We start from the raw sequence: 144,179 nt of genomic DNA on the forward strand, positions 1-144,179 counted from the left end.
AATTGGGATGTGAACTGGTCTTCAGTTCAAAAGGCTCTCTGGGAAGAGTTTTAAAAAGAACCTAAGAGAAACAGAAGGAAAATGGGGAAAAGAAATGAAAGCATTGCAGGAGAGTTAAGAAAGTTTTTGGGGGGACAGTCAACACCTTGGAAAAGGAAACAGGGAAGGTGACTGAAGAAAACAACTCCTTAAAAACAAAATTGATGAAATTGGGGGGGAGGGGATCCACTAACAAAATAATTCCTTTAAAAGTTCAATTGCTCAAATGCAAAAGGAGGTTTTAAAAAAAAAGCTAACCGAAGAAAATAATCACTAAAAATTAGATTTGGACAAATGGAAATGAATGACTCAATGAGAAATCAAGAATCAGTCAAACAAAATCCAAAAAATGAAAAAAATAGAAGAAAATATAAAATACCTCATTGGAGAAATAACTGACTTGGAAAATAGATCCAGGAGAAAGAATCTAAGAATTATTGGACTACCTAAAAGCCACAAGGAAAAAAAGAGCCTAGACCACATCTTTCAAGAAATCATTAAGGAAAACTGATCTAATATCCTACAGCCAGAAGGTAAAATGTCATTGAAAGAATCCACAGATCACCTCCTGAAAGAGATTCCAAAATGGAATTTCAGAGGAAAGTTATCATCAAAGCCCAGCCTTGAAAGAGAATGACCTTTTTTAAAATCAGTTCAATGAAATGACTTCTTCTCCAGTAAGAGAAGGGTTGAATTGAAAGGAGGAAATTGTGCCCCCTGAAGTAGGTAGAGACTAAAGCTATGATTCCACTGGTATAGGAGACTCCCTTTACCACTTCAGTTCAACAACTTCTCTGTAACTTGTAGAGAGTTGTTTAGATTACAGCAATTCTTAAACTTTTTTCACTTGTGACTTTTTTGCCTGAGACATTTTTACATGACCCTGGGTAGATAGCTATATAAAATATACAAATCAAACATTTATTGAAAATAAATCATAATTTCTCTAGTCCTACATTCAGACCCTCATATAGGGTCTTAAATCATAGTTTAAGAAGCTGAGGTCTAGAACACTGAGAAGTTAAGTAACTTGCCCAGGAAAGAATCATTGTTTTTATCTGATTTGGCTCTGAATGAATTCAGAAAAAGCCCCATCCCTTTTATTATTCTCTTATTCAGTTCATATAGTCAGTATACATCAGAGACAGCACTTGAACCCAGGTCTTTCTGACTTAAGACCAGCTCTCTATCTGCTACATTACTATGCTTCTAGATTATGCCCTTTTAGGTAAATCACAAAAATGAAAGATAACACATTTCCTTCTCCTGAGAGAACACCACACCTATAGTTGTACTGAAACCAGCTTCTACTGGTTCAGAAAAATGTGCCTTCGTTTATACTTCAAAAATCAGCAAGTACTACAAATCAAAGCTCAATTAATTATTTTGATTGCCTACACTTAGAAAGACATGAAGAAAATATTTATATGAAAATTAAACTTAAAAATGTGTTCTCTGTACAATTTTTTGAACAGCCAGTTGTTAGCCATTTTCTAGCACATCTCTACCATATAGCTATGCCCAACTGATTCAATAATGATTTCCAGTTTGTCCATCATCCCCACCTAAACACCCACCCTGTCAGTTCTCAAGGTTGTTGCCTACACACAGATGTATATTTGGGTTACTCTCTTTTCCAGATTAGTCCTTTCTCAGAACCAGAACTGATACTATTCATAGGGGCACCAGCTTCACCTGCTGAGGAAGAACTGAATAACAGAAAGGGGATGGAGCTTTTTATGATTTCATTGCAGAGCCAAATCAGATAAGAATAATTATCCTCTCCTGGGATATTAGGCCTCCCCTCCCCACTCCCCGCAGCTGACAGCTGTGTTATTGGTTGAATCACTTGGGTCCAGAAATCAAGTATTAATTGTTCCTGTTTCTTGGTGACTCCGGGAATAGCAGTGAATGGCTCTTTTTAGAGATTTAAGATCATTTATTTTCAATTGCTATTACAGATATGATTTCAGTGGATGAGACCAATTAGAAGGCAGGAAACGCGCGCGCGCGCGCACACACACACACACACACACACACACACCATCAATAATAATAATAATAAAAAGGAAGTTCTGGATATGGCTTATCAATTTCAGATCCTGACTCTTTAATCAAATCAACAAGTATTTTCTGAGTAACTACTTTATGTCAAGACCTTGGGTTGGAAGGGAGGGATGATGACTTCTAAGAGGAATTTAATTGCAGTGTATATGGGAAGTCAAGATATCAACATGGGAGAACTTAACTTAGAAAATATTTCCATAGGAGTTCCAGATAATAATAAGTGCTGTCAGAAGGCAATACGATCAGTGTCTAAAGAATTATTTAGAATTTAACTGTTGACATATTTAACCTATATTGAATTGCTTGTTGTCTTGGGGAGGAGAAAGGGAAAAGGTAAGGGAAAAAAATTTGGAACATAAAATTTTGCAAAGATGAATGTTGAAAATTATCTTTGCATGCATTTGGAAAAGTAAAATTTATAAGTAAAAATTATAATAGAAAAGGAAAAAATAATGTGTTAAAATAATCCAAATCAGTCAATCATAATTCAATGAGCATTTATTAAGAGTCTATCATATTCCTGCCATTGTGTAAAAGAGACATTTCTGTGACTTAGATGTACTGTTAGCAAAAAGATCAACTGAGAATGAAGATCACACTGGAGTCAGGAGACTTGGGTTTGATTGCTAGCTTGAACCCAAACTGTGTGATCTTAGATAAGTTCCTATGAGGCTTAGTTTTTTTTTTAATCTATAAAATGGGGATAATAATGGTTACATGGTACCAACTTCACGTTGTTATGACTGTTACTTATTAGCCATATGATTGATGATTGGCAAATCACTTAAGTTTGAGTCATTTTGTTCAATCATTTCTGTTATGTTCAACTTTTCCTGACACCATTTGGAATTTTCTTGGCAAAGATACAGATTTGCCATTTCTTTTTCCAGCCCATTTTACAGATGAGGAGACTAAAGCCATCAGGATTAGGTGACTTGCCTGGAGTCACATAGGTCAAAAGTGTCTGAGGATGAATTTAAAATCAGTTCTTCCTGATTACAAGCCCAGTACTCTATCCACTGTTTCACCCAGCTGCTCTGAGTCTTAGTTACCTCATGTATAACATGAGGACAATAGTAGTTCCCTATAGTATCTATCTCATGAATGATGTCACATGAGATAATACTTGGAAGTGGTTTGTAAAGCCTATGTCCACTAAAAATGCAAGCTATTACCATCAGGGGCAGCTTCCTGGGGGAGATAGACCATGCATAGGGCCTTGAGGGATAAATACGAGGACTTGAACACAAGGACTGCCTAACCAGAAACTATTTCCATTTTTGCAGGATCTCTGGGAGTAATCGTGAGGACTGATTGAATAAACCCAACTTCTTCCAAAGGGACCTTTCAGCCTCCCCAACTCCACTTCTTTTTACCTTCAAATATGAATGTAACTAGAGAACTGTATTTATAAAATAATAATAACAACAAATAGCAAGAACATTTTAAATAGCAAAATAGGGTTTGCAAAACACTTTATAAACATGATTCCTTTTGCTCCTTACTAGAACTGTGTGTGCTGAGTACTATTATTTACACATGAGAAAAACAAGTTTGAGAAAGATTATGATTGTGTTATACAACAGTCACTTATCTCAAGAATGATTCAAATGGTAGTTTTTTACACACTGGCTCTCACCTACATAGGAACAGAGTGATAGAATTTAAACTAGTTATTCCTCACCTCCTGGAATTCCTAAAAAAAAAAAAAGGGGGTCCTTTATTGTTAGGATGAAGGGTGGTCTCACAATGTAATCAGTCATCAGAGAGGATATATTTGAGATCAGGAAAACTCTGTCTCTTTTCTGTGTTTCTCTTTTTGTCTCTGTCTTTTTCCCTCTCCCATTCTCTTTCTTTCTATCTTTGACTCTGTGTGTATGTCTGTCTTTTCTCTCTGTCTCCTTTTCTCTCTTTTTCTGTCTCTTTCTGTTTCTCACTCCTTGTCTCTCGCTGTGTCTCTGTCTCTCTCTTACACAAACACACACACACACACACACACACACACACACACACACACACACACACACCTGGGTCTTTCACCCTCAGGAGCCAGGGGTCTCTCAGAGGGTTACCTTGTTATTTTAGTCAAACTCCCAGAGTTCCAGCTGAGCTATATTTGTTAGTACATGAGCCAAGAGTTGTAAATAGATTCCGTTCCCCTTCCCCCCCACTGGCTGGCCCTTTGAAACTACCCAAAGGGTAATTAGGAGACTATTTCTAAGAAAAGCTAAGCCTTCCTTCCCACCCCACCCCCTACCCAATGAAGGGCTCCCAGAATGAATTTTCCTGTCGTGCTGCAGGAGGTGACCTGGATTTGTATCCACTAGTTGGGTTCCAGTGGCTGGCAGCTTGTCAGATACTCAGGATCATCCTTCAGAATATTAATTTTCATCAGTTAATCAACAAATATTACTTATATACAATGTCCAAAACCCTTTTAAGAACACAAAGATGAATAAGAAATTATTTCTACCTTTAAGAAGCTTATAACCTATTTGGAAGACAAGAAATAAGTACATGAGAATTAAATTATTATTATTACCTATTAATAATAGATAGCATATATATAGCTTTAAATTTTTATTTAAAAAATTACTTAAACGTATAATTTCATTTTATCCTTACAACTACCCTGGGAGATAGATACTGTTATTATCTCCATTGTACAGGTGAGGCAAGTAAGGCTGAGAGCTTTTAAGTGACTTGCTCAGGACCACATAGTAAGTATCAAAGACCAGATTTAAACTCAGATCTTCTTATCAGTCAGGCAATCAATAAATATCTGTTAAACACCTACTATATACCAGGCTTCAAGACAGACACTGGAAATACAAAAAGAAGCAAAAGATAGCCCCTGGCCTCAAGGAGCTCACAAATTCAATACTCTCTCTACTGAGCTATGAAATTATCTAACACAGAGCTAAAATAACCACTATTTTCTAATATAATAATATTATAAAAATACAGAAATGCTACAAGCAGTGGCACATCCTTGGCTTATGTAATCTTTCAAATGAGTGACATCAACTAATAAGCTGAGTTTGTGTTAGATGCTAATAGCTAAAATAATGACTTTCCTAGGAGGAGGAATATGCTGAGCCAAGGAGTTAATTTACAGAAAGGTTCATAGAGGACATAGAATTTGAGCTGGACCTTTAAAAGTGGCTGATGTACTCATGCTCAGACCTTCCATTCTCATCATTATAGAAACTTACCTATTCTTTGTGTCCTTCCCTCACACTCTGCTCAATTGAAAAATCAGCAAGCATTATTTATTTATTAAATATCTCCTACATTCCGGGCCATGGGGATACAAAGATATACACAAGTACAGAGTGCAGAGAAATGAAGTTAATAGAGTAATTAGTCAATGAAAAAAGCAAGAAGCACTTACTATGTGCTAGTTACTACACTAAGTGCTGGGAATAAAAATACCAGCAAAAAAAAAAAAAAAAAAATCATTTCCTGTCTTCAAGAAGCTTACATTCTAATAAGGAAAACATGTAAAAGAAAGCTGAAAAAAAAATCAGGGTTGTGCAAGGAGAAGGAAGGTACCAAATTTGGAGGGGAGAGACTAATGTTTACAAGATATTAAATTAAAAACATGTAATAGATAATTTATAATGTAGAACTATAGTTGAAGAGAGAAATCCCTGCTCTCAAGGAGTTTACATTCTAATGAGGAGAGACAATATGTAAAAGAAAGCTGAAAAAAAAAAGGGTTGTGGAAGGAAAAGGTACCAAATTTGGGAGGGGAGGGAGAGTGCTTATAAGATATTCAATCATATGTAATAGGTCATTTGTAATGTCGGACTATAGCTCAAAAGCAAGAATCGAGTCAGATATGTAGATCTGAGAGCCATCTGCATAAAGATGGTCATTGAAACTATGGAAACTGATGAGATCACCAAATGAGATAATATAGAGAAAAAAAGACCACCTAAAACAGAGCCTTGGGGTACATCCATAATTAGTGGACATAATATGGATAAAAACCTATTAATGGGAAATAAAATTAAGTGGTCAGGACATCTGGAAAAAAATAGTGTCCCCAAAACCCAGGGAGTGGAGAAAATCCAAAAGAAAAGGGTGATCAACATTTTCAAGCATTTTGGAGAATTTTTAAAAAGGTTGATTGATGAAAAATTCATTAGATTTGGCAATTATGGGAGCATTCATTGGTGATTCTAGAGTGAGCAGTTTCAATTGAATGATGAGATCAGAAGTCAGATTGCAGAGCATTTAGAAGAAAATGAGAGGAGAGGAACCAAAGTCATCAAGATTAGATGGCTTTTTTTTCACGGCTAGTACTCTCTAGAATTGCAAAGGTGGGCTAATATGTCACCATTCCAAGATAGCATGCATTACAACCAAGAATCTCTGGGGGAAAAACATCTTAACACAAATTCTATATTTTATATTCTATAAAGTTGACCATCCTGGCTGGGTGGTTGAGGAAGAAAGAGTATTTCTCTAAATGAGAAGTAAATCAGAAAGTGATAATAAAATTATATTTTCTAATGTCTGTTCAGTCTAAAGAGTGGGAAATCAGCAAATGTCTGATCTCATAGACTTATACCTATGCATATGAGGACAATTAGAATTTTGTATTGTTTTTCAAATTATACCATTTACATCAGAGGACTCAAACACATGGCCTGCAACATTCTTGACTGAAATTGGATTAACATATAATTGGGACATATTTAACAAAATTAAAATGCAATAAAATTTAGATAAGATTGCATCTGACTGCAGGGATTTTTATATATGGTTTAGTAGTCCCCATTTCTACTTGAGTTTGATCATCTTTCTGATGTTATTGATCTTCTCCAAGAATGAAGGAAGACAGCAAGAAGCCAGTGGTCTTCATTTCTATTTGCAATGGATATCTTTGACCTAGGAAGTCATCTGGCAGAAGCACAGTAAAGTTTAGCAAAAAGGACACTAATCTGGAATTATGACATCCTCTTGGAAGGCTGTTTCTATGTATGGAAATAGATATAACTGGTCAGAACTGTCCAAAACAAAGGTGGTATGGGAGGAAGAATTTAAAGAGTATAGTTTGCTTGACAGCCGATCAAGAAAAACCAGCAAATAACTGGAAAAGATGAGAACAGTAACTTACACAGTCAATCAAGAAAAGCAGCAAATAACTGAAAAAGATGAGAACAGTAAGTTGAGGAAACTGTGGAGCTCAGAACCTTTTTGTAATATTAGTAACTAATTCTACCGTCTAAACTGGCCCTGACCACATCTCTCTACTTCATCATTCTCTGAACCTGGTAATAGTTTGGCTTTTGATCCGGTCAGCTCTTTACATCTCTTGACTCCTCAATTCAACAATCTATATCTGTGTGTATCTGTGTGGTTAACAAGCAGCTAACTGGATGATGCTTCTGGGGATTGAATTATGACTCTGCAAAGAACCCTCTTGGCTTCAGAGAACCTGACTATACCATGAAACCCATTCAGTCTCAATCTATAACAATTACTATGGCTAAGGATCATAGAATTTTGAGGGAAGAGACTTTTGAGGTCATCTAATCCAATGGTTCTCCAAGCATAGTCCAAAGAATTCTAGGGGTCTCTAAAACCCTTTCAAAGGATCTAAAAACTCAAAATTAGTTTTTTTAAAATTTCTAATAGGATACATATCTATAAATATAATCCACGTAAACAAAAATTCTCAATAATTTTAATAGTATAAAGATACTGAGAACAAGAGTTTGAGAATCACTGATCCAATTGAATTCATTCATTTCACAGATGTGGAAACAGATTCCCAGAGGAGAATAATTTTCCCAAAGTCACACAGGTAGAAAATAGCAGAGATAAGATTCAAATTCAAATGCTCATTCCAAACTCTTTCTCTTTGACTGCAACTCTAAGATGTAACAAAACTAATGTGTAGATTTGTTTGCTTGACTATGCATATTTGTTACAAGAGGTGATTTTTTTTTACCCTCAATTTTCTGAGGGGCAATTTTGAGGAACATTAGAGATAGGGCTGCCAAAGAAGAAAAGTAAGTATTTGAAGCATTTTAAATGCACAGAAAAGAATGATAAGTGCTAAGTCCTTCACAATGATTGTCTCATTTGATCCTCACAATGACCCTGGGAGGCAGGTGCATTATAAACTTCATTTTAAGGGGATTATAATATTATGGAGGCAAACAGGAACTTGGCCAGGGTCACACAGCTAGAAAGTATCAGAGAGTGAATTTGAATTCCATCTTCTTGACATCAGGCCCAATAATATCTCCACTGTACCCCCTAAATGTCTAAGAAAGCCAAAAAAGACAATCAGGTCAATTTTGAAAGTTGCATGTTTAATTCACCATATACTCAAAGGAAAGCAAACTGTATTAATAGAGATTCCTAGTTCTGTGTATAATGTTCTTTTTCTCTCCTGTTTTATATATAGAAATGCCCTGATCTGTAGCATCTCATAGAGAGGTTTAAGAGTTTAAGAAATAACTTTCAGAGGCTCTGTGAAGTCAGGACTATTTTCATAATAATATTAAGATACTTTAATTTCCAAGATAATCAATATTGGTGGATATAACCCACATAGGCAAATGTTCTTTGGGGAGTATTCAATAATGTTTAAGAATGTTGGGCAGCTAGATGATATGGTGGTTAGAGAAGTCAGCCTCAGACACTTAACACTTACTAGCTGTGTGACTCTGAGTAAATCACTGAACCCAAATTGTTTGCCAAGAAAAAGAATGTAAAAGAGACCTGAGACCAAAAAAGTTTGAGAACCACTCATTTAAATGATACCTAAAAACTCTTCTAGCTATTATATCATATGATTTCTCTCTGAGGTTGTAACCAAAAAAAAAGGCTGAATAAGTTTTCTGTAGTATGCTGAAGGATAAAAGAACAGTCTAAAATTTCCCCTTTAGTCTAATGAAGCATTTCCTGGGTAGAAGCTTCAGAATAATATACCATGTATCCAATGCTTTTGTTGTTCATCCTTCATTTTCCAAGAGGACCAATGACCATTGACTTGTGTGTGAATTGGATTTAAGTAGGCAGAGTTGCACAAAGTCATCAGCCTTACTCTCTCTTCCTGAGTCATCAAAGTCCAGACAAAAGTCAGGATGATTTCAGTGGATGACCTTGGCGAGTTTGATGCCTGACCAAGTGCTAAGCACGACACAGTACCTGCTTCAGCCATCTTCTCGATCGACTGTTGGAACAAATTGTTCTTATCTTCCCATTCTGTTAGAGGAATACTCTCAGGAGACCCCCTATCAGGGCTTCTTAAGCTTTTTCCACTTGTGACCCCTTTTTGTTTGAAAAACATCTATGTGACCCTGGTATGTAGGTATATAAATAAGTATACAAATCAAACACTGATCATAAATAATAATTTTGCAACTCCCACATTTAGTTAAGGCTCATGTGGGGTCACAAACTATAGTTTAAGAAACTGGGCCCTAATTCACCCAAAGCTGGCAGTAGAATGTAATCTCCAGGAAAGTAGGAAAAACAAAAGGTAAAGGAATGACAATGACTCCACAGAGCAATGAGGAAAAGCTGAGCCCATGCCATGAGGTGGGCTGATTGCTCCCTTTCCAACCCCTGGAAAAAGGCAACTTGAGGATCAGTCCCTTGAAGTCACCAGGTAAATGGTAGAGCACCTCCTATAGGAATCTGTTATCTTTAATCCCCTAATCTCTACATGATACAGTAATTAGAGTACCAGACCTGGAGTCAAGAAAATTCAGCTTCACAAGTTCAAAACTGACCTCAGACATTTACTAGTTGTGTGATCCTGGGCAAATCACTTTATCCTATTTGTCTCAGTTTCCTCATCTGTAAAATGAGCTGAAGAAAGAAATGGCAAACTACTCCAGTATCCTTGCCAAGAAAACCCCAAATGAGATCACAAAGAATCAGACATGATTGAAATGACTGAACAACCTTCTTTATGAACTAGAGTCAAAACATTTCCTTGGCCTGAAAATTCCATCTTATTGCTTTACTAAATACTGCTCTCATTCTGTTCTCTCTTCAGTTAAAGAATATAAGTCACTTAAGGGCAGGTATTTTCTTGCTTTAGGGTTTTTATCTGCAGTGCTGAACACAGTGCCTGAAATATTATGGGCATCTGATCAATCGATCAACAAGCATGCAGTAAGTGCTTACTAACTGCCAGGCACTTTGCTGAACACTGAGAATAAAAAGCAAAAATAAAAATGGTTCCTGATTTTAAGGAACTCATATTGTAACTGGGGAAGAAACATATGAAGTACATACTCAATACATAAATAATCAGTACATAAGTACAAAGTAAATGACAAATATAAAGTATATGAAATATTGCCTGAGAAGGAAGGTTGTAGAAGCGAAGGGTACAGATTATCAGAAAAGGCTTCTTACAGGAGGCTGAGTTGAGTTCTTAAAGAAACTAATAATTCTATGTGGTTTAGAAAAAGGGAAAATTAGCTATTTTGGGGAGAGGGGGTACATTCACTAAGAGGAAAAAGTCACTGAGGGTAGGGCTAGGTGGGCAAAAGCTCACTTAGTATGTGTGCATGAAACGTGGGGATGGGAGTGCCTCAGGCCAGTACTAGAGATACCTGTGAATTTCAGCACCCTGAAACAAAGTTCTAGTTGCCCTATCCTAGTTAGAGATCTTTACTGCCCTTCTCTTGTTTTTGGTAATTCTCTCTATATTCGTTATAAGATAGTCTCCAATTGGTCTGAAAGACATCATCAACCTTAACTAATAAGTCTCAGGAGTTGTTCTCCCAGGCACAATCTTTCCTTACTTGTTTCGGGGTGTGTAGTACTGCTGGTCTTACACAATAATTCGGGGAAGGGGTAACTCTAGTGAGGGATAAAAAGATACATTTAATAGCTTGTTTAAAGGGGAAAAAAAGATGTGAGCTTCATAAGCATTAAACTCTCCTGCAAAAGTTGAGCCGGTCTGCATGTCTTTCCAGACATCTCTCAGCAATACTCATTGGTGACTTTCCTTTTGAAAGCTGCCTGCTTTCAATTGTGTAAAAATATTGAGGAGAATAGCCACCCTTCAGGGATGTCCCTGTGCTATGCTAGAGATGTCCCTTGCTTTCAGTACAGTGAAAAAAAGGATGCATTGGGAAGCTCCATCACGGACTCGCTATGTGATGACGGACTAGTCCATTTCCCCTCTCAGTTGCTCATTGACAAAATTGGAAAGCAGAGCTAGCTGTCTTCTGAGGTCCCTGCTTTCTCCAGCATTTCCCCACTCTCCTTTTGGGGAGCTGGGGTCTCCAAAGAATGGGAGAGAACACTTGACTCCCCCCAGCCTCGCGTCTGTCTGGAAGCCTTCCCTAGCACCCCCCTCAGTATGGGGGAGCCGGGCTATTGGACTAAGGACTCTCACCAGGCTGGCTGCTCGGGGCCACAATAATTGCTGGTCCAGAGAGCGTGGAGTCGCTCGTGTTGGCAGGATAAGAGTGTCACCCGAGAGCATTGTCCGTCCCCTCTCTGTTAAAGCAGAGATAAGGCAGGGATAAGTCTCACTGGGACATTCTGCCCTATGATGTTATTTCATGCCACATCACCTAATAGGTGTATTTTCACACTGCTTGCTACTGCTGTGAGGTTCTGCAGAGGCTTCTAGGCAAGCTGACAATCTCACTATATGGAGAATGGAATAGTGACGGCTAATTGATTTTACAGCAGTTCCGAAGGACAGACAATGAAAGTACCATCAATTTAATCCACTATTTAATGGTTCCAATTTAGCCTCTGTAAATGCTCACTAAACTAATTTCTCTGGGTTCAGCAATCTGAAAAGCTATCATATCTCTAATCTCCTTCAATATATTCATCTGGAAAAGGGAATTTAGCCAATTCTGATGTGCGGAGATGATCTGTTAGCACAGTGTAAATGTTTATAACACGGCAATCTAGTTCGTTTATAAGGATATGAAAAGTTTTATTGGGGAGGGCACTGGAGTGGAACCACGGGATAATAGGCAGTTACCCAGCAGTCTCCGGGAACCAGGGAGCAGGCAGGCATGCAGAAAAATACTAGGATTTACTTTAATCCTAAATTGTAAGCTAAAGTTCTGCCCAGTACACAATGCACCTGGGACTTTGGTGACACAAAGGATCCTGTACCATCCCCCTGCGACCCACACTTTCCAGCCAGACCATGATAGCAACTCCAATTTCTTTCCCCTCCCTTGACAAAGCCTGAAAATGAGTTTCAGGGTGGTGGGGTAGGGTGGTTTTTTTAAGCTCGCATTTGTATCTCCCCTTCCGATTAATAGGGCCCAGGCAGAGAGGCCGATGGAGTCCGATACCAATCTGCCCCCTCTCCTAGGGGCCCCTTTTGGATGCCTTCGAAAAGTAATGTGTTTGCAGGATCGTATCTATCAGGACCCAGTCAGAAGTCACAGGAGAGCCACATTCTAGCCTTCTGCTTCAGGACTTGTAGGCCTGGAGGGATTTATTTGTAAGGAGTTGTGGTGACCAGCTGTTCTCCATCTCTGCTGATGATAGGGTGGGAAGGGGGTGATGGTGTAAATTACAGCAAGAGGGATTTAGGCTAGAGACAAAGAGCTTCCTCACTAGGAGGCTTGCCCTACAAGATTTCTCAAGAATCACCTTTTGTTGCTGTTATTAATAAAGAAATGAAAGTCTGGTGGTGGTTATTATTATTATTAAATTATATTTATATATTTATTATTAGTTTATATTTCCATAAGCGGTTATTATTATGATAAATAAAAAGAACTTATATTTAAATAAGTGATTCTATAGGCTCACCAAAAATACTTTGTTCATCACAACTCTGTGACACAGGTAATTGCATTTGCTAAAGACTATTATAGTGCTTTATAGCACACAGTAGGGGCTCATGAAACGTTCCTTGTGTGATTGATTGGCAGCCACTCTGGGTTCCCACTTGGAAGCAAGGGAATGAACTAAATCAGAGACTCTCAAACTCTTCTAATTGGGAGCAGGGAGTTCTTTACTCTGGTCTGTGGCTTACGGTTTTGTTTTGTTTTATGGTGGTGTGGTTAGTAACAAAATTATTCAGGGCAAACCAACAGGCTTTACTTGCTCATTAAAATTGGAATGGTTCTGGAGTACATTGTTGTTTTTCTCCTATAATATGTTTACAGAAAATATCCTCTACAACATCACCACTGATATTAAGTAGGCTGGAAATCCAAAGAAGTATCTAAAGGGTTCTTGAATGAGCGGGCGTTTATTTATTAAGCCCATAAATGCCAAGCACTGTGCAAATCCTTATTCTGGCAAATGAGGATTCCAAACTGACCATCCCATTGGGGACTTTATAGATGAGGGAGAGTGGGGTAAGTGTCCCTGAATTAGCCCTTGTACGGACCCACAGCATGCAGGTACCTACCCCTCAGGAGTGTTGTGTCCATGGTTCTGAAAGGGCTTATTTATCAGATGAGAGTCACTTTCCAGGACCTTTCACTGCGGCTAAGTAGTCTGTGATTCAGGCAGCAGTCCTCACAGACTACTGTGAGGCACCTTCAAAATGCCTTGCACTGAAAGACAGAGCATTTTCTCAAGAGATATGTTTAAACGTGTATCTGTTAGGTCAAGATTCACTTCTAGGCATCTGTAGTTAATAATTTTGGTTCTTTTGACTAGCTCTGTACTTAGGAAGGAATATTGATGTCAGTTAAACTAAATTTATATGTCCTCTCACACACACATACATATCTCCCAAATGTGGTCATAAAGTCTTGGCATTTTTCACAAATACTAAGTTTGGTTTTATAACCAGCCTAGACTACTGTGCCATGTTGGAAAGAGTGTGAAACTAAGTCAAAAGATGCAGGGCCAAGTCTCATCTCTGTTACAATTTGCATAATTTTGTGTCATCCATTTAACTTGAACTTTATTGTCATCCTTTATAAAAAATAGATAATAAACCCTGCCCCACCTACCTCTTAGGGTTGTTGTTTCTCAGAAGCTAGTTTCCTTCTTTCTTTGTTCTTTTCTTTTTATTTTCTTTCTCCCTTCTTCCTTCTTTTCTCCTTTTTTATTCCCTGTTTCCACCCTCCTTTCCTTTCTTCCTTTCTACCTTCCTTCCTTCTTCCTTTTCTTTCTGTCCTGGTTCCCTCCTTTCTTTTTTCTTTCCTTTCTTCCCTGTTTCCTCCCTTCCTTTTCTTTCTTTCTTTCTTTCTCTTTTTCCTTTCTTCCTTTCCTCTTTTCTTTCTTTTTTCAATCCTTCCTTCTTTTTTTTCTTCTTTCCTTCTTTTCTTTCTTTCTGTAGTCAGAAACTAGCGCATCATCTAATACATTAGTAGGTGCTCAATAAAAACTAGTTGAATTAAATAAAACTGAAGTATATCGAAATGTAATTCAATTAAAATGAACTGAATTGAAGTGAATTAATTATTGTCAGAATCAAATGAGATGACAAAAAGAGAGGGGGAAATATTTTTCTAAACTATAAAGTACCATACAAATATTTTACTGTCATTAAATATTTTCAGAGATCTGGGGCAGAACTGTTGGACCAGTATAGACTCATCTTTACAAATCAAAGGAATGAGTATTGAGGCATGATGCATATTTACTGAGGAATACCACCAATTGGCCCCATTATTTGAGTTATTCATTAATCAAATGAGTTATTTATTAACAGTTGTGAGATATTCATGAAGAATTCACTATAAAGAATAATAAAAACTCATCTGGGTTGTTGGGGAAAAGAGAGAGAAGGGTTATAAAAATTCCATATGAACCTGGATTAATATAAGAGCAATCTTGGTGCTCTAAGCATAGCCTACCCAACAAAAGATGGTAAATATAACAATAATACATATTTTCATTTAGATCAAGTTTATAGAGAGACAGCATGATGGAGCAAATCCTGAATTAGACTTAGAGACAAGAAGACCTGGCTTCAAATCCTGTCTCTGACATTTACTAGGTATTTGACTCTATAAGTAACTCACTTAATCTCTATGTGCCTCAAGCAACGTTCTAAGATTGTCAAATTGAAAATGACAAAATCACGTATGTTTTTTAACATACTTTCCTCACAACCCCAGGAGGGAGGTAGCAGAAATGTGATCTCCCATTTTGCAAAGCAGGAAACTGAGGCTCAGAGACAGGAAGAGACTTGCCCAGTATCTTCTGGCAGGTAAATGTCATTTCTCTGTTTCCTTTCCCTGGCTTCATCTCTGGCTCTTGCTCTCCAGGTCCCGGCTGACAGATCATGTCAGCTTCCTTCATCAAGGAGCCAGTTTTCCCTCAGCTGGGTTTCTATTTGGCTTTGGTTAAAAAACAGTGTAAGGAATGGAGATCATCAGCCCAGGATCTTTGTGGAGAGGAGTGTTCGGGTCAGATACCTGGTATTCAGTCACACCTACTAATTCCCAATTGGCCCAGAAACTCTATTTCACGTCAGATTGACTACAAATGAAACCGAAAAGCTACAAAATGGACTTCTACACTCACATACACACGGAGGCCCCACCTTCATGTAATTTATAACATGCCAGGTACAGGTGGCCAGAGCGGTTAGGAGATGAGGGCAGCGACGACAAGCCATCACTGCAAACCATACACACCCTCTGAGCAGGCTTACAGCAAATACTCATTGTTCAAACAGCCGGGGATTTATTTATTTATTTTTAGAACCTGAAATTCAAATGTGCTCAAGTTGCCAAATAACAATAAGAACACTTCATCTTCTGATAGCACTTTATGGTTTGGGAGAGATTTTCCTCAAAACCTCCCTGTGAAGTTGTTAATTCATTATAATCCCCAAATGATAGTTGTGGAGACTGAGTCTGATAGAGGTTAAATGTCTTATTACAGAATCTGGAGCTTAGGAGTCCATCTCATTCAACTTCACTATACAAATGAGGAAACAGGTCCAGTTAAGTGTGAAGTTGGAATAGTAGGAGAAGACAGATGAATGGTATGGAAGATCGTGCAAGACTTGGAATCAGGAAGACTTGAATTTGAATCTTGCCCTAGACACCTCTTAGTTGTGTGACTTTGGACAAATTATTTTTTCCTTTTCTTTCATAGTTTCCTGATTTCTTTTTCTTTTTTTTTTTTTTTAAGGTTAAGTGACTTGCCCAGGGTCACCCAGCTAGAAAGTGTTAAGTGTCTGAGACCAGATCTGAACTCAGATCCTCCTGACTTCAGGGCTGGTGCTCGACCCATTGCGACACCTAGCTGCCCCAATTTCCTCATTTCTAAAATGACGATAGAAATAGCATTCACCTCACAGGATTGTTGGAAGCATCAAATGAGTTAACATATGTAAAGTGTTTTGCAAACCTTAAAGAGATATATAAATGCTAGCTATCATCATCATCATCATTATTGTAGGCAGATCTCTTGATTCCAAAGCTAATGGTCATTCTACCATATCTTCCTTGCTCATGGCCTAAAAACTAATAAGTGCCCAAGCCAAAAATTGAACTCAAATCTCCTAACTCTAGCACAGTTGCTATTATATTTTTCTGCCAATAAAGGAAAGAAGAAGAATGGGGAAAAGAAAACAGGAAAAGAGAGAAAGATTAGAGTCTTTCTTGACATCTCCCCAATTTTAATACCCCCATGTTATCTTCCATTTATTTTGTATATATTTATACACACATGCTATCTTTCCCCAATAGAATGTAAACTCCCAGAGGGTAAGGTTTGTTTCTCTTGGGATTTGAATCCCTACTCTATAGCATTGTCATAAGTACTTAAAAAAGACTTATTGGTTGAGTTGAATTATAGACAAATTATTTAACTTCTCAGTTTCCTCATTTGTAAAATGGGGGCAATGATCCCTTTAGCATCTAGATGATAAGGTTATTGTGAAGAACAAATGAAATGATATGTACAATGCTTTTTAAGTCTTAAAGTATTAGCTATATATGTATATATAGATCTATATCACCTCTCAATATTTATCTGTGAGCAATGGATAGTTTGCAAAGATGTTTTATGTTCATAACTATAAATAGTAATAAAAGATGAGGTCCGTGATCTTATTTGATTCTTATTACAACAGGTATGTTGTAGTTGTTCTGTTGTGTTTCAGCCTACCCAGTATCAGGAATTGCTGGTTAGTGTTGCTGTCCAGTTTCACCCAACTCTTTGTTACACCATTTGGGACTTCCTTGGCAGAAATACTGGAGTGATTTATCAATTCCTTCTCCAGCTCTTTTTACAAATGAGGAAACTGAAGCAAAGAGGGTTAAGTGACTTGTCCAGGGTCACACAGCTAGTAAGTATCTGAAGCCACATTTGAACTCAGGTCTTCTTGACTGCAGGCCCAGCATTCTGTCCACTTTGCCACCTAGATTTTTTCATAAACTCAAACAGAATGCATTCAAGTTCTGTGGAATGAAAATAATTTATGCTATCCTCATTTTACAGAAAAGCAAACTAAGTCTCACGTTAAAAGATTTACAGCTGGCTCTTTTGAAACCAAATCCTATACCTTTCTGATGACTCATATTACTTCTCCCCACAGAGACATTCAACTTCAGGATTTTTAATGTTAACAATAAAAGCAATCACATTTATATAATACTTTATGATTGAGAAAACACCTTCCTCATTAAAAACTCTGCAAATATTATCTACATTTTACAAATAAGAAAATCAGGCCCAGAGAGGTTAGGTAATTTGACCAGTGTCACAAAAAAATGTCAGAGCTGGGTCTTAACTTCTTTGAACCCAGTACTATCTCTACTACAGCCACTACTGTTATTCTTGTTCATCCTTCATTTTCAAAGAGCACTAATCACATCATGAAGTGATGTCCTGACTTATACATGAACCAGATTTATGTGAGACAGACTTGTACAAAGTCATCAGCCTTACTCTTTCTTCCATTAAAGAGAGTAATTGAAGTCCAGTGGCAGGACAAAAGTCAAGATGATTAGCAATGGCCTGGGATGTGGTGGATGACCTTAGAGTCATGAAAGTTTGACTAAGTTCTAAGCACTCCATAGCACCTGCTTCAGCTGTCTTCATGGCTGTTGGAACAAATTGTTCTCATCTGCCCATTCGGCCAGAGAGCAATCATCCTTCTAATTCACCTGTTGGCTGTCGGCCTGTCAGGTGCTCTCAACTTGGTTTAGTCCATTTGCTGAAACGGTTTTGTGGGATGTGGTTGCTGTGCATGCTACAGTTTTGTGGAGTCCCAGGTGATTCCCTAAGAAGGACTCACATTAATCCTCCCTGAGCAAGACAGAGAGAGAGAGAGAAAGAAAGACAGACAGACAGACAGACAAGCAGGAAGAGACAAACAGAGAGAAACAGACAGAGACACAAAGACAGAGACACAGAGAGACAGAGAAACAGAGAGATAGATACAGAAAGACAAGACAGAGACAAAGACAGAAAGAGATAGACAGACAGACATATTCACACACACACATATACGTATGTACACACACAGAGATCCAATAAAATCCCTCCATAGCTACAATCAGACCTCTTCCTTTAAATCAGATTTTGACAAGAAGTTGGAGAGAGACCTTGAGGGCACCTGAAGGATGAAAGAGGGACACATGAAGTGGGAAAGGGAGAGAAAGATAACACTGAGAACATCAACAATCATTTTTTTTTTCTGAGTCCTATTTGCATATCTCTTCAGCAGTGATGGAGTTAGCTAGTTCAAGAGCTATGTATATCCATCTTTATGGTTGGGGTTGAGGGTAAAAGTGTGGGAAGAGTAAAAGGGAGCTCTTTGGAGCCACAACGGCTTTTCCTTTGACCGTTTTTCTATTCTAAGACAATTCTACCCATGAGCTTCTGCTTGATTAGCGTTTTAATGAATATATCTGAATGTACTACAAATCCACCAGCCGTGACTCGAGACCCACAGGCTATGCTATCCAGATGCTTCCTTTGTGCTGGGAGTTTGGGAACGGGGTGGGGTGGGGGGAGCGCTTATGTCAGGCAGACAATGGGAGCCAGGGGGATGGGCAAAGAAATAAAGGGCTGCCTGCAAGAAGGCTTTTTCTCTCTACATAGCCCAACTCGGGCAACTTCTTGATCGGGTTTGGGGCAATCAACAAATCCTAAGATCATTCACTGTGATTGGGGTCCAAGACAAGGAGTATGATCCCATGTCTGCGCTATTCCTGTTCCTCTCCTTTCAGCGGCATGGCGTGGACAGACCTAGAGAAGACCAGCAGATCACTGCCAGGGTGAAAGCTTCACTATATGACTTCCCTTTCTCTCGGGCCAGCTCTCGATAAGTGACACTGTGCAAGGAGGTTTATGACAGCAGGGAACATTTTTTCACTGTAAATTATATTTAACATTCCACAGAACTTTATTGCATTCTGTGTTTGAGTTTATGAAAAAATCTGTATTTAACTTCAAGCCCTGGTAAACATCTTTGCTTATGTTGTTATGTGATTCCTTATTTGAGTATTTCGATTTAATTTCACAGTTCATATACCTTAAAGTTTTGATTTTTTTTTTCCCCTTCCCCATTTGTTCAGAGAGACACAGGGCTGGCCAGGGGCCTCACTTCTCTCTCCAAATCTCATGTGATGGGTTGCTCATCTCCTCCCCTATACGTTACTGAGAGAAGTGAGGTAATTGAGAGAGGGATCTCCACTCTGGGATTCCCTGAATCCCACTCTCCTTCATAGATTCCCTTGGGATGGAGAATAACCTCAATTTCTCTAGGAGACACTGTTTCTAAGTGACTGACCTTCAGAGAGTCAGTATTATTTAGTGGAGGAGAAGATCATAATACAACAAAAATTGTGTTGGACCTGAGAGATCTGAGTTTGAAATGCAGCTCTACTGTGATACTTTCTGTATAACCGTCTGGAGCTCAGTTTTCTCATCTGTAAAATGAGTGCGTTGGGCTAGATGGTTTCTAAGGTCCCCTACAATCTTAAATCTATGAAGTTATAAGCCAATAATACTGATCAGTCCTAGAGACCACAATTCTCTTGATATGGAACTCAGGCGGAAGATAAATTTGAAGGGAGAGAGTATGTGAGTAGACAAGAGCGTTCTCAAAGCTTCCTATGAAACAGTAAAGCTCATGTGGACTTTCCAGCACCACTGATCCTGAAACCCAATTAAGGACTCAAAGAATTTCAAAACAAGAAATTAAGAAGCATGTGAGACAATAAAGAAATAGGGAAAGGAGGCTGATGAATGTCTCCACAAAGCAGGACAATCTGATCACTTCTTTCAATTATTAGACAATATGGCTTTACCTAGTTATTATCATATATCCAGATCTGTCTGGGTATTCAGAGGATTATGAGGAAGATTCAAAGAAAATAAGGCTCATTCCTTGCCTTTCCAAAATTTACAATCTAGCATATCTACTACATATATATATATAGATATATAGATATATAGATATATAGATAGATATAGATATATATATATATATATATCTAGCATATGCAAACCTGATGCAAATGACAGAAGAAAGTCTGTTCCTGTATCTTTGGGGAGATACAGTAAGGGCCACGATGAGCAGGGAAGTCTTTCTACAATAAGTGAGACTGGAACTTTCAAGGCTACACATATTTTTCTAGAGATGAAAGGAGTAAGGATGATATTCTAAAAGAACAAAGTCAACTTGTGGAGGTGTTAAGGCAGGAATGAGCTTTGTGTATCTTGAGGAATCATAAGAACAATAGAACTAAAAAGGGATTAGACTTTAGACTATCTGATGATGAGGATGATGATAGCTGGCCTTGATAGTGCTTTACAGTTTGTAAAGTGATTTACACATCATTTTATTCTCACAATGACCCTGTGAGATAGGTGCTACTATCATTTCCATTTTAAATATGGGGAAACTGAGGCACAGAGGGATTATATAACTTATCCAAGGTCACACAGCTGGTAAGTGTCTGAGACAGCATTCAAACTCAGGTCTTCCCACTCCAAAGCAATTGGGGTCAAGTGACATACTCAAGGTCACACAGCTAGAAAATGTTAAGTACCTTAGGTAATATTTGATCCTCCTGACTTTAGGCTCAGTGTTCTATGCACTGTGTCATCTAGTTTCCCCCAAACTCAGATCTTTCTGACAATCAGTCCTTCCCTTTAACTACTAAAAGCTATCTGATCCAACCCATCTCAGAGATATTAAGTGATTTATTTATACGAAGTCTCATAGATAAGTAGTTATACACAAAATGTGAAGCTGATGACTCTGACCCTAAACCAAGGACTATTTCCACTGTATCTGTTGATCCTGACATAAAAGGAAATCATCCCGACTCTTCCCATTTCTAAATGTCCCAGAAACTGTAGAACAGGGTCCCTTCTCACCCTAACTTCAATCTTTAGGAGAGGGCAAGCTCTAGCCCATTCCTGTTTCAGACAGTCAAGACTGAAGTCATTTTATTTTAGGCTACAGCTCCTTCCTTCCTTTATTCTTTTATATCAGAAGGTGGAAAGAGGAAGGAGAGAGACTGAACCATCTTTTTTCCTTCTCACCTTCTAGCCTGAGCTTTTTCTTCACTTACAATCAAGGATAACATATTCCAGCCCACAACTGTCTGAATAGAGACAATGTAGTATAATGAAAAACTCTGGATTCAAGAGTTAGAAGACCTAAGTTCCACACTATGGAAACTTGAGCAAGAAATTTCCCCTCTTTAATGCCTAGAGATGAGTTTCAGTGAGTACCCTCATCTTTCATCTAAGATCCCTTATAGTTTTAAGGAACTATCATTCTAGGTTTTCCTGACAGCTATCCCAGAGAACTGGAGGCAAGCATGTAAGCTGGTCAAGTTTGAGGTGATGAAGTAAATTATGAGACCAAGTCCTAAGTGTGGATCCAATTCTACCACTAATTCAGTGGGCACACTTGGATAATTAAATTATTGCTGACACTGTTCAATTTGATTAAAAAAAATTTTTTTTATTAAATAACTACTCCTACAAAGAAAGCACTGGGATCCAAAAACAAAAAGCCAATCACTTCTGATAAAGAATTTGCCTTCCACTCATAGTTTTATTTTCAAATAGAAAAATAGTTTGCCAAGTGGCATTTATTAGACATCTATTATGTCAAGTCAACAAGTATTTACTATGGGGCAGACACTGTGCTAAGAGCTTGGAATACAAGCACATAGTCCCTGTCTTTGAGGAGCTTACATTCTAATGGAGAAAGACAACTCATAAAAAAGAGCTAAAAGGAATCATGGAAACAGGGTATGATGAAAGTATTTGACTGGGATTAAAGTAGAGAAAGTCTTATAAATCAGCAGTACAAACCAAGAGGAATAAAGATATGGTTGACCTGGCCTTATACTTTAAAATGATAGTTCTTGAAAGAAATATCCAATTAGAAGTTGAAGGGATTGGAGTCATTCTTCCAATATGAAATCAGGAGTACAATGAATTTCCACAGTGAAGAGATTTCTATGGTTTGGTAGAGAAAGTCCAATGGAGATGAGTCAGGAGTGTAGCCTGGAAAAGAATAATAATTTGAGAAGGCAAAGAGTATAAGTTACCAACATCTTGACCTACTAGATATGAAAGTACTTTAGAAATTATAAGGTCTTTGTAAATAAAAAGCTTTAATAATTGAAAAAAAGAAATTATAAGGTCCTATTCAAAATTATTGTTAAAATTATATCACAATAATAGTTATTGTGACCCCAACTCAGAGTTTACAGGGAGCAAAATCAATTTCTCTATCTGTAAAGTGAAATAGGGGTCATGAGATAATTGTAAATATGGACAATATGGGAGAATGGTTAAGTGAAGTGTGCTATTACTGCAATGGAATACCAACATGCAATAAATAGTCCATAATCATGAGAAATACAAAGAAATCTAGGGAAACGTATGACAAAACACAAAGGGAAAAACAAACAAAAAAAAAAGGCTAGAAGAATTTAGTGTATCAACTACAATTATATGAAAAAAAGGAAATGAGAATAAAAGGAGAAAGAACTCTTATGGGAACTTAGAGAGGATGACTGGAATTGTGTTATAATACTCAACATGTTGCAATTAAGTAATTTAAATTTTCATAGTCCCTTAGCAACTCAAGTTACATTGATGGTCAGTGTAAAGTTCTTAATAAAACATTAAAATCAAATAAGGGAGTTGGATCAGATGACTTCAAATTCTCCTTCCGGCACTAAGGGTCAATAATTCCATGAAACTAAGTAGCTACAGTCCAAGAAATGGCCTGTATCTTCATTCTCAGTTTTATCCTCAGGTAATTTCTTTTCAAGAAGGACTATGTTTTCCTCAAAAGCAGCTAGGTGGTACTGTGGAGCAATTGCCAAGAGACTCTTTTTCCTGAGTTCAAATCCAGCCTCAGTTTACTAGCTATGAGGCCCTGTCTGCCTCAGTTTCCTCAACTGTAAAAAGAATTGGAAAAGGAAATGGTAAACCACTCCAGGGTCTTTGCCCAAATGAGATGAAGAAGAGTTGGACAAGACTGAATAACAACCAAAAAATTGACCTTGCACAGTAGATAGTTAATAAGTGTTTATTGATTGATTTTATCTGCCAAGTAAAAGAATTCAAAAGTAAACTGACCCTTCCTAAGTCAGTCTCCCTATATGTCCAGGGCTTACAGTCAAAAAAAAAAATTATGAAGAATCAGATTTGGAAAGGAATTCAGTGATTGATCATTTTTCAGAGATAAAGAAATTGTGATCCAGAAAAGAGAAAATGACTTTTCAAAGATCACACAGCTATCTAGGAGCCAAACTGGGAATAAAATGCAGGCTATCAATATCAATTTTCATTCTATTGTGAAAGTAAGAAAATAGCTATTACTAGAGATACCTAATTTATGAAATGTCACACCTTGCATTTTGTAACTTTTCCCATTTTCAAAGCTGTTTTACATGAAGTATTTCATTTGTTACTCACAACAACCCTTTAGAATAAAGTAGAGCAACTCTTATTATCATTGTTGTTTATATTTTACAACTGGAGAAAATGAAGCTCAAAAAAAGTTAATTGATTTGTTTAAGGTCGAAGTAACTAATTTACACCTGAGCTAGAACTTGAACTCACCTTCTCTGATTACTAGCATTCATTTTTACTATACCATACACCAGATCAATCAATACAATAAACACTTATTAAGTACATGTTGTGGGTAGCTAGGCAGGATAATGGACAGACTACCAGGACTGGCATCAGAAAGACTTAACTTCCTGAGTTCAAATCCTGCTTCAGACACTTTCTAACTGTCACTTTGCCTCAGTTTCCTCATTTGTTAAAGGAACTGAAGAAAGAAACGGCAAAGTCCTGTATCTGCCAAGAAAAATCCAAATGGAATTACAAAAAGTTAGACACAACTGAAACGATTCAAACATTCAAGCAATCCACATATGCTAGACAATAAAGATACAAAACCATTAACATCATTGCTGTCCTCAAGAAGCTTATGCTTTAGATGCAGAATACATGTATATATAAAAGTATATAGAAAATTAGGATAAGAAAAATCATCTTTCTTTGTATGAGGCATTCAACATGTTAGATGCTATACAAAGTAGCATTGCACTGCTCTCTGGATGATTTAATACTGGTTAAAAAGATACATAGAACCATGATGTTACAGAATGTTACAAGAGGGAAGGACCTTAGAAATCATCTCTTCTAACCTCTTTATTTTACAGGTCTATGATCCCGAATCCAGAAAAGAAATTGACTTGCCCCAAAGTAATGTTCACAGGATATACTGATGACTGAATCAAAGTATTAAAAATGTATGGCATCTAAGGGAGGGGGAAAAATTGAAACACAAGGTTTTGCAAGGGCTAATATGGCATATGTTTTGAAAAATACAAAGCTTTAATAAAAAATTTTTAAAATAAAATAAAATGTATGCCAGATGATTCCAGAGAACCAAGGAAAGATATCACTCACCTCAGGACAAAGAGGTGAAGGGTTAGATATACAAAAGAATACACACATGTTTGAACATAACAGATGTGAGAAATTGGGGGGGGAGGGCCTTAACTATTTACATTTGTCATTTTTTTCAATTGGGAGGACTGTAAGAGATAATAAGTAAATAAATAAATGAATACAGAAGAGATAAGTGAATGAATGGACAAATGAATTAATAATGAATAGATACGTAAATGAGTTAAGGAGCAATTAGTTGGCAAAAACCTGAATTCAAATCCATCCTCTAACACTTATAAGCTATGTGACCCTAAGCTAGTCACTTGATTTTGCTTCAGTTTCCTCACTGTTGTTGTTGGGAGGATCAAATGAGATAATAATTGTGACAATAAATGTGATAATATAGTAAGTACTATATGTTAATTATTATTATTGTGCAATATTAATTATTTTAATAACTGTTTATTGATTTATTCAAAGTCAAATAAGTTGGCAAAAAGTGAGAAGAGAGTAACAACTGCCATTTATAATGTTTTGCATACATTATCTCATTTTACCCATACAAGCCCCAAAAAGATTAAGAAATAGTTTCATGTAGTAATAATGACAATAATAATAGTTAATATTTATATAATGCTTAATATAAGAAGTAGGCAGGCTCTGGAATCTTAAAGAATCTCTGTTTTCTTATCTGTAACATCTCATCATAAGGATCAAATGAAATAATATATGCACAGAGCTTTATAGACATTTAACTGCTAAATAACTGTTATTAGTAAATGTAGTTTGAATGTTGTTTCTATTCTCATTTTTCAGATGAGGAAACTGAGGCTCAAAGAAATTAGGTAAATTTTAGAGGGATTTGAGTCCAGATTTATCTGACTCCAAGTTCCACATACCGGTCTCTGTTTCTTTCTGTCCCTATCTCTCTGTCTCCTCTGTCTTTCTGTCTTTCTCTGACTCTCTGTCTCTGTCTCTGTGTGTGTTTCTCTATCTCTGTCTATCTGTCTCTATGTTTCTGTGTCTCTCTCTGCCTTCCTTTCTGTCTAGATAGATAGATAGTATGTGTATATGTGTATATAACCATGTTGCCTCTTAACCATGATACAGTGGGAATGGATAAGGGAGCTCCTCTTCAAATACTATACTATTTATACCTATGCAAATCTGGGCAAGTCATTTAACTCTCTGGATCCCAGTTTCCTCATCTACAAAATGAAACTAGAAATGGATATGAAAGCCCCTTAAGTTTTCTGCTACCTGTAGAGTTATTATTCTGTGACCATTCTAAGCTCTCATTCCAAGGATTTTTTCAATAGACTTAGTTTCCCTCTCCATTATCAGCCATGGATAGGAATTCCACTGAGCAGAGATGATCATTTACTTCCTAACCCAGAAGGCCCCCAAATAAACAAGCAGAACTATGCAGAGCCCTCTTTCCCTACTGCATTTATCAGACAGTATCTGGGGTTTATTTCAGTTATATTTACCAGACAGCATCCTTTCATTTTTGAATATGAAAATCTTTTCACAGGGCATCAGAGGGCTCTAGAAATTGGGCAGGAAACATCCATTTCTCATTATTATTATTTCCAGCACTACATCATCTCAGATGGAGTACTTTCTGTCATTCAAAAGGAACCTCATCCCTTTCTAAAAAAGAACTAAATGTTGACTTTATTTTTCTTGGTCTCAATTCTATTCACCAAATCTCTTACTAAACTATCGACTGCCAAGAGCTCTCTATTGCTGTTGGTTAGTGATGGAAAGAGTCTAGAGTCTCCAGTTATTACCAGCAGAAAAAAGGAGGATCAAACTTCCCCTGTGGGATCTACTAGTGGGAGATGGCCTGATGCAAATCTCTAAAGAAGACAAAATTCATAGTCTAACTCATCTAACTCCTCTACTTTTTTCCCAGAGAGGTTAAGAGACTCTTCAAATATTGCACAGGAAAACATCAAAGAGCAATGTCTTTGACTCCAGATTGAAGAATGGTCATATCACATCACAAAGCAGAGCCCAGTGCTTTACAATTATTATCTTATTCAATCCTCTCAACACTGGAAGGGAGGTGCTTTTATTATCCTCATTTACAGATAAGGAAACTGAGATTAATTAACTTGCCCAGTTAGTAAGTGTCTGAGGATAGATTTGAACTCAAGTCTTCCTGATTCCAGGCCTATCCAATGAGCTACCAAACTAGCTACTCTAAGGACTAGCTGTTATTATTATCACTATTATTATTAACTTGCCCTACCTAAGGGCATTTATATTTTTTAAAAAGTGAGGAGAATAATAATATATACTCCAAAGAAATAATAATATCAGTTAACATTTATATAGAATTTACTATGTACTTTGTACTTTGGTGTCATTTCAACTTAAGTCTCATTATGGGATGAGACAAAGAAGGATTAAAGCCTAAAAAAAGATCATGAAATCTTCTACTTTGCCATTGTTCCCTTTAGATTTGATAAATCCTAGATTTATAAGGACATTATTTGCCAGCCAAGGAGGCAAAGACAAATTTCCCCAATGTGAGACTGCTCAGGGCAAGGCCTTAGGAATAGTCAAAATAGTAGGTTTTTGCCTACACTTGATGTGATTTGAGGAACAAGACTTCCAGAGCCTGAACTACCTCTTCCCTTCCTTCCCTGGTGGACAATTATTATTATGTTATTTGATCCTCACAACCACTCTGCAAAGATGAGTGCTATTATTCTCATCTTATAAATGAAGAAACTGAGGCAAACTGAGATTAAGTGCTGAAATGTTTAAAAAGTTGAAAGACAGTTTCTAGGTAATTTAATCATTTTATTAATAATGTTATTTATAAAAGAGGTCAGTAGCACTCAGAAATGCCAAAGAACCCCTCATGGAACTCACCCAATGCTTATATGTCCTTGGAAGGAAGTGTTCCTAAGGCTGGTAATAGACTCTGATTGGTTAACAAGTAATGAGAGAATGAATATTATAATGAGATGTGGGAACTCATTCTAATAAGGATCTTGGGAGTAAGTGACTTAAATCACTCAAGTCTTAGTCAAAGAGACTTATGAATTTCCATATCATCCGTCTGACAGAATAGAGAATCCTTTTTCCCAGACCTGTCTGAATAAATATAGTTCTCCCATTCAATTAAACTGAAATTTTCTTCTATGGTCTTTGATAGATCTTAGCCTGGCTAAGTCTTTGCCCAAGATTTCCCACAGTGGCTGATTTTCCAGATGAGGAAGTAGAAAAGGAGAGAAACTTTGGTCTTAATACAATAATTAGTTATTAATATAAAAAAGAAATAGTCATTTCTCTCAGTGTCCAGGATTATGCAGTTTATCGATAAATATTTATTAAGTGCCTAATATGTGCATAGCACTTGTTAAATGCTGAAAATAAAAATATAAAGAAAAACAAAGATAATCCCTGTCTTCAAGGAATTTACAATCTAATTGGCAGAAGACAATATGCAAAGGAAAGCTGATAAGTAGTGGGGAAGACAAGAAAATACTCAGCACCATGATGTAGTGGAGAGTTCCAAAGAAGTCAGAAGGCAGTGTCAATGGTAAAATATGGGAAGGGAGCTAGTAAGTGTCTGAATCACATTTGAATTCAGATCTTTCTGTCTCTAGAGCAGAAGCTCTCTCCACTCACTGCTTAGAAGCTCTAAATAGACATCAAATCCTAACAGTGAAATTAGGAGTAGAGGTACTTTGAGCTCTAGAAGTCTCATTCCTCAATCACATCAAGTGTAGGCAAACATCTACTCTGACTATTCCTAAGACATGCCTTGGTCTGAGCACAATTCACATTGGGGGAACTTGAAAGGGGAGCAAATAATGCTTAGCTGGAAAATAATGTCCTGATAGATTCAGGACTTGTCAAATCTTAAGTGAATCATGGCAAAGTAGAAAATTTCATGATCTTTTCTTAGGCTCCAATCCTTCTTTGTCTCATCCCATAATGAGACTTAAGTTGGATTTTCCTTCTATGATTTGAGAGAACACCATAGTCTTTTAGGGCCTAAAGGGCCATGCACAAGGGAAAATCTTTCTTTCTACCTCTTCTAATTCTTCTACATAATGAAAACTCTCAGAAGTATCTTCCTAAAGCATCACTTTGATGATATCCTTCCCCAGCTCAAAAATCTTTGCATCACGTACCGGGTAAAATCCATTCAGAGTCCTCTGACATTTTGACTCCAAATTTACTTTTCCAGCTTTATATTAGAATTTCTCTTCCTAAATACTCTATCCCCTTAAACTGAACTACTCGTTATTCTTCAATCTTGTCCAGACCTTTCCCACTTTTGTGAAATCCTTCATTTCTAAAATGTGAAGGCCCTGATGAATTCATCCTGGTGTCTGGGATTTATTTTATATGAATTCACAGAATTTCTTAGTGTTTCGGTTTTCTTGTTTATAGAATAAGGACAAATATCCTGGCTTAGTACTAAGAAAGCAATTGAAAGATAGAAGGGCTATCCTTGGAATCAGGAAGAACTCGATTCAAATCCTATAGCAGGTGACTAACTCTTGTTAAATCCTTTACCCACTCAGCCTCAGTTGCCTAATTTGTAAAATGGGCACAATGACAACACCTGTATCACAATGTTGTTATAAGAGTCAAATACAATAAATATGTGCCTTGGAAACACAGACTACTATTATCATTATGTTAGCTGTGTGATCTTGAGCAAGTCAGTTAACCTCTATAGGTTTTTGTTTTCCTAATCCATTTGATTTGCAACTGAAACCTTCCATATGTGTTGTTTAATGCATTAGCACTCAAGATCCTTGAGAATAGGGACTCCCACCTTTCCATTAGTATGCATTGGAGGTTTCCACATAGTAAGCGCTTAATAAATGCTTTATTCATCCATTCATCTGTAAAATGAGGGGGTGGGACTAGATGGCCTCTAAAGCCCCTTCAAACTCTAAATCATCATATGATCCAATGAGATAAATGGGAAAAGCTCCAAGAGAAGCATAAAACGCAATGCAAATTGAAGATTATTGCCTGTGAATCTGAAACTAAGCAGCAACATGATACGTGGGCCCTAATAGATGTGTAAGATAACATCATCATTTCATCAGGCACAAAACTCAAGTGAAAAAAAAAAGAATCACCCAAATATGCATTCACATAAACTCAACTACCTATTAAACATACAGAAAGATTAGTACATAGGGACAGCTTGGGAGGCAGATTTACTGTTTCAGTTAGAGCTTTCAGGTCCACAAGAAATCCAGGGAATGTCCCCAGCTCAGGCTTAGAATAATTTCTTCCTGCCCAAATAAGTCTTTTGATGGGGGAGAGGGGAGATTCTGGCTGTAAGGTTATGAGGGAGAGGCCAGGTTTAATGAATTCCATTAGAATGTGAGCTGTTTGAGGACAGAGAGTAGTTCTTGCTTTTCTTTATATCTATAGAACTTACCACACATCCTAAATTTAATTAATGTATCTTAACCGACTGACCGACAACTCACTGCTGCCTTAATTGGAAAACCCAGGCAATACTGATAAAATAAGAATTCAAGTCCTACCTCTGAGATATTCTGGCTGTAAGAACCTGGAGATGTTAATTTCTCCATGCCCCTAAGCAACTCTACTATAGAGTCTTTTAACCTAAAATTTCTTAAACTTGAATGGAGGGAGGGGGGAAGAGTTACATCTTTATTTTTACTCAATTCTAACTGAAATTTAAAATTTCTTTCAATTATTTGAAAACATTCTTCTGAGAAGAGTTCCATAAGTTTCACCAACCTGACAAAGGGATCTACCACACAATACACTTAAAATAAGAATTTCTCTAACTTTAAGATGCAAAGTAGGTGCCCATCTTCTTTAAAAAAAAAAAAAAAAAAAAAAAAGGTTTCTGTAAATCATTATTCTATAAGAAATGATCAGCAGGGTGATTTCAGAAAAGCCTGGAGAGACTTACATGAACTGATGAAAAGTAAAGTGAGTAAAACCAAGAGAACAAGCAAAATTATGTGATGATCAACTGTGATGGACTTGGCTCTTTTCAACATTGAAGTGATTCAGGCTAATGCCAATAGATTTGTGATGGATCCGCATCCATCCATCTGCGTCCAGAAAAAGGACCATGGGGACTGAATGTGGATCACTACATAGTGTTTTCACCTTTTTTGTTGTTTGCTTGCTTTTTTTCCTTTCTCATTTTTTTCCCTTTTTGATCTGATTTGTCTTATGCAGCATATAAATGTGAAAATGTGTTTAGAAGGATTGCACATGTTTAATCTATATTGGATTGTTTGACGTCTAGGGGAGGGAGGGAGGGAAGGGAGGAAGAAAAATTTAGAACACAAAGTTTTGCAAGGATGAATGTTGAAAATTATCTTTGCATGTATTTTGAAAATGAAAAATTATGGTTTAAAAAAAAAAACAAGAAAGAAAAAGGTTTCCTCGTTGTGAGTTCCCTGTATCAGTGAAATTATAGCTTCAGTTTAAAAAAATAAAAGTTTAAAAAGACTAGTCCACTGGCTAAATTTATATCAGCTGGAAGGAGAGTGACAGACTGAGCCTTATAACTCCATAAGAGTGATGGCCAACCTCCTTTAAGAAGAACCATTTGGCCCCACTTACTTGAGATAATCGTTGCTGCCTTGCACCCTGAGACCACAGCTGTCCCTATGGGGATGGATGACTTGGTGTTCAGTGATACCTTCTCAGAGTAGATATCTAAGATATATGAGTCCCTCTGTGAACCTGATAAGGTTTCCAAATAGCCCTTTTTGATAAATGTTAACAATGTGGTGTCATTAAATCATCTGGAGCATTCAAGACCAGGCTACGTTAAATGCTATAGATTGGAGCATTGTTGTCAGTTATAGGGCAGTGAGGTGGTTCAGTAGAGTACCAAAGTGAGTTAGGAGGATCTGAGTTCAAATCTAGCCTCAGAAACTTACTAGCTATGTGACCCTGAACAAGTCACTTAACTCTGTTTCCTCAGTTTCCTCACCTATAAAATGAGCTAGAGAAAAAGATGGCAAAACCAATTAAATCTCTTTGCCAAGAAAATCCCAGAGGGTCATGGAGAGTCAGACAACAACAACAATATCAGATATGGATATATTTGTCCCTATGCTGAAAAAGACAAGATCAACACCAGGAAACTGGAAGTCCTTATAGTTCCCTTCCCAACTCATTTTCTTTTCCCAGAGGTGATTATTTTTTTTTCTTTTAAAAATTAAGTACTAAAGGCAAAAATAAAAACAAAAATACCTTAAGCAAAGCTTATTGACTCTTTTAAGGAGCCGCCCTTCGGGGAACACAACCCTTCCGTGTAAAATTTTATTTGTCCTGAGGATGAAGGCTGCTCTTGAAAGCCCAAGTACAAGCCTTTTGGCAGGTATTGATTATCTTGCGTTATACATCTGCCCGGATGGGGAGAAACACAAGTGGTACCGAAGGGGCCGGCCACTACTGATAAAGAGACTAAATGCTCTTTCTGGACTATTCTCTCCACAGAACAGCTCTCCAGGAGGCCTAGGGGAACGTTTGTGGCCTGGAAAAGCATTTCAAATTTCATGGACAGCTGTGACGGTCCCTAATGTACAAACGGGGTTGCATATGGGGGTGGGGGCAGGGCAGGAAGCAAGATGGGTTAGAGATGGGGTGGTCCTCACCTGAGTCAGGAATGGAAGGCTGGAAGGCGGCCATGGAAATGGGGAGGAAGATGGTAGAATTATTCTACTAATTAAGGATATACTCGCCATTATTATAATTACTAATAATATCAATAATGGCAGGAGGAGCGGGAAGCTGCTTTTTTTTCCCTGGAACCTGAGCCGTGTGTTTGCCATTGTAACATGACATCAACACCCCAACAGACTTGTTTTCAAATGGCATTTTGTTAACCAGACAGGATGGGCTTCTGTTCACACGCCAATCTCTCTTTTTTTCCCGGGCCAACCTCAGGGGTGGCCCTGCAGCTTCCAAAATCTCATTACGCCAACCATCTCACTTCTTTTTTTTTTTTTTTTTTTTTTTTTTTTTGAGAATAAATTTCCACAGCAGCCAATTACAACCATTTGATGTGCATAATAATGAGGCTATGGAAATTGAAATTGACACCTCAGAGGATCGAGTGTTAAAAAAAAAAAAAAAAACTTCGGCGAATCGGGCATTTTCTTACAGTTTTCTATCATTTACAACAATTTGCGGTCGCCGGGGTCCTGAGCAGATTGTGCAAAGCCGGGGACGTGTGGGAGAGCGTCAGTGATTGGGGCTCGCGGAGAAAGCAAGGCTGCGGTCTCCTTCCTAAGCACAGATCAATTACACCTCAGACAAGTCAGTGTCACATGTGATTCACAATGTCAATTTCATGCTCGTGGTAACCATTTAAGAAAGAGCTGTGCAGGTTTTACATTTGATAAGAAATCAGCAGTGTTTGTGTTTGTAAAAGGGCCGATCACAGAGTGTGACAGTTCCGAGAGATTGCCGCCGAGCATCGACTGCCCGTCTGGAGTCTGTCAGGGACCCATAAGTATTTATTTCAAATGTTTTTTTTTTTTTTTTTCTCCTCCTTTCCCCTTAAACCAGGATGTGAAAATAAACTGTCAGTCTCTATTTACAGCTGTACAAGCAGGAAATACAAAAGATTTTAGGTTAAATTGTCAGTTAACAGAATTCAAAATAGAAAAAAGAAATCGACCTTGCTGGCTTATTGCACATTTTGATAGAGAAAAATCATTTCTGCGTTTGGAGAAGGGGAAGGAGGCTGTGTCTGAGTGAATAAGAGAGGGAGAATATTTAGGGATTTGAGGCATTTATCATCCTGGCCCTATAGGCCCTTAGTGTGTTACATAGAATTAGGGGACTACTATGGATAATTAGATCTTAGGTGTGGAGCAAATAGAGCTTGTATCTTAGTCTTTACCTCTCTTCATGCTAATTTATCATTTTTAGCCCCATTAGGAGCCCGGGCACCGTTAGTCCAAAGTAAAAAGGAAATCTTTCTGAATAGCCCTATTTGATAAATGCTAACAATGGGGAGTCATTAAGTCATTTGGGACATTGGGTATGACTCAAGCAGGATCTGGCTAATCTCTTCTTCATTCTGTTGTGTTAAGTGACTTGGAGGAATCTGTCTTTGGTCTGAAAATTAGCAGACCCAGAAAATTCAGGCATATGTATGTGTATATACATGCTTCTTTAGGTGCATACATTTTTACAATGCGTGCTTGCAAGTACACATGGACAGATATCTTTTATATCTATGTATGGCAGGTAGGTGGCAGCAGATAGAGCACCAGGTTGGAAGTCGGGAAGATCTGAATTCAAATCTGACTTCAGACACTTATTAGATCCTGGGCAAGTCACTTCAGCGTTTGCGTCAGCTTCCTCATCTGTAAAATGAGTGGAGAAGGAAATGGCAAACCACTCTATCATCTTTGTCAAGAAAACCCCAAATGGGGTCAAGAAGAATTGGATAGGATTGAAATGAGTGAAAAACTAATTGTATGATCTCCACTGAGTTCATTAACTTCTCCTAATCAAGGGTATACTCACGGTTATTATACTTACTAATAACATCAATAATGGCAGGAAGAGTGGGAAGCGCTTCAATTCATAACAACCAATATGAAATAATCTTTACCTTTTTTCATGCTAATTTATCTTTTTTTTTTTTTTAGTCCCAGTAGGAACCTAGACACCGATAGTCCAAAAGAAAAAGAAAGATTTTCCAAATAGCCCTATTTGATAAATGTTAACAAAGTGAAGTCATTAGATTATCTGAGGTATTGGGTATGACTCAGGCAGACTCATTCTATTGCATTAAGTAGCTTGGGTGACCTATGATCTGGTGATGTAAGCATTATTATCCCCATTTTATAGATGACAAAACTAAGCCTCAGAGGAACTTGTCTAAGACCACACAGCTAGCTCGGATTAGCACTAACAATCAGACCCAACTCTCCTGATTGAGCCCAGCATTCTTCCCATTACACCACATGCCTCAAATCCCCACAGGAAAAGTGGCCCTGCTCTGATTATTACATTCAATGCTCAAACCTTCACTATTTTAAACTTGGGTCTGAAGAGATAAGCCAAACTTTGCCTGGTTTTATAAGAAATCTTTCTTTGGCCCAGAGTAGCTTCTATCTAAGCCCTGTAACTGCCTTGGCATGGGGACAGGAAGGTAGGAAGGCTCCCCACTGGCATTTCTAAGGAAACCGTAGAACAAACAATCTGGGCTTTTCAGGCTTTCCAGAGTGAGTCTGCTCCTTGGCTAGAGATGTAGGCAGGGTGCTGTGGATAAGAAAGGAAGGAGGGGGGAAAAGGATCAAGTTAAAGAATCAAAATGCAGAGTGCCTGAGTTGGAAGATATTTAGTTCAACTTGTTCAGTTTACAGAAGAGAAAGGTGAGTCCAGAGATAGGTTGGGATATAAAAAAGATTACAAACAAATATAATTACAGCATGCTGGCCTTGGCAATGCTTGGCTCTACTGTGTTTCAGAAACAAAGCTGAAAACCAAGAATTCACTACCACTCTAGGAAATAGGCTTGGTTTTGGAGAGGCGGAGGTTTGCTCCTTACCCTCCATGTGACCTTGGGCAAATGCCTTCATCTCTCCAGGACTCAGTTTCCTCAAGAGAGAGAGACAGACAGACAGAGACAAAGAGACAGAGACAGAGATTCAAAGAAAGAGAAAAAGACAGAGGGATAGAAACAGAGACACAGAATCATAAAGATAAAAAGAAACACACAGAGAAAGAGACAGAGAGAGACAGAAGCAGAGACACAGAGAAAGAGAGACGCAAACACATACAGAGAGAAAGAGACATAGAGAGAAACAGAAACACAGAGAGAAACAGAGACACAGAGAGAAACATGGAGATAGAGAGATAGACAGAGAAAGAGAGAGAGACAGACACAGACATGGAGAGACAGAGACAGAGAGATAGAAACAGAAAGGTGAGAAAGAGAAACATACACACAGAGACAGAGACAGAAAGAGTTGAACAGGATGAGTAGTTCAGAATCATTTTTTAAATATTAGGATTACTTAATAGCAAAAAATGCACAAATCCTACGATATATAATTGGTACTCAATGATTGAGAAAAATGTGATAACAAAAAGTTACTGTGAATTCAGTAGCACTTAATACATTTATGTTTTCTTAATCATGACAACATCAACACACATTTTAAAAATAGTAATACATATGAGTGAGATATATCATTTATTCAGGGTATCAGATGTATATTTGCTTATTTATTTTCCTGAAACAATGCATATTTTGCTGGAACTAAATAAAACCAAAATGACAATGCTTTGTGTGCACATGGTTTGGAAGACTCTGCAAATCACTCAGCACAGGTTGGGAACAAAGATATCTCTAAAAGCTTTTCTGGCTTTAATCCCCACAGACTTATACCATGAACCTTAGGACCCTGAGTTCCCCAGTACCAGCAAGGGCTTTGTTGGCACATGGAAGCTGAGACAACTCTTCCTTTTACAAAACAGATAAGCTCAACCCTCTGCCACCATAGAATTAGAGTTGCCCAGTGTGGCTGAAAGAGCTGGGGATGTTTGTTGTTATCATACAATCATTTTTCAGTTATATCCGATTCTTCATGATCCCATTTGAGGTTTTCTTGGCAAAGATACTGGAGTGGTTTGCCATTTTCTTCTCCAGCTAATGGTTTGGGGGTCTGTTGTTGTTGTTATTGTTTAAACAGATGTAGAAACTGGGTCAAATGACTTGCTCAGGGCCACATAGTAAGTATCTGAGTCTAGATTAGAATTCAGGAAGATAAGTTTTCCTGACTCCAGTTTTGATGCTATATCTATTGGATCACCTAGCTGCCTTTGGGGATGCTTACCATGAAAAAATGAAACATGGGGGGGGGGGGGAATAAGAGCTCTCTTCAAGTATTGAAAGAATTATCGTACAATGCAATGATTCAATCGCATTCAAGGCAATTTTGTGTGAGGCAATTGGGGTTCAGTGACTTGCCTGGGGCCGCACAACTAATAAATGCTACATGTCTGAGGGCAATTTTGAACTCAGGCCCTCCTGAGTTCAGGGCCAATGCTCTCTTTACTGTATCATCTACCTTCCCCCAAAAGACAATTCCAATAGACTTGGATTAGAAAATGCCAATCACATCTAGAGAAAAAACTATGGAAATTGAATATGGATAGAAACATAGTATTTTCACTTTTTTGTTTTTTTTCCTTTTGGTCTGATTTTTTCTTGCACAATATAGCAGTGTTTAAATATGTGTAAAAGGATTGCACATATTTAGCCTATATCAGATTGCTTGCTGTCTTGCGAAGGGGGGGGAAGCAATGGATGGAGGGAGAAAAATTTATACCACCAAGTTTTACCAAATATATGTTGAAAATTACCTTCATATGTATTTGGAAAAATAAAATGCTATTGAAAAAATAAAGAATTGCTATAAAAAAGGAGGAATCAGACTTAGTACACTTGACCCTAGAAAGGAGAACTTGGAGGAACATGTTAAAGTTACAGAAGACAATTTTGATTCAATATAAGAAAAATAAAACAATGCACAGCTTTATCTGTACAAAAATTGGATGGATTGTCTCAAGAGGGAGTGAGTTTCTCATCCCTAGAGATCTTAAGCAGAGACTAGATGATGACTTTGTCAAAGATGTTATAGGAAGTGTTCCTGTTCTACTATAAGTCAGACTAGGTGACTTCTGAGGCCCTTCTGAGGACATGAGAGTGTAACTTAGAAAGAACTCTGGGCTCAAGTATGATCCCATGAAGCTGAGGTTACAAGGTTCAATCCTTCCATGGCCTGAGTCTTGGACAAAGAAAAAAAAAGTTCTCCTCTAAACTGCTCTATCTCTAATGCTTGGTAGCTACTTCATAATTACATGCTGGTCATAAGTGGAACCAGGTAAAAAAGCATGGAAAACTCATCACAATCCATCACACTACTGGGAAAACAGCTCAAAGCAGCTGCCCTACTGCTTGGGGGTCAGTAGAATCTCTGTATATGCTGGGAAGCACATAAAATGAATGGCTAGAAAGCACTAGAAAATTAATGATTCCGTCATAGTGCCTCTTATAAAGGATCCCAACAATTTCTTAGATTCACTCACATATACATGTCTTTTTCATTAGTGTATAGGTTTTGAAATTCTAATTGTTGTTTAGTCATTTTTTGACTGTGTCTGACCCTTCACGATCCCATTTGGGATTTTCTTGGCAAAGATTTGCCAAGTGATTTGCCATTTCCTTCTCCAGCTTATTTTACTGATGAGGAAACTGAGGCAAACAGGCTAAAGAGACTTGCTCAAGATCCCATAGCTAAATAAGTGTCTGAAACCAGAAGTGAACTCAGGAAAATGACTTTTCCTAATTCTAGGCCCAGTAGTCCCTCCACTAGACTCAAATTGTTTCTATCTTTATTTCTTGATCTTATTTCCTCCCTTAAATTTCTATTTCCCCTCCCCTCCTTTTCTTTTCCTCGCCAACATTCCTTACTCCCTTCCCAGGGCAGGAGGTCATAAAACCATAGATCAAGAGCTGCAAAGTATGTTAGGTCATCAAGTCTAATTCTCATTTTACAAATGAGGAAACTGAGGCACAGAGAAGTTGCTCAAAGTCAAACATAAGGATTATTTATCACTTGCACACAGTCTTTTATCTCCACTGAGAACATGTGTCTATTATTTCTGAACAATAAGCTAAGAATCTGTTCCCCTGAAAATAGGATGACTGGCTCTCAGACAGAAATATGATATCCTTGTTTGATAACACATCACCACCACTATCATCATATCATTACTTTTCACATGATATAGTATATCAGAGGATACAAAGCACTTTACATACATTTTGTTTTGTGATCTTCTCAACAGCTTCTCTGTACAGCAGTAGAGAGATCATCATTCTACAGTTATTTCAGGTCTAGACTCTTCCCAAACTATCTAAAGAGTTGTTAAAAATTCATTTTCCTTAAAAGAATGCACATATAATAATTATAGCTAGTATTTACTTAGCACATTGAGATTTGCAAAGTGCTTGACCAATATTATTTCATTTAATTCTCACAACAATCCTGGGAGGTAGATGCTATTATTATTATTTTTATCTTATAGATGGGGAAACTGAGGTATAGAGCGATTACTTGACTTGTTCAAGTCACATAACTGGTAAGTGCTGAGGTAGGATTTGAACTCAGGATTTCCTGACTTCAAATCCAACATTGTACCTACTGCAATAGTAAAGCTATCTGTATATAAGGACTAAATGATTCTGCCTAGAAGGGGTGAAATGAGAGCCAGTTAATAGATAATAGTTATAGGGAGGTGTCACAATCCCAAATCGCAATTGAAATCAGAAATTTTTCAATTAAAAAAAAACTTATTAATAACCACTATGTCAGGTGCTGAACACAGGTACTGACGAGAGGAGCTAGATTTGTGGTTTCACTGGTATAACAATAGTCATAAGAGATAGCATTTTTATGATACAGCTCTGAACCTGTGACTTCATCAAAGTAAGAAACTCCCAGTGAGAAAAGCCTTTTCCCAGTGAAGATTAGCAACAATTTTGCCTCTTATTATCTCAAAGCAGGGGTTTTTAATCTGGGGCCCAAAATTTTGGATAGAAAATGCCATCTACATCCAAGAAAAAGAACGATGGAGATTGAATGTAAAATCAACACATGCCATGTTTGCTTCCATTTTCTGGGGATTTTGTTGTGATTTTTCTCTCTCAACATGATTTATTAAGAAATGTGTATTTAAAAAGTTAATATACATGTATAACCAGAAAAAAATAAAACATTGACTCCCAAGGATCTCCATTAGATTTCAAAGAACCTGTGGACTTGGATGGTTAAGAAAAATTATATCTTTATTTCAATATGATCAATTTCCTTTGTAATCCTATATGATATGTTTTATACATTTAAAAACATCATTCTAACAAATAGTCTTTCAAAATAATTCTATGTATTTTATTTTATTTATTTAAAATTACTCTTCTGGGGAGTCCAGAAACTTCACCAGCCAGCCAAAGGTATCCATGACACACACAAAAGGGTTAAGAAACTTTACAATGCTAATGTGGCATTGGGTGGTTAAAGGACTTGTGCAGGATCACCTAGTCAGTATGATTCAAAAACTGCACATGAATGAACTCAGGTCTTTCTGACTGACTCTATATCTGCTATACTCCACAGTTGGTATTTTATCCCTAAAACTGAGACTAAGAGATATTTTATCCCAGAAAACTGAGGCTAAAAGATATTAAGCTCAAGATCTCTTTTTTAAAATGGCATTTTATTTTTTACACATACACAAAAAGATAGTTTTCAACATTCATCTTTGCAAAACCTTGTGCTCCAGATTTTTCTCCCTTTCCTCCTCACTCCCCTCTCCCTAAGACAGCAAGCAATCTGACATAGGTTAAATGTGTATAATTCTCCTAAATGTATTTCTGTATTCATCATGCTGAGCAAAAAAACAAAAAAAAACACACAAAAAACAAAAACAGATCAAAAGGGAAAAAAATATAAGAAAGGGGGAAAAAAAGCAAACAAACAACAAAACCAAAAAAAAAGTTAAAATACTATCAAGACCTTTTTTTTAATGAGAAACCCAAGTCTTTTCAAAGTCCCATGTACTTCCCACTATACCACACTGCCTTTCATTCATCTTTGTGTCCCCAGAGTGCCTGGTCAGAAAAAAATTTATTGGTTGAATGAATAAATGAGGTCCGTGGTGTCAAGGAAGTAACAACGTTGCAAGGAAAATGCAGACCACAAGCCACCCACTAATATTTCCAATGTAGCCTTGGGAGCCAGCCTAAAACCTCACCTTCCTACATCCACCTCCAAGCACACAATCAGAGTGGCCAAGTAGAGGAGGAAAATTCTCCCCAGTCTTTCCTAGCTAAGTCCCATTTCCTGTCACTGGAGCCAGGAGACAGGAAGAGAAATAACCAATGCTGCCATCCAAAGATCACAACCCAATGCAATGGAATAATCACTGAACATGGAGTCAAAAGAACTAAGCTCATGTCTGCTCCTGCTATTATATTTCCCGAGTGACTTTGGGAAATTGACTACAGTCGTTCTGTTTTGGTTTTTTTAGAGCCAAGCAGCATGAAATGACTTGGCCAAGATCATACAACTAGTAAGTTTCTGAGGTTAGATCTGAATTCAGGTCCTCCTGATTCCAAAGTTGGTGTTCTATCCACTGTCACCCAGCTGCCCCTTCTATGCCTTTCCAAGCCTCAGTTTCCTGCTATGTAAATGAGGTGGTTGGAGTAGATGCTCTCCGAGGTTCTTTCTACCTCTGAATTATATTGCCTAACAGAATATCCTATACATAATCAATGCAGGATCGTCACAGGGGAGGTAAGAGCTGGAAAGAATCAGAATAAAAGTCTCATGTAAAAGATAGCTCTTAGCCTGAGCTTTGAAGGAAGCTATGGATTCTTAAGACAGAGATAAGGAGGGAGATGTCCCAGACCTACACAAAGTCATGGAGATTGGAGATGGAATATTACTGACAAGAAACAGCACATAGACCAGTTTGGCTGGAATATAAATTATGTGAAAAAAAGTCAATCGGGGGCAGCTAGATGTTGAAGTTAATTAATTAATTAACCCTAATTGCCTCACCAAAAAAAAAAAAAGGAGAAAGAGAGAGAGAATTAGTTGCATATCTGGAAATCTGAAATGTCAAGCTAAAGCTACATTATGAAAGGGGAAAGGGAATAAGTATTTATCAAGCACCTACCATGTGGCCAGGTCCTAGGGTAAGAAAGAACTTTACAAATATTATCACATTTGATCCTCACAACTCTGTGACAGAAATGCTATTAATATCCCCATTCTGCAGTTGAGCAAACTGAGACAAGCAGAAATTTAAGTAGTTTTACTGAGGAGGTCACACAGCTAGGAAATGCTAAAGCTGGATCTGAATTTTGTCCAACCCTCTCAACCAATACAGGGGTCTCCTCCAAAACCTCCATAATGGGCAGTCATCAAGCCTCTGCTTGAACATTTCCAATGATAATAGGCTCACTACCTCCAAGAGCAGCCCATCTTTATTATTGTACAGTTCCAGTTACTACAAAAATCTTTCTTATATTGAGTCAAAATCTATCTCCTTGAAATTTCTATTCGTCGTTCTCAGTTCTACAATAGGACTATTACACAGAAGCCCACAGCTCAAAAACCAGTTTATTCCTGCCATACACAAATAGCTAGAATGTACAGTGATGATTAGATGGGAAGGTTGGGGCAAGACAATTCTAAATAGGATGACCTGATTCAACAGTTTTAACAGACTTGGCCAGTCAATTCAGTTAAATGACCAGTTTGACAGATTCTCCTTTCCCTCCTCTCTTCCTCTCCTTGTCAACTGAATTGATGCTCTATTTGGTTAAATTGACAGAATCAACCCATTCTTTTGCTAGCATAAAGACATTCCCAGAGCACTGGGGGTAGGGATGAGAGAGAGGTGGGGAGACACAGTAGGAATATGCTAATAATGCTGAAGGGAGAGTGATGGCCCAGGGAGCAGCATAGTAATCTGTAAATAAAGCTCATTTCAGATAGCTGGGCACCCAATTCTATTTAGGTGGAAAGCTTTCAGGGACTGGTCCTGGGAAACTCTTCCTCTTCTATACCCACAGAAAGACATTCTGGCTGCAGTGGTTAGAAAGCTGCTTATTAGAAGAGGAGATCAGCTAATGGGAGAATGACAGAATGATTGGGCATGGAAAGCTGTTTGGCTACTCAGATCTCAATTTACCAAATTAAGTGTCTAACTGAGATTTTCAGCTCTCCCTCTCTCCCTCTCCCTCTCCCTCTCCTCTCTTCTCCTCTCCTCTCCTCTCCTTTCTTCTCCTTTCCTCTTTTCTCTCATCTATCTCCCTGTCTCTTCTCTCTATGTCTTTGTCTGTCTCTGTCTCTCCTGTCTCTCTTTCTCACTATCTTTTTCTCCCTGTCTCTGTCCATCTCTGTCTGTCTGTCTGTGTCTGTCTCTCTGTCTCTCCTCTCTCCCCCCTCTCTGTTTCTGTCTCTTTGTCTATCGGTTTATCTCTATCTATGTCTGTCTCTCCTTGCTCTTTGTCTGTCTCTCTGTTTCTGTCTCTTTCTCTCTCTGTCTCTGTCTCTATATCTTTGCCTCTTTCCTTTCTCTCCTCTCCTCTCTTTTTTCTCTTCTTTCTCCCCTTTCCCTTCTCTGTTCTCCTTCCTTTCTTTTTTTGCCTCCTCCTGTCTTTTCTCTCCTCTCTTTCTCTCCATCTCCTCTTCTCCCCCCTTCCTTCTTCTCCCCTTTCTCTTTTTTCAGGAAGCTCTTCAGCTCTGTCAGCTCAATGATTACCCTTTGCTAAGGTTTGGCTCTTGGTCATATTGTCCCCTGAGGAATGGAGAGCAGGATATCTGGAGTGGCTGAGGGAGGAAGGGACTTATTAATAAATAATAACAATGTCTTGTCTGTACACAGAGCATAGAGTTTCAGGGGAAACACTATCCTCTCTTCACTTGGCAGCTAAGAAGAACCAATATCTCCCCACATAAGACTACAGAAAACAGGGGGTCACTCTGCCTTTCTTCTCTTAATGTATTCCCACCCTTGCTCAACTTGGAAATTCCAGGGACTGACATTTTCTTTTAGTCTGATGAAATTTTTCACCTGCCGAAGACAGGGGATTAGACCAGATGAACTCTTAAGGTTGATTCAAATCTAATGGAGGTTAACATCCTGTGATTTCTCCCCTCCTCCTGCTGAGTTTTCTCTTACTGTATATTCCAACATGGATGGGTACTTTCAGGTTTACCCCAGTCTCTAACCTATTACATCTAGCTTCTCTAATAAGCAAATTATTGATATTGAGAAGCATCTAAAATATGCAAGAGGTTTTTGTCATATCAAGACAGAATAAAATCACCAGGAATCTTTCACTTGAGAAAACCAAGGTTGGAAGCAAACAGGATAAGATCTGAGGCTGAGAATTCTTGAATGGTAATAGCAGAGAGCCTGGACCTTCACCAAGTCTTAGTACACCAGAACAAAAGCTCTTTCCATCCTGCTTAAAGCATAAAAGAAAAATATTTGGAGGAACAGTAATAATCACACTATAGAGGCATCAAGGTATAGCAGATAGAGAACCATCCTCAAGGTCAGGAAAACCTGGATTCAAATTCTGACTAACACTGAATATGTCATTTCCCTTCTATCATGCATCTCTCTATGATTTTAAATTTTAATAAAACTTCTGACCTGCTTTGACAGAGGGTATTTTCTCAGTAAGAATTTCCAATGAAATAACATATCTAAACAAAAGAAATCACAATAATCCCTTATATTTATTACAGTGTTTTAATTTATAGAAAGCTTTTTCTTCATAAACTATAAACTCTCACTATAATCCTCTCACTATCCACTTTCACTTAATCCTCTTAATAAACATTCCCAAGAGGCAGAGTACATTTATCCCCATTTTATTGATAATTGAGGCTGGAAAAAAGAAGTGCTCAGGAAAGCAAATTCATGATGCAGTCTTAAATTTGAAGCCTGAAGAGACCTGAGTTCAAATTTCACCTCTGACACAAACCATCACAAATCACCCTTCTGCACCTCAGCTTATTTATGTGCAAAAAGAGTATGCACCAGGAGGCACTGGCCCTGAAGTCAGGAAGACCTGAGTTCAAATTGAGTTTCAGACACTTAACACTTCCTAGCTGTGTGACCCTGGGCAAGTCACTTAAACCCAATTGCCTCAGGAGGAAAAAAGTTGCCTGTTAGCAACTACCTCATGGATTTGTCTAAAAGATTAATAACAGGGGCAGTTAAGTAGTACTAGATAGAGCTCCAGCTCTAGAGCCAGGAGGACCTGAGTTCATATCCAGCCTCAGGCACTAAATACCTGCTAATTATGTGATCCTAGGCAAGTCACTTACCCCATTTACCTAAAAAAAAAAAAAAAAAAAAAAGGGAGGGGGGGTTAGGGGCAACTAGGTGGTTCAGTGCATAGATCACCAGTCCTGAAGTCAGGAGGACCTGAGTTCAAATTTGGCCTCAGACACTTAACACTCCCTAGTTGTGTGACCTGGGCAAGTCACTTAACCCCAATTGCTTCAGCAAAAATAAAAAAAATTAAAATAAAAAAAAAAATAAAAAGAAGGGCGTTTACTCACCTAGGCACCCATTTTTGCAAGGATGTAAAATAAATCTTTCTTGCATTCAAAAAGAGGGGAGACAAGATGGCAAAGTGGATAGAGCACCAGCCCCGTAGTCAGGAGGACTGAGTTCAAATCCAGCCTCAGACACTTAACTTTTATTGCTGTGTGATCATGGGCAAGTCACAACCCCAAATGTTTCACCAAAAAAAAAAAAAAAAAAAAAAAAAAAGGAATAAAAGTAGCTAACATTGGAGTGACTTTAAATTGGAAAACCTTTAAGGTTTTCCAAGGCACTTTTTAAAATATCAAATCATTTGATCTTCACAACAACCTGGGAAGGTAGGTACTATTATTATTCTTATTTTACAGATGAGGAAACTGAGGCAGGTAGAGGTTAAGTAACTTGCATGGAATCAGCCAATTAATAAGTATCTAATCCCAGAGTTGAACCCATGTCTTGATGACTGCAGTCACAGCACCCTATACAGTGTGCCATCTACCTGACCTTAGAGAGCAATGGGTCAATCTTAAAGTGGCAGCTCTTATTTTATTAAGTAATTTTTCCAAGGTCATTCTGCCAGCAAGTGGTGAAACCAAGACCTGAACCCAGGGTCATCCAAATCTATCACACTGCCTAAAATAACTATTTCAGCATGGGGTAGTAAACTTAGGAAACTCGGCACTCCCAAGAGGTGGTACAGACTGAAAATATAATTAGCTTCAAAACAGATTTAGCTCACTTCACAGATCACGAAGCCGTAATGGGTTACTAAGGGAAACTAGGTTGTTTGGGGAGATGCCTCTAACCTTTGATAATCTATGTCAGAGAGAACAAGCCATCCCAACCTCCCACAAAACATCCCTCGGTGCCCTATCAGGTACAAAATCCTGGGCTGGAGGGATTAGGAGGCTCAGCCATGATGACCATCATCTCCCTTCAAATCCCTTCAATCCTGCTAGGATTGTGTGATACATGGGTTTGTCTTTGTCTGCTGTCAGCAGGATGTAATATTCTGTTTTTGAGGTGGTGGGAACTGTCTGTCCTTTTGTATTTGGCCAGAGAACTTGTGCAAACAGGAGAATTCCTGATTGACTGGAAGGATGCTGGGGATTGTAGAACAAACCAATGAGCTCAATTCTGAGCACCCACATGGGTAAATTCCGAATTAGAAGAGGCTTTCTGGAGGGAAGACCCCACTCTCTTGAGGGAACACAAGAAACCAGGTATCATAAGCTTAAAGACAATCATGAGCTAATCTAAGTCCAAGGAGCCTCACAATGGTTTAGAAAGCTTGGGTACATCTTGGGGAGAGGAAAGGGGAGGCAGAGAGGGATAGAATTTGGAACCTAAAACTTTTTTAATGGTTAAAATGATTTTTACATGTAATTGGGGAGAAAAATAAAATATTATTTAAGAAAGAAAGCTTAGTACCATTTAACAAACTGAGACTATATAATTATCTTACAGGTACAAAACTTTACCTATATTTTACATGGCTCCAGTCATTCCCACTGATTAACCAAGAGCCACCCAAAGGTCAAGTAAGCTAGTCTGACTGAAACAAATAAAGCCCTTCTGAGGGAAAGACAGGAGACAACATGTGCCTGATCCTCAAATCGTGATAGTGACAGCCCAGGGGCCCTGAACCCTAAGAGTCTTGAGAGTAGCAATGCTTCCAGTGAGTGCCTTCTGCCAGCATCTTTTGAAGCAATTTCTGTGGAGGTGCAGTCTGGCAATTACATCTGCAGGTTCTTTGCTATTGTACCTAAGGACTATCTAACTTGCAGCTGAAACTTTCCATAAGTATTTTCTTCCCCATTAGATGTCCATCAATTGGGGAATAGATGAATAAGTTATGGTACATGAAAGTAATGGAATATTATTATTCTATAAAAAATGATGAACAAGTTGGTTTTAAAAAAGGACTGGAAAGATTTACACAAGCTTATGCTGAATGAAACAAGTAGAATCAGGATTATATTGTGCACAATAACAGCAAAAATGTGCGATGGTCAAATATGGAAGACTTGGTTCTTCTTAGCAGTTCAGTGATCTAAGGTAATCCCAATAAACTTTGGATAAAAAATGCCATCTGCATCCAGAGAGAGAACTATGCTGAATGAATGTAAATCAACACATGCAGTGTTCACTTTTTTTCTGTTTTTTTTTTCCTCTCATGGTTTTTCCCTTTTCTTCTAATTTTTCTCTCCCAACATGATTCATATAGAAATGTGTATTTTTAAAATTAATGTGCATATATAATTATAAAAAGAAAACAATAATAAAAAATGGGGGAAAAAGAATGTAAGCTCATTGAGGGCAGAGATTGTGATGTTTTTTCCATTAGAATCCCTAGTGCTTAGCACAATGCCTTGAACAAGTTTAAATACTTAATAAATATTTTATTCATTCATTCATGTATTTCTTATGATCTTTCATTAGTTTAATATATCTGGTTTCATATATTTTCTCTTCCCTTACAAAGATATTCTTAAATTCTATGACTTGGAATGTATAGAGACAAAGAATAGAAGAGAAAGAAGTAGATACCAGAACTGGACATCCAGTTGTGGTTAAGAAAAAAAAAAAGACATAAGGAAAGGAATGAGTAATTGAATGGACCGTACTGATATCTGAGCCCAGAGAGTCAAACAGGCTTAGGGGCCAGGAAAGCCTTAGAAGCTTGTTGCCTCTAGTTGGGATTCAGTGATCAGTGAAGTTTAGCCCTGGAACCTAGGACAGGGTCCTCTGAACCAATTCCCAGGAAAAACTAATATAGTAACTCCGGAAACTGACCTAGATCAGCCAGACCTAAGGCCTGGGGCTGAATATATTCCATATTGGTCATTCTTATCAAATCTGCACACCTGGTACTGACTGGTGGGGGCCTGGAGTGGGAAGAGACTGATATTATTTCTCATCAGCTGGTACAGTGGCCTTTTGGGGACCACTGCTTTAAGGAAAAAAAAACTTAAATCTGATCTCTAGGTCTATTTTAAATGGATATTTACTGCGATGACCTAAGAAGGGGGGAACTTTTTATTTCTTTCACTGCCATCCTGGGTTGGTCAGAGGATGAATTTGTACACCAATCAGTTGATTTTCATTTTCACTGTGACGTTTGTGAAGTGAATAAGATATTGCTTAAATGATGCTAATGAGCTCAAAAGATAAAAGAGACCAAGAGAGTCAACTAAAAGAATTAATACTTCCTAGAGCCAAGGAGAAGGAAAAGACTGAGATCATGAGTATTCAAGGAGAAAAGGAAGAAAGACCTAGCAAATGCTGATCATAAAGCTAGAAATAAAGTAACTGTATGAAATAATCATAGAATCTCAGAACAAAATTAAAAAATTACAAAGTCCCTTACAAGCCAAGTCACCTAATTCAGGAATACCTTCTAAAACATCTTCGGCAATCATTGAGCCTCTTCTTGAACACTTCCAATAATGAGGAGTTCGCTACTTCTGAAGGCAATCATTCTATTAGTGAATGGCTATAGTAGCTATAAAGTTCTTTCTTACACTGAGCCAAAATCCTCTTCCCTAATCTTATGAATGTAGAAAATGAGACATAGAGAAGTTAGTTGATGTGCCCAAAATCACAGAAGTAATAAGCACAGCTGAGATTTGAACCTGAGTTCTTGTAGCACTAAAGTCACTTCTCATTCCACCATACTGTACTGTTTCCTGAATAATAGGAGACTGGGAACAAGAAATGGAGAGCGAGAAGGAAAACATGGATTCAAGCGATCTGTAGTTGCAAGAGGATTTAGGGATCATTTTATTCAACTTTTTTCAATTTGCCGATTAGGAAAGTGAGGTCCAGACTTGGTGACCTACCAGAAGATATACAGGTGATAAGTAAGAGGATAAGGATCCAAACAAAGTGCCCAATTTAAGTGTTAGAACTCTATCCACTACAGGATTCCAAGACAGTCAACTTTTGAGTCCCATCAAAGTCTAAGAGAAACATAAAAGTCAGAATCCAGTCCTGGAAGGAATGTCTCCTCTTTTCCCAAAATTCACAATGATAAAAGATGGGACTTAGAGTCAAGAAGAAGTGTTTCATATAGGATTACTAACTGTTGAACCCCAAATAAATCACTTGACTACTGCCTCAGTTTTTTCATCTGTAAAATGAGTATAATAATAGCACCTCCTTGACAGCGTTGTTTGTGAGGATCAAATAAGATAATATATGCATGTAAATGGTTTTTGCATACCTTAAACCATGATGTAAATACTATCATTATTATTATCATCATCAACTTATCACAATTGTTATTATCATTATTACTATTATTATCATCATCATCTGACCTCAGCCTAAGCCACAGATATTTGGGAAAGGCAGGATGTCCCCAGACTGGGAGATCAGTGATTCTTGTTCAGGAAACTATCCCTGGGACGAGGAAGGCCAGAGCAAGGGAATCAGGACAAGGACACATTGCAGTTCATCCCAAAGCTTTTCATTGCTTTCTAAATCTTCACTGACCAAAGCTTTGAGAACTGCCTCCCAGCTCCTTGTAAGAGTATTCTCCAGGTGATGCAAACATGTATCTGTGCTCCCTAATGAGCCAGCTACAATCTGCTATTTGCTTAGTTAGTTACACTCGTGTTTAAACTATTTCCAATACCCAGGTTCATCCAGACAGTGCTAAGCCAACTCAGACTACCAAATACCAGCTCGGGTCCTGATTTTCTTTCCACTGTCCTCTGCAAAACAGCGTTTGCATATTTCTCTTCCAAAGCACCAGCTACAACCTCCTCCTCAATCTGGACATAGGTTGTTAGAAAAATCTCAGCATCTTTCATAAACAGAGACCTCTGCTTTCCTTTTTCCCTCTAGATTTCTTTCATGAAATCCTAGAATGTTAGAGCCAGAAGGATCTTATCCAGGAATCCTGAAACTTTTTTGCATCATGAATCCTTTTGAAAATTAATAAAAACCTATGAATTTTTCCTTAGAATAATATTTTAAAATATTACAGGATTGTAAGGAAATCAATTATACCAAAACATAGTCGTTAAAATATTTTTAAAAGTTCAAGGACCCTCTGGATAAGAATCTCTGGCCTAGTCTCAACCCTTAATTTTATAGAGAAAGAAACTGAGACTCAAGAAAGGTCAAATATCTTTCCTATATTCATAGAAGTCATGAAGCTTTCCTGCCTAGGTAGCTAGAGTGGATAGAAAACCCAGAGTCAAGAAGATGAGTTCAAATTCAGCCTCAGATACTTATCATGTGACCCTGGGCAAGTCATTTAACCTAAATTTCTTGCTCTGTAAGAATGGGGTAATAACAGTACCTATCTTGCTATTATGAGAATCCAACAGAATAATATTTGCAAGGTGCCTGGCACACACATAGTAAGTAGGCACTTTATAAATGCATATTCCCTTCCTGACGTAGACTTTAGAAGATCCTGGACAATAGGAAAGTTTCTAGAAGATGGGAAAGAAAAAGAAAGCTAAAGAGAAGGGTAACAGTTTCAGAAAAATAATTCTACAACCCTATTCTCACTAGGGTGCTGAATACATCCTATAATCAAAATCTACTATCAAATTCCTTTAAGTGATCATAAATATAACCACATAGGACTTCCTCAGGTATCAGTCAGGTATAAATTCAAAACTAGAAGAGACTTTAGAAGCCAGCAAATCCAACTCTGTTATCCTGTTGATGAGGAAATTGAAGCACAAAAACTTGCCCAGGGTTGAGGGTGGGGGAAAAAGGAATGTGAATCTAGATCTTTCTGCCTCCAAATCCAGTCTTTTCTCTATTTCACCATTTTTTCTCTCTTGATTTGCCCATGCTGAAATGCTCCCTGTCTTTACTTCTAAATGTCCTGCTGGGCAGTCTTAGTACTTATCCACGGACACCTCTAATGCATGTTCACGCACAAACCAACTGTTCTCATCGACTACAGCTTGACAAGATCCTGTAGAGGACTCGGCTTGGAGATTATCTGCTTGCAAGCAGTGAATTTTCTCCATGTTTATACCCTCAAGGAGATGTTTTGTGGGTTTATTGACTAAATAAGGGTATTGATTTGTTAAGAGCTTTTCCACTTCCTTTCAATGGGAAATATTGTTATCTCTTTCCCCTTCTTCTCTGAACACTAGGCGAGAAGTTCTTTTAGCGACATCATAAATTTCCATCTTTGCTTTCCTGTGCTGTGTAAACAAGTGTTTGCCTGTCTATGGGGGTTAATTTGGTCATGTTAAATGCACTAAAGGTCCCTCTTGGGCTCCAAGCTTGCACATTGTAACTGAGAGGAAAATCACTTGCTTATATACGATGCACCTTCCCACTATCCCTGTTGCTAGCTACATCCCATTTCTAATGGCTGCATATAGAGTCACATACATTTTCACCTTGGACCTTGCACAGAGATCTTGCCTTCTGAAAATGCCATAGGCAATACTCTGGATGATCCTGGTCTGCTCAAAATATATGTCTACCTGCACACACACACACATACACACACACACACACACACACACACACATTCTGTGGCTTTCTCAGCAAATCCTTTTGTTTCTACAGATGAAAATAGATCTCTGTGCACAGAGGCTGTTAGACCATGGCAGAGGAGAAAAATGAATGAAAAGGCATTTATTAAATATTTACTATGAGTCAAACACTATGTTAAATACTAGGATTACAAATAGAAAAAGCCAAATAATTTTCAACCTCAAGAAGTTTACATTCTAATAGAGAAAGGAAATATGTATTTGGGAGTGGTAGCCAGGAAGGTGTTTTGATCAGAAAGACACAGGGATGGTCAGTGGCTGAGTAAATGATTGACAGCTCCTTTATAGGAATAGAAATATGGATATGATTATTTTCCTGATCATAAAATCATAGGAATTTGATATAGAAAGGATCTTTAGGGTCATGTTATTCCAACTTTCTCATTTTATAGTTAAAGAAACAGGTCCAGAAGGGAATGCTCAAGATCACATAGGTACAGAGTTCTATCCTTCTATTTACAGAAGCGTTCTATCCTCCCCTATACTCAAAGGTAACATTAAATGTTGAATATGAAGCCCCCCTAAGTTTAGATTTCCTTAAAGAGAGTAAGAAATTATCATTAGTCCCCTTGAAATAGCAATAATGGTCAAATCTCAAGGATGCCCATTACCTTAGAAGCTAAGAGATGCTCCAGGTTCCCACTGGATGAATGGATGGATGGATGGATGGATGGATGTTCCTAAAGAAATGTAGGGAGGAATCTTCCAATTTATTTTGTAGGACTCCTAGGAACAAGAGAAAAGAGAGAAAAATGTAACACCCAAACAAAATAACCTTTAAGGAAAAGAGGATTAATGAGGAAATAGGAGATTTGGATAGCCTTTGCAAACAAAATCTGGGTAAATTCTTAGGGATACACATACTAAGGACAGTTTCAAGGTACTTCCTTTCTTTCAAAAATGTATACAAATTAAATCAGATAGCACCTCCAGTCTGGGAAAAAAGATACCTCAGTGCCAATGAGAGCAGCCTATATGAAAGACAGTTAGCATTGGCCTTTCTGGAATCAATGATTTCTCTAATAAATAAATCTACCTCTATTTTACCCAATTATAAACAGGCCTCCAGTCACAGTTAAACAAATGTCCTTAAATCTTGCTTTCCCCTTAAGTTACAAGCTTTAGAAAAAGAAATAGTATTCCTTTAAAATAAGAAGTGATGTCTAATCCAATGCTGTGTACCCAGTGGATACATCAATAGTAGATATTGGTGATGATGACATTGGGCTTTCTTTTTTTTCTGTTTTGATGCTTCATAGAATTTCTACTTCCTGGCCCAGCAATATGGTATCCTGGGAGGAGAAGTGGGTTTGAAATTAGAAGATTTTAATCAGTTAGGTGGAGAAAATTCAGATAAGGGAGAAAGGGAGGAGCCAAGATGGCAGATTAGGGGCAACCATCCAGCTTAACTCTCCCAACATTCCCCTCCAAACAATTTTAAAGTAACACCTCAAATGAAATTTGTTGGCAGAGCCAACAAATGGTCAGGAGAAAACACTTTTCTGACCTAAGATAACTTGAGAGGTTGACAGAAGTCTATGACAACAGGGTGGAGGTCTCTTTGGAGCCCACATACACAGCTGTGGGAACAGTTCCCCCAGTAGCTGCATCAGTTTTGGGCACTCTCAGACAAGAGATAGTAAGGGGGAGTCAGGTAAATGGTCAGAAAGAAATTATAGTTGGCACTATTTGGCAACTCCATTGCCCAAACACAATTCTGGGTCATAGTTCCAGAATGAAGAGGGGGGCTGGCGCTGGAAATTAATCAAACAGTATCAAAAGCCCTGGTCACAGGTCCAAAAAGAAAGAAGAGTGAGAGAATTTGTGGCTACAAGGTTCCAGGGTTCTTCCTAGGTAAAGACCAGAGCATAGAACAGCACAGTAGTGACCATACCTCTCCTAGGATCATACTACTTTGGTAGCACCAAATAAGTCCCAGTTCTGAAAACAGCAACATGAAAAAGTATGAATCATGGGGCAGTGTCTCTCCACTCCCAGATGAATAGAACCTAATTTTAACATGAAATTTAGTCAAGAAATATGCAGGAAAATGAGTAAATAACAACAAAAAGAATTTGATCATAAAAGATTGCTATGATGGCTAAAAAGACCAAAATACAAACTGAGAAGACAACAATGTGAAAATTGCTACAAAAAAGCCTCAAGGGAAAAGGATAATATATATTCAAACCAAAAAAGAATTCCTGGATGTTAAAGAAGGAGATGCATGGAAAAAGAAAAATTGACTTTAAAAAAAAAGAGAATAATGCAAGAAAGTTATAAAAAAAAAAAAAGTGTGAGAGAGAGAGAGAAAATTAACAGTTTGGTGTGTGTGTATGAGAGAGAGAGAGAGAGAGAGAGAGAGAGAGAGAGAGAGAGAGAGTCAGAGACAAAGAGAGACAAAGAAAGAAGGAAAGAGGGAGAGAGATAAAGAGGTATAAAAAAAATACTGAAAAAAACAATTACAGTGGAGGGGGCCAAATGGTAAAGAGGCACAAACTCTACAGAAGAAAAGAACTCCATAAAATCAGAACTGGTCAAATGAAAAAAGAGGTACAAAAGTTCACAGAAGAAAATAATTCCTTAGAAATTATAATTGAGTAAGTGGAAGCCAATGACTCCCAAAGTCATCAAGAACAATAAAACAAAGTTACAAGAATGGAGAAAAATAAAAGAAAATGTGAAATATCTCATTGGAAAAACAACCTACTTAGATTCAGGAGAGATAATTTAAGAATTGTTGGATTATCTGAAAGCCATGATTTTTAAAAAGTCTAGACATAATATTTCAAGAAACTTTCAAGAAAAACTACCCTACTGTCCTAGAAACCAAATGTAAAATAAAAATAGAAAGAATCCACTGATCACCTCCTGAAACAAATCCCAAAATGAAAACTCCCAAGAATATTAAATCAAATTCCAGAGCTCCCATGTGAAAGAGAAAAATACTTCAAGCATCCAGAAAGAAACAATTAAAATATAGTGGAGCCACAGTCCCACAAGATTTATTGGTTTCTTCATTAAAGGAGTGAAGGGTTTGGAATATGATATTCCAGAAAACAAAGGAACTTGGATTTCAACCAAAAATAACCTAATCAGCAAAACTGAGTATAATCCTTTGGGAAGAAAAATGTATATTTAATGAAATAAAGGACTTTAAAGAATTCCTTTTTAAAAGACTAGAACTGAATAGAAAATTTGACATTCAAATAAGACTCAAGAGAAGTATAAAAAGGTAAATATGAAAGAATAATCATAAAAGACTTAATAAAGTTAAACTGCTTATATTCTTGTATGAAAAGGTGATATATTTTACTCCTGAGAACGTTATCATTATTAGATCAGTTAAAATAAGTTTATATAGACAAAACACATGAATGTGTCAAAAATGTTAGAATGAGCTCCAAAAAAATGAAGGGATGAGAAAGAGGGGTGAAATGGCAAAAGGTAGAAAAGAAAAGTAAAATGGGGAAATTTTTCTCAAATAAAAGAGGCATGCAAGGAAGAGCTTTTACATGAAGGGGGAAATGGAAAATTGGGTAGGCAATGCTTAAGCCTCATTTTCATCAGAATTTATTCAAAGAAAGAAATGTACACACATATGCATACATACCTACATACACACTCTCTCAGTTGTGTGTAGAATGTAACTTATTCAATAGGAACATGAGAAGAAGTAGAGGTTAGGGGAAGAAATAACAAAAGGGAGAAAGGATTAAAGAAAGCAGTAGTTAGAAACAAAATAGACTTTTAAAGAAGAAAAACAAAAAGAGGAAGAAACAAGAAAATAGGATGGAGAGAAATACATTAATTAGTAATAGTTATCATAATGGTGACTGTGAATGGAATGAACTCACTCATAAAATGGAAGCACATAACTGAATGAATTAGAAACTACAGTCCAACAATATTTTGTTTGCAAGATATGTACTTGAAACAGAAAGAGATGCAGAATTAAAATAAAAGTCTAGAGCAGAATCTAATATGTTTTAGCTGAAATAAAAAGTGCAGGGGGTAGCAGTCATGATGTCAGACAAAGCAGAAGCAAAATTAGGTCTAACTAAAAGGAATAATCAGAGAAATTACTGTTTTGCTTTTAAACTATTATGATAAAAGATACTCTAGACAATGAATAATACTAAAAAGATTTACAATAAGTTTCTATGATAAAGGCCTCCTTTCTCAAATATATATTGAATACAAAACAGAGTTCAATTTTCAAAAACAAGAGCCATTCCCCAGTTGATAAATGGTCAAATGATATAAACAGAAGTTTTCAGAAGAAATCAAAGTATCTTTAGTCATATGAAAAAATGTTCTAAATCACTGTTGATTGTTGTTGCTCAGCCATTTCAGTCTTGTCTGACTCTGTGACCTCATATGAAAAGATACTAGAGTGTGTTATTTCTGTGTCCAGCTCATTCTACAGATAAGGAACTGTGGCAAACAGGGTTAAATGACTTTCCAGAGATATCTAGCTAGTCAATGGATGAAAGCAGATTTGAACTCAGGAATATAACTTTAAATCTTACCATTAGGTTTAGCACTTTAGGCATTGTGGAACTTAACTGCCCTTCACTATTGATTAGAAAAATGCAAATTAAAAGAACTCTGAGGTACCACCTCATACTTATCAGAAATGACAAATGCTGGAGGGGATGAGGGGGGAATAGTTATACTAATGAACTGCTGGTGGAGTAATAAACCGCTCTAACTATTGTGGAAAACAATTGGGAAGTAAAAGCAAAGGTTTACAAGATTATGAATACTCTTCCACTCAACAATACAGCCACTAGGTCTGTATCACAAAGAAATCAAAGCAAAAAGAAAAAAGACCTATAAATACAAAAATATTTATAGCAGCTCTTTTTGAGGTAGCAAAGAAGTAGAAATCAAGAGGATATTCATCAACTGGGATATGGCTGAACAAGTTGTAGCATATGATTGTGATGGAATTCTATTTTACTATACAAATGATGAGGGAACTGGTTTCAGAAAAACAAAGGCAAGATATATATGAACTGATGAAAAATGAAGTGAGAAGAACTGGGAGAAAAACTGTGCTCATTGAACATAGTAGCAACAATGATGTAATGATGACCAACTGTGAAAGGCTTGACCACTCTCATCAATATAATGAATGATCTAAGATAGTTTCAAAGGACTCATGAGTTATCCATCTCCAGAGAGAGAACTGATAAACTCTGAGTGAAAACTGAAGTATAATTTTCTTACATTCTTTTTTTTTGCTTTTTTAAATACAGCTAATATGGAAATATGTTTTACATAATTCACATATATAATTGATATCATATTACTTGTCTTCTTAATGGCTGTGGGAAGGAGAGAGAGAATTTGGAACTCAAAAATTTAAATAGAGAAGAATGTTTAAATAAATAATAAATTAAAATGGAAAAAAAGAAAATTCAGATTAGGGCAATCAGTATGATGAAGGAGCTCAAATCATGTCAAGTAGGAGTCACAAAGAATGTTTAACATGGAGAAGAGAATAGACGATTCTAACAGGATAAATTAGATGTCTGCAAGCATTTGAAGGTCTATCTCTTGAAAAAGAGATTAAACTTACTTGGTTTGACCCCAAAGGAATGAACTAAGAAAGGGATAGAAATTGCAAACAGGCAAAATTTGGCTTGATACCAGGAAAACGTCCGAGTATTTAGAGCTGCCCAGGTAGAATGGGCTTCCTGGAAAGGTGGTAAGATTACAAATTTGTAAGCTATATTGTAATGGTGATGGATCTGTCACTTCCTAATAGATATTTCACCTTACTGTGCCTCAGTTACTGCATGTTTAAAATTGATATGTTAATCCTATCTAGTTCCAACTAATTTATGGCTAACATATGGCCTTTATAAGACTCAAATGAAAAAAAGAAATTTGAAAACACTTTTTTTGGAACTATGCTTAAAAACTTATCAAACTGTGCATACCCTTTGATCCAGCAGTGTTTCTACTGGGCTTATATCTCAAAGAGATCTTAAAGAAGGGAAAGGGACCTGTATGTGCAAAAATATTTATGGCAGCCCTTTTCATAGTGGCAAGAAACCGGAAACTGAATGGATGCCCATCAGTTGGAGAATGGCTGAATAAGTTATTGTATGTGAATGTTATGGAATATTATTGTTCTGTAAGAAATGACCAGCAAGATTATTTCAGAGAGGTCAGGAGAGACTTACATGAACTGATGCTGAGTGAAATGAGCAGAACCAGGAAATCATTATAAATGGCAACAAGAAGACTATACAATGATGAATTTTGATGGACGTGGCTCTCTTCAACATTGAGATGATTAAACCAGTTCCACTTGTGCAGTGATGAAGAGAGCCGTCTACACGCAGAGAGAGAACCATGGGAAGAGTGTGGAACACAACATAGCATTCTCTCTCTCTCTCTCTGTTGTTATTTGCTTGCATTTTGTTTTCTTTCTCAGTTTTTCTTTTCCTTCCTTCTTCATCTGATTTTTCTTGTGTAGCAAGATAATTGTATAAATATGTATATATATATATTGGATTTAACATGTATTTTAACATATTTAACATGTTTTGGATTACCTACCAGCTAGGGAAGGGGGTAGGGGGAAGGAGGGGAAAATTTGGAATGAAAGGTTTTGCAAGGGTCAGTGATGGAAAAATTACCCATGCATATGCTTTGTAAATAAATATATATATATATATATATATATATATATATATTTTAAATTTGTAAACACTTTTAAAACTTTACAATATTAGTTTGTTAGTTTGTTTGTGAAGAAATGAATAAATTAAAATCAAACAAAAGCATAAGCAAAATTAAAAGAGGTAAAAGAAGAATGTGTACTTTTTTCTCCTTTTCATTCTCTTTTCAAGAACTTAATAAGTAAGGCAGCTAGATGGCACAATGCCTAAAGTGTTAAACTTAGAGATAAGATTTAAAGTCACGTCTTGTTCAGGAAGATCTGAATTCAAATCCTCTCTTGGTCATTTAATAGTTAAGTGACCCTGAATAGATCACTTAGAATCTCTGTAGCTCAAATTCTTCATCTGTATAATGAGGATAATAATAGCCCCTACTTCTCAGGATTGTTATGTGGATCAAATCACATAGAAAATGGAAGTGCTTTACAAACATTGAATGCACACACACACACACACACACACAGAGGCTATTATTAATGTAGTATTATAGTTGATGGGGAAGTTCAAAGACCATCTAATGATCTTGGGATTCATAAACTTGTTATTTTAAAATACATATATACATACACATGTACATATATACACATATATAATATATACATATACATATATACATACATACTATATATATATACATACATACATATATATTATAACTGTTTCAATAGCATTTGCTTCCTTTGTAATCTTACATACTTTATTTTATGCACTTAAAAACATTATTCTGTGAAAGGGTTCATGGGCTTCAACAGAGGGGTTATCTTACATACACACACACACACACACACACACACACACAATATTAAGAATCTCTAGTTTAATTCTACCCACTCATTTAATAGATGAGGAAGAAAAAACTCACATAGGGAAAGTGACTTGTCTGAGATCATACACTTAATGTACATTCTTGAGGTTCAGACTTGAAGTCTATCAAGCTTTGATTCATTATTTCATTCCTGTAGTGACTGACCAAATCTGACATAGGAAAGTTAGATAGATAGATAGACAGACAGACAGACAGATAGATAGATGTCATATACACATATCATAATCTTATTCAATAAAAGAAATTGGTAAATATGTATGAACTAGCCTAATTCACCAGAGCAAGTGAGATGGAGCTAGAATTAGAGATGGAGATAAAGATAAAGATGGAATAAAGATGTGACCTAGTCTCATTTGCCAGAGGAAATTTCTTCAAATGTATGGGTATAGATTTATTTATATACATACAGAGATGTATTTGTATATAGATTGTGTACATGTGTATAATCCAGGTTACAGATGATTTTATTGTCTATCAAACAGATCAACTAAATTTGTCTAGGCTTGTCACCAAAAAGTTGATTTTTTTCTAGCTATAGCAATTCATAGGATTATTTAGAGTTGGAAGGGCCCTTAGAAATAATCTATTTAAATCCTTTATTTCATAGATGAAAAACCAAAATACAAAAAGTTAAGCAACTTGTCCAAAGTCACATGGAGCAGGAGTGGTAATCTATGTTATAAAACAAAGCAAAAGGATCAGCTTGATGATGCAATGAATAGGGCATCTGCCCTGAAGTCAAGAGAACCACCTTCAGACACTTAACACTTATTAGCTGTGTGACTCTGTACCTATATTAATAACAAATTTTAAAAAATAAAACAAAGCAAAAAAGTCACAATTTCAAGAAAGAAATAAGGAAACTTTAGAGTGTTTTAAAGAATTGGTAATAATATGAAACATATGTGCACTACATTGGCAAAGTATCTAAATTCATAAAGAAAAACTGACTTGCAAAAAAAATAACCCACAATAATTGTACTCTTTAATGTTCCTCTAGAAGACATGAAAAAGTCTAATAGAAAGCTAAACTAAAAGGAAAATTAGAAATTGAAAGTCTTATGGTGTCTTCTGAATAGAGATATTAAAGAATATACATATATCCCAGAACCATATGATACCTTAATATATATATATATATATATATATATATATATATGATCATTTTGTTAGGGCACATAGAAATCATAAATAAATTTTAAAATCAGTAACACTAAAAATATCCTTCAAAAAATCAACATAATTAAATGGCCATTAATACAGCAAGGACAAGCAAAAAATATCAAATTAAATGGACGCTAAATGTTTTTATTAAAGCATCCTAATTAATGAGTATATAAAAAAGAAAGATACAAATAATAACACTATAAAAAAGAATGATGTTGAGACAATACTCAGAATTTTTGAGATACAGCTAAAACAATCTTCAGAAGAAAAATTATGTCTTATAACATACATTAACAAAATTTTAAAAAGGATTAATAAACTTAATTTTAAAAAAATAATTGTTTGTGGATAGATCCATCTTTCCATAGTAGAGAAGCACAAAATAAGAAATCCTGAAAATTCAAAATAAATAATTTTAAAATTAGAAAACCAAAATCTCACAGCAATAAGTAGTTGAACCAGTACTTGAACCAGAATCTGCCTTCAAATCAATCAATCAGTATTTTTTGTTGTTGTTGTTAAGGCAATCAGGGTTCAATGACTTGCCCAGCATCACACACAGCTAATAAATGTCAAGTGTCTGAAACCAGATTTCAATTCTGGTCCTCCTGACTCCAGGCAGGTGCTCTATCTACTGTACCATCTAGCTGCCCCTTAATCAATAAATCATTTTAAAACATCAACTCTGCGCCAAGCACTGTGTTAATCTAGTATTCTTTCTACTACACCAGAGAAGCATATGATAGCATGAGTAGAGTGTTCAACTTAAGTATTAGAAAGACTTGTTTAAAGCCCATCTCTGATATATCACCTATTAGACCAAGAGCAAGTTGTTTACAAGAAAGCTCTGTAAAATGGGGATAATAATAAAGTCATAACTATGTGGTACATGGCCCCAAAGTGGTCCTGAGCCTCAAATGAGCTAATGAATCTAAAACTCTTTGCAAGCTTAAAAACACAGTATAAAAATTAGTTATTTTTGCTATTAGTACTATCAACAGCAGTGGTAATGGTAGTGGTGGTAGTAGCAACAGTAGCAGCAGAAATTGTAATACTAGTAGTAGATACTGCTTTCCTAAAACAGTCAACTGTGGCAATTACGATTTGTTTAAGTAGAAAGAGCACCCACACTGATGAAATAATAAATAACTAAAATACCAAATTGGGCATATATGTATCTCTAAGAAAGACTAGAAGAAGAGACTTTGTTGTACCATGTTCATTCAACAAATATTCACTCTCCACCTCCTATGCCTAATAATTATACAAGAAAAGATACAGTGTTTGCCTTCATATGGAACCTAAAATATGGCACCTTGAACATTCCTTTTGAAAATCTCATAAGTCAAGAAAGTCCACAGTAAGAATTAAAAGCATTATGATGATTTAAAAAGAGAGAGTGATGCTATTTAAGTTATTCTATTATGCTACAATTATATACCCTTCTGTGTTCACCACTATATTATGATAACTTCAATAGTCAAATGATAGTCAGTAATTCTTATATACCATAAAGTAGCACAGGGACTACATGACATGGGATGTGATGGCAAGAGACTAAGTAAATAAATAGGGTAGTTGTAAATACTCAATAAAAAATGGATAGGCTGTATTATGATGTTTATGTTTCATTATTATATAGATCTCCATTTGGCAGTCTTTGAAAAGTGATGAGCCAAGATTCCCAACCCCTTTCCTTCTGGTATGCCAGAAGTAGGGGGAAATGGAACATGCATCAGGGAATAGGGGAGGGGGAGAAAAATCCACTGGCCACTGACCCATTGGCAGGGTAGGCAGGAGCAGCTCTTACAAGCAGCGGGAAGGGAAGGGGGCAGGGGGCAGCAAGTAGCCCACGTGCCAATGAAAATCAGTCCTTGTGACATCTTTGGCACCTGAAACATGCCTACCACCTCAGTAGGAATTCTCTTGGTTCTGTCTGTGTACTCACATGGATGAGTCCACAGGAAATAGCCATTCCCAATGTGGGTCCACAAACTTGTGCTATGAGAAGCAGGTCAGAGGCAAAACTTCGGGGGCCATTGCAGGAAAGTCGTGAAGTTGTCACTTGCACAGGTAAACCTGGATGGGGAAAATGGACAATTTGAAATGGTCAGTCTGGACTCCAAAGCAGGTCAGCTGTACCAAACTATGCCATCTATTTCAGAGGGGCCCCATGAGTGTTTGTGGGTAGATCTACCTGTGCAAAAAGATAAGGCTAGAATTCATATTCTACAGAACATGTAGGTATGTTCATGTTCTACAGAACAAAGAGCCCAAATTATCAAAGGGCAATTTGAATTAAGGACTTCTATTATCACAGAACTAGAAGGGACCCTAAGATTTCCATGTCTATACTTATTAATTGGGTAATCTTGGGCAAGCAATTTAATCTTTCTAAATCTCAGTTTCCTCATCTGTAAAATGGGTATTATCATACTTGCATTACTTTCCTCATTTTACTGAGAAGCTCAAGAGAGATGTTATATATATATATAAAGAGTTTTATTGTTTTTCAATCATTTGGAGGATTGTGATCTTTTGTTGTTGAGTCATTTCAATGATATCTCATTCTTCATGACCCCATTTGGGGTTTTCTTGGCAAAGATACTGGAGTGGTTTGCCATTTCTTTCTCCAGCCTACTTTACATATGAGAAAACTATAGCAAATAGGATTAAGTGACTTGCCCAGGGTCACACAGCTAGTGCGTTCCTGAAGGCAGATTTGAATTAAGGAAGATGAGTCTTCCTGACTCCAGTCCCTGAACTCCATCAACTGTGCCACCTCTATAAATAATAATTCATTTATATAGTACTTTAAGATTGAGAAAGCACTTAACAAATGTTACCTCTTTTAATCTTCACATCTAACAGGGGTTTTTTATTATTTCCATTTTAAAGATGAGGAAACTAATTCTCTGATAAAGCTTCATTTCTTTTTTTTTATTTTCAAAATATATGCATAGATAGTTTTCAATATTCACCCTTGCAAAACTTTGTTTCAAATCTTTTTCTCCCTCTCTTCCCCTTACCCCTCCCCTTGACAGTAAATAATTCAATATATATTAAACAAGAGCAATTCTTCTATACATATTTCCACAATTATCATGCTGCACAAGAAAAATAAGATCAAAAAGGAAAAATGAAAAAGAAAACAAAATGCAATCAAACAACAGCAACAAAAATGAAAATACTATGTTGTGACACACACTTAGTCCCCTCTGGGCTCTCTGGGTACAGAGGGCTCTCTTTATCACAAGACCATTGTAAATGAAGGCCTCATTTCTCAAACACAGAGGAAAATGAGTCAAATGTAATAAAAAAAAATAAGAACCATGCCTCAATTGATAAATGATAAAAAGATATGATATGTGCCCAAAGGGTTATAAATTCACACATATTCTTTGACCTAACAACACCACTACTTGGCATAAATACCAAAAGAGATTTGGAAAAAAAAGAAAAAGAAAAATGACATATATGTACAAAAAAAAATATTCACAGCAGCTCTCTGGGTAAAAAACATTGGAAATTGAGGGGATGCCCATCAATTGGGGGCTCAATAAACTGTGGTATTTATTTATGATGAAGTATTATTGTTTTATGGGAAATGATGAGCAGGATGCTCTCAGGAAGGGGAAAAAAACCTAGAAAGGACTTCAAGAACTCAAGCAAAGTAAAACGTACTGCATACAAAGCAATAGCAATCTTCTGGAATGACCAGCTATGAATGACTTTCAGTAGTATAATCATCCATGACTGATTGTGCCTGAATACAGACTGAAGTTTTCTCTCTCTCTCTTTCTCTCTCTCTTTTTTCTCTCTCTCTCTCTCTCTCTCTTTTCTCTCTCTCTCTCTCTCTTTCTCTCTCTCTCTCTCTCTCTTTCTCTCTCTCTCTCTCGTATTTTTTATTTTCATTAGGGTGAGAGATTTTTTTTTTCACAACTTGACTTTTAGAGAAATGTTTTGCAGAACTCCACAAGTGGTTTCTTAACTGTAGGTGGGGATAAGGGAAAGAACCTAAACCCCAAAAATTTTAGAAACAAATGTAAAATTTTTGTTTTGTTTTGAATGTTAATGAGGGGAAAATATTAGAAAAATAAAACAAAAGAAATGTGTTTTTTTTAATTAATGTACATGTATAACCAAAAAAAAAAGAAAATAATAATTTTTTTTAAAGGTGAGGGAAATTGAGGCACAAAGAGGGCAAATGATTTGTCTAGGATCATAGCTAGTGTCTGAAACAGGATTTGAACTTAGGTCCTTACCATTAGTTATTATTACAGAACATTTAGCTTGACTCCATATTTTAGGTAAAGTTCCTAAGAACTAGACATATAAAGTGTTTTACAGGAAGGGAGCAGGAGGTTGCATCTTCCTTCTTTTAAGAATGATTCAAAATCCTTTCTGAAGAAAGGCACACTTCTTGCCTGTTGAGAAAAAAATCCCCTTTCCTTACTTTCCTAAATCATGTCTCCAATGGCAATGGTGCCTGGAGCAGCTTCCTCCTTGATGCCTTCCTTTCCATTTAAAGCATATTGTGGCTCTCAGAGCATGCTATCTCCAAGCTAGAAATGAGCACATTAAGACCCTGAATTTCTAAAACATCTTTCTTCCTGAGAGCTCCAAGCACTTGCCCGGCTATCATCAAAATTGTCCTGTGGCCTTGTCCTCTAAAGAATAACAGCTGACATTTATATAACATTTAGAGTTTACAAAGCACTTCCTTTAACATATTATTTGATTCCACTGACAACCCTGTAAGGTGATACCATAGGCACTTTAATCCTTATTTTCAAATGAGTAAACTGAAGTTTGTAGGGGATATCAGCTAACTTGCCTGTGATAAGCAAATACATATAAGACTCAAACCCAGATCTACTCTCCAATTTTCTGTGTCATAGTCACTTCATCTGCAAAATACACATAATTTCAGAGAAGCTTTGAATGCAGTTAGTTATATGAAAGAACTTTGGAAAACATCATATCTGTGATGGAATACTAGTGTGTTATAAAATGAGCCATTTGATTTTAGAAAAACATTAAGATTTGCATGAAATAATGAAGAGTAAAATGAGCAGAACCAAGAGAGCATTGTACACAGTAACAGCAATATTGTTCTTTAAACAACTAAGTTATTTTGAGTATTTTATATATTCAAATCAACTACAAAGGACTGATAAAGATACCATCTATCTCCAGAGAAGGAACTGATAAACAGAAGTATATATATAGCATGATTTTACGTGTATGTACATATTTGTATCTATTAGTAGCCTTCTCTAGGATAGGCTGGGGAGGGAAGGAGAAAAAAATAAAAAGCACAGAAGAGAACTAAAGAAAACTTAGAATTAAGCACAGAGAAGCAGGGGAGCTTTGAAAATGATTGTATTATTTACTAAATAATTTAAAGAAAAAAGTAAACAGCGTAAAATAGAAATTCATGGTTTTATATTGCATCCTCTTTTTATGTTGTGCTATATATGTAGAAATGTTCTGTTTTGTCTTTTCATATTTAGCTTCAAAATGAATAAAAAATTTAAAAGAAAATGAATTTTATGATGAGCAAACTGATTTCAGAAAAATCTGAACTTACATGAACTGATGCTAAATGAAGTGAGCAGAACCAAGGGAACATTGTACATGGTAATAGCAAAATTATGTGATGATCAACTGTAATAAATTTAGCTCTTCTCAGCAATACAGTGATCTAATATAATTCCAATAGACTTGGGATGGAAAATATCATCTGCATCCAGAGAGAGATATACAGAAACTTAATGCAGATCAAAGCTACTTTTCTCACCCCTTCTTTTTTGTCTGTTTACTTTCTCTTTCTCATGATTTTTCCCTTTTGTTCTGATTTTTTCTTTCACAACATGATAAATATGGAAATATGTTTAAAATGATTGTACCTATATAATCTACATCAGATTGCCTGCTGTCTTAGAAAAAGGACAGGGAAGAGTGGGAGAGAAAAAAAATTTGGAACTCAAAATCTCACAAAGATGAATGTTGTAAACTATCTTCACATGTAATTGAAAAAACAAAATACCATAAAAAAAAGAAAATGAATTTAAAAAAAGAAAAGCACAATGTGTTATACAGTTTCAAGGTAGCATTAGTAGGGTTGAATGAACTTGCCATGAGATAGGGGCTTGAGAGTGGGGATTTCTTCCTTACATCATAAAGACCCCTCCAGAACTAATAATCTATTTTTTTAAACTTATTCAGCACTATGTAAGGATTAGATATAGACTGATTGGAGAAACTGAAGTACAGCCATTAAACAACTCTGTATTGTAGTAAGATAGTAAGCTAGGACTTACTATCCAGGGTGTGAATTCTAACCTGAACCTATAGGCTGGGGCATCTTGATGGGGTAGTGAATAGAGCACTGGAGCTTGGAATCAGGAAGACTCATCTTCCTGATGTCCTCAGACACTTACTAGCTGTGTAACTCTGGACAAGTCACTTCACCCTGTTTGCCTCAGTTTCCTCAAGTATAAAATGGGCTGAGGAAGATAATGGAAAATCACTACAGTATTTTTCCCAAAAAAGCCTCAAATAGGATCATGAAAAATGAGACAACTGAAAAAAAGACTAACAAACAAACAACAACCCTAAAGGGATGTGCTGAAGCCAGCTGATTGTTTGAATTTGAACAGCTGATTGTTAAATTGTCAATTTAAATTTAAATTTACTTCAGAAATTATTAGTGGCTGCAAATCTAGGCTTGATTTATTGGTGTTTTTATTTTTGACTACTAGACTAGAAAGAATTAAGAATTCATGTTAAACTTTAAAATATACATGTTTTTCTCTCCTTTTCAGAGCACTGGTTGTTAAACATTTACTGGCACAACTCTGTATTCCTCTATAAACATTGCTTGGGTTTAGCAGGAATACAATAGAAGTCTCAGAGAATGAAGTCATCACCAGATTTGAGACCTGCTGCCTGGAGGCTAATAATAAAAATTTAAAAAAAAAAACTTTTTAAATAGTAAAATAGTAATAATTGGCACTAATAGGGTATTTTAAGGTTTGAAAAATGCTTTATATCCTTTATCTCATTTGAAACTCACTACCAGTCCTAAACGAGAAAAAAAACACCACTAATTTCTTTTGACCTAGACTGTATCCCAATTCTATTCTGTCTGGGCAACACCATAGATTTTAAACAGAATGTCTAGTCCAGTAGCATTCATTGGGCTTGTCCCAGTCTCCACCATGTGTGATCTCAGGTCTGAATTTGATGAGCCAGACTTGAGCTCCACCTAGGAACACAGAAATTCAATTCCAAAATCCCCTCAGGGGATAAGGCTAAGGGCCAGGGCCAAGCAATCTGGCATCATGAGTCTCAGCAGGTTGAAAGGAGGCAGGATTGGACAGGTTTCTCTCCAGTCCAATCTAGGAGACTCCAGGGTCCATTTCGGGGAGTGTGGAATTAGTAGCAATAATTGCCAATATGACAGCCTTGGGCCCAGATCACATTCCACCATGGGTACCAGTACTCTGGGCTATAGACCAGAACTGATGCCCATCAAAGGAGGAACCTCTCTCCTTCCTGACCCTTCCTGACCTTGCCTCCAAGCATTTTGGTCTCATTCCACAAGAATGGCTTCCAGAGAGATTATCAACGTCCAGTCTGCTCAGGTTTGAGGAACTGGACTGAGAGGAGAAACAGAACCTTGAAGGCAAGATCGGAGATGGGGAAAGGAGCGATGGTTGGCACTCTCAATATATGGCCCATCACCAAGCTCTGACACCCCTCTCCCCCCCCACACACATATCTGCCAAGCCACACCTGCCAACACGAGATCAGCTGTATTCTGAGTTTCCCAAGGATTCCATCGTAATTTTTTGAGCAAACAACAAATTATAGGAACACATAGTTAAATTTGGAAGCTACCTTTCATAAACAGAGGTCATCTTAATTTAATCCTCTTAGTTCACAAAATAGAAGAGTAAAGACCAAGAAGAAAGCTAAGTGGTACAGTACATAGAACAATGAACTTGGCATCTAGAAGTCCTGAGATCAAATCTTGCTTCTACTCTTACCAGCTATGAGACTCTGAGAGAGTTAATCTCTTAGCCTCAGTTTCTTCATCTGTAAAATGGAGATTTAATAGCACTTCATTTGCAATATTTGAGTCTTGAGGTTGGACTTTTTTTTTTCCTTAAAAATCAAACGAGCTCACATATCCAAATAGTTTTGTGACCTTAAAGCTTATTCTTTAAATGCTAGCTAGCTATAAAGTGACTTAGTGGAGGTTACACAGGAAGCCCTGACAGTGTTTGGCCTTTTTTAATTTTTCACAACCTGGTCCCTTTCTAGTCTTATTACATATCACTACCCTGCATAGACTTTATAGTCCAGACAAACTGGTGGTCTTGCTGTTCCTCAGATATGAGATTTAATATCCTGTCTCAGAGCCTCTGCACTGGCTGTTGCTTGTGCCTGGAAGGCACACCCTCCTCACCTTTGCCCCTGGCATCCTTGATTTCCTTTAAGACTCAGATATATAAATATCACCTTCTCCATGGGGCCTTCCCTGGTCCCCTCACCCTAACCCTCACCACCATCCCTTCAAAATAATCCTGTCTCTGTCTGTATGTGTTTGACATAAACATAGGTTATCTCCCTCCAACAAAATGTAAACCTCTAGAGGGCAGAGGGAGCTAGGTGGCAATATGATATACAGAGCATTGGATTTAGAATCAAACTCACCACTCACAAGCAATATGATCCTGGGCAAGTTACTTAACTCTGCCTCAGTTTTCTCATCTGTAAAATGAGCTGGGGAAGGAAAGAGTATAAACCATTCTGGTATCTCTGCCAGGAAAACTCCAAATAGGGTCATGAAAAGTCAGACATGACTGGAAAATGACTGAACAACAAGAGGGTAGGATTATTTCACATTGTTTTATCCCCTGCTCCTAGCCTATTACCTGTCACAAAGTAAGAATTTAAGAAATTCTTAATGAAGCTACCCACCTCTCATCTGATAAGAGATTATCCAAGATTAGAATACATTCTCTCCTCACTTACTTTATAGACTCTATAGCTTCCTTCAAAACATAATTCAAAACAGCATCCTCTTAAAATTCTTTCATGACTATTTTGTTTTTTGCCTTTGTCTCTCCAGAATATGCAATAAATAAAAATTAAATGCTTGTGGACTGGGTAAATCACCTAGCTAATAATAATAATAATATAGTATTTTCTATGTTTCAGAAATTTTGCTAAGCATTTTACAAATGTTTTCTGTCTGATCCTCACAACAACCATAGGAGTCATGTGCTATTATTACCCCTTTTTAAAATTGAGGCAATTGAAGCAAAGGCCATTTTATCTCATTTGATCTTCACAACTACTCCAGGAGTAAGTGCTATAATAGTTCCCATTTTACAGATAAGGAAACAGGTAAACAAGAATTAAGTGACTTATTCAGGGTCACACAACTAGGAAGTGTCTGAGGTCAGATTTGAATTTTAAAAGATGAGAAGTCCCGACCCCAGACCCATCACTCTATCCACTGAGTCAACCTTGTTGGCCCCAGAACATCCTTTTGTGACTAGAGGAATTCTGGGAAGCCCTCTCTACTCCTCAAGATATCTCCTTACAAGTCTGTCACAAAGTCTAAAAATTCCACCATTAGAGAGCCATTACTATAGATCTCTTCATATTTTTCTTTTGAAATGCAAATATCCCTTCCAGAAGGAATAGCTCTAAGAAGGAATTAGTTGACAAGATTGATAGGTCGCTGAATATCATGAGAGCCAAAGCTCCCTCCTCCAGAGATTTCCTGGAAGGAAGGTGGAAGGTTCACAAACTTCAATTTTGCTTATTTGTGGTGTTTCATTTTCTACAAGTTCATCCTCTCTGGGCAGTTCCTCATCTTCCAAGTTCAAGAGCTACAATGCTTTGAGGCTTATGCATAATATTCCCCTCTCCAAACCCCATCCCACTATGCTAGCCTCCCATGCTTAATGGCAAGCACCAATGCTCTGCAGATCAGGGCTTTCAGGGACTTTGCCAAAAAAACAGATGAGGCTACTGACCACCAAGAATTCCAGCCTAAGAGCCCTGAAGGCTCCTCCCAGCAATCTGAAATCTGGACTCTCATATCCAAGAACACATATTGAGTCACTAAAAAAAAGTGATTAATAGGATTGTGATAAAAACACAAATAATTGTAATTAAAAGCTAGTGTGATCAAGAGCATAAAGATAAGCAGAAAGACAAATTAGCTATCTAAAAGGTGAGGAGACTTTATCCGGTGTCACACAACTAGTTAATGGAGAAACTGGAAGCAGAGCTCAGTCCTCCTAACTAGCCCAGAGCTTTTTGCATTACCCACTTTGGACCATATGCCAATCAAGAGAGGTCCAGACAAGCTAAAATCCCTCGAGCAACAAGAAACATAGTCATTCCCTTCAAGATATAAAGCATGAATGGCTAGCTTTCTACCATCTCCCGTTATCATGATTCCATCATATGGGCATATCATCAGTTTGTCCTGAGACTATCCTTAGGATATTACAGAATCTTCAAGATGGAAGGAAATTTTGTGATAATCTAATCCAGTCCATTAATTTTACAGATTAAAGAAACTGAGTTGAGAGAGGTGAATTAATCCCCCATTCAGCTGATTAATAATCCAGCCCTTTTGATTTTCTCAGACAAGACTCCATTCCAACATACCACACAGTCTCCCATTTGCTATTTTGATACTCCTATCCTTGGTTTTATCATTCATTATTGTCACATGCAGCATCACATAGTTATCACATCATACCCTAACATTGGTCTATGTGCTATATGTGGCTTTCCTATTCCCCACTAGAGTACAACATGGTGGTAGGTCACTCTAATTCATTTTATATCATCTTATTGTCACTCTGAACCTCAATTTCTTCATCAGTACAATTAAGGGATTAAAATTTAAATAAAGCATGTATTAAACACATATACAAAGCACAGTGCTAAATTTTAAGGGTACAAATAGAAAATCAAGACAGTCCCTAATTTCCTGTCTCATTTTAATGGAAGACTCATTTTAATGGGAGAGATAACATTTGTGGTCGGTTTCAACTAAAAGTCATATGGAAAGATTCTATGACCTTAAGGGACAGTAGGATAGAAAAGTCAATGCTCCTTTTAAATATCATTTCCACTAATAAAATCCTATCCATTTCTGATGTCACACACTTGGTTATGATGACAGAACCAAGAACTTTTGGGGAAAAAATCCTTTTCATTTGGGTCTTCAGAGGCTATGGCTAAGCACCTGCAGGAGTAATTGCCAGGCTGACTTTCCACAGGGGTTTCCCATCTGTTACATGTGGAATGGTTCCACATCTTGGGTTCCCAGGATGATGACTGAGGATACGGGGCTGGAAACATTGCTATTCCTAGGGTTTAGATTCAAAGTCCTGGGTTAGTTCTCTCAGGTTCATACAGGAGATGGCAGTCAAGGTGATAGTTTGACTTGCCTGGAACATTTTGCCTACCATTTCTCCTTCAGGGTACCTTACTGTATCAGCTAGGCTGTCTTCCCTACCTGGGTTGGGAGTTAGTTGGAAATTAGTGGGGATGGCTATCCCCTTCTCCATACAAATTTCTTTCCTGGATGACGGCTATAAGGGTTAGCCTAGAAGCAGATAAGATGGTGATGGTGGGGGGATATCACCATTCCCAAGGTTCCTTATAAGACTTCTAAGATTTCTTCCAGTTTTATGAACTTATAAATATGTCAAATATCACTCAGTATTCTGTGATGTCATGCCTTTCATGAAAATGTTCTGCATAACTTCACATGTGTTGGGAAGAAAGAGAATCTGGAACTCAAAGTTTTAAAAACAAAAGTCAGTATTCTGTGATCTTTTTTTTTTTTTTTAATAGCCTTTTATTTACAGGATATATACATGGGTAACTTTACAGCATTAACAATTGCCAAACCTCTTATTCCAATTTTTCACCTCTTACCCCCCCACCCCCTCCCCTAGATGGCAGGATGACCAGTAGATGTTAAATATATTAAAATATAACTTAGATACACAATAAGTATACATGACCAAAACATTATTTTGCTGTACAAAAAGAATCAGACTCTGAATTATTGTACAATTAGCTTGTGAAGGAAATCAAAAATGCATGTGTGCATAAATATAGGGATTGGGAATTTAATGTAATGGTTTTTAGTCATCTCCCAGAGTTATTTTTCTGGGCATAGCTAGTTCAGTTCATTACTGCTCCATTAGAAATGATTTGGTTGATCTCGTTGCTGAGGATGGCCTGATCCATCAGAACTGGTCATCATCTAGTATTGTTGTTGAAGTATTCTGTGATTTTAATGAGAATCCTATCATCACATTATCATCTGAATTTTAGAAGAACCCAGTATGATATCAGGGCTCCTAGGTGACAAAGTGGGTAGAGCAAAGGGCCTGGAGCCAAAAAGGCCTGAGTTCAAATGTGAGCTCAGGTACTTATTGGCTAGCTATGTGGTCCTGAGCAAGTCATTCAATTAGTCTGTCTGTTTCTTCCTCTGGAAAATGATCTAGAGAAATAAAAGGCAAAATATTTCAGTATCTGTGCCAAGAAAACCCCAAATGGGATCACAAAGAGTCAGATATGACTGCAAATGACTCAACAGCAACACAACAGGAGAGCAGAAATATTTCCTAAGCAACATAGCTATTGACCCAACAGTCTTAATTGCACCAACTCCCATTCTCTTTCCTGGGTCAATAATCTCTCTGGTTATATAGGAGCAATAAGAGTGAGCACTAGACTAAGTATTAAGAGAGCTGGGTTTTAGTTCTAGCTTTACCCCTAATTTGCTATATGACTTTAGCTAAATTGCTTAATCTCTCCAAGCCTTGATTTCTTCATCTGTCAGTAGAGATTATTTTATTTAGGTTTACATTGCCTAATACAATACCTGGTACTGAGTAGACAATCAATGCCTGTTGATTGGTTATTGCTAGCCTACTTTACAGGGTTATTGAGGAGATAATAGGTGGCATTGTGAATAGTGGTTGATTTGTAGTCAGGAAGACCCAATAGCTTACTGGCTGTGTGAGCCTAGTCCAGTCAATTAATGTCTTTCAGTCTCAGTTACCTCATTTGTATAAAGAGGATAAAAAAATAGCATCTATTTCCTTTAGTTGTGAGAAGCAAATGAGATAATATTCGAAAAGCATTTGCTAAAAAGCTGAAAGTATTGTAGAAATGTTAGCTGTTATTGTTATAGGAAAAGTTTGAAAAAAGAGGTAATGTGGTATTGTAGACAGAGTTAATCTTAGAGTCAAGAAAACATGGATTCAAGACCCGCTTTTGGCATCCCAGTGCTTAAGACTGCAAATAGGCTCTATATCAAGGCTCTGAAGTTAGAAGTGATCTCAGAGGCCATCCAGTCCAAAGCCCTCATTTTACAGAGGAGAAAAAAACTGAGGTACAAAGAAGTCACATGACTAATAAGAAATTAAAGGAGGATTTCAACCCAGCTCTTCTTGATTTTAAGGGCAGTGTATTAGCCACTGCATCAAGCAGGTGCCAAATGCCATAGGCATATAGTTTCCTCACTGGGAGTTTTCCATACCAAGGAAATCACAACTCCAGTCCAAAAAAAACAAAACAAAACAAAACAAAACGAGATGCATCATTGGAAAGATAGAGAACCATGGATGTGAAATGTTGCCTACTCTATTGGGTACCAGTTGCTATTTTGGTTAGTTTTGCTTACCTAGGTTTTTGTTTTTGCATTGTTACAAGGAAAGGCTCACAGTGTCGTTTGGAAGGTAGTGAGGATTGTAACTGGAAATGACTGACATGCAAAATAAGGTGTCCCTTAGATTTAAATATTTAAAAAAGTTGAAAACACCATTCAGATGAGGGATTGTATTTATGCAGTTCATCTTCCCTACCCCCAACCCTGGACCCTCCATCTAGAAACTGCATCTAACAACTCCCAGGCTCTGTGGCTTCCCCCATCATCTCTCTGGGACCCAGGGGGCCAAGCCCACTTGAAGCAGGGGACCCCCTCCCCACCCCGGCAGTACCCAAATAGCTCCCGTTCTCCTCTCCCCGGAGGTTGTCCGGGCTCCCCAGAGCTCTGACCCCCTTGTGGGGAGGGGGATCCTCTCCCCACCCCCAGATTAGAATGGCCGGGCGTCACAAATGAACAGTGGAGGGGGGTTTGTAATGATGATTAGGGCCTGAAATTGGCTGAGATTTACAGTGTCAGTCAGGAATGAAGGGAGAGGGGGAAAAGCATTCGAAGCGGCCTAATGGATCCATCAGCTCGTTTTGGCTGCTCAGTGGGCCGAGCAGGGTCACCAGGCTTTCCACTGGCAGCACAAAGCACTTCAATTTTGTTAGGAAATGTATCAATTTAACTGACTTGAGCAGCACACTGAAAAACCTAATGAATCTGGACTCAATTTTCCGCCACGCTGCCTCCGCGCGCTGTCGGAAACAATGTCTGTGGTCGGGGGTGACGGCGGCGGCCTCCGATAGGCTGCGGCCGCTCCCCATCCGCTGTCAGGGCTAGTAGAGAGAGACAGCCCTGCCTCCCGCAATCCAGTGACAGCCGAGGACCGGGCACCGCCACTTTCCTAACAATGATGTCATTAAAGGTAAATTGGCTTCTATTTCAGCAGGATGATAGTGCTAATTGAGTGGGAAAATATAATATAGGGAGCTGTTGTCTGCAGTTAAAGGGAGGAGGGGGACATATTAAATGGGCTACAATACTAGGTGTCAGGGATGGCAGATGTTGCTTTCTGCTGATAACTGCACTGACATATCTCTAGCTTGTCAAGGCTGGGGTTTTCAGGGAGACTTACAGCAAAAGGCAGCAGATGGCCCTTCTGAATGGGAATGAAGTGCTTAAACAGGCTGGCTGCTGAAGGCAGCTAGTTTGTAAATAGAGGAGACGGAGGTGTCCTGTGGCTCCCTCCACCCCCTCACTGCCCAGGAGTGCTGCTGGCTAAATGGCAGACAGTGAAGAACTCACCCCATCTCGCTGCTCCCACCCTTCAGAGCGGCCCAACTTGGAGGTTCTCTCCTAGGAATATGCCTTTTCTGCTCCCATTCCCCAGAGCACCTGAAATGGGGGTCCTCTGAGTCCCTTCCCTGATCCCACCCTCCAGAGCAGCCTAAAATGGGGGTCCTCTCCTAGGATCCCCTCCCTGCTCCCATTCCCTAGAGTACCTGAAATGGGGGTCCTCTCCTAGGATCCCTGCCCCTGCTCCCATTCCCCAGAGTGCCTGAAATGGGGGTTCTCTCCCAGGAGCCCCCTCCCTGATCCCACTCTCCAGAGCAGCCTGAAATAGGGGTCCTCTCCTAGAAGTCCCCTTCCTGATCTCATTCTCCAGAGAAGCTTGAAGTATGTGTGTGTGGAGGTGTCTCTTGACACCCCCCCCCCAAGGAACTCTTCTCCCTTCTCCAGGTCTTCCTTCTTGCAGAACTCCCTACCCCAGGCCAGGCCAAGAGGGGATGATTGCTCCCAGAAAGCAGTCCTCTCTACAAAGCTTTAGGCAAACTCTACACACACACACACACACACACACACACACAAGAATGAGACTCTCCTCTCCCAAGGACCCTCATCCTGGTCCAAATATATGTACACTAGAAGGAAAATAATAATTCACTTCATTTCATGATCAAAGATACATGGTGTGCAAACCCATTACATACTAACATATAAAATGTAATAAAAGGGAGAGTTGAATATGTCCAAATACTGAATTCATCCTCAACTTCCATATTGTGATGATTCCACAGAATAAATACAGAGAAGAGAAAGAACAGCAACAACAATCTTATCTCTGTGCAGGAAACTCCACAAGAATATTCACTCAGGATATCACATGTACCAGCTACAAGCTGCCTTCTCACCCAATGCTATTCCCATAATCATCCACTAAATCCACTCCCCCCCCCATCTCCAACACACACACACACACACACACACACACACACACACACACACACCTGACAGATCAAGCCAAAGGACAGAAGGGTACCCAGCTTCTCAGGAGATGTATCCCAACCTTTAGCCCCCACATCAACCTTAGCTATTTCTAGCACTGCCACCCTTCATCCCCCTATACTGCAAACAGCCCTCTATATTCACTTTGTAGCGCCTTTTCATCCATGAGTTCTGTCCCCACATCAATTCTCCTTGGTTTCCAACTGCACAGTCCACATATCTTTCTCCTTAAAAATCACCCCCAGAAAAACTTCATATGTATTCTGCAGCAGCTTCATAAACACTTAGCCCCTTCCCAAATGACCCGCATCAAGCTTGGTCTACCCAGAGCCTTGTAGCTCCCTCACAGCTTTCAGGGAACTAATATCCTCACAGACACAGATCTGCCCACTGATAGCATTATAGACATCTTCTTCATTCTTATCTTAACACATTTTGCCCCTAATGCAATAAGACATCAAGAGACCATATGCAGAGAGAGACACACACAAACAGACACCCACGAACAGCAAAACAAACACACTAACCCCAAACCCCACGGGTGACAGAGACAGCCGACAATCCCTCCCCACTCTCCTCCACACCCAGCCCTGCACAGTTACAAAAACACAGCCGTCCCTGCGACTGGAGCTGGGGAAGGCACGTGCAAATCCCAGCCATGTGAAAACCCCCACGCCAGCTGTATGGGGTTTACACATGTTGAAATGCAAATCGTGTGCTCCTTAATGAGCCCGGCAGACAGGCCAAAGCAATGTAATCAGCCCCTCCTCTGTAATTGGTGGGATTATACCTGGAAGAGGGAGCTGTTGTTTCACAAAACCACGCCTCTCTCCCAGGGAAAGGGGGGAAGCAGACAAGGCAGTTGGTGAAGATGGGAGGCTCTGTCACCCTGCTGGGTCCTGAGGGAGAAAGGGTCTGAATAGGGAGATTGGAGATAGATAAATCCCCTTCTGCTGCTCTTCCTTGCAAAATGTGTCTGCCCCTTGCTTCAGTTAGGGAGAATCTGAAAAATGGAAATCCAAGGATGAAATGGTCCACACAACTAAGCTCCTCAACATTTATTTTCTACCTCATTCTAAAGGACCAGAGAGAAAAGTTCAAAATGAGGCTTTAGAGTGGTTCTGGGAAAAGCACTTTGTCTGGAGTAAGAAAATCTGACTTTTGAGATCCTGACTCTGTCACTTCTTAGCCAAGTGGTCTTAGGAAAGTTCTGTTTCTTTTCTGATTCAGTTTCCTTATGTATAAAATAAGAAGATTGGACCAGATTTCCCCCAATGTCGTTTCCAGCTCTAAAATTATGTTCCTAATGCCCTAATCCTATCTTATTGTCCCCATTTTCCCAAGTTCCCATCATGTGGTAAACAGAAAAGGATGTAGAACAGGATGGGAAAACTGTAGAAATTGAGAAAACATCTTCAATTCCATATCAAGAATGAATTATTGAGTGGATACCTATCAGGGAATGGCTGAATAAATTATGGTATATGAATGTAATGGAATATTATTGTTCTATAGGAAATGAACAGGCTGATTTCAGAGAAGCCTGGAAAATCTTACAAGAACTGATGCTGAGGGAAGTGAACAGAACCAAGAGAACGCTGTACACAGTAACAAGATTATGTGATAATCAACTGTGATGGACTTGGGGCTTTTCAACAATGAGGTGATTCAAGCCAATTCTAATAAACTTGTGATGGAAAGTGCCATCCACCTCCAGAGAGAGAATCATAGAGATTGAAGGGGGATGAAAGCATAGTATTTTAACTGTTTTTTGTTGTTCTTCTTGGTTTGCTTTTTTCTTTCTTATTTTCCCCCTTTTGAGATGATGTTTCTTGTACAATATAACAAATATGGAAATGTTTAGAAGAATTGCACATATTTAATTGGATTTAATTGGATTGCTTGATGTCTTGGTGGGGAGGAGAAGGGGAAGAGAGGGAGAAAAAATAAGAATATAAAATAAGAATACAAATTCAAAAAGGTAATTGTTGAAAGCTATCTTTGCATGTATTTGGAAAAATAAAACACTAGTTAAAAAAAGAATGAATTGAGTCAATGTGATTCATAGGGGTTGCTGATCCCCTTGATTGACTTCTCTAGCCATCAACCAATCAACCAAAAGATATTTCCTGAGCACCAGCCTTGGCCAGTACTCGGAGGGAGAGTGGCAGAATAAATAGAAACTTAAATCTTGGCATCAGAACCTAGATTGCTGTCCTCCCTCTGATTGCTATGGAATGTGTGACCCACGGGTGCAAGTGCTAGTAGACAACTCTCTAAAACTATAAAGTGGTGGCTCCAAGAAGCTGCAGTGTGTCCAGCTTCCACATACCAGTAAAACCATCTATGATGAGCTAAAGCAGGTTAAGAGTAACCAAAAGGCCTTAGACCTGTAAGTGAGGTCATTCCCAATGGAATGAGTGGATGAGAACTCTTTGTTCCAAAGGTCATAAAAACAGCTAAATCAGACTCTGTGAAATACTTAGTTTGGTCAGACATTGAAAATGCCAAGATCATTCACTGGACCCTAGACCGTCACTAAAATTCCATCCTCACAACAACTCTGAAAGATAAATTCCATTTTTATCTCCAAAAATAGATAAGAAAACTGAGTGTCAGAAAAGTCATGTGACTTGTCTAGAATAACAATCAGTAAATGTCTAACAGGATTTGAACTCAAGTCTTCCTGACTCCAACCTCAACACTATATTATGTTACTTCTCTTTTTAATCATCCATCTGTATAGGATATGTGTTAGTAGGAACATGAGATGGGTTCAGAAGAAGCATTAAAATGAAAGCTCATATTTCTCTAATTATCCCCTTTTGGTTCAAGAAGAATATGTCTAATCTTTCATATCAACTTGACAGCCTTTCAAAGACTTGAGGGCAGGTATCATGTCCCTCCTAAAGTCTTTTCTTACAACAATTCTATGGTTAGGATAATACAAAGCATTATTGTCTCCCATTTTATGAGTATGAAAACTAAGAAGTAACTTCAGAAAAGCTAAGTCACTTGTGTAAGGTCTTTCCAAAATATAGAGCTCCTTCAATAAGACATAATCCCTGTGTTCAAGAAGCTTCAGATTCTAGCTTCTCCACTATGGAGCTGTACAACAGGCATTTATAATCAAAATTTACCTTTTAGGACACAGGAATATATAATGACACAGAAGACTCCAGGGCTTATACCTGAATAAGAATATTCATTCTCTCTCTCTCTCTCTCTCTCCCTCTACCTCCCTCCCTCCCTCCCTCTCCCCCTCCCTTCCTCTCTCTCTCTCTCTCCCTCCCTCCTTCTTCCCTTCCCTTCCTCTTCCTCTCTCCCTCCCTCCCTCCTTCTCTCTCTCTGTGTCTCTCTGTCTTTATCTGTCTCTCTCTCTCTCCCTCCCTCCCTCTCTCTTTCTCCCTCATTCCTTCTCTCTCTCTCTCTCTCTCTCTCTCTCTCTCTCTCTCTCTCTCTCTCTCTCACCTCATTGAGATGCTAAAACCCTGGGAAGGAGCTAACATGATAAGAACGGATAATCTCTATCATGTTCCCTATCTACAACTTGCTATGCTAGAAATTTCAGGGAATTTCCAGTTGAGTGAGTTCTGGGACTCCTACATTAAGTTGAGTTACCTCATTCCCAATGGAAACTATATTATCTATGTTATCTATGGCTTTGCCTTTCTTTCTCTGTCTTTTTTTTCTGTGTCTCTCTTTGTGTGTATGTCTGTCTGTCTCTGTGTCTCTCTTTGTCTTTCTCTGCATCTGTCTCTCTGCACACACACATATACATAAATGTATATGACAAGTGTGTGTATGTACATACACCCCTTGACAAGTAGTCACCTGGCCTTTGCTTAAAGACTAATTAAGGTAATTCACTACCTCTACAATCAAAACATTGCATTTTTGAATAGTTTTAATTATTAGGAAGATCTTCCTTATATCAACCCTAAATGTGCTTTTTTTGCAACATATACCCATTGCTTCTAGTTCTTCCCTCTAGAATCAAACAAGAATTTTAATATCTCCCTTCAAAAACACAAATTCCCATGTCCCTTCTAAGTCTTCTCTTTTCCAAACTAAATATTCCCTTCTTCATTTCAACCAATTCTTATACAGCATGCTTTCTAGGTCCTTCATGTGATCTGACCAGGCTCCACAAAGCTACCTAAAGGTAGCCTAGTACTAGATTTTTGGATGCCATGTCACTCTGTCTGGATCATTCGGTTGACATTTTTCATTTTGAAGATAAGGAAACTGAAACCTTGTAGGGCCAAGTCATATTTCCACTGCCTTAGGAATGGCAGATTCAGAATTAGAACCCAGATCTTCTGATTCTAAATGCAGTGTGTTTTTCTTTATACAAAACTGCCTCCCACTATACAACATAGCTGGCCCAAATCACAGACAACCATGTGACCCAAGTCTCAAAGCCAATTGGTATGAGGGTCTCCCATCTTGGTGTGAGGATCAATGCCCCAAACCTAAATGAAGAGTGGGGAAGAACTGCCAAGAGTATGAGAGAAGACAGTCACTGTTTTTTCAATCTCCTCTAGTCTTTTGAAGCAATTTGGGCTCTTCTTTGGACTTCAAGGAAGGAGATAGACAATGTCAATTCCACTTCAGGTTGCTGAAAGGACACTAAAACTAAAACTAATATGATAAGAGCTGATGGTCTCCATTGTGTTACCTATCTACAACTTGCTATACTAGAGATTTCAGGGAAATTTCCAGTTGAGTGAGTTCTGGAACTCCCTCTCCAATGAGTTGAGTTGCATCATTCCCAATGGGAACTATATTAACTATGTTATCTGATATACTTTCTCTGATTTCTGGTTTTCTATTAATTTGAATACTATATGAATTTGTGTTATGAAACTGGAATTTAGTAGGAAGGGAATAGAGTCTTGGATATAAAGCTTGGGGCCCTCCTTTCCTCATTAATAAAAATTGGTTTGTAACTTAATTTGAACCTGAAAACTACATCCCCTAGACTAATAATAGTCAAGGTAGCAGATAGATATAATCCTAGCCTGGTACCTCTTTTCTATGAGAGCAGCAGAATGGCCAGTCTTCTGGACCCAATCTCCTGCTTCCCCTCTTAGCAGAATTAAAGTCTTCCTTGGAGAAGAGCGTAGATAAAAGAGGCTAGAGATACCTATTCTGTCTCCCTTCAAGTCACAAAATTATACCCCCATTTTGTACATAGGGGACAGCTTTGTTATACCCTATAATTATAAATAAATTCTGAAAATGTAAGCAATATTTTAAAGGAAAAGATTAGAAAGAATAGTTACCTCCCCTACAGATTAGAAACTCCAGAAATTTTCTGATTTTTTTTTTCATTGTGTCCATTCTCTTGTTCATCCCAAGTACCTTTTCCTTGCTCTTCTTAAACCTAATGAAATTTTGGTTCTGAATGCATGAGCTTGAGCTAAACTGAGAAGGGGCCCAGAATACCAAAGGCTTTTAGTGATCCTGAAACCCAGAAGATTGATGAATCAGGACTAGGAAATTTACCTCTCTTTCCCTGCTACATTTACATAAGAGTAGAATGAGTGCAATGTGTGTGATTCTTTTAAAATTCCAGGGTCTAAAGATGGGATCACATACACACAGACACACACACACCCCTCTCCCTTCTTATTCCCTTTCTATGGGTTTGACTATTGGTACTTTGAAACAATTTCTAGGCACCTGGAGGCAGGAGGATGGCCAGGAGTTTGGGGAGACATTTAGAGTAGAGTGCTCCCTGGAAGAGAATCTTTTCATCTCTACTAAACTAAGAAGTTATAGGGAGAAGGGATTATAAGAAAAAAGCTTTTCTGACTGGAGAATATTTTGAGATACTGGTTCAATGATTTTATAAAATGTGTTGTCTTAAGTTTCCATTTCTAATGATTCAGTAGGATTTTTGTTAAATAACAATAACATGGGAAAGCTCTATGATTTCATCAATAAGCGAAGTTCCTAGTATACAAACTCCCTCCACCATCAGCAGAAATTTAGTAAAATAAGACTTAGGGCACATAAGCCTGAGACACTTGGAAATTATATAACTTTCCCAGAACCACTAAATTAGTAAATCAGTAAGTATGAGGCTGTATTTGAATTCATGTCTTCCTCATTTCAAACCCAGAACTCTATCTATTACTCTACATTGTTTCTATGTACTTAAGAGATAACTTTTAAAATGTCATTGATTCATTGTGTGGCTCAGGGTGAAAAGAAAGAAAGAAAAAGAAAATTTTATACATTTTGATTCAGTTTGAGATTCAGCAAACTGATGGCATTTATGTCAATTTGTGGTTTCAATTTCCATCCTATTAAAATCTCTGATCTCCTCCTTTCTTTCTGAGTTGTTTCTTCCCCTTGCCCTTCTGTTTCCTGGGCCTCTTGAGGGACAATGTCTGGCACTTCTCTCCCAGTTAGGATGACATATGGTTTCCTCTTTGCTTTGTTTTGTTTTGTGCTCTAACATTCCAGGTGCCCTAAATTGAGCCCTGAGAAAAATGGAGGTGCTCAAATCAAATCAAAACTGATGGGTTTGAAGGGTGGAGGGCTGAGTCCTACTATCTGAATAGAGGATTAGGACAGATTTGCAATCTAAGGAAAATTAGTTAATTTGAACTTGCCCTGTGATCAACCACCCTTACCCCCATGCCATCCTTACTCAACTATGCTGACAAGACTTTGCTTCATGTCCAGCCCAACCATATTAACTGTTTCCAACTCTATCCCTTCTGTGATTTTGTATCCACTTTCTGAACCTTTTATATAATGTAGGAGTGTGCAGAAGCAACTCCTATAGTTCCTCAAAACCATGAGTACATTTTTAAAGGAGAGGCAGTTATTAAACCTTTACCAGAATATTGCTGCATGAGATCCACCAAATTGTTCAACCATTACCTGATTATGATGCATTCTGATATTGAATTTCCAAAGCATCTTTCCTACCAAGACTCCAAACACTCTAACATTTGACTATTACTTCTCTGACACTTTGAAATAAATAAGAAAAATATTATTCTCTTTTTTCAGTGGGGAATTGATGTACAAAATGGGGGAGAGGACTACACCATGGAAAGAACATTGAACTTGAAACTTGATGAGAAAATGTGATTAATTCAAATTAAATTTTTTAAAATGTGTTATGCGATTTTTCTTTCAGAAAATTAGTTTTTAAACATTTACCAACATACCCTTGTCTATGATTCTTAAGAGTTTCTTTATCTATGAAATGGAGATGATACTTTCACTTCCTAATTTACAGAGTTTTTATGAGAATCCTTTGAAAATATGAATAATAGTATACTCCCTATTTCCTTCAACTATAGAATCAAAGAATCACAGAATAGTGAGTTGGAGGCAGGGGTACAATGGTAAATGTTTAACAACTGGCTGGGGGGAGGGGTATGTACACAAAGTACTTTGCAAACCTTAAAGTTTATGAACTTTATGAAAGTGAGCTATTAGAATATCTATAAATACAGCAGCCTATGTCTTTTCCTTTTCAACTTTCTATCACCCAACCTCTCCCTCTACCACCTCTGTCACAAGCTCTTTTCTTTTCCCACTTGGGTCCTCTTAATTTATCTCTCTTCAAATGTGTACATTTGCTCTTTTTTCCTACTTTCACTCTCTGCTTCCTTTCCATCACTTCTTCCTGATTTTGCATAGTAACTTTGACAAGCTTTTCCTTTTAGGTCCTCCATTTTCATTATCCTATATATAGTGTCTTATCCATCATAAGGAGATCCCCCCTATCCACTTTTTTTATCCTCTAGCTTTCTCTTTCCCCTGGACAAAATCCTATTCTTCTTCTCACCCCTCCCCTCCCGACTTTGATTTATATGCTTATAAAATCTAAGGTGTATGAAGGTTTGCAACCCAGGACTTCTTAATTGTGTATATGTATGTCTATGTGAGATGAACCTCTATGACAGTCTGGTGAAGCCTATGGACTCCTCAGAAATATTTTTATATGCATGCAATAAAATATATAGGATTATGAAGGAAACCAATTATATTGAAGTATAGTTATCAAAATAGTATGTAAAAAATCCAGAGACCCCAAGTTGACAATCTCTGTTCTGGAAATTGGTCTGTATTCTTTTTCTGATTCTTCCTCCTTCTTCCCTTTGTCACCTAGTTTCTCTTCCTTTTTCTCCTTCACTAGCTATATGATTCTGGATAAGTCACTTGATTTTAATGTACCTCATTTTCCTTATCTCTATAAAGCCTCTAAGGTCTCTCCCAGCTCTAAATCTATGATTCTTATAAGTCTATGCTTCCAGGATTTCAGATAGAGAAAGAGAAAAGAACCCATACTTATTCCCCACCAGACCCTAGCACATTCCTATTCTAATATGTTGCTTCAAACTTCAAAAAAGAGGAAAAGGAGAAAAAGAGAAACAAGGAATATTATTCATTTCCCTCTGTTATTTTGTGCTCATATCAAGGTATAGCTCAAGCTTATTCGAATAGGAGATAACTCAATATAGATTTGTTAGATGGATAAATGAATCAAAGGGGAGGAAGAAGGTAAGTGGGTGGTTATGGAATGGTTTACTTATACTCATAAGTAGTGGACCTGTTCATTCTTATTCATTCATCCCCAACACAAATACTACTCCCCATTTCTGTTCCTTTATTTTCCCTATTTTTTATTAGAACCTTTGTTCCCCTTTCTCTGTCTCAGCTATCAGTTTCTCATCCCTACTAATTTAATTAAATATTTTTATTACTGTCACCAAGTATCCAGTCTTCTTGGTACCCATTGATGATCAGAAGTCCTTGATTCTAAAAGATTCTGTCCAGAGTTGGATTATGTAGGCTTCAGCCTTTACTGATGCTTCCATCACTAGAGAGCCTGGTTGGACCCCAGATCTCTCCCTAATGAAAATCAATATGATCTAATGGAATTCAACTTAATTCAACTCTGCAGACATTTATACACCTTTTATATCTTAAACAATATCTAGAAATGGCCTTCAATAGTTCTTGTCTTCAAGGATCTTATTTTCTACTGGAGGAAAAATACATCCACAGAAAAGTAAATACAAATCATATGCAAAGTAATTTGAGAAAGATGGAGAGAACAAGCAACTGGGTACCAAAAGGGGCAGAGTATCAAGAAGGAGTAGGAGATGGTATTTGATCTGAACTTTAAAGAAAGCCAGGGTGATAGTCTATGGAAACTAAGCATACTTAATAAATGCTTGATTGATTGGTAGATAGAATGTATGAGGGAAATCGGTCTATTCTGAGAGGTCGGATTCAAATTGCAAAGGATTTTGTAAGCCAAATGGAGGTGTGTGTTTATTTTTTGTTATAGAGGCAAGAGGTAGTCACTGAAACGTCTTCATCAAAGGAGAGAGATGATCAGACCTATGCTTTAGGAAAGAATTCTATCCTCTAAATCTGTTTATTCCTGACTTCTAATCCCCATTTCATCATGCTTGTAATCTTGGTCAATTCATTTAATTTCTCTGGGTCTCAGTTTGCCTTTCTGCAAAATGGAGTTAATCTCTGTCTAATAAAGATAGTTGTGAGGTAGAACTGTTGTGACAAACTTTGACATTTTGAATATAAAAGCATAACATAATCAGCAAGTATGTATTAAATGCCTGCTATCTAATACTGTCCTAGTGCCATAACACAGTTTTTAAAGCATGTTGTATTGCTCTTGCCCCAAATACTGTCCCATCTGGCTTCTTCCAGCAGAGTATCTGCCTAACCCAGCCTCTCCCAGCTGTCCAAGTTCTCAAGTCAACGGTAAATTGAAATGGAGGCAGTTCCAGGAGGTCCAGGGGAAGCCAAACCCATAACTGGCAGCCTCTGCAAGGAAGAAGTGGGGTCTGAGAGGAGAACCAGACAGTGCAGGTGGGATTTTCCTAAGTATGAGACAAAAATAAGGAAGAGAATGCTATGTAAAGAGGTCGTTCCACTATCTACTCGCCTAAATGCATTCTTCCAAGAAACTCAGCACTATATGATATTTACCACATTGGTCTTCCTAATGTCACTCTAAGGAGGGAGGAAAAATTCTTGACTTTCTTATATAGCTAAAAACAACGGAATTCAGAAAAGTAAAGTGATTTCCCCAAAATCACATAGCCAGTTGTTCACTAAATCTGGGCTAGCCAGAGGCCAAGTTTCCTACATTCTCCAGCCAGCTCTTTTTATACAGAAGGCTACATTGCATGTAGAAGCAGCTAGCTGGTTCAGTGGCTGGAGCGCTTAACCTGGAAGCAGAAAAATTCGAGTTCAAATGTTGACCTTAAGCATTTATCTAGGCAATCCTAACTGTAATCCTAGGCAAGTTATTTAACTTCAATTGCCTCATCTGTAAAATAGCGACAATATCAGCATCTATCTTGCAGAGTTGCAGTGAAAATCAAATGAGATGACGTTTGTAAAGTGCCTGACACAGTGACTGGTACATAGTAGGTACTCTATAAATGCTTATTCCCTTCCCTTTTCCTTACTGCCTCCAGCTTTTTAAAAGTGTCTTTCAGTTTCCATGGATTCCCAACCTGGTTTACTTTATAGATCTAAAAAAAGGGGATTTTTTTTCCCATTCATTCAAAATAAATACTAATTGACTCCTTATTAAGTACACAGCATTGTGTTGATATCAGCATAGAAAATGCATCACAGTCCATATCTTCAAAAAGTTAATGATGATGATGATAAATATTTATGTAGTAGTTTAAGATTTGCAAATTTCTTTATAAAGTGATCTTTATATCACTATACAGTAAGTGCTATTATTATCCCCATTTTGCAGATGAAAAAAACAAACTGAGGCTAAGAAAAAATAAACCCCTGATATATAGTATGTCCTTATATCACTATATAGTATGTGTTATTATCCCCATTTTGCAAATGAAAAAAAACTGAGTTGGAGAATGGCTGAATAAATTATGGTATATGAATATTATGGAATATTACTGTTCTGTAAGAAATGACCAACAGGATAATTTCAGAAAGGCCTGGAGAGACTTACACGAACTGATGCTGAGTGAAACGAGCAGGACCAGGAGATCATTATATACTTCAACAACAATACTATATGATGACCAGTTCTGATGGACCAGGCCATCCTCAGCAACGAGATCAACTAAATCATTTCCAGTGGAGTAGTAATGAACTGAACCAGCTATGCCCAGAAAAAGAACTCTGGGAGATGACTAAAAACCATTACATTGAATTCCCAATCCCTATATTTATGCACACCTACATTTTTGATTTCCTTCACAAGCTAATTGTACAATATTTCAGAGTCTGATTCTTTTTGTACAGCAAAATAACGTTTTGGTCATGTATACTTATTGTGTATCTAATTTATATTTTAATATATTTAACATCTACTAGTCATCCTGCCATCTAGGGGAGGGGGTGGGGGGGTAAGAGGTGAAAAATTGGAACAAGAGGTTTGGCAATTGTTAATGCTGTAAAGTTACCCATGCATATATCCTGTAAATAAAAGGCTATTAAAAAAAAAAAAAGAAAAAAGAAAAAAAAAACTGGGGCTAAGAAAAAATAAACATGTCTAGATGTGATCATATGTAGGAAGTTCTTATATCACTATATAATAAGTGTTATTATCCCCATTTTGCAGATAAAAAAAACTGAGGCTAAAAAAATGATTAAGCATTGTGATATGTAGGAAGTCTTTATATCACTAACATGTAGGAAATCCTTATATCACCATATAGTGAGGGTTATTATCCCCATTTTGTAGATGAAAAAAAAAACTGAGACTAAGAGAACATAAACATGATTAGTGTGGTCATGTGTAGGAAGTTCTTATATCACTATATATAGTAAGTGCTATTATTATCCCTATGAAAAAAAATTGAGGCTATTAAAAAAAATAAACATGACTAGGCAAGGGCATATGTAGAAGTGTCTAAGATAGGACTCCAGTCTTCTTGACTCCAAGTCTGGCACTCAATTCCACTACGCCAATGATCATGACAGAATAAAAAACTGACACACAAAAAGATAGACAAGTGTCCTCTACAAAGTGGTACACATATTCTATATATATAAAATTCAGTGCTTCAGGTTTCAGGCACAGTGAGGGAAGGTTTAATGGAAGAAGAGCTGACAAAGGATTGGGAGAATCATGTGAGTCAAGGCAATAGAAGCCATCTCAACAAGCATTCATTAGGCGCCTACTGTGTTCCAAGAACTGTGCTAAATTCCAGGGACACAGAGAAAGGGGGTAGGTGGACAAGCAGAGGTGTAGAGAACAGCACTTTGGGTAATGGGAATGACATTAATGAAATCTCAGAGGCAAGCGACAGCCACCCAGAGTTTCAGTTCATACAGAGAGAATAAGAATGAAAGTTGCACAGATAATCTAGGATCTGATTACTAGGAGCCTTGAACGCCAAGCTAAGGATTTTGGAGTTGATTCCGTAGAAAATGGGGAACCCCTAAAAGTCTTCAAGCAGAGAGGAGACAGCCTAAGGAATGGCGCCTGTGAAAGAATAGACTGGCAGTGGGACGCGGGACACATTAGAACCCAGAGACTACTTGCAATCTGAAACGCAGCTCTGAGGAATGCAGCAGCAAGGTCTGGGCTGTACCGGGTGTGAGGGATAGTGGGAGCTCCCCTGGACACAAAGAAGCTTACTCCGAGCAGGAGGGGCCAGGGAGGAAGGCCCCCGCCCGGATCACCCAGCGTTTACAGTAATCAAGAATGATTCAATTGACAGGTTTGTGTGGTGTTTGTTAATTTACTTGAGATTCATTCATGGGAACAGCTGGTTATATCCCAGCAGGACCGGGCCTCTCACTAGCCCACCTGCTGCTAGACAGACGGGCTTTGGGTACAGTTGTAGTTAAAGTTTAACAGGCAGATATTTCTGCCCATTAAAAAAAAAATCTCAAACTTCTCCAAAGGCTCTTGTGCCTACAATATACGGGGGGGGGGGGGGGGGGGGAGGGGTGGTATGAGGAGGGGCTCTTTGGGCCCAGGCAAAAGGCTTACTGAAGCTAAGAAGACAAGGTCCCATTGCTGCCAGTGACCAAGAAACAGAGGAGAGCAAGCAAGTTTGGGGGAGAGGAAGAGTCCATTCCTAAAAGTCATCTCCCTGAGGTGAATCTAAGAGACTCAATCCCTACCTGCTCTAAGTTTTGGGCAGCAAAGCTTCCTTCATCTTCAGCCATTGGTTTAAACTTCATTTTGGGAAGGTGGTCTCCCTAGTGATACAAAGCAGCAAAGGAAAGATTCAGACTAAGGCACTGAGATGGGTCTGATCTACTGGACTGAAGGAACCTTAATGGTTCCTCTAATATTTGAGGGCCATTTAATTGTTGGAAAACAGTTTCCTGGGCTTTGATCCAACCTACCCAACAAGTGGCACCTCTGGATAGAGAGTAGGTGGGATGTGATGCTAAGAAAATGCCTGAATATAGTGAGGGCTGTAGGCTCTCTCAGTCCTGATGTGTGACTACTAACAATAACTTTATTTTTCTGGTCTCCTTCAATGGAAAGAGAGGGGACATCAGTCAAGGGATCCAGCTCCTTAATGTGTGTGTGTGTGTGTGTGTGTGTGTGTGTGTGTGTATGTGTGTGTGTGTGTGTGCTCCAGAATGCTTTTATTTTGTATGGGACAGGTTGGCTTTAAGTCCCATCATTGGATAGGAATATACTCTTTACAACATGAAATTATAAATTTAGAGTTGGAGGCCTAGTATCAGGCCCTTACTTTACATATTAAGAAACTGAGACTCAGTGACTTGAACAAAAGTGCACAGATAGCTAGCATCAGTGGTAAGATCTGAAGTCCTCTAAATTCAGAATCAACGGGCTTTTCAGGAAATAGGTGCCACAGACTTCACAGTGTAGTGGAAAGTACCCTGGTTGTGCCATCAGAAGACCTGTCTCTCTCAATTCCACCTCTGATGTTTCATATCTGAGAGGGAATGGAGAAGAGGAAGGTTCCATTCCTAAAATCCATCTCCCTGAGGTAAATCTGAGACATCTCAGTCCCTATCTAGATTTTGGGCCAGCAAAGGCTTCCTTCATCTTCAGCCATTGGTTAGTCACAACCTCCCTGAACTTATTTCCTAATCTGTGAAATAAAAAATAGGCTAGATGTCCTCTGAAGTCCCTTCTTCCTCCAAATCCATAATCCTCTGGCATAAGGAAGACGTTCCCTTTTAATAACTGGGTGATAGAGCACTGTCCCTGGAATCAGGTGGATCTGAATTCAAATCAGGACTCACTAGCTGTGTAATCCTGGGCAAGTCACTTAACTTTGCCTCTTTCCCCCCCCAAAAAAAAAAAAACTGAATGCAAAATCAACCCAGCCTATGTGTTTTGGGGGAAAAAATCAACCCACCCCTCCCAAAACAACCCAAAATAAAGGAACTGGAAAACATTCTTGAGTCTCTGATAGCTCTAAAGGCTATGTATGTTCCCTATGCTAACTCCTTTGTGCCTACTCAGACTGTGTATTTAAAAAACACACACACACACACACACACACACGAAGAGATCCTCTCCAAGGCCCCTCACAGCTCCGCCATTCTGTGACTCCGTTAGGACGGGGCCAGGTCTCTACTGAGACCCGCCTCACCTCTTCCTCTACCTCAGCAACAAGCCTTGTTTGTTTGTTTCCAGAGGAAAGGTGCAGAGCCCTCGGGCCAGCGGGATGCGAGGACATCTAGCCTCTGGCCTCAAACAGTTGGACGATGACAGTATTATTGGGCAGAATTAATTTTTGGAAAGCTAGTGGGCGGGAGTGGAGATAAAGAGGAAAGCAGGAGCATGCTGAGCCCCCAAGAAAAAGCCCAGGCTGCTTGGTGTCTGTGTCACACGCCGTCTCCCCCCAGCCGCCGGAGCTCCTATTAATAATGCACTGGGCCATCCTAGGAGGAGGCGGCGGCGGCGGCGGCGGCGGGGCTGCGGCCAGACAGGCGCAGAGAGCCCGGGCTCTTGCGGCAGCCCTGGCCAAGTGCTCCGCATCGAGCCGGGGCTGGGGCCCCTGCGAGCCGCTGGCTTGAAGGGAACCGTAATTGCTGAGATTCTACATCTTCAAGGCTATTAGATCCTTGTAGCTTCCCCATCATGCTGTGTTTGGAGTAAATAGAGAGTGTTTAGCCCAGCCGAGAGGTCCTTTAATAGAACAGACAGTTTTTTCCTCTCTTCATCTTGCCCGTCCCCACAGCTTTGTTATTTAAAGTCAGGTTAAGGGAAGAAGAAGAAGGGAAAAAAAAATCCGCAGACAGGTTTGGCTGGGAAGCCGGAGGACAGGAAAAGTTAGAGATATTTATTTGACAGGGTCAAGGTTACCGCTTTTCTTTTCTCTTTCCCCAGGTCCCATAGGTGTTAGACTGAGAGACATTTAATCGAGGGAGTAGCGGTTTCATATCTATAACAAAAATCAAATAATGCAAGATGATTTACTCCCCCTAGCAACCGGGGAGCTTACCCTTAGCAACCAGCCTAGCCTCGGGCTGCGGTGTAATCAGCTTGAAAATATTTCAATTATTGTGTTGATTTTAGTGGATTTGAGAAGCGCTGTGTGGAGGGCCCGAGCACATTCTCCCCACGACCTGGAGAGGAAGATATTGATTTAAACAGGTGTCAGAGAGGAAAAGTGGAGTAAATTTAAATGCAATGGGAGAGCGGCGGGCGCATCGAGTGCGGCGCAGGGCGGGGGTGACATTTGGCTCGTTGCCTTGAATGAAAGTGACTCAACTGAACTAGAAATTTCACCTTGAAAATCATCTCCCATCGACACAATCAAGACAGGCCCGCTCGCAGGCCCCTAGGCTCCGCTTCAGGGGGGTGGGGATGGAGAGGGGAGCTTGGGGGAGGATGGATGGGACAGGGACCCCACAGTGGCTAACGGTTTAAAAGGGGGACCTGGGGGAGGGCCATAGAAGGTTTAAAAAGAAAAAGGAAGGGAAAACAAATGAAAAGAAGTGGTTTTGTGCCTCCCTCAGGCTCAGAAGTAAGACCAAGACCCAATCTCCAAATAGATCCTAGTAGCAGGGATGGTTGAGAGTCCAATGATTGCCTGAAATTGACAGCTACCCAGGGAAATGTCCCCAGAATGGAAGATTTCAGGGATGGGCCCACTCTGCCCAGATGGTAGAGATGAGACAGGGCCAGAATGGCTGTCTAACTGGACGGGAAGGGCTATGAGACAAAAAGTCATTGTTTTATCTAGAAGGGATCTGAAAGATTGTCTAGTCTCACCCCATTCCCCACCCCCCTGAAGTTGGAGATAAGGAAAATAAGCCCCGGAGAGATCATAAAATAACAGGATCAATATCTCTAAAGCTGGAAGGACCTTTGAAGGCTATCAGTCCAAACCTTTCATTTTGGAGATGTGGAAACTGAAGCCCAGAGAGGAAAATGGGGCTCACCCCATCTCCTTCCCTCCTGAGCCATTAGCTCCCAGTAGTGTTCATTCAATACCTGAGGTTTCTCAGAAGAGTCTCTTCCTCCCTCTTCTTCAAGAAGAAATTGGAGATGGCTGAATATAGGAACAAGCTCAGCAAGAGTGAGGGTGTTGGGAATGGTACTGAAGAACCAATGAACTGTCAACACTGAAATAATATCATCTGACCAAAGGGAGTTTAGCAAACTTAGATCTGGCTAAAATAAAATGTTTGCTGTTCTTTGTATCTTTTTAGTCCAGTTCTTAAAGCCAGAATTATGACCTAGGAGATCAATTATATGAAGCAAAGCTGAGTCTCTGCAGTTTCTTCAGGGGCAGGTGCCAATAACTTCACCTTCAGGAAATAAAATGTTAGCCTGGCATCCTATGATTTAGTGAATCAGCTCACCACCGTAGTCATCAGTAGCCACAAGTTAGAGAACAGAGTTTGGCTTCATACTAAAACCTGGGATGGGAGTGAGGAGAAGAGTTTCCTTTTCCTCCACCCCTTACCCCAGATATGACTGCCAATTTATTAACCATCAGATCAAATTCTCGTCTTATGCCTACTTTGGGGATGATTTGATCCAAGGAGCCAAAGTTAAGACTGGACTTGCTCCTAATTAGTCTTCCTTCATTATATTATTTTATATTATATTATATTATTTTCCAATCCATGTTCTATACTGCTTTCACATCCTTGTTCCAGAAACTTCAATGATTTCCTGTTGTTCTAGAATAAAATAATAATTCCTCTTTCATTTAAAACCTAGCAAATCCAACTTCAGCCACTGGGCTGATTTCACATTGGTCTCCTCCATATACCTTACTTTGTAGTCAAATAGACCTAGTTACCATCATCCTTACAAAACATTCCATCTCCTAACTCCATACCAAGTCCAGGCTTTTCTCTATATCTGTAATGCCTTCCTTCCTCACTTCCAATTCTTGGAGCCCCTTCAAATTTTCATTCAAGTGTCACCTCTTAAAAAAAGATGTTTCTTATGATTGATTCTGAAAAGTTTGGAAGATATACATGAACTGATGCTGAGGGAAATGAGAATCAAGAGAACATTGTACACAGTAACAAAAAGATTATGTGATGATCAATTGTGATGGACTTGGCTGTTAACAATGGCACCCCATTCAAAGCGATTTCAAAAGACTTGGGATGGAAAATGCTAGGAAAAAAATATGAAAACTAAATATGTATCTCAGCAGAATATTTTCATCTTTTTTTGCTTGTTTTTTTTTTCTTTCTTGTGTTCTTTTTCCCTTTTGGTCTTGTCACCAGCTTGTCACACAACATGACAAAATGGAAATACATTTAAAAGAATTGCACATATTTAATCTATTGATATAGATTGCTTGCTGTCTTGTGGAGGAGGGAAAGAAGAGAAAAAGAAAAAATGGAACTCAAAATTTTACAAAAGCAAATGTTGAAAACTATCTTTACATGGACAACTGGACAAAATAAAAAAAACTATTAAATAAAAAATTTGAAAAGATCTTTCAAGCCTTTCTCTCCAATTACATTTTATATACTTTGTATACCCTCTTATATTTACTTGTCTCTTTGATAATATTGTACTCTCCAACTTGGAAGTATAATGTAAGTTCAATGAGGCCAGGGACTGTCTTGAATGTGTATTTTGTCTTGCATAACACTTAGCCCATCATAGGTACATAATAAATGTTTTGTTGACTGTCTGATGGATTAATTAAAGGTCATTTTCAACTGTGTAGGAGCAAGGTATTTGCTAAGAATAGAGGGGTCCACATCTTCCTTTGCTTATCCTACCAGTCCTTCTATTCAAAAGCCAGCATCATATGGTTCATAGTGCTAAGAGCAGAGGCCAGAAATAAAGCAAAAGCCAAGATTTCCATGCTGTCTCCCTCACTAGAATGTAAGTTCCTTAAGGGACAGTTCTTTGTATTTATGTCCCCAGTGCTTAATGTTTATTGACTGAATTGACTGACCTGTTCTCTGATATGGTTACTGTGGAGTTGACTGTATATACTTGCCATGGATTATGCGGGACAAGGAAGCGGAAGTGAAGTTTGGATTCAGAAGATGATGTTCTTTCACTAACCTATTTTCCAGGGTTCAAGTAGTTGATTCCAGATGTTCTGGCACCCTGATGTTTCTTGCTGTGCCATTCCATAGAGGGTTAGCAGATAACGTGGATTCTTCAGTTCCTGATGAAGTGACAGCTGAAGTACCTTGTTCTGGTGATCTCATTTCAAGGCGAGTGACAGCCAGCCTGAGGTAGACTAAATACAGAGCTCTTAAGGCAATGATAGCTCCTACCTAGATCATGCCCAGTTGATCAAACCCTCAGGCTTGAATCTCTGCTCAGGGCTAATGAGTAATAAAAGTACTAATTTCATTTGTTCAGCTCCCAGAAGGAAGGTGAAGTAAGTTTGTTTGTTTGTTTGTTTGTTTTAATTAAAATAGTGGCAGGCCAGTACCATAGGTGGAGGGGTGATGGAAGGGGAAAGCTATCTGCAAGGCTGTATTAAACTGAGCTCTGTTTGCTATGAAGGCAACTTTGATGAAATTTACCCATCAGAGGAATCCCTATGGTCCCTCTCTGACTGAGAAATATGGAAGGCTCAGTACATGTTTTTCACAGCAGTGAGAAAGCAAGTAAAATCATGAACCCAATATGCCCAGAAAAAGCAACAACTGATAGTAACACTCAACACAGAGATCTTGTTGCTACAGAAAGGTAATCCTAACTCACATTTAAGGAGCACTTTTAATGTTTATAAAGCACTTTGCTCACAACAGCTCTGGGAAATAGGTAATTGAAGGATTGCTATCTTCCTTTTATAGCCTAAACTTCAATGGCATCAAGTGACTTCCTCAGTTTCCTCATTGGGGCTAAACTAAATGGCTTCTTGCAGCCCTAGATTTTGATCTTATGAATAAAACTATCTAAGGTCACACAGCCAGTGTTAGATTCAGGATTAAAACCCCAGTCTCCTGGTTCCCAGTGTTCTTTCTTTTACATGATAGTATCCCTCTTTCAGCAAATAGCTTTAGAGTGGATGTCAAAAAAAAACCCTGGCTCTATAAGTACCTGTGTGATCTTGTACAAATCAATTCATCTCCCTGGGCCTCAGTTTCCCCATATATAAAATGAGAGAATTAGACCAGAAGATCCCTAATGTCTTTTTCTGCTAACTGATAATGGGCAAGAGAGTGACAAGTATGTATGTGACTGAGATAGTCCTCCAGCAGGATGAAAGAAGGGGAAAGAAAGGAGGGAAAGAGAGAAACGCCTAATTAGCAATAAAAGAGACACTGATTTGAAGTTTAAAAGGACCTCAGAGGTTGAAGAGTTCAATTCCCTAATTCTGTAAAAATGAAATCACTGAGCCACTGAGAACAAGTTAAATGATTCAACCAAGTTTACTCAGCTAGGAAGGAAGGGAACAAGCATTTTTTTAAGCATCTAATGTATGTCAGGCATTATACTAAATATTTTATATGTATTATCCCATTTGGCACTCATAACAACACTGGGAAATAGGTGCTGTTATGATCCTCATTTAATAGTTGAGCAACTGAGGCAAATAGAGGTTCAGTATTTTACTTAGGGTTACACAGTTAGGAAGTCAAGTTTGAATGCTGGTCTTCCTGAATCCAGTCCCAGAGATCTATCCACCAAACCACCCAGCTGCCTCTAACAGTCAAAATTCAAACCCATATTCTCAGACCCCAAATCTAGCACTCCGATTATACCTTGAAGCTTCTTGCCCTTAGGTCCCTCCCACTCCTAAATCCTGTGATCCTATAAAATTACCACAAAGGTTAGCATTCTGTTTCTTGTCATCATTCCTTTGGGTTAAGGCATTGTATCTCCAGCATAACCCTTTTATTTGGAATATATATTACCTACAATGGCTTTTGCTTTAAGCCAAAACTACACCCCCACCTTAGGTAACATTTTTATTTCTCAACTCCCTAAAGCATTTACATTGCATATCATAATTATCATATCACATATTAAAATTATTTGTGGATGAGTTTTACTCCATGCTAGATAGTGAAGTCTCCGAAGGTGGGGACTGTCTCTTATCTAAACTTTGCTTCCATCCCCTTTCCACTTGATGAAATGCTCTCCAAACACAACAGATGCTTAATAAGTGCTTGTTAAGTGAATTAATGAATGGGCAAATCACTTCCACTCTCTAAACTTGAATTTTTTCATTTGTAAAATATAGTTAGATTTCAGGGATTCATAATCTTTTTTGTGTCCTGGATCCTTTTGGCAGTCTGGTAAAGCATAGAAACTCCTTTTGAGGATAAGGTTTTCAAATGCACAAAATAAAATACTTAGCATTATAAAGAAAACCAATTATATTGAAAAACAGCTCTCACAATAATAAGTTCCCAAGACCAGTTAAAAGCCTCTGGCCAAGATGATCTCTAAGGTACGTCCTTAGCTCTAAATCCTATGATGCTTTTGAATGAATGAATCAAGAGGGAGATGTTGAGGACCTTTTTTTCAAAATGACCTCCTCCACTAACTCAGTTCACATTGCTTGGTTCATTCCAAACAAGGTAGCAATGGTGCTCAAAGCATTTACCTGTCCCAGGTTGACCAACTTCCAGTACCACAAATAGTCAAGCTCTTGTGCTAAGGAGGGTATGTCAATTCACTGACTCAGAGATACAGGAACCAGTCACATCTTCTTCCTATTGAGTAAGTCAAGGGAAAGAAGAAAGGAAATGGGTCAGTATGGAAGTTATTTGGGTTGGAAGCAAGGGAATTCAGCCATAAGTGCCAACCCTTGTAAGTGACTTATAAAATGCTTAAGTAAAAAAATGAAATAAAAGTAGTTTTTTGGTCTTGTTTTGTTTTTTAAAGCTTGCTAAAATGACCTTTTCCACAAATCTCTCAAGTGATTGTGGCAGGAAGGAAGAGCTATTGGGGAATCTTAAAACAGGAATTCAAATATTCCCTGGACTGCAGCAAACTGGACCCAAGTGCCAAGTATAGATAAACAACTGAGTACTTCATTTATTTTATGAAAATATTACCAACTTATCTTAAATGTGGTCATTCATAAAACAACTCCCTGCACCTCATAGTTCCTCTATAGCCAGGCCTCCAAGACATAACCTTCCATTAACATTTCATAGAATTTTTGCTGTTGTTCAGGCATTTCAGTGTGCCTTACTTTTTGTGACCCCATTTGGGTTTTTTTTTTTGGCAAAGATTCTGGAGCAGTTTAGCCATTTCCTTCTCCAGTTCATTTTACAGATAAGGAACTGAGGCAAACTGGGTTGAATGAATTGGCCACGATTACAGAGGACTCAGAAAGATGTCTTCCTGACTTCAGGCTACTGCCACCTAGCCACTCTTTTCGCTGTTTATCCAGTAGAAATGTTCTCAACCACCCAAAGTAAGATCTTTTGAGTCTTAGACCCTTCCAAAAGAAAGTCAAACTGCTTGCCTACCTTATAGAATCATGTAATGAGAGCAAGAACAATAAACTAAGAATTGGAAAATTTAAATCTTAATCTTGGCTCTGTCACTAAGTTTTTATGACCCTGGATAAGACAGATATCAGTTTGTTCATCAGTAAAATGGAGATGATAAGAGTACTTCCCAATAGGTTCATATGGAAAGCACTTTGTAAACCTTCAAGCTCTGTAGGAGAGTTTTGTGATGTTGTCAATGAAAAGCCAGATGGACTGAGCTAAAAACCTAAGTTCTATCTCTCTCATTAATCTGCTGTGTGATACTGAGCAAGTAATTATCTTTGTTCTTTTCTTCAATTTGGGGACAATATAATGGCAGTATCTCTCATCTTGGTCTTCTTATTCTCCATTCCCTGCTCCCTCCGTCAACTCCTCACCATCAATCCCGAACTATGTTTATACCAACCTTCTGCTGTGAATCTTCTTTTATGGGTCCCTCATATTCACTTCTTCAAAAAGTTGGCACTTCTTGACCCACAGACAGGACTCTTCAGGGTACCTATTCTCCCTCCCCAGTGTGGGGAAAGATGGTGTCCTTCCCCAAGCATTTAATTCTGATTGACTATGATGTTGTCCACTCAAAACTAAGAGAAAACACACTAAATAAAGTTAGATCTACAATGTAGGTATTGGTTTTATTTGCTTATACATGTTGGTAACATAGGTTTTGTTTTCTTCATTTCTCAATAAGGAGGAGAATGGTGTGAGAGAAAATAATGCAGACCATCATGAAAATAAAATAAAATTGAACTTAAAAAAAGAAAGAAAGATAATTAGACCTAATTATTGCAGGGTAGGACAAACTCTCCATTATTCAATTTAACAGAAGTTTATTAAATCCCTACTATGTGCCAGCATTATGCCAGGTCATGAGAATTCAAAGAAAAATGCAAAAAAAAAAAAAAAAAAAAAAAAAACCTTCCCTCAAGAATCCATGATGCCACTAGATACAACTCCTATGGGATCAGATTACTGAGCCTCTCTGCCTTTCTCTGAAAATGTCAAAAAGTTGTGTGGGTATAGTTGATAAGGTGTTAGAACTGAAGTGAGAAAAACAAAATCAAATCTCATACTAGCTGGGTGATCCTAGACAAGTCATTAAAATTTGCTTTGCCTCAGTTTTCTAATCTTTGAAATAAGTAAGTTGGATTCAATAGCCTCTTAAGTTTCTTCTGATTCTAAATCTATACCCCACCAACCTCTAGAGAGGTTCATGACCATTCATGATCATTTAAAGGTGCATAAATCTGGACTAGCTTCTGTGTTGTATTAAGCTCTCTAGTAAATGATGGAACAGGGTTGCATCAGAATCCTTTTGATTGACCTTTTCTTTTTTTCAAGGGTTCTACTAGTGTCTGGGGAAAGAGAGGACTCTTGGACCATTTTTTCCCCTTATAACCACTGATATCCTAATATTTGGGAATTTCATCAAATCCATTGCTACCTTTTGTCCAAACTGACAATTCAGAAATAAAGATATTCTAACTCTTGGCTTGCCTCATTTCACAAATTTCTATCAAAATCACAGATTTATCTTCTGGTTTCAGAATCTCTAAGTGGTCTTGAATAGTTACATACTTTATTTGCTCCTCAGTAATCCACAAGTCTATAAGCATTTCCTGAATATTTAGTATGTGTTCAACATTGTACATGAGCTAATCTTTTTCCTGTCCAGTTGAAAATACTGAAGAAAATGTCATAAGTCTTCTGCATTAGCTCCAGACACCTTGTCTCCTTGTCTCACTTGTCATCATTACTTTCACTTTGGCCTTGCTCCTTCTAAATGAGACTTCCTAGCCAGGAGTTCCTTTATATTTATAGGGCAGGCTCCTTGCCCACAAAACCCTCAAAGTAACTAGTTTCCAAACTCTCTCATCCTGTTTACCCATGTTGGGCTATTTTTCCTCACTGTTCTACATCCTCAAAACCTCTTTTCAAGAAATATTTTTTCTCCATTTCCTACTACTTGAAATACTACTATGTTCTATAGGACTCCTAGAACTGATTGTTCTTTTAAGTTAGCCAACTAGAAAACTCATGCTTCTCTTGCTAGCTCTGCTCTCCATATCCAAGGGTACTAGAAGCCCTACTCAACCAGACTTGCATAGTTGCTTGGCACCCAAAACTAGGTGATCTTTCCATTATGGACAATTGGAATTAGCATGGCAGGATTTTGAATTTTCACAGATGGGATGGAGATATTTGATTTAGCCAAGATTCTGGTTTGAGCAATTTTCACCATCCAAAGTAGTTTTGACCAGGAATTGATACTTGCTTTGAAACCAGGAGTCAACCCTAAAATTTAGGAAGGAGAAACGTTCTTCAATTTTCAAGTCAATTAGTTGACAAAGTATGTGGTGGAGGGGGGCAGAGAACATAGCAAATTACCAAAGACCATTGTGCTCAGTTTCAGACTGAGACACAAATTTGAGTCTCTAATAATCTACAAAAAGTATTATCTGGAAAGGCTCAAAAAAGAAGTTAGGCACATCTAGCCAGGGATATTCTGAGCTATTTATGGAAAACCTGTTGACTTGTGGCCATTCTCCCATCTTATTTATCCCTTTTCCCTCTTCTTTTATAAGCAGAAAGAAAATCCCAAACAGGATGGGAAAGAGGTAGTTCTGTAGGAAAACAACAACAACAACAACAACAACAACAATGTAACAAGGAATTATAGTGGATTACAAACTCTTATCAATATACAGTATCATGTAACTAACAAAAATCAGTAACTAACTATCTTACATGAATTTAGGGTCCATTCACTGAATCATCAGGAAGAAAGTAATTCTACCACATTTTTCTCTGCTTAGACAACCTATGGAAAACTAGGCATCATGGATTAAATCCAGGGTACCATGGTGCTCTGGTAAGTGCAATTTGACAAGCCCTTGATCAGACTAGCAAATTTGCTTGTCTTCTCCACATAACTTGATCTGTATCATGCAGGATATTATAAGATTCACAGAAGTTTCTTTATATTTTTTATCTTTATTCCTTAGTCCTTCATCTGAGACTTTTACAAAGTCTGTGGCTTTCCTTTGAATCATCTGTCATTACCCAGATTGTGCGTTTGATAATGTAGAATATACACATCTTTCTCCCTTCCTACCCGCCCTGCCTCTCCCTTATTGAAAGCTTTATCTCCATATACAGCAAAGCACTCAGGGAAGTTAGGTGGTGCCATAGTGCTCAGAGGACCAGCCCTGAAGTCAGGGAGATTCATCTTCCTAAGTCCAAATCTGGCCTCAAATATTTCCTAATTGTATGACCATGGACAAGTCATATAAGTCTATAAGCCTCAGTTTCCTTGTCTGTAAAGTAAGCTGGAGAAGGAAATGGTAACCACTTTCAGTATCTTTGCCAAGAAAACCCTAAATGGAGTCATGAAAAGTCAGGTGCAATTAACTGAAAATGACTGAACAACAAAAAGATATAGAGAATTCTCAAATCTGAAATTCTTCAAGTCTCTTGTGTAATGGCCTAAATAAATAAATAAAATTGAACTCCAAGGAAAGGTAAGGTAGAATAACAAAGAACTGAACTAAAGGCGGGGATGGAGGGGGACAACTAAATGGTGCAGTGATAGAGCATTGGCTTTGGACTCAGTTGGACCTGAGTGCAAATCCAGCCTCAGACACTTAACATCTCCTAGTTGTATGACCCTAGGCTAGTCACTTAACCCCAATTGCCTGGCCAAAACAAACAAACAAAAAACCAAAAGAACAAAGAAATTGAACTGGAACCCAGAAGACTGAGTTTTAGTTTTAGTTCTACTACTATCTAGCTGTGTGAATAGAGGCAAGTCACTTAAGTGCTATATGATGAGTTTTAGTTATATCACCCCAAGAATGATCTTCCATATCTGAAAAATTTCAAGATAGGGAAGCTCAAGTCGAGCTCATTTCTTTACACTACTCTAACCAATCCAAAACCACTTCTAGATTTGACATTTTAAAAATTCTATTAGATGCATCTATAGAGCAAGCTCTAGATATCACAGGGTTCTCTGTGTGTATCTTTCTGTCCATGTCTCTGCCTGTTTCTGTCTCTGTCTCTGTTTCTAGTTTATATACATACATACATACATACACACAGAGAGCATAAGCAAGACTTACCCTCTCCTTTACTGAATTTTGGCTCCAAATTTACCATAAAACTAAATACCATCTCCAGGTTTTCCAACCCCTTTAGAATAGCAATATGCTACTTAAATGTGTATTTTTATTACTTTCTCTATTATAAGTAAAAATATTGTAATGTGATCTGATAATTCGCCAGCTGTCTGAGCCTAGAACGGGCTTTACCATTATGGAGTTGAACAAGCGAGGGGAGCGGGTGTGTGTATAATGCTTACTATCTGGGGAAGTACATTTCGATTTCTGCTTAGGTTGGTACCACATATGCTAGGCCACATGTTCCTAGTCTGGTAGACATATAATTGTGCACATTTATCTTATTGTAGTTTAAAGTGCAAACATTATAAAATAACACCAGTGTCTACTGTGGTTTATGGAGGAACGGGGGAGGTTAGTGGGAGCACAGATAAAAACAGATGATGAAAACTTTCCTGAAAACACTGGAGGAAATACTGGCCCCAGCAAATGCTTTGGGATGCAAAGGAAAATGAAACCTCTGGAAGCTTCACAATTTGCCAAAAGGAAAAGACAAAGGCAATAGATCACAAGGCTAATGTGCAAGTATTTACTGCCCCCCCAATAGTTGATGAAATTCTATCTTAATCCATCCTGGAATAAGGCCAAAAATGTTCATCAGAATTAGCGTCATCACAATGAGACCTAATGACATTAATAAAGATTATGGCCAATGGGTGAGTTATTCAAAAGCAAAACTCAGTTGAAAGTTATTTCCAAACCACTTCATCTTTCCTTCACTAACTGTCCATAATATTGGCTAGATTAACACTGGACCAGAAGAGATTATTGATAAAGCTAACAATATTGCATGCTCTGAACAGTATAAGTAAGCCAAGGCTGGAATATCACACATGTTAATTATGGCAAAGTAGTTGATTTGGTGTGTTTTTGGTTCTTGGGATGGAGGGAATCATGAGAAAGGAGGGGCAAGAAAAGGAGAGCAGAGGAGTGGAGGAGAGAAGAGGAAGAGAGAAAAGAGGAAAAATGAGGAGCGGAGAGGGAAGAGAGAGAGAGAGAGAGAGAGAGAGAGAGAGAGAGAGAGAGAGAGAGAGAGAGAGAGAAAGTAAAAGAGAATCACAGATTACTTTGATGTTCATAGACTGATGTTCAGTCTATGAAACTTCTCAAATTATAAAGGAGAATCACTTTTGAGCTCTTAAGTGGCTCCGAATAAACTGACTGTCCAGAAATACAATGAAAAAACGACACCAGATCTCAGTAACAAGGGAAGAAAAATTGTCAGTGGTGAGATGAATATTAAAAGCCCTATCCGTGAAAAATGCCCTGGAAATATGCTTTAAAAGAGAAGGATGAAGGAGGGTGATTACACTGGGTGATTATGTAAGGAAAGCTCAATGTGTTTAGGGCCAGTGCTAGGCCAACTATGCAGATTTCTCTTTCCGTCTTGTTCGTGGGGGAGATTTCATGAAAGCAGTTTGTGCTCAGGCAGGAATGAAAAGAAAATGATATTGAGGAGGAATAATGCATGGATCACGAGCAAGGCAGCAAGGTGCAGCTCTGAAAGCATCTCAATAGCCAGGCAGAAGAATTGCGATGGCGGAGGGAAAGGGGGCAGGTAAAAGGCCTAAAGGGAACTCAGAGGAATCCCCATTTCTAGACCCAACCTACCCATACCATATAAAAATTATTTTTGTATAAGTATATTGTTCTAATCAAGATGTCACATAGTGACATCATTAACCAGTTTGAGAAAGGGGAGGCCACAGATTAATCACAGAATACGAAATTTCAAAACTCCAGGAGATCTTAAAGATAATTTAATTCAATGCTCTTATTTTATAGATGAGGAAACTCTCCCAAGATTCTGCCTCCAGTTAGTGGTAAAGTTAAGATTCAAACTCAGGCCTCCTGATACCTATCCTCCTATGCTGTGCTTCAGTGGACCTGGATAATGACCACTTGTTCCATTTCTGTCCATCTATATTTCTAAAAACAAGTTATACTAACCAATCCACATTTCCTGAGGATCCCATATTTGTTCATGTGGAGACTATGCAGATATCACATCTGTGCCAGAACGTTGTGGAGTAAACACAGAAGAGAATTACATAATTCTTGCCTTTCTAGAATTTATGCCCTACCCGAGGAAGGTAGTCAATCTTCAAAATACAATGCTATCATGCAAAATGGCACATAACTACTTAGAAGATACTTAGAATATCAGAGTTTCCTTCTACAGTTGTTTGAATAGTTGTCTCTTTTAGGATTGTACTAAATAGAATCATATTTAGGTAATTATTTTGGTTTCTACCCCTGAAGGCCTGAATATAAAAGTAGTGATAAGTTTCATGACCTAAAGCCAAAATGGTGTCCATCTCACTATGGTGTGAGACAGGATCACTCAGTAACAAGGCCAAGAATGATGAGCCACATGAAAAATCACCCACTTTTCTGGCCAAAAAAAAAAAAAGAAAAGAAAAGAAAGGAATTAACTCTGATGATCCCACAACTTTGTGGACTTGCTCAGGCTGAGGAGATAAAGCTATGTGTCCTACTAAAAAACCACAACATTCTAATGATACTTTACCAGGGGTTTCTAACTTTCAATTACATTTTATTAACTACAACCTCCTATCTTATGCTTCTGGCATTATTTAGCTACAGCCTCTCCCCAACCTGCTCTTATAACCCCATAATAGAAAGCTCTTAGCCTAGGGTACCACAACATACAACTGCTGGGCAGCAACGGGTGGGTAATTAGATTTTGGTCAAGAATCAAAGTTGCCAGGGTCATACACTGAATTCTGGGCAATCACTGGTTGTCCTGACTTTTGACGCATCAGTGAACTTCAATGACTGGAAGAGAAAGTGAGGCTGATGACTTTGCATAACTCTATATCACTTAAATCCAATTCATGATCAAGTCAAAATATTACCTGTGATGTCACTGGTCCTTTTTGAACATGAAGAAACAACAATTATTATGGGATATCACAGGAAGCCTCCTAAAATAAATACTATGGTTCACTTTGGTGAAGAGTTAGAAAGAAAAAAGAAAACAAAGCTGAATTCTGATATCTAGAGGTAGATAAGCTCTCCCCAAACCCTTATCACCCTATTATTCAGAAACCTAATCTCCAGTAGCCTCCCTTTTCTTGCATCTACCTAGAATTTCTGAGAGCCTCCAGCTGGGTTAGACCATGGGGAAGGGAATGAGATAGGGGGTAATGAGCAGTGGCTTTTCTGGGAGGCAGGAGATAGGAGAAGAGAAGGAAATAGCCCATGCGGTGAGCCTCATTGGTGCCAAAAAATGAAAGGAAACCGTAAAATCCCTGTTTTCTGAATATAAAAAGGTTGTGAAAATAGGACTCCAAGGGCCCTGCAAATGATTATGTTAATTAGAAAGAGGGCTATTCAATAGCACTGAAGTGATGCTCAGGAATCTTGAACCACAGATTTTAGTGTGATTACAGATCATATTAAAATTCTATTAGCTGTCACTTAATATCCAAAGACAAAGAAATGAAAAGAGGCCCAAGAAGCCCCCTAAACCCAAATACCTAATTTTTTTCAAGCCATGAGATTTTTTTTAAAACAAATGTAAGCCTTTCAGAAGACTGTAAGCTCCTTGAGGGCAGGAATAGTATTATTCTCCATTAGTTTATGTCTAATGTGTCTAGTACACAGTAGGAGCTTGATAAACAGCCAGTTAAGTTGAAGAAGCCTTGATAAAAATCCTACCAAGAAAAACAAAACAACAAAAGTCTACTTAGCCAATGATCATTCACCCCAGCCTCTCAGACCAAGTCCAGAGTCAGGGTTGAGGCTATATTGAAGTCTCAGCTTCAGAAACTGGACTTGTGAAATTGCTGGTTACTTTGTTTGTTTGGGTTTTTTTTTTCCTGTTCTTTCCCAGTTGATGTAATTAAGAATAAACTTTGTAGCAATATCTCTCTTTTGGTAAGGGTTTTTTTTTTTGTTTTGTTTTGTTTTGTTTTGTTTTGGTCTGCCTTCCAAATTATAAATTGTTAATGAGCACCTGTTACAATGTTAATGAAAGTAAGATCTGTATGTAAATAAAGAAAATTTAATAACTTAACAAGGTGGATTAAAATTCCCAACCTACTCAGTGGCTAATCTAAGGCCAAACACCAAATAGTTGCTATCTAAGCAGGAAGAAGTGGCTAATGTATTCACCTCAGCACACTTTTCACAATATAATTAATATTTTAAAAATTTATAAAACTGAAATCAGAGGTCTTGATTGTAACAAACAAAATATCCATCTTTAATCTGCTACCCTGAGGCCAATGGTGCCAGTCCCACCTCCTCCCCCCACCTCCATTCCTCCTTTTATACTCTGAAAATATAAACCATTTTGCACCACTAACAGCTTGATTGTGTTTAACTTCTTTTCTTCCGGTCCTGATCATCTTCCTTCTTCTGAAGTTGAAAATGGCACACAGGCTGTCTGTCCTCTGGCAATCAGCCGCACATGGGAAATAAAGGGAGTGTATAAGCCATCTTCTTCACCACCAAAAAAGAAAGACCTTTAAACAATGGTACTAGAACTTCTCTGGGGACCAAGTAACAATTCAGACTTCAGGAATAATAGCCTGGAGTCCTCATTCTAAAAAGTTTAGGTTTTGATTTTTGTTTTTAAATAACAAACCTTTGCCAGGTTGTTGTTTTATGTGTACAAATTTATGATCATCCAGACTCAGATCAGTATTGGGGATAATGACACTTGGCCATCTGTATAATGATTTTTTTTCCATTTGGGCCTCTGTTCCTAGACCTATCATCAACCACTTTTCTCCTTCCCAATATCTGGGGAGTTTTGCCAATCACCTCCTCCCAAACATTCTCAAAAGGGCTCTCCAGTGAAAAAGGATGCATAGATTTAACTATTGTCTATATATTCCTCATACCCATTAGGGTAAACACTTTTTTAAAGCAAGCAGCAGAAGAGGGCTTTGTAGAACTTTGCCTGGTGGGCTCAGATTTTAAACTGGAACTGTCAAGTGGAAGGAAATACTATAAATGATCCTCTGTTATAGAGTGAGACAAACTTTAGAGAGTAGGCAAGGTAGGCAAAACCTCAGGGCCAGAGTTGCTGCTCTTCTTAACCCTCCCCTTCTCCTATCTATGCTCACTAACTTCCTCTCAAAGTGCAGAGAGAGAGAGAGAGAGAGAGAGAGAGAGAGAGAGAGAGAGAGAGAGAGAGAGAGAGAGAGAGAGAGAGAGAGAGAGAAGAGAGAGAGAGAGAGAGAGAGAGAGAAAGAAGAAGAAGAAGAAGAAGAAGAAGAAGAAGAAGAAGAAGAAGAAGGAGAAGAAGGAGAAGAAGGAGAAGAAGGAGAAGAAGGAGAAGAAGAAGAAGAAGAAGAAGAAGAAGAAGAAGAAGAAGAAGAAGAAGAAGAAGAAGAAGAAGAAGAAGAAGAAGAAGAAGAAGAAGAAGAAGGAAGAGGAGGAGGAGGAGGAAGAGGAGGAGGAGGAGGAGGAGGAGGAGGAGGAGGAGGAGGAGGAGGAGGAGGAAAGGAAGGGAGGGAAGAAGGGAAGGAAGGAAGCAAGGAAGGAAGGAAGAAAGGAAGGGAAAGAGGGAGAGAAGGAGGGAGGGAGGAAAGAAGGACTGAGTTCTCCCACAAGTGACAAAAGTGACAGGATCTTTTATGTAGAACTGAAAGAGTCCTAGGAGGTCATTAAGTTCAACCTCTGCATTTTATAAATGTAGGGTAGGAAATCAAATGACTTGTCCGAAGTCTCTCAGCTAGTAAGTGATGAAGGTAAAATTTAAGCCCTGATCCTCTTAGCTCTTTCAGGGAGTCACAACTGGACTTTCTGGTGTGTCTGAGTTTACTTTCCCAAAGTGGAATTTCTACTTCAAAAAAAGTCCACTCACCTCTACGTTAAGATAAACTAAGGCTAAAACCCAGACCACATCCAGCCCATCCCCTGGCATTTTGTATAGGGTGGGGGAAAGGGTCTGTGGATAGGATCTTCCTAGCTGGGGATGTCTGTGTTAACCTCTGGCAGTTGTAGCTGTATTATGGTTTCTGTCTTGAAAGGTCAGAAACATGGGCAGCTTATCAGAGAAGAAAGTGGGTTATCATAAAATAACCATTGTATAGACTTTTCAATTTTGTGGCAGTTTAGTAAAATGACTCCTCTCCTGGCAGCTTTTCTCAAACTGTCCTGGGCAGTAATATCTCTAGAGCTGCAGGGAAGTTGTGGTTTTGGAAGTGCTTCTCAGGAAGGGAAAATAAAGCTGCTTTAGAAAGACTTTGCTGGGTATCTTGAAGAGAGCCCAACATTTAAGTTGGCATGAGGTAAGGGGATAGCTGGGGTACAACTCGGCACCCATCCTCCCTTTCTTTCTGTCATTAAGAGTAAGGTATTCCCCCCCCCTTTCTTTTTTAGGTGTAATGCTAGACCTAAATAAATAAATGTTTATAAAAAGGAATGAAAAGCTACAGCTCCAAACAACAACTCCATAACCTGTGACTGATTTTTTCATTCATGTATTTCCCTGGGACTGTCCCTTGGCACAGGATCTATTTGTCTATCTCGGCCTGGAAATGTTTTGTATATAAACAAAAAAACATGCCGTCCATCCATTAAAAATCTCCAGTCAATTTAATACATCACAGTGTAACCATTTAGCCCAGTCATTTTTCATTGTTTGACCTCACTTTTAATTAGAGACTGAATTATTAATGCCATCTGATAGGAGACAAACTACTTTAGAGGGTGCCTATTCTCTAGGCCAGCTCCCAGGAACTACACATTCAGGTTTTGTACATTTCAAATAAAACATAAGTGGCCAGGGGAAAAACAATTTACATTTACAGCTCCTACAAACCCAACATCCATCAAGAGTTGGGTTGGAAAATCTCTTGCCGTTTCAGCATCTGACTTTGGAAACTCAGCAAGAAAAGAAGAAGGGAGGGAGGGAGGGGGAAAATCACCTCTTGGTGCCAACTGGAACCTAAGCCTAGATTTTTCTAACCAAAGAAAGTCAGCCCTCAGGAACCCCTGTTTAGAGATTGTTGAGGAAAACAAAAGGTTCTCCTTGAGTTATTTTGAAGTTTGGGGAAAGGACCTTGCTGAGCTCCCCAATGGGGAGCTCAGGGCTCCTTACAGGAATCTAGAAGACCTTTAAGGAAAAGTGAATGGTATTCATTTATTTTTGTATCTCCAAAATGAATTTTATATGGTAGGCCCTTTAAAGTTTGATGTATGGATGAGTGACTGACTGCCTGATCTACCTTTCAGTTATCTGTCTTAAAGATGAGTTTGATCCAAAAGCATCACTTTGGAGCCTTCCATCAACTCTTCATCAATAGGTTTAATAGGTAGCATTTAAAAAGGCAGCCTATCATAGTGGATGAGGCACTGGATTTGGAATCAGGAAAAAGTGAGTTCAGATTCTGCATTTAGACAAGTCAATTACCCTCTCTGGGTCTTCATTTCTTCATTTGTAAAATGAGGGAGTTGGAATGGATATCCTCCACTAATGTGGACTTGAGTCCTATGATAGCCATGGATATGGAGCCAGAATGTACCTCGAAGGATCATAGACTGGCAGGATTTGGAGTTTAAAGGTTAAGTTCAGTTTATCCCTTCTACACAAAAGGAAATTGAGGCAGAAATGGGAAGTGACTCCTCCACACAGGGAGTGAGCTGCAAAGTTGGATTTAAATCCAAATTGCATCAGATGCTGGGAGGAGGAGAAGAGGAAACAGACTAGCTTCTTTTCATGAGCTCTGAAAGCATCCATTAGTTTGAGGCAGAGTTATTCTGTGCCTTTAGCTAAACTGCTCTACCTCCTAATTTTTCCATTCTTCCAAAGGCACAAATGGGCCCTGTCTAGACCAGCTCCAACCTACTTTGTCTGTGACCACATAAAACATAAGTGGCCTCTAAAGGCTTCTTACTTCTCCATTTGAGGGAAGGCACAAACCATGCATCCCAATCCTTTCCCACTCACCCCTTTCCCCCTCCAGTTCAGAGAGCATACAAGACGTCTCACTTTCTTTCCAGTTCTTTAAACAGCCCCTTCACTGGTAGGGAGTCAGAGACAAATGTCCCTTTCATTTACATGAAAGCCTAGATATTAGTGAATGGCCACTTAAAAGCAACCCTATGTTAAGTCAAGTTGGGATGGAGCAATGGAAAGAGCTCTGGAGTTAGAGGACCTGACTGGACTACTTACTATTACTTAATTACTACTTACTTGGATAGGTCACTTAAATTCTGTGCTTAAGTTTCCTCATCTGTAAAATGGGGGAATTGGATTAGGCAGTTAAACTCTCATACAGCTTTAGACCTAGTCTGGATGAGATCCTCTATCTAAGATCCACTATCACATGTGTGACTTCTGTGCTCCAGAGAATATAAAATGTCTCAGAAATAACAGAAATGTCACAAGATTTTTGCTTGGGGGATGGCCTGTGAATAGCAGAGGCTGGGAGAAGGAAAAAAGGCATAGCTAAGTAAGCAGCCTAGCCTCCTTATCCCCACAAGTAAAAATCTTGGACCAGGCTCCCTTATCCTTACCCTTGCTGCCAGTCTCTGCTATATACCTCCCTTTGCCAATTGCAAATAAACAGATGTCTAGCTTCTCCTGAAAAAAGAGGTCTGTGGGTACTCTTTATACCTAGGGAAAGAAAAATGAAGAATTCTCCTTATAGAACAGAATCACCTGAATAGTAACCCTCAACAAACAGATGCTAGTGGAACTCTTGTGGTGCCATAGAATTATGGCATTTCAGAAGGTTTTTAGCCCACCCAATTCCAGAATCTCCTCTATAGCGTTTCTGATAGTGGTCAAAGAATCTCCTCTGTCACAGAGTTGAGTGAAGAGTAAGTCCATGATTCAAATTTAGATTGGTTGAAGTATGGAAGGAGAGGAGAAGAGGGAAGAAGGGAAGAGAGAGGAGGGGAGAACAGAGAACAGAAGAAACACTTTGATATTCAGTCTATGAAACTTATGAAAATTATAAAGAAAAATCTTTCAAGTAATCCAGAATAAACTGACCATTTTGAGATATAGTGAGAAACTGATACCAGATCTCAGTTACAAGGTTAAAAAAAATGTCTTCACAGACACAACATCCTCATACATGTCCTTCCCCATTGGACAGTCATCCCTTCCAAAAATGCTTAGAAATAGATAACTTACAGAATTGAGACTATCAATATAACTGATCTTCAGCAAGTAGACATGTCCAAGTGTAGAAACTTAGCTGAAAATGAAGTGCTTTAATACAGCAAACTATATCATCTGTGGATGGACATTACAGGAACGTAGATTTGGCTGCTGTGAGGGACTTCTTGTAAGAGCTATCTTAAAAATAGAATGGGCTGCCTCAGTGGACGTGTTCAAGAAAATTCTATATTGCCACCTATCCAAGATGGTATAGAAAAAAATCTTGCATTGGGCCGAGACTAAGCTAGATAGTTGTATCTATCTAGATTAGTCTAAAACGCTTATTTTCTTTGAGATTTAATGAGTTCATGTCATACACAAAGGATGAAGTAGCTCAAAATATGAATTACAGATGGGCATTAGTATTCAGTGCCCTAGACTTTGACTTTCAGTTTGACCCATTGAAGCCCTAATATCCTTTGAGTCTCCAAGATTTGCAAGGGCTACTTGGGTCATCAATCCACTTAAAATAAAGGGATATGAGAAGGGAAATTGTGCAATAAGGAGTTATTCTAATTTCCCAAACAGAGATACTAAAGGACTTTCTTCCAGGGGCCCTAAAGCATAAAAGCCATTCCACCCTATAAAATCCAGATGTTCTAGAGCTGACCTCTAGCCTGTGCTTTGGCCTCTTCCCTCAGTAGATGAAGAAAAGGACCTTGGAAAACAAGGAGAAGATAAACGTGTCAGACTTTCAAGACAAATGGTGAGAAAGAAGCAATTGGACTTTCCCAGTCTCAACACGGGGGAAACTCTTGGTTCTATCTCTGAGCTTCATGTGGAGGCTGCCCTTTGCTGGACCCCAGGTATAGACTGCACTGGCTCAGCAGTCATTCTGCATTCCCTCTGAATAAAGCAGGGAAAGTGCCATTTGGGATGCCAGAATGTGAGCAGGAGAAAGGGAGTTCACAGGAGACCCTAGAGTCAGATCCATTTTGCTAAGTTGCAGCTGTATACACCAAGCAGCACTAATGGGCTTCGCTTTTAAGTACCTGCTTCATTCTTTTTTCCAGCTATGTTTTCCCTTTAATAGTCAAAGCCCAGAGAGAAACTGTGGGAAAAAAATAAAGGCACATTGACAGAGTGAGCTCTTGAGCCCAGGTCTCACTTAGCAAGGAGCAAATAGAGAAAGGGGAGGTGCATCCACTTCAAAAGGGATATACACAATCCAGGTGCCAAACAGGCGGGATCCAGGTCCTGGAGGAGTGGGTGAGTGGGAAGAGCCTTTAAAAGAACTTGGCCATTTCCCAAAGGCAATCCTGCCCATCCTCCTCCTCTTGCTTAATTCTTAGCCCAGCTAATGGTCCATTTACAATGTCTATCCAAAATACATATACTGATGGATGAGCTTTATAGGATATTCATGTAACTAAATATCATAGTCTAGGGAGTGGGTACTCTTCATCCACTTGGTCCTTCCTATGTGGAGAGTTAGGCTGAAAACTTGTGAGGGAATCTCATTTCACCAAACCTTGGATATGAATTTTAGAACAATAATGACACAGAAGTTCTTGAATTGTTTATGTTTAAAAAAAGGACTCTTCATGCTTAAAAAGATTTTCTAAGCCAAAGAGTTTTTTTAAAACTAGAAATTCCAGGTACTGGTAACAGAATCCTTGAGGAAAGAAGGAAAGAGGAATCCGTGTCACTGATGAGGAAATTCTCTCTGGTACCTTCTTTACAACACATAGTTTAAGAAAGTTATTTAGAACACTGAGAAGATCTGTGACTTGTCTAGAGTGACATAGCCAGTTTATGTAGGACATGAGACTTGAATTCAGGTCTTCTTGACTCTGTGATCAATTCATGGGCCATTCTGCCATGACATTTTGTTGGGGACAGGAGTGAGGTAGGGTGCTGGGATCATAATATACAGATGGTTACCTACTATCCTAAGCCTAAGGCTAGCCCTGCTAATTATAATAAATAGAGTTACCCCATGAACTACTGATACAAATACCAAAAAAAGGCATTATGACACTGCTCCATGAAGAACAGAGAAATTATCATGATTTTGAAAATTATAGCATATGAAACCACTCTAGTTTATTGTGGGATCACTGACCATCAGCTGCTAAAATATTATCACTGGAACACTTTTTAAAGATCAGCTGGCCCAATTCTCTCCTCTTACAAGAAGGAAATATAAACCCAGAGAAAAGATGAAGCATAATTGTTAGTCAAAGAAATGGGAGTATGGTCCTGAGTCTCTTGGCTCCCAAGGCAGTAGACTTTCAGTCTTTTGACCAAGCTGGTCAAAAACACAAATATGCCACAGGCTCTCCATAAAATAGGTCCAAAAAGAGAGATGATCATTTTCAGGTAAAAAAAAAATGGGCAGGAAAACAGGATTTGTTGTTTCAGGTGATCGGAATTACCTCATGTCCAAAAGAAAGGTGAATGAGACCCTGGGAGAGAGCCATATGATATTGAGGAGGAACAGGCTCTCAACTGAAGTAATAAACACACAAAGACATTACCAAACTATGGCAAAGCCAGAGAATATTGAAACCCTCTTAAAGATACCCAGGGAGTGGGAACACAGTGACCCAGGAAGTTTCTCTTCAGCCAGTGTCCTGCCCATTAAACAAATTTTTTTCTTCTTTTCCCCTATAAAAGGCTTTTCCTTGTTTCCCAATTCCTATCAATGGCTCCCCTCTGGAATTACTCTCTAGTTGCACTGTATGTATATCCATGCACAAATTATCTATGTCTATTTATGTATGTGTCCTCTCAAGAGCAAAGCCTCTTAATCTGTGGGTCATGATCCCATCCATATAGGGTCATGTAACTCAATGTGGGGGGTCAAGAAATATCAAAATGTTGATCAACTCTGAAAAATATTGAAGATGCTCCACATCCTGCAGTATCAAATATTCCACCAAGATTTAAGGTTTCATGTAAAATAAACAAGCATGTCCATTTCATTAGTATGCAAATTTGCTTTCATCTTTAATAAACGATAAAATTATATGTATACCAAAGAATTGTTTTCAAATAAATTTCTTTATGATTTATTATCAGAAAATGGTTGATTTGTATGACTTATATACATATATATACAGGGTCACATAAAATTTCTTGGGAGAAAAGAGGTTATGAGTGGAAAAAGTTTAAGACGCTCTGATCCACATGGATGGCTAGTCAGATGGACAGACAGACAGACAGCTAACTAAATAGATCAGACAAGTATAGATAGATAGATTATATATATAAACAGTTATTCACAATTTGTCTCCCTCATTGAAAGCTCCTTGAGGGCAGGAAACTATTTTTTGTCATTCTTTCTATCCCTTTAGTTTAGCATGGTGCCTATCCTATCCAAAGTAATGGCTGGTTGACTGACTGGTGTATGATATAAAGTTGGACAAGTCATCTAAACTATCTGGGTCTCAGTTTCCTCATATGTAAAATGAGGAAGCTGAACTCAGAGATGTGAAGTTAAACCTGAAGTAGATTAAAATATAATTGGAATATGTTTAACAAAATAAATAAAAATACAATGTGACATAATGTTAATTTATGGATTTCTAAATCAATATTCCATGACAGGGATCCATTTCTATTTGAGTTTAATTTGTGACTTGTACTTTTAATGACCTTCCAACATTGCATTTATGAAAAAGTACCCAGATCAGAGCCTGTCCTGGTTAAAAATAGAAAGTTGAAAGATTCTGTTTCTCATGTCTCTTGCATTCTCTGACCCATCTTCCTTTTTTAGTCATCTTCCTTTCCAATTCTAAGTGTGCTTAATTCCCCAGATATGAAGTCTACCTATGTATGTGGTTCCTACAGAGTATGACATGGCCCAGGAGAGGAAGAAACCATCAAAGATGACAATAAATGAAAGTAGGAATGGAATACAAATGGAAGAATTCACTGACCAAGCATCCTGCATACAGAACAGGAGTACTCAGACAAAACTTTCTCTTGATGTCTCAAAGATTAAGTGAACTACCTCCCAAGGCACCTTTTCAAGGACTACCTCCCACTCTCAACATTGAACAAAAGTCACTTAAAAAAAATTTAATCAATTGGAGTTAAATGACTTGTCCTGGATCACACAACTATAAGAGTCTGAGGACATATATGAATTCAGTTATTCCTGACTTCAGGGCCAGTGGCTCTATCCCAGGCTTCTTAAATTTTTTCCACACTCAACATCTTTTTGCCCAAGAAACTTTTACACAACCCCAGATATATAGGTATATAAAATATGTATGCAAATCAAATATTTACAGATAATAAATCATAAAGAAATTTATTTTAAAATAATTCTTTAGCATACACATAATTTTATCATTTATTAAAAATGAAAGAAAATTTGCATTCTAATGAGATGAATTGGTTTGTTTATTTTTACATATCAAATTAAATCTTAGTGGAATATTTGATACCTTTTAGTGTTGCCAAACTTCACAACTCCCACATTCAGTTATGCAACACCATATGGGGTCATGATCCATAGTTTAAAAAGCTTTGCCCTACTCACTGTGCCACCTAGCTGATCCTAGACTTATCTTTTTTGATAAATCATTTCTACCCAAAACAGAGGAAACCAGGGTAAACAAGCACCAGAGAAAAGTCTTAACAAAGGATATAAACATGATGTGCAAAGAAACAAACCTAGTTATTGTCTTTAACTAGGACCACACAGGCCTGAGAAATGGGGATTTACTCTCTCATAATATGTCTCCCACTCCCCTTCTATTCTTTTTGTCATTATGGAGAAAGAAGCCTTAACCTTAAGTTAATGCTAAAAGCAGGATTGTCATATAAGCTCATGAAAGTTGACTATTAAATTTTCTGGAGAACAGCTACACTTTAGAAGTTGGCAAATGTTACAGATTGGGGCTTGATTTATTGTTTTGTTGATTGTCTAGACTTGAGAAAGTGATGGAGAAAATGTCAATAATGAAAATTTAACATAAAAATGTATCATGCATTTTTGGAACCAGCAATCCCCCCACTAAGTCTAGAATATTATATAGACCTCCCCACCTGCCCCTGGGAGAAATGCTTCTCATGAGGAGAAGTAAGTTTCTTGACTCCATCTTTTCTTTGTTGAGAATTATAATGAAAGAAAAGTGCTTTGATGGTAGAGTGAGTATAATTTTGACTCTGACACTTCCTGTGTGATCTTGAAAAAGTCACTTTCCTCTCTGTACCAGATTTTCTCACCTGACGAATGCAAGGGTTGGACTCAAGTACCCCACCTAATATCCCTACCTGACTTAAATCCCATGATTTAGGTGGACCTAGAATAATGACTCATCTTCACTGTAGGTCAAAATCACATACTAAGTTAGTAGAAGAACTAGGACTAAGACTTCTTAGTTTCTTAGTCTCATAATTTCTAGTCTAGTTGGTGAATTAATGAATGAATAAAATGAATGAATAGAATATACCTCTTATGGTTAAAAAAAAAAAAAACAACCCCTACAGGGATTGAAATTAGTCAGAAATCTAAGTAATTGTTGGTAAAGATTCATTTCTATAAGTACAAATAGGGATTCTCCCTTTAAGCCAGTATCATTTATGGTGTTAAGCTTTTCCTTTTATTGCTCCATCATAGTAATATCCTTTCCTTTTTCTTGGTCAGACTTTATAACTTGGGGTTAGGAAAAAAGGAAAGAAATCACCCTTCTGAGGGGGAAGCTACTGCTATGGTGCTTTTCCCAGCTGATTTTCCAGAGTTTGGTTTAAACTGGAAAAAAATAACAAATCCCATTGAATGGAGCTAAGACTGTAGTATCAGGCCGTTGCTGTGCCAGGGTGTTTCCCACCTTTGGGATAGAACAGAGGCTAGGGGGAATTGAGGTAGGCCATGCTCCAATCCAGAAGGAGCCACAATCCAAAGAGCAGAGCACCTAAGCACTCGCCAATCTATCTGTAGTATTTGGAAGAAAATAAATTAAATCCAACGAGATTGTTCTAAAGTGCTATCCCCGTAGCATCATAGTACTAAATGACAGATGTTTCACTCCGAAAAGTGGCTCTAATGCGTGTGCAGTAACTTTGTCTCAAATGATTTCAGCAGACGTCAATATAGCTGGAGAGGCCCTGAGAATTGTCTAGCCACACACTTGGGCTGACACAAATTCAACAGCCCGACATCAGCTAGGGAGGGGTGCAAGAGAAGGGTGAGAACCAGATGTGACAATTATGGAGAGGAAAACACAAGGGTTCAAGGTGCTACCTAGCTAAGTGGTCACCTCTGGACCTTTCTGAGTCTGTCCCCTTGCCTAAAGATGAGGGGTAAAATACACTGTGCTGTAGTGACTGGAGAACACAGCCCAGAGTTAAAAAGACCTGGGTTCAAGACTTACCCCTAGATTCAAATCATATCCTGGCTTTGTGACCCTGGGCAAATCATTTAGCTTCCCATTGTTGCTAGGCAACTCTCTGTACCTATAAGCTGTACAAAAGATGCTCATCTATATTGGCAGAAGGAATCCTCACCCAGAACTTTGTAGACTGTTGAAATCAGAAGTCCAGCCCCAAATTTAAAAACGATGGAGACCAGAGGCAGTATGATGTAGTTACCAGAATGCTAAACTTATTGTCAGGGTTCAAATTCCTACTCTGACACTGAATATCTGATCAAATCATTTGATCTTCTCTTCCTGAAGTGTCTCCCTAATAGCTTCCTTAAATCATAGCTACCATCTATATTGTCGGAAAGAATCCCCGTCTGGGAGCTCCCTATGACAATGAAGGCACAACTCTTTCTGGTACTTAGACAAGATAGGGATTGTAATTCTTGTATCCCCTACCTCATAGGATTGTCATGATGAAAGTGTTTTGTAAAACTCAAAAGTGCTGTAAAAATGAAGTTTATATATTTGCTTTTTTCCCAGATGATTTCCTTCTAATATTTCAATGAGTATTTACCTGCAATGCATAATCTTCATAACTATTCTATTCAACATTTAGGTTGTTTTTGTTCCCTCCGTTCCCCAGCAATGGTCAACTCTTAAAAAATACTAAATAAACATGGAAACCTGGAAACCTGTCTTGAACAAGACCCCTAAACATTGGCCTAAAATAAAAATCACTTGTATGATAGTAGAGGTCTTTAAAATAAAGGTCAGCCAGACTGCACTGTACAGGAAACCTCAGGGAAGCAATAAAGTAGTTGTTTACAACCAAAGGAGGCTGAGGAAAGGGATTCACTACCAGAGGTGGTCTTTAGTACAAGTATTTCCTTTCATATTCCTAGTTCCTAGCACTCCTAACAACCCAAGAGTAGAACCAGCAAATTGCTAGGTCATATTCGCCAAAAGCCCACTATCATTATTCTGTCTTAGGATAATTTCCTGTCAAGTTCATCCTGTTCTTTTGTAAAAGCCACAGAAATGCAAGGACTTTTTAAGGGAAAGACACAAAATATTTCTCGAGACATATGCAAGGGACATTCAAAAAGAATGGACCACAGAAAAAATGCTCCCTTTATCCTCCAGACAAATGGAAAACGGAGAGCCTCATAGCAGCCTTTGTTGATTGGAAAAAGTAGACACACTTGCTTCTTAGACTCCAAAGTGTGCTACCAGGTTCAGTTTGAAATGGAATCAGTTCCTGGCTCTCCACAGAGAAGCTGATTATGGTTTATCCACAACAAAAATTTGACTCAACTGCAGTATCAATGGGGCCACCCAGTATAGTGTCCTTAGGAAAGTTAAGATGCAGTGTAAAGGAGGCTAGACAAGGCTCTAAATCTAGGAGACTGGACCTAAGTTTTAGATCTGTCTCTGCCATGTTGTATGACTGTGGCCAAACTACCTAATCCCTTTGTGCCTCAGTTTCTCCAGCTCTCAAAACTGGGTGGGACTAACTGGTATATAAGGTTTCTTCTAACTTTTCCTATTTGTCAAAAAGATGAACTAAGAAGGAAATATTAATGATGCACAACAAAATAATGAAAGGAACAGTTTCAGAGAAACTTCAGTACACTTGTATATACAAGCTGAAGAGAACAAAATCATTGGAACAATTTATACCATAAAAACAGTATTACAAAAAAGAAAAAGTTTTTTAAGATTTAAGAATTCTGATCAAGGAAATGATCAATTCCAGAAGACCAATTTTGAAACACATTACCCACCTTATAAAAAAATTAATGGACTAAAGAGTACAAAATAGACATTTGGGGAGCATGGTCAATGTAGGATGGGCCCATATATACATATTTTTTAACAAGCGTTGGGTTTTTTTCCCATTTTTCTTTCTAATGGATGTGGAGTAGGATAGAGAAGAGGTGAAAGGGGAAAAAAGCAGAACTAAATTAATCTAAAAAATAAGCATTCTAAAGCAAAATCTAATTTTAAAATCCATCTACTGTTTGGTATTGTCTGCTCATCTCCTTCGGTATGAAAGTGGATTCATTGAACAGTACTCTATAAAAGTTATGCTTTGGAGGGAAAAGGGAAGTAAAGAAAACAGAGAGGTTATACCTACACACAACAGAAAGGGTATAAACACACTTTTAAGATGAAATCATCCAAAATCTGCTTCCAAACTGACCCAAAAATGTAGGAATTTGTATAATAATATTAACTCACTTTTATGTATCATTTAAAGGCCTAAAAAGAACTCTATTCAAAATAACCCTATAAAATGAGTATAAGTATAAACAAATAAAATATAATTAAAAATAAAAATATATAACTATAAGAATAAATACAATTACCTTCATTTTATAGATGGGGAGATTTGAGCTCAGAGAGATAAAATGGCTTTTTTGAAATCACATAGTCAATGAACAGCAGAGAAAAAACTGGAACCCAAGTTCTCTGGACTCCAAATCACAATGTGATTAGGTCATAATCAGAACTCAATTCAAATGCAGTCCTCAGGAGATCACTGATAGTCAAGGAATAAAGTCAGCCTTACTCAAGGGCTTTTGTCAAACTCGGTCAAAACATCATAAAATCAAATAACACTTATTAAAAAAAAAAAACTATTTCCAAAGCAGCTGTTCAAATAGGACACCTTGTTACTCAAGAAAAAAGGAAAGAGCACTCAGAAACCCTATTTTCAGCTTTTCTTTCCTTTGTTTAATAAATTATGGAATTTTTCTTTTCAAAATAAAAAAGGTATTTGAAGTCCTTGAATCTGAAGCCCACCTTTCAATCCAGTCTCTAATCCTCTAATGCCCTTTATCAAATACCCGTCATTTAAAGTGTTATTAAATGCTTTTTTTGGATTATAATTTTTACTCTTGATTATATGATGACTTTCTATATAATCAAATATTCATTGGATAATGGTGATTAAAATATATAATCCCCCAAAAGATGTTTAGAACCATTTAAACTACCATTGACTTAATTAAAGGGAGTTAGGGGATTAGCAACAAATTGAAGGGGTAATTTTTAAAAAACTAATTTTGTGGTTCTTCTGACTGAAATCAGAGGAAAGAAGAGATTGATGTGAGCAGAGAAGAGGGAATGGAGTTAAATGCCAAATTTCAGCCTATGGGTCTCTCTATGCTTTTATAGTTAAAATCCACTGAGTACATGGTAACACTGTAAGCTCCCTGAGGACAGGGACTATTTCTCTCAATTTATCTCCATGTTTGCTCTGCCCATGTGGGAGTTATAACAATGACAGATGGAAAGTTGAAAGGGTTTCAGCAGCTGCCTCATCCAACCTGCATTGGAAAGGAATGGCCACTATAGATTGACCTTGGTCATTCAGTTTCTGCTTGAAGACCTTTAATAAGGAAGTCCTTCCCCATTTCCTCAGACAGCCTGTTCCATTCCTGGATAGCTATAGTTGTTAGATAATGTTTCCTGACATCAAATTTAAATTTTCCTCTTCTAACTTGCCTCCATTGCTCCTACCAGTGTCTTTTGAGACTAAATAAAATAAATATAATCTCTCTTCCACATGTCGGCTCTACAAATACTTGAAGACAGATATCATATCTCTCCTGAGTCTTTTCTTCTCCAGGCTAAACTTCTCCAGTTCCTTTAACTAACTCTCATAAGAAATGGACTCAAGGCCCTTCACCTTCCTGTCTTTCTTCCTGTGGAAATTTTATAGGTTATCAATGTCCTTGTTAATTCTATGGTGCCCAGAACTAAACACGTACCACAGGACCGTGGAACACACTAATGGAGCATTCTCATTCAATGTGCCTTCTTCAGTAGGAATGCTCCTGCAAGATAGAGCAGCCCACCTGAACCCTGCTCTTTGCATACCTATGGATGTGGTCTGTCTAGTACAAAGTACAAGAGGAGTATCAGCTCCTTATGCCTGAAACCTATGCTTCTCCAAATGCAGTCCAATATGGCTTAGCTTTTTTGGCTGCCACATCAAACTGCTGGCTCATATTGAATTTACAATCCCCTAAAACTCTGAGATTGTTTTCAGACAACCAGCTGTCTCTCCGTGCCTTCCATTCTGTACTTGTGAATGAAAAATGAAAATGAATGAAAATCAATTTAATAGATTAATACATACCAGGTGCTGCACTAAGAACTGGAGATACTTATACAAGCAAATAAGACAGTCGCTGCCTTCAAGAAGTTTACAATCTAATAGGAGAAAAAAACTAATTTGGGGAGATAGTGTAAGACAGTGAGAAGTAGGACAGAGAGCAGAGGGCAGCATGGCTTGGGATGATGGGAAAGTGACTTCCTTAAAACTAAATATAAAACATTTATCTCTACTAAATTTCATCTTAATAGATTCAGTTCAATGTGTTAGCCTGTTAAGATCTTTTGGGATTCTGATCCTGTCATAGAATGTGTTAACCATTCTTCTCATTCCAGGGGCATCTGCATATTTATTGATCATATAATCCATAATTTTAAGTCACTTAAAACAAAATAAAAATGTAATAAAAATGTGAAACTGTCCTGGTTCAAGCATATTTTTCTTGGGCATTCTCCTGGTGATCTTCCTCACAATGATAATGGACTATTCATACTGACTATGCTTTGATCTTCTAGTCCATATATCTCTCTTATCTTCTCTACAAAAATATTATGAGACTTAAAAAATTCTTCACTCAAATCTATGTAAACTATATCTGCAGAATTCCTCTTTTCTAACATTTTAATAACACAGTCAAGAGAAAAAATGAAGTTAGTCTGGCATGACGAGTTCTTGATGAAACAGTGCTGGTTCTTTGTGATCACTGCTTTCCTCTCCAGATGTCCACTAACCATCTCTTTAATGTTCAGTTTTCAGATTTCCAGAGGGATTGAAGTCAAGCTCGATGATCTATAGTTATATATTCTTCTTTTTTTAAAATCAGGACAAAATTTATCCCATTTCCTACAATATTTCAAATATTCCTGACAATAGGTCAGCAATCAGATCTGCCAGTATTTTCAGTTCAACTGGGCCAGTTGAGTAACTAGTTGTTCACTTACTATTACTTATTTTGAGTATCTACTCCATTAGTCATTCTTGTCATTTCCACAGTGAATATCATTCTTCTGAGCAGAGAAAAGAGAAACAATAAAAAATCTAAGCCATGTTGCCTTTTCCGTTGCCAATCATCATTTCATCTATGCCAGGAAAAAAGAGCTATCCTTTCTTTCATCCCTCATTTTCTCCCCGTACTTAAGGGGAAAATATCAAACCTTTTGTTGTCCTCAGATTGACTCATTGACCTGAATATTAGCATTCCTAATACTCTTTTTATAAGACCAGGCCACATTCTTATTCCTATTCAGCTATTTGATCTTGCTTCCTTCTCTTGTATGTAATCCAGAGTGCAAAAGTCATTTACACAAGACCCTTCTCATTGACAGAGACTGGTTATTCAGTACTCCTTTTCTACATGAGGAGCAAAATTGTCCAGAGCATGGGAGAGAGTATCTTGGCCTCTAGCTTTGAGAAAGATGATAGCCAGTTTTAGATCCTCTTCAGGGACAATTCCTGAAAGGAAAGACTCTGGAAAGCAGGTCTTCTATGGAAGTGCTGACTGCTCTATACATTGGTTCTCCACAAATGAAGAAAGTCTTACACAAATGCATAATGAGTTTTCACTTGGATGTACATTTATTTTTAAGATCTTAACCTGCATTCCCATCAGTCCCTTTAGAAAAATTCTAGTTTTGTTCTTTTTGTTGAAATTTTTTCTAGGGCATCTGAGTCCACTTCCCCGACTTAGTCAACAGGATAATGAAACCATTTTTTAGTCATTTATTGGGAGAGGATGGTCATCTGGTCATCAGGGTCACCATTTTGGTCAGTGATCATATCCAGGACAAAGGTAGCAGACATTTTGGGAGACTGAGCCAAGTGTACTGACTCCCACCATGTTCTCTGGACAATAACAATAAATCTCTGTTCTTATATGTCTGTGTGCTTATGTAGTATGTATACATATATGTATATGTATGTTTATGTAGTATGTATATGTGTGTATGTAATATAGCTCTCATAAATTACAAAGAAAACACAATTGAAAATACCTGTTAAATGAGCTCCAGTTAATCAGGTTTCTGGAGTTTATATATTAACATCCCATTGACATTTTCATGAAACCAAAAACCTACACATTACAGTCAAAAAGAAGAATTTGCTCTTTTCCTCCAGGAAGAGAGTTCTGATTCTTTGAAAAAAAAAATCCATGAACCTCCCAGCTGCCTCTCGACTTTTTCAAAACACCTGTAAGGCATATACTATTGTCCCCATTTTTCAGATAAGGAAATAGAGTTTCAGAGAAATTAAATAACTAGCCCATGGTCAAGCAAGTAGTAAAGGTCAGAGTTGGAGTTCAAACTAAGGTCTTCCTTTGCTCTTTCTACCGTAGAGGGCTGTCCTTCTCATTCCTGGCAGAACAGATTCTACATGAATGCTTAAGCTCAACAGCAAAGCAGAGATAAATAGAAATTTGCCTGAGAATTAAGTGCCTCTCATTTAGATTCTAAGGAAATCCACAGATCTGTGGTAATACATGCTGTGTGCTGGGGCAGAGGAGGAAAGAAGGAAAGGGGAAGAGAGAGCTGAGCCCAAACTACATAATCCATATTTACATAATCTGCCATTTAAAAGTCAGGAGCATCATCCAACACAATGCACCACCTCTTTTCCACAGGGCCCCTGCCTCCATGACACATCAGGCCTTTCTTCCAGTGTTCAAATGGGTTTTTGATTTATGAAATAATAATCTCCAGGATATAGACATCCATTGAATGAAAGAATGGCAGATCAGATAAAGGCAGGAAGAACGGAGCACAGGCAGACAGGTGAATTGGATAACTGCCTTTCCCCTGGCAGACTGACTAAAGGTTGGGGAAAGGTCCTAGGAGTAAAAACACCTGATACCACCAGGGACAGAATTCTCCCAAGGAAAGAGAATATGGACCAGCTACTTCAAGATGTAAATGATCACCTGAAAGTGAAACATGTCTTACTCTTCTCTGCAAAGAAGTGGTGGATTTTAAGGTAGGATGGAGTACACAATTGTCAGTGTATGGATTTCTTTTGGCTAATGGTAAGACAAAGGGAGAGGGGATTCATAGGGAATAATAATTGTTTTTTAAAGCTTTCATCATAAAATACATAGTTTTTATTAATAAAAGATTTATAAAACTTTAAGAGTTATATAAATGCTAGTTACTATTTAAGTAGCTACTTAAATAGGTGGCACAGGTGATAGAATACTAGAATTGGCATCTGGAAGATTTAAATTTGAATCTTACTTCACATACTTTCTAGCTTTATGACTTTGGCCAAGTTGCTTAACTCAAGTTATGGTCTCAGTTTCCCTATTTGTAAAATGGAGTGATAATATCACCCACCTTCCAGATTTGTTGTAAGGCTTTAAGAAGATACTTGTACATCTCATGGCATATTAATAAATAGCACTTAAAATCTGCTTGTTCCCTTCCTTTTCCCCTTAGAAAATGAAAAGTGATCCATGTTTTTGAGGACCACAGAACAAATATCCAGTCAAGAGCTGAATAAATATACAGAATCAGGATCTAGAAGAAATGTATCTGAATTTAAATCAGATAGTAGAAATATAGGAATCTTTCTCCATTTTCTTCCATCTGCTACCATTAGATCTCCCTCCAATTTTGACATTGACATTTGACAGTTTGACATTGATTTGGGTTGAGAAGCATAGGTGAAAGTGTTTGCAAACAGATTTTTTACCCCAATTTAAGTCCTATATTTTGAGAGCTAAGAAAGATCATACAGATGAAGATTAAACTGCTTCATTGTATTTTTACTCTCCTACCCCAGCCAACCAAAGCCTTGTACCAGAGCTGCTAACAAGTATCCAGATGGGAAGGTCTTTGGTGTATTGGAAAACACAAATCAGGAGACTAGAATCCAGACTCTGCCATTATTTTGCTGCATGACCTTAGGAAGTCACTTAAGCTATCTGAGCTCCAATATCCTTATCTGAAATTGGGAATAATAATACCTTTTTCCATTTCTCATCACTACCACCCACACACCTCTCAAGATTGCTCTTGGGATCAAATGAGATAATATGTGCTTTGAAAAAAATATAAAACTCTGCCCAAATATCAGGTATTACAGCAGATTTATTAGAGTTCTCTTCTCTTTATTCACCCATCTTCTATAGTGGTGGCTAACAGAAGACAATGAAATAGAAAGATGAGAAGATTCACAAACTGGGTATTCAAGTTCAGTATAATTGAATAGGCAATCTCTCAAGGCCACTGAAATTATTTCTGAATAAGCAAGAACTTTACCTCCAATGAATGACTTGCAAAGAAAGGACCTAGTTAGTTACATTATCTCTTCCATTAGAATATGAGTTTCTTGAAGTCAGGGAGCTCTTTGTACTCTCAAACACCTAGCACAGTAAAAGTGCTTAAATGCTTGTTAACTGACAGTCATCTCTACTATTGATTTTAACTATGGTGCTTGTAGTAGTGGAAATATTGTCTTTCAGATAAGAACCAAACATTTCCCAACCTAACTCCTTCTCAATCCTACTGGTGAGAGATTACAAATTGTAATTCGATTCAACAGGGGTAGGTGGAAAGATATAAGTGAACAAAATTGAAAAAAAACCAAGAAAACAATATTCACAATGACTACGGTCTAAATAAAAAGAACAACTATGAAGTGATCAAAAATTAATGTTGCAAAATTATAAAGAATAAATTTAGTCCTAAAGAAGACATATGAAAAGACAGAAGTGGGAGGAGTAGTACAGGAGTGTAGAATGTGGCGTATAATGTCAGATTTCTTTTTTAATGTACTGATGGTTTGGCTGGGTTTTTTTTCTTTTTCTTTCTTAAAACAAAATAAAACAAAACTTTTGTTTTATGGGGTGGGCAAAGTAAAAAAAATAAATAAATATATGGAGAAATTTAAGTGATGCAAAGCCAATAGATATAAAAATGTATTTATAATTAACACAATTCAATTCCACAAGCATTTACTAAACCCTACTATAGAATAAGCATGGAGATCAAGACAGAAATAAAACTGTGCCACCCCTCAAGTAGTTTACATTCTGGGAAGGGGGGATGAATATAAAGGAAATATTCGACTCCAATCCTAGCCCCTAGATTAGTTTATGAAAATTACTAAAATAAGCATTTTCTAAAATCACTGACATAAGTATGTTTAGACTTGTTGGGTACACAGAAGGAACAGGAGAAAGGGATGACAGCGTGTATACAGATACAAAAATTACAAAAAATTTCCAAAAAAGAAAGTAATTTCTAAGTGAGATGGAGAGGACCTTACCAATTTGTGGGATCAGAGAAGGTACGTTTAAAGAAGTAGCACTAGACTGGACCTTTGAAGGGTACTACAGATCCCAGAAGCTGGAGATAAGGAAGGAAATATTATGAATAACCAAGAAAGAGGCTGTTCAAACATAGGGAAGATAGAACACATAAAAAACCCAAATGACCAAATACCAAAAAAAGAACATGTGTGAAGGAACACAGCATGTGATTTCAGTCTGAAAAGATAGTCTGGTACTAGACTTTAAAAGACTTATGAAGGAGCTGACATTTTATCTTAAGAGCAATGGGGAGCAAGAGTAGCTTCTAAATATGGTCAGCCCTATAATATAGAATTATTCATTTGATAGCTACATGGAGAATAGTTAGGAGAGAGTAGAGTGTGAAGGTAAGGAAACAAGGTAGGCAAAAGATGATGTGCACTTGAACTAGAACTACTGTAGCTTCTTTCTTGCTTACTGGCTGTCAATTGTTCCTAGAGCATTCTAGACAGGCCCTGAAGCTCTCCAAGGCTATGGTAACCTGTTGAAAAGGACCCAAGGAACACAGATTGGGAGGATTGGTACTTGCCAAAACATGGAGATTAAAAAACTTGATTCTCCTTGACTCTTGTCCAGCACAAGAGAAGGTGTTGGGAGGAAGACTAGAAAGAAGCTAGACAATGGAAAGGATCTGAGATCAACTCTTGGCTGAAGGACCTGAATGCACCTGTTCTTCCCCTTGCCTGGAATGAACTTTCTTCTATGTTTTTATCTAAACCCTAAGCCTTAAATCCCTGTGCAAGTCCAGCCCATAATTAGCTCTTCCCTCCTCTAAACAGCTACAACACTAGTGAATTGCTAAATAACTCTGATTATTTTATAATTATTTTACTTGTGTGACTTAATTTTAAGCTATAAATTCCTAAGGGCAACCAAACACTAACTACTCTCCCTCCTTAGTTGTCCCACAGAGCAATTCAATTCAAACATTTATCAAGTGCCTACTCTGTGGAAAATCCTGTACAGACATACTTGGAATTATTGTTCAGGGTTTTCTTAGCAGAGATACTGGAATTATTTGCCATTTCCTTCTCCAGCTCATTTTACAGGCAAAGAAATTGAGACAAACAGGATTAAGGGATTTACCCAAGGTCACATAGCTAGTAAGTGTCTGAGGGCAAATTTGAATTCAGGCCCAGGACTGTAACCACTCCATCACCTAGCTGCTTTGATTGGTATATAGTAGGAGCTTAATAAATGCTTATTAACAGACTGTGAGTTAGGCATTGCAATGTTTATTCTCACCATTCTATGGATTAGAAAACTGAGATTCAGAGAGATTAAAAGACTTTCCTACTTACTAAATTGGAAGAGCCCTCAGAAACCATTTAGTCCAATGTATGCTTAATCTCCTTTACCTGCCTTTTTCTTGAAGATTTCTAGTAAGGGGAAACAGACTGTTCCAGTTTGGAGTAGTTCTAATTGTTAGGAACTTTTCCCTTAAATTGGTTCCAAATATACCTTCCCAGAGCTTCTACCCTCTAGGATCAAAGAGAAAAAAAGTTGATCCTTCTTTCAATCTAAATCCCATTAACTATTTGAAGACAATTTAAAGGTTTTCTTTTCTTCAATAATAGTTAGCATTTATATAATACTTTAAGGTGCTTTACATATGCTGTTTTATTTGATCCTTACAACCCTATAGGAAAGTTGCTATTATTATAATACCCGTTTTACAAATGGAGAAATTGAGGCTAAGAAAAGCTAAATGACCTACCCAGGATCATGATACAGCTAAGAAATGACTGAAATAGATTCAAATTATGGTCTTCTGATTCTAAATTCAATACCCCATCCATTGTGCTTCCTGGCTGCTTAGTAACCACCCCCTCCTTTTCCTCTAGGCTTCAGAATACCAAGTCTAGAATCACTTCACCCTTTTATATCTGTTTTCTCTTTCATAGTCATATTTACAAACATTGATTGTGTTCCTAATATGTATGGAGCATTGTGCTTGGGGAAATAGATTTTTAGATAAGCTCCTTTACCAACCTTCCTGAAATGTAAGGACATAACACATAGTTACCAAGTATAGAGTTTTAAGGGGTGGGAAAGTTTTATATATTTTATCTCATTTGATCCTCAACCATCCTATGAAATAAAAACTATTATTATGCCATTTTACAGATGAGGAAAAAGAGACAGAGAAATTAAGTGACTTACCCTGGTTATACATCTGAGATATTATTTTTTTACAACTATAAATATTTTATTTTTCCCCTGAAAAAAATTAGATCCAATCCAAGATATTCCACTTTTCATCCTGTTGTAGCCCATGCTTTATTAAGAAGTAATTACATACTATTAACAATTCTTTATTATTATTATAATTGCATTAATCATTTACATACTGCAAGCCTATATGGAAGCTACAGAAGAGAGAACTCAGGTAACTACCTCTGAATATAAAAAGCACCTGAAATTGTCCATCTTTGTTTCAGTAAAATATTTCAATAATTGGTATGTGACAGCATATTTCATGTGCCATATTTTTCCGTTCTTCCTAACTCCAAGCCTTTTTGACACATAATTACAATACAAAATAATACTGACTAGCATATCAAACTGATCCCAAGCCCCAGCAAGGAGAAAGATCATCACTAACTAAGGAAATTAGACAAGTTTTCATGGATGGAGTAGTATTTGAACTGGGTATTAAAAGAAGAGCAGGAATTCAGCTATTTGTTGAAGGAAAGATAGAGGGGAGCTAAGTGACATCTGAGGCATATTGAGGGGACCAGGGACAGAAAATTGTCTACTTTCGTAGCATAGAATACATAAAGGGATACATCTGAGATAAGGTTGGAAAGGTGAAATGAAGTCTTTCCCCCAAGATGGCACTGTGAGTAAAGAAGGAAGTGACTGTCCCTCAAAAGACAGAAGTCAAATCTAAAGGCCAGGGAGACAACATTGAAGGGTATATGTAGCCACAAAAAGAAGATCTGAATGTCCTCTGCCTTCTGTCCACTGAAGACATTAAGACTTCAAGGGCAGGCCAAATATCCTCTGAAAATTGTTCCTAGGAGAAAAAAGCTTGATCATTATACCATCATTAAGTTTCCCTTAACTTAACAACAAAATTCATATGGAATGATAAAAGGTCAAGAATCTCAAGGGAATTAATGAAAAAAAAAATCAAATGAAGGTGGTCTAGCTGCACCTGATCTAAAACTATATTATAAAGCAGCAGTCACCGAAACCATTTGGTATTGGCTAAGAAATAGATTAGATGATCAGTGGAATAGGTTAGGTTCACAAGACAGAATAGTCAACTATAGCAATCTAGTGTTTGTCAAACCCAAAGATCCTAACTTTTGGGATAAGAATTCATTATTTGACAAAAACCTTTGGGATAACTGGAAACTAGTATGGCAGAAATTAGGCATGGACCCACACTTAACACCGTATACCAAGATAAGATCAAAATGGGTCCATGATTTAGGCATAAAGAACAAGATTATAAATAAATTAGAGGAACATAGGATAGTTTATCTCTCAGACCTGTGGAGGAGGAAGAAATTTGTGACCAAAGATGAATTAAGAGACCATTATTGATCACAAAATAGAAAATTTTGATTACATCAAATCAAAAAGCTTTTGTACAAACAAAACTAATGCAAATAAGATTAGAAGGGAAGCAACAAACTGGGAAAACATCTTCACAGTTAAAGGTTCTGATAAAGGCCTCATTTCCAAAACATATAGAGAATTGACTCTAATTTATAAGAAACCAAGCCATTCTCCAATTGATAAATAGTCAAAGGATATGAACAGACAATTTTCAGATGATGAAATTGAAACTATTACCACTCATATGAAAGTGTTCCAAATCACTATTAATCAGAGAAATGCAAATTAAGACAACTCTGAGATACCACTACACACCTGTCAGGTTGGCTAAGATGACAGGAAAAAATAACGACAAATGTTGGAGGGGATGCGGGAAAACTGGGACACTGATGCATTGTTGGTGGAGTTGTGAACGAATCCATCCATTCTGGAGAGCAATCTGGAATTATGCCCAAAAAGTTATCAAACTGTGCATACCCTTTGACCCAGCAGTGCTACTACTGGGCTTATACATCAAAGAGATACTAAAGAAGAGAAAGGGACCTGTATGTGCCAAAATGTTTGTGGCAGCCCTGTATATAGTGACTAGAAACTGGAAAATGAATGGATGCCCTTCAATTGGAGAATGGTTGGGTAAATTGTGGTATATGAATGTTATGGAATATTATTGTTCTGTAAGAAATGACCAGCAGGATGAATACAGAGAGGCTTGGAGAGACTTACATGAACTGATGCTAAGTGAAATGAGCAGAACCAGATCATTATATATCTCAACAACGATACTGTATGAGGATGTATTCTGATGGAAGTGGATTTCTTTGACAAAGAGACCTAATTCAGTTTCAATTGATCAATGATGGACAAAAGCAGCTACACCCAAAGAAAGAACACTGGGAAATGAATGTAAAGTGTTTGCATTTTTGTTTTTCTTCCCAGATTATTTTTACCTTCTGAATCCAATTCTTCCTGTGCAACAAGAGAACTGTTTGGTTCTGCACACATATATTGTATCTAGGATATACTGCGACATATTCAACATATATAGGACTGCTTGCCATCTAGGAGAGGGGGTGGAGGGAGAGAGGGGAAAAATCGGAACAGAAGTGAGTGCAAGGGATAATGTTGTAAAAAATTATCCTGGCATGGGTTCTGTCAATAAAAAGTTATTATAAAAAAAAAAGTTTCCCTGCTTATAAAAAAAAAAAGTTTAGTCTGCTATGGAGACCAAAGACAACATTCTGGTCTTCATTTTAAACATAAAGACTCCCCCAAAACTGTGCATCAGCTAAGGAGGTAAAGAAGCTCTATGATATCATGTCTAAGGTCAACACACTGATCAGCATGATGGAAAGAATAAGGTCTATGTCCAACTTACTGCAGATTATGATGCTTTGAACATTGTTAATAAAACTGGAATCATCTAAACGAGTCCATTCTACCTATAATAAAACCTTTTTTAATAAATTAAAAAGGAAGGGAGGAGGAGGTGGAATGAGAGGTGTCAGATTGTAGAGGGCTTTGAATGAAAGATTAAAGATTTTGAATTCTACCCCAAAAGGCAAGGAAGAGCCATTGTAGGGCTTTAAGCAGAGGAGGTCATCAAAGCTTCATGACCAGTCAGTCAATGAGCATTTATTAAGCATTTACTACATGCTGGACACTGTGACCTATGTTAGGAAAGACTCAGTTTTGTGAAGGATGGTTTAGACTCAAGCAGGAATTCTAAAAAAAAAAAAAAAAAAAAAAAAAAAAAAAAAAAAAAAAAAAGATGTGCAATCCTTTTTTAACATATTTCCATATTTGTCATGTTGTGCAAGAAAATCAGACCAGAAAGGGGAAAAAATCATGAGAAAGAAAAAGAAAAAAAAGGTGAAAATACTATCCTTTGATACAATTCAATCTTCATAATTCTCTCTCTGAATGTGGATGGCATTTTCCATCCCAAGTCTTTTGAAATCGCCTTGAATCAACAAATTGTTGAAAGTTGATCATAGCTGATCATCACATAATCTTGTTGTTGCTGTGTACAGTGTTTTCTTGGTTCTGTTCATTTCACTCAGCATCAGTTCATGTAGGTCTTTTCAGTTTTTTTTTTTCTGAAATCAATCTTCAAGGAGGAGTTCTTAATCTTTTTTGTGCCATAGACCCCTTTGTCAATCTAGTGAACATTATGGAATCTTCAGAATGATGTTTTAAATGCATAAAATGTAAGATATATGATTATAAAATAAATTAATATTAATATTCAGTTTTTAAATATTCTGAAAAAAAAGTTCAGGAGCCCCAGGATGCAAACTCTGGATTACTGAGAGAAGTGCTGTTTAGTCAGAGTCTCCTGTTGTTTATCTATAAAATAAGAGGAATTAGGTGAGATGGCTTCTGACCTCTTCCACTGAGATCCTAGGCAACAGTTTGACTTAATTCACTATCTCTAAGATCTCTTCCAGACCTAATCTGCTGTGGTTCTAGGAAAAGTCCATATTTATTCCAAATTAAAACTAAGTCATCACCTAGTTTTAGGAGAGTGGAGAGGGGGAAGAAAAAGGACAGTTGCTTTTGCCTGAATCACTAAGGCACACGCAGCTGAATGCTCTCTTTTTAAGCACCTGTTTCTTATGTACTTGAGCCTTTCTGATTCTCCAGGAGGCCTAAACTGGTACTATCCACCGATTCTCTCAGTCCTGACTGTCCCTCTCCCTACATCTCAGCCTTCGGTTGGGGGAGGTGCTTTTGGAGTCTTGAACCAATCCCAGCTGTTTACAAAGCCTGCAAGTTGCAAAATCCAGCTCGGTCAAAACAGCTAAACAATCAACCGATTCATCTCTGGGAGTTTAGGGCCCCGCAACACAGATGCAGGTGCTGTCCTGTTTCACCCCTGGCTTTCTCCCAGCCATTCTCTCCCCTAAAGTTTTCTGTCGCCTAGGGCACCTGGAACGACCACGGCAACCCTCGTAAGCAACGTAATCTAGCTGAGTAAATCGGCCCCATTAGCGTTGTTAATAACCATAATGATAATATTCGATAATAAGTGTTATATGGAGCATAACGGCAGGCAGATTCTCTCTCTGCTGCTCTTCACCTCCTTTTGCTTTGTGGTCACGCTCTCTCCCCAATATTCAGGCAGAAAAACTGAGGCCTGAAGATGCAAGAACACGCAAATGGGTGAGGAGAGGAGCAAGAGACGAGTTTTAGAGAGGGAGCTAGGTAGCTCCCAGCATTATGAGTTCTACACAATCTCACACACACACGCACACACATCTTATGGGGACCTGAGAAGGGGTTAGCAGAGCCCCATCGGAAAGGCAGAGTTAGAGTAGAAAAGGGGAAGGGTTTTTAGATAGGAATGGGGAAGGGATGGAAATGAGGATGAGTTTAAGATTTGGGTGTGGAGAAACTTCATCCTTATACACATTTTTTTTGATAAGACAGTATCTTCCTTCAAAAGTCATGATCTTTTCTAGTATCCACTCCAGATCCACCAAATTCACAGGACAAGAAATTGAAAGAAGCTAAGAGTAGCGTTAAATAGACGAGAAAACGCCTATTCTGTGAGAAAATCCCAGGAAAGAAAGCGCAAGAGAGATGAGAAGAAGGAAAAAGGATAGGAAGAAAGCAAGGTACATAGGGAAGTAAAAGCCCTAAAGAGAAAGAAAGAAATGAAGTAGAGGAGAGCAAGAAAGTTGAGTTCTACCAGGCAATGACAATGTCGAGGAGCTCCTCATTTTCCTCGAGCACTGTTTGAAAAGTTCAAGAAAAAACATTAGAGGGAGCAAGCTGAAGGGAAAGCAAGAGAGAAGGGACAAGAGGGCGAGAGAGCACGCTGGATGGATAGAGACAGAAGGAGCCTATGTTGGAGACCACTGTGGAGGAGGAGGAGAAGGAGGGGAGGAGAAGGAGGAGGGGGAGGGGGGGGAGAGAGAGAGAGAGAGAGAGAGAGAGAGAGAGAGAGAGAGAGAGAGAGAGAGAGAATGAGAATCTTTGCATATTTACGCGGAGGGTGTGAAACTCAGGTTACTCCCCAAGTAGAGCACAAAGTTTCTCTGAGAGTAGCAGCAACCGCAAAGAGGAAGAGAGAGATTTGTCTTTGAAAATCTTGTCAGTATATCAACACACTTGATAAGGGCAGTTGTTGTAGTTACACTTCTGTAATTAAGTGAATAATTAAAAAGAAGTTGATCATCAATTAGTTAATTAAATAATTAATCCATTTTGCTTTCATATAACCTTCCCCCCCTTTTTTCCTTTATTTTTTTTCTTTTTCTTTTTTTCTTTTTTTTTTTCTTTTTGGTTAATCACTGTGGCTTCGGTAATGAGCCGCCTCTGGGTTGCTAAGCAACCTCCTCCTAGTTTAAACAGTCAGCAGCTGCCTCCCATCAGCACCAGTCTGAAGGGATGCCGAGGGGGTGCCAGGGTGGACGGGGGAGCCGCCAGCCTGCCACTCCCAGACACTTCTTTGCAAACATTAGCCGAGACCTGCGGAGAGGGAACAGATTTGCAGAGCGGCCTTCTCCCCTCTTCCCTCCTCCCCCTTATCTGAGGAAATGCAACTGGTCTTACACAAAGTAGGAGAGGGAGCTACCGAGACAAGAAATACGGAGAGAAAGTGGAAACGAGGCCGAAAGAGAAGGCAGAGGGGGAGCATAGAAAGAAGAAAAGGAAAAGAGAATAAGGACTGGGAATAGAAGGGAAATGGGGAGGGGGAGCGGAGTAGAAAGGGAGAATAGAAGCAGAAGGGTGACTGCAGAGATTTGTCCCCATTCCGAAGACGTTCTGCTATTCAAACTGAGGTCCAAAACCTCTGTCCCGAAGGCGTGTAGTCTGGGCTGAAGGACCCATCTGCTCTGCTTTCCTCCGGGTGAAGAATAGGGAGAGAAGTGAGTGAGTGAATGAGTGTGTGTGTGTGTGTGTGTGTGTGTGTGTGTGTGTGTGTAGAACAGTAGAAATATAAGGAGAATTCCTAACCAAACCTCTCTAAAGCCGATCCTTCCCCGCCACGCACTTAGACCAGTTACTGGACTCCAGTCGCTATTAAACTAAGCAATTCGAAGATTCAAGGATAAAATTATCCCCCCTCAGACTCACGAGAGCACCTCCTACCCGGCTCTGTGGTTGGGCGGGGGACACAAGGTGACGAGAGGACTCTGCTGTCAAGGGTCTCCCTCGACCACCTGAGACATTTAGTTCATCACCCTAACAGCTTGAGTAGATCTCAACTATGGATATACCGGGACTTTAAAGGGGGAGGGGAGACTAGCGCCCCCTCGAGGCCAAACTTAGAGAGCCATGCCATCTGGGGGTCCTGTCCAAGTAAGACAGGGGCAAGCTTTTCCCATTGTGATCAAAGTCCCCTGTATGAGCCTCCCGAACGCAAGCCTGGAAATGAGAAGTATGCGCGTGTGGGAGGGATTGCGGTTCGGGCCCAGCCACGAGCATCATGATGAGCCAGCTTACTAGCCGAGAGCATATCTTCGACCCGTTGCTGAGGAGGTGCGTTGATTGGCGGCGGCGCCTTCAGCAGGTGCCAGGGGAAGGCATCGATCCCAGTGTCCAGCGTGAAGCAGCCTCTCTCTTCCCATGTTCCCGGTTACTCAGAGGAGCGGCTGTGGCGCCGGTCAATAGAATGAGATAAATGGCCCGAGCACACTGAGCCTGACCCCCTGGGGAACTTTAGTGGGGAGTATTTCCCCTTCTCATCCTTTCCCTAAATACAAAGGACACTCCGCCTCCCTTCTCCAGCTTCACACACTCATGTAGCCCAACACCCCACCACCCCGGCCACCACCATCAAGTTCTTTTTCAACTTTGATCAAGGGTGCCTAAGGAAAGAACTTTCTTTGTTTCACAATATGGGGTGTTTAAAGGAAGGTATTAAATCAGTGGGAAGGAAGGGTTCTGGAATAAGGAGAAACTGGAAAGAAACCTGTTCTGTGTTGTTTTGGACTTCTGACTTTCAGCATCACTCCTGGTAAGGACCGGAGCCGGCTCCTATCCCTAATTGGAGCTGGGAAGCAAACAGCCCTGTGAATTTACACCGTAAACACGGGCAATACCTCAGATCTCTCTCAACTTGGTGACATCCCTCAAACGCACTACACCCAAATATCTACAGGCGCGCGCGCGTACACACACACACCACATACCTATACGTACACTACAAAAGTATACTAAATTGTCACAACGTGTACTATCCACCACACAACATTCACCCTCCTTCACATGCAAACATTTTCTATTACAAATATGGATCACATACCACATAATACACACCGACCCTAGACACGAATGTTTTTCTGCCTCAAAGAAAGAATACACTCCATATACTATCTGCTCCTTTCTCTTTCTAGATATACACACACTGGATGCACAAGTACAACCACCTCTCTCTCTCTCTCTCTCTCTCTCTCTCTCTCCCTCTTTCCTTCTCTCCCTCTCTCCCTCCCTCTCTCTTCTTTCCTCTTTCCTTCTCTCTCTCTTTAACACACACACACACACACACACACACACACACACACACACAACTTTGTGCGTGTGTTTTAATTCTCTAGAGTTACTCTTTTGTTGCCAATTGTTTCTCTGCCCTGAGGCCACACTGTAAATGAGATGTTACATCTGCACCGAGCTAAGTAAACACTTTATAAATGAATAAATAAGTGAATAAATAAGGAAATACTCATATCGAGGACACAGCCTGGATGCTAGAGTCCGGACCCGAAGGGAGCGGCTGCTGAAAGTACCCGCCACTTAAAAGGAAGCTGGGAAGTCTCGGGTAGGGATGACCCCAGGTTGAGTGCAAGGCAAGCTGCAAAGTTAACCTAGATCCAGGTTGGAAGGCTAGAAAATACTTATTTCCGTTTCACCATAATATCATTTAATATAAACACATACATAAAATTATTACTGTAATACATTGTATACTTTACTTTTTATGTGTGTTTGCACATAGGTATCTATCAGTCACTGTGAGGAAAGGGGGGGGGGGGAGTCTAAAACCCTTTACATTGTAGCTGAGATATTGACCCCCGGCTTTCTCGCCACTGATAGCATAATTCAAGTGTCCCGTTTCATCCAGCTTTTATTTTTCTCCCAAATGATCTGCTTGACTCCTTGGAATAATTTCCACAGATGATGTTTTGGATTCATCACTTCCACCCACTGCTTTCATAGAAAAACGGATTTTCGCAGTGGCTCTTAAAACCGGATTTGCAAACTGAATATTTCTACAGAACACACAATACTGCTCTAAGTACAGCTGTTATTAAAGGAAGCTGAGAAACTCCTTTGAACTGTTTCTTTCTTTCTCTCTCTCTCTCTCTCTCTCTCTCTCTCTCTCTCTCTCTCTCTCTCTCTCTCTTATTCTTCTCTTCCTCTCTTTCCTTCTGTCGGTTTCTCTCCTCTCTTTCCCTCTCCTCTTAACCCCCTTCCCTCCTCCCTTTTAAACTCTCAACTCTCCTGAGGAAATTAGGGACAAAGGAGGTAAATAGGAAAGACCCATCTACTGGGGAAAAAGAACATTCACTACACAAGGGGGGGAGGGGTGTCAGTATTTCAGAACTGTCAGTTGAAAACCCTGAAAATGACAAATTATCATATATGAGGAAAATTAATCCTTCTAGGAGAAGAGGGACTGAGAGTCCATCTAAGATCTCCCTTCTTACTTCCTACCCTCAGTGAGAAGGAGGTCATTAGAGGAAAGTCTGAGGGACTGGACATACTGAAAAAGGGAAATGGAAATATTGATAATAATATTTTTAAAATCCCAAACCCTTAAAGGATGAACTTTGCAATTATCATGGATAACAAGAACAAATGAAAAAGCACTCATTGAGTAACTGATATCAATTATGAAAACAGGCTTTTGAGTCTGGAATAAATGATAGGGGAATTGGCCTGAGAGAGAGTGGGAACAGACATGTTATTATTTACGCCAGATTAAGAAAAGTATCCAATTTGCTGGCCATCTCCTTTCCCTTGGGAACTGGCATCAATTTTATTATTGTTCCTCCGATTTTAATATTCTCTAAATGAATTACTATTGAACTAGGTAGTTAGTCAATAGTTTAATGCAATTAATTATCTTTAAATCGGTCTATTATCTTTTTCTGGAGTCTAAACTCTAACTCTGGGAAAGCATTTGTTTACTGTAAATAAAAATGAAAGGCATTTTCAAAGGGTTCAGTGTGTTCAGGGCACAGATTTGGAAGGAGGAGGAGATATTGACTCTTTAGTCTGTAGTGTTCTTGGCACTCTTCTGTAAATTGTAGGACATAACTAGAACTGAAGCAGTACATTTCTTCAAACAATGCCTCCTGTATTCCATTTGTAATGGAATTGGAGGGAGAAAATGTAATTGTGTGTTAAACATGAGGCAGCCATACATGAAGATAAGCAGGTCTGAGTGACTGGATATGGAAATCCAGGGGCAGAAACTAGAAACCTGGGGTCTATTTTTGAGTTAAATGGTTCATAAAAATAGGAGACTCACAATTCAGTTATTTATTTATTTACTTGACTATCTATCTGGGTCTTTTCCCTGCTTCACTTCTCACTGGGTGGGAGTAGGAGGAGAAAAAGGGGAGAATCCTTGATGGGTGGGAGTGGCTGGGGGTGGAAATGTCGACAGATAAATGGCAAATTCACTTAATCTTCAATTTCCTCTTGCCTAAAGAACATTGGGCAGAAGTGTGTTCAAAATGCAGTATAACTGAAAAAGTATCCTTCCTTTTCCTTTTCTTTAAAAAAAAAAAAATTCTTAATTCCACCACAACCCCTTCTTATTTCTCTTTATTTATTTAAATGTCCAGTTATGGTGGACTAATTTAGTATTTATTGTAATAGCAGAGATCATAGAGGTCATCTGGGGATACCATCAAGCCAGGAGTTGTTTTCTAGATGGCATATGTGTGCATAAAGGTGTTTCTGTATGTTTGAGGTGTGGTGAATAACTTACATTTAAGTTTTATCCTATCCCAAAGAAAGTCCCAAAGCACTGAATACAGTGGAGTTAGAATTGGTTTTTAAGTTAATTTTACCTCTAGAGTCCCTTTAACACAGGAGAACAGGACTGGAAGAATTGGAGATTAGTTTCCCTTTATAATTAAAAATCATTGTTGCTCCATTACCTTCTGCCAGAGAGGACATGAAAAGAGGACGAAGAAAGAGAGAAGAGAAGGAGAAGAGAGGGGAGAAGAGACATGTAAGGAGTAAAGGCACAATAATGTCTTTTTGACATTAGGGTATGAAAGATGCTAAGAATTGTTCCACCATAGTGCATACAGCATATTGGAACTCCCTCTCTTAGAAACTCAGAGGTGAAACTTTCAAGGAAAGTTGTGCAAGATTGAGTCTGACACTGCTCTCTTCTGAGAAGAAGAAAGAACAATTATATGTTGTTTTGTTTTCAATCAGGTTAAAGGAAAGATATCTTCCTGCAATCAGGGGGTCTAATCAAGATGATTAAGTGCAGGAGCTAAAAACTAGCAAGATAGAATAGGAAAGAATGTATATTACCCTATTAGTAGCTAGTCGCCCTAGATAAAGTGTTTTGCACTAGGCAAGTAACAAAAGACTGTTGTGATTTAAAAAAAAAAGAAAAAAGTTAAATCTATACTGCAAAGGAAAAAAAACGCTAAACTAAATTGCAGATTGGAAAATTTGGGGACTTAAAAATAAATATTCCAACTAACCTTTAGGTACATTTGTATCTTCAATGTATGTCACAAGGCCATAGATGCACATACATACATGCATACATGCACATAGATGAGTATGAAATAGATATGATTACAACTGTGTGTCTACTGTTATGATTTCGTGCATCAGAGGAAATTCCTGTGAATATTCCTCATCTTTTCACGGTGCCACTTATCAGACCCCCGAAAGAAAGGACGGAGTCTCTCACCATTCAGCGAAAATTGAATTCCACCGAAATAGCTCGGAGGACAAGACCTGGTATTTCATAGTGTTTTAAAAGTAATATTCAGTTTGCCAGTGCCGTGAAATAGGGCACCAATCTCGCCAGAGAAATAGAAAGAGTAATTTCTCAGTGGAGAAGTTGCGTGTTTCCAATTCAAGTACGGGATAGCTTGCGCAGGATGACCAGGGAGGGCCCCTTTATTCAGCGATGGATTTGTCCTCTTTAGACTACTGGAAGGGATGGGGAGCCGCAGAGGAGAAAGCCCAGGCAGTGATGAGCTGAGGCCCAGTCTTTTGGTGGGTGAAAAGTACCCCCCCTTCCCCTCTCACCCTTCACATCTGGAATTGGCATTAGGGGCGCTCCCTACTCAGGAAGTTCTCACACTTCACGATTCATTAAACGCGGGTCTCGGATTCCTTGGGAAAGAGGGACGAGGAGGGGTGGTGGGGAGAGGTTGAATTTAGGGGAGAGAAAAACACACCCAGTTCCTTTCTCTGCTATGATTTGCAACTGTGGTGAAGAAGTAGGTTGGGAAAGGAGAGGAAAGCTTCATGGAGACAAGAAAGTAGTAGGAGAGAAGAGAATTTGTGCTGGCGAGCAGGTCCTTCACTGAAGACATCTAACCCTATCAGTTTGTGGGTCCAGTCCTTCAAGACCATTCTCTCCTCCCATTTCCGTAACTACTCCATTCTACTTTGGGGCAATACCGAAATCATGTTGCACATACACACACACACACACACACACACACACACACACACACACACATATTCCCAAGGGGAGGAGGCCAACCTGGACAGCAAGGGGAAACGGGGCGTGAACCGTGAACAGAGAAAAAGACTGGCTTCCTCATAGCCTCCTGGCCTGGAAGGGAAGGGAGGAGGAGATTGAAGGGATAGGACAGATTTTGTATGCTAGGGAGAAAACTGTTTTGGTTGGGGAGGGGGTAGCAGAAAGGAAGGAGGGAAGCATAATTAGGAACTTCTCAGAAGTTTTTTTTTCAGAAGATTTTTTTTTAGAGGGAGAGAAAGAAGTTGGCGAGATGCCTATGACTTGAAAGGTTCTAAAAGTTGGGGTTCGAAGGGTGAGATGTCGGGAGCTGCGGATCCCACTTCCCTGAACCCTCCATACTTAGGAAGACGCTAAAAGTACACCTCTAATTTCAGGACTGCCTTACTTTGGGGAAGAGATTGGGAGAACTGGAGGAGAGAAAGTAGCTAGATCTTGAAGCTCCATCTTTTTCAATGATCGTATTTTATAGTTACAGAAATTGTCTTAATGTCTGAAGGGGATAGTAGTTGGGAGCTTAAAATTACAATTGCTTCTACTTAAATTTATTTGATGGCCGCAGCGTTCATGTTATATATCCGTATGCGGGTTTTCAATATCTTAAATGTTTAAAAAGGGTTTATTCTGTACTTACACTGAGTGAAATTAAAAAGAAACAGTAAAATGTTTGAAAATGAAGTGCATTATGTTTAATAAATTTAAAATGAACAAAGACTGCTATATTGCCAGCAATATCATTCCCTGCCCAGGGGCATTAATAAAGACTGGAGGTTTGGAAAAACAATATTTTCTATTAAAATTCTATGCTGTGTTTCAATATTAAAAGGATATGTGATGAATTTTCAGTGTTACCCAGACGGGGTCAGAGATTAATTTCATTTCTTTCTGGTCAGCATTCTGTCGATAATTAATCAAAAGCAGAGTTTCTTAATGAAACACTTTTCATAAGGTGATAATTAGCAGGAAAGAGGCGGCCCGCAGACAGTCCCCGCTAGCTGTCTAATAACCGGAATGGAATCAGGGTTGGGTCCTGGGAGTTAGACAAGGGGGGGTGGGGGAGGATGTGGACCAAAGAGAGTAGAAGCTGTTTGATGGAAAGAGAATGGGGATGCGGGTATGGGGGCAAGTGCCTATGTTGTGTTCTGCTCTCTTACCCTTCCAACCCACTCACTCACACACACACGAACTTTCTGATAGGGGAGCTCCTTTGGCACTGCCACTTTGGGGCCCTTCAAGTTGGAAAAAGGACCAAAGAAAGAGTGAAGTGTGGCTGGCGACATTTCCAGCGGCCAGAAACACAGGAGAAAAGAAGGCAGAACCTCCTTTGGAGAACATCCTGCCCTTGGCGAAGCCAAAGCGGGAGAGGGTTTCTCCTGGCTTGCTTGAGTCAGGTCTCTCTCCTGGCGCCTCATGTTGTGTCTGTGTGCCACGCTAGGCCCGCAGAGAGGGGAGTGCAGGAAAGAGGGAAGGCGGGGGAGAGGGAGGAAAGGAGGGAGGGAGGAAGAGAGGGAGGGAAATAAGAAAGAGGAAGGAGGGGGAGGCCCCCGCCGACAGAGGGGGGATTATTAGTGCATTATAAAATTACTAAAAATAAATGGAAAACAATTAAGGGGTTCAAGAGTAAATAAAGTTAATGAAACAAAATTAACAGCAATTAGCCGCGGCGCTCGCAATCGGCTCCTCGCTCTGTCTCTCTCAACAGGATTCGCTCACAATTAGGAGCGACTTTGCGTGTAAACAAAGGGAGTGAGGCTCTGGAACCACATTATAAACACATTGAGAAAAACTGCGGGAATAAAAATAAAGAAATAAATAAGTTGCAATAGATGAAAAATGGAGGAAGACCCCAGGATGAAACTGGCTGAGAGAAATCCAGGCAAGAAAATCAGGCGTGGAAGAAACTGGAGTCAATTGCGTATGGTTCCCCCCACCCTTCTCTCTCCAAGACCTTCATTGAGTTAATTATTCCAGAAACAGACAGTAATCATGTGTTTTGACAGAGGGAGAGGGAGAGAGAGAGAAAAAAAAATGCTAGAACCTCCAGGTGAGATCAGCTTCACAAAAACCCAATCTCTCCTCGCATCTGGGTTCGCACTTAAACGCCTGTCCTCCTTTTTCCAGTGGCGTTTACCTCATATTAATATTTTTTAATCTCCGCCTGAATGACAGGTGCCGGTTTCCTGCGTTGCTGGGCTTTATTATGAAATGCTCCTGAAATGCTGTAAACTTTCAGATAAAGCTGAGAGGCAGGAGGTTGTTGTGCAGATTAGATTATTATTGATAGTTATTGAAAGTCCCAAATAGGATTTACAAATCAGGCTCCTGCGCCTTTAATAGAATTCCAGATAATCTTTTATCACAACAAGACACCCATAGAATTATTTAAACAGATCGGACTACTGCAGCAGCAAATTTCAATTATTCTAATGCTTTAATAAATGTGTTGTGTGTGTATTAAATTCAAGCTTCTTAATCCAAATTTTACGATTTAACTGCTCTGATTTTTCATTACTGCTACACCCACATGCGGCAATTTACATTTTCCTTCCTGGAGAAGGAGATCCCTTATCAAATAAGCCCCCTCGGAAAATA

The 144,179-nt window shown here is 38.3% G+C and overlaps 1 long non-coding RNA gene across 1 annotated transcript; it reads right to left on the reverse strand.

Moving 5' to 3' along the window:
• Positions 1-21,114: 21,114 nt before the first annotated feature.
• On the reverse strand, positions 21,115-120,577 carry LOC116419721. The gene is made up of 7 exons (XR_004230005.1): positions 120,260-120,577; positions 98,648-98,825; positions 97,344-97,452; positions 94,838-95,018; positions 62,287-62,417; positions 52,259-52,373; positions 21,115-22,536 (listed from the first exon to the last, which is right to left on the reverse strand). It is a non-coding gene; the product is annotated as an uncharacterized LOC116419721 (long non-coding RNA).
• Positions 120,578-144,179: the final 23,602 nt, after the last annotated feature.

This window comes from Sarcophilus harrisii, chromosome 1 (assembly GCF_902635505.1).
Source record: "Sarcophilus harrisii chromosome 1, mSarHar1.11, whole genome shotgun sequence".
NCBI lineage: Eukaryota > Metazoa > Chordata > Mammalia > Dasyuromorphia > Dasyuridae > Sarcophilus > Sarcophilus harrisii.